Source organism: Ornithorhynchus anatinus, chromosome 12 (genome assembly GCF_004115215.2).
Source record: "Ornithorhynchus anatinus isolate Pmale09 chromosome 12, mOrnAna1.pri.v4, whole genome shotgun sequence".
Taxonomy (NCBI): domain Eukaryota; kingdom Metazoa; phylum Chordata; class Mammalia; order Monotremata; family Ornithorhynchidae; genus Ornithorhynchus; species Ornithorhynchus anatinus.
The window spans coordinates 53,370,240-53,510,893 of NC_041739.1; the positions used below are offsets into that span (position 1 = coordinate 53,370,240).

Below are 140,654 nucleotides of genomic sequence, written 5' to 3' on the forward strand. Positions count from 1 at the left end.
CTGACCCTCGCAGTCTAAAAGGAGGAGGATAATCCCAGAGGTCATTCAACAAGAACTTCAAATAGCGGACTCAATTTAACAAATTTCCCTTGTGCTTTTCACCCACTTGTGTCCTCTGTTCTTTCAATTATAAAACTCCAAACGACCCCATGAGTCTTCCCCACCCACTGAGGTGGTTCTTGGCCAAGGGCGCTCTGCCAAGGGGATAGCCAGGGTCAGGTGCAGCTTACAAGTCCTGGAGACCTGATAAAAGCTGCATAGATAAATGCATCCAACCTCCCCTCTTTTCACTTTTGCTGGTTGTTTCCAAGTGCCTCTTACATTGTTCTGCATCATATTGGTGTTCAAAAAATGCTGTTGAGGAAGAGGTGGAAGAGAAAGAACAAGACAAGGAGAAATTGAAAAAAGAAAGAAAGGAGGGGGGGAAAGGAGGAGGAAGTGAAGGAGGAAAAGGAGAAGGAAAAGGAAAAAAGAGGAGCAGGGGGAGAGGGAGAAGGGAAAGAAGAGGAGGAAGAGAAAGAAGGAAGATGGGAGAAGGGGAAAGAAGAGAAGGAGGCCTGGAGGGGGAGAGGGGGTAAAGAGAGATGGGGAGAAAGGGAAAAAGGAGGAGGGCATGGAGTGAGGAAGAGGAGGAGGAAGAATCCTGGAGAGGGAGATAAGGAGGAGGAGAAGGTGGCAGAGGAGTTCTTATCTGAGGGAAATCACTAGGAACCATAGACCTAAGAGAACCTCACTGTTGTTCCTGAAGTTGCCCAACCCCAGGGAATGAATGGCTCATTAAGTTAAACTAAAAAGCTATATCCCAGGAGGAGATGAGAACATTTCTAGATCCTAGCCAAGAGAAAGATCCCTTTCTCTTTGAAAAAAAAATCTACAAAAAGCATCAAAGGGCAGAAACACATAGTTATAAAAATGTAAAGGTCTACAAGCTAAAAATGTAGGGATTAGAGAGATGTTTCGAGCTAAATTTCTAACCAGTACAAATTCAGTAACTGAGTTAAGAATGTCTAAAAGCCACACTGTATCATGGTAACAACCTTTGAACTATGGTAATGGAGGTACAGCCTGTATCTTCTAAATTGTAGCTTTTGAGAATTGTATTGTCTGTTTGGGAAAATAGCTTGATCTGAAAAGCTCAAAGAGGTGCCGTGCGTGACATCTTCATGAGGATGTTTCCTAAGTAACACATCATACATTTCAATTACTGGGATCTCTTGAATAGCTTCTGTAACGTAACCCACCACCCTAAGTGTACAAATCCATCCGCTCACTCTAGCACTTATGAACCTATTTATACCCACTTCAGCACTCATGTATTCATTTTCATATAATTATTGATTTTGTTCATTCTGGTTCTAAGATCCTTATTGGCAGGGAACATGTCTACCAAATCTGTTGTATTGTACTCTCCCAAGCACCAAATACTGTGCTCAGCATAGTGTAAGTACTTGATAAAGACTACTGATAGAGGGTAAGCTTCTTATGAGTGGAATTGTGCCACTTCTTTATTCCTGTGTTTTCCAAGTGCTCAGAGGGTGCACTTAAAATAGGTACTCAATAAACAATGCTATTACTATTATTATTACTGCTACATGGAAGTTCTTCTAGCTCACGCTGCCTCCTCAGACACCCCTTCGCTGACCTTTAACTTATAAGGAAGGCATCTTAAATATGCAAACAGAGAAGTTCTTTGCAGAAGCTGCAGCACATCCCTGGATGGAACTTTGACAAGCCCCATTGCTCCAGAATCATGGCCTTCCCCCACTGGATTCCTGTAAACCCTGGCACTGTTTCTGAGTCGTGGGATTCGGCAGTAGAAGCTAAGGAAGACGGAGACTGAGATTCAAAATACCGGACACCCAGATATATGTAAGCTCCTAGGGGGCAGAAAACGTGTCTGCCAAGTCTGTTGTATTCTCCCGAGTGCTTACTACAGTGAAGCAGCTTGGCCTACGGGAAAGAGTATGGGGCTAGGAGTCTAATCCCGGCTCTGTCAATCGCTTGCTGTGTGACCTTGGGCAAGTCACTTAACTTCTCTGAGCCTCAGTTTCCTCAACTGTAAAATGGGGATTCAGTCCTCCTCCCTCCTACTTAGACTGTGAGCCCCAAATGGGGTAGGGACTGTGTCCAATCTGATAAATGTATATCTACACTAGCACTTAGAACAGTGCTTGAAACACAGTAAGTGCTTAACAAATTCTATTAGAAAAGCACTCAATAAATAGCATTGTTAATAATGATGATGATCGATAAAGGTGTCTGGGAATCATTATAGTACCAGACCATCTTAAAAATGGGAGACTGGCCGCCATATTCATAGTCCTGGAGCTTAAAGGAAAGAGAATGAGCAGCAGAAGAGTCAGGAACTGAGCAAGTAACAATCGTAACCAAATGTGAAATCCGGCCCTCAGCCCCCGTCCTGGTCTGCTCCTTCAGGCTCCAGCTGCCCTCTGCCATCAAACACTTATGGCCTGGAAACAGGTTTTGTTTCTAATGCACTGTCTATATTGACCTACAGAGCTAATACTTTCTCGCATTCATTGAAGTCACATTGCAATTTCAAAGGTAGACAGAACACTCTTTAGTGTGGTGAAAACGGACACTTTTTCCCTCAGGGAAAATAACATTCTATGCTAGGTGAGTGGAAAAGAATGACATTTTCATTCATTTTACAGGGGGAGGGGACCAGCCATGTACACATGCATTAAAGCCTTCTCCTATATTTAAAAGGATAGCCCTTTTAGAGGAACCTCTCTGTGACCTTTCCACTTCTTCTTTTCAGTGTGGCCTATGAATGCATTTCTCTATCCTGACCTTCTGTGTCAGAAGATCCCTCCTGAGAATTACTTTAACTGGAACTCTGAAAATGTCAACCCAAGATATTTTCCTAGGGATTATTATTAATAATAGTATTCATCAAGCGCTTACTATGTGTCAAGCACTATTCTAAGCTCTGGGATAGACTTGGAGAGAAGCAGCATGGCTCAATGAAAAGAACACGGGCTTGGAAGTCAGAGGTCATGGGTTCTAATGCTGGCTCTGCCACTTGTCAGCTGTGTGACTTTGGGCAAGTCACTTAATGATGTTGGTATTTGTTAAGCACTTACTATGTGCAGAGCACTGTTCTAAGCACTGTGGGAGATACAGGGTCATCAGGTTGTCCCACATGAGGCTCAAAGTTAATCCCCATTTTACAGATGAGGTAACTGAGGCACCGAGAAGTTAAGTGACTTGCCCACAGTCACACAGCTAACAAGTGGCAGAGCCGGAATTCGAACCCATAACCTCTGACTCCCAAGCCCGGGCTCTTTCCACTGAGCCACGCTGCTTCTCAACTTCTCTGTGCCTCAGTTACCTCACCTGTAAAATGGGGATGAAGACTGTGAGCCCCACGTGGGACAACTTGATCACCTTGTATCCCCCCACAGGGCTTAGAACAGTGCTTTGCACATAGTAAGTGCTTAACAAATGCCATCATTATTATTATTATTATGTTTATCCACATAATCTGTTACACACTCTGTTCTGATTACCCTATTTGTAAATATTCATATGTTGGTTTCCCCCATTAGAATGTAAGTGCCTTTTTATATATGGTATTTGTTAATCAATCAGTAGTAATTATTGAGTGTTTACAATGTACAGAGTACTGTACTAAGCACTTGGGAGATTACAGTTATTATTAGTAGTATTACTATTATTAATTCAGTACACCAGAATTAGCAGATATGTTCCCTGTCTATATCACTTACTATGTGCCAGGCACTGTAAAAGGTACTAGGGTAACTACAAGTTAATCGGGCTAGACAGAGTCCCTGTCCCACATGAGGCTCACAGTCTTAGTCCTCATTTTACAGATGAGGTAACGGAGGCACAGAGAACTTAAGTGACATGTCCAAGGTCATACAGTGGACAATTGGCCAAGCAGGGATTAGGACCCCGGTCCTTCTGATTCCCAGGCCCGTGCCTTGAGGATAGGGAACATTGGTCATTTTTATGTTGTACTTTCCTGTGTGATTAATAAATATCATTACTACTATTATTATTTCACCTGCTAGGGCCACCCAAAAAATCTTATTAGTTCATGGCAACATTTGATTTAATGAAACTGCTGTTGAAAATATTTTTTCACTTCAGTCCTTCTAAAGTTGTGATGTGATAATCTTGGGAAGCCAAAAGGACATTTAGGTTTCAGAGTATATGGAAATTTTGAGTTTGTGAGGTGCAGATTAGGCTGTTTATTTTGTAATGAAAACAATTTCCTTACAACACTAATACACCATAATCTGTTACAGCACCACTGGTTTATAGCATCCCCACAGAGACACCCCGTAGGAAACCAGTGATGGTTTCTGATCTAATATGTGTGCATGAGGTTTTCATAACAGAGGAATAACCACTTTAATAGCACCATCACTGAAAGCCTGTTGCACTGTGTAAAGAAAATTCATATCCTAAATAACTTTAAGATTGTAAACTCCTCAAAGGCAGGGACCACATCTTCTACTTCTCTGCTCAAAAAACACCTTTGATAACTCTGATAGAATAAAATACAATTTGTTGGGGAGAGATTCCAAGGTTCTCCCACCTATTAAGTGTGAAGCCTAGAGACAGTTTGCATGTTGGAGTCATTGAACGTGGTAAAGGGGCACCAGGAATACACCAACCATGGAGGCCAATCCCATAGATTCCAGAAATTATTTTGGAAGGAGGTGATGAGGAGAAATGTGAAAGAGATAGCTTCGAGTTGCTCTATCAGCTCTCTTTCCCTCCTTTGTACTCTCTTCTTCCATTGTACCCCAGATCACACTCCTGGTAATCCTCAAACTATCCACTATGCCTGTTCTCATCTCTCCCACCTCCAACACCTTGCTCACATCCTTCTCCTAGCCCCTGGAACACCCTCCTCCTTCAAATCCACCAGACCACAGCTCTCACCAACTTCAAAGCCCTTTGGAAATCACATCTCTTCTAAGAGGTTTTCCCTGGTTAATTTCTCCTTAATCCCCAGGTCATACTTTCCCAATTACCACTTCAGCACTTCTGTACCACCTATATTTATGAAATCACACTCACCCAGTGTAGTTCTGTACACATCAATTTACAACACCTATTTAAACTAAAATTCATCTACATCTCCATTTTTCTCTTCTATCATCCAGCCAACCAATCACATTTATTGAGTGCTTACTCTGTGCGGAGCTCTGTACTAAGTGCTTAGGAGAGTACAGTGTAACAGAGTTGGCTGACACGTTCCCTGCCCATAACAAGCTTACAGTCTAAGAGGGGGAGACAGACATTAATATAAATAAATTATGTCTATGTATGTAAGTGCTTTGGGGTTGAGGGAGATTTAAATAAAAGGAGTAAATCCTAGTACAAGGGTGACAAAGAAGGGAGCGGGAGAAGAGGAAATGAGAAGAGGAAATGAGGGCTTAGCCAGGGAAGGCCTCTTGGAGGAGATGGGCTTCAGTAAAGCTTTAAAGGTGAGGAGAGTGATCTCTGTCCAGTATGAAGAGGGAGAGTGGTCCAGATAAGCGGCAGGATGCAGATGATAGATCAATGGTGACATAGATGAGATGGAGGTTGGCATTAGAGTAGCAAAGCATTCAGTCTGGGTTGTAGTAGGAAAGCAATGAGGTAAGGTAGGAGGGGACACAGAGAAAATTTTGTATCTTTTTCTCCTACTGAACTGCAAGCTCCTAGAGAGCAGGTGTATTGTCTTTTAATTCTATTGTATTTTCCAAAGCATTCAGTAGAGTACTCTGCATACAATGGGTTCTTAATAAATACTATAGCTGGAATGAGTGAGGACAACTTTGTCTGGCGCCTTTATCTGCTCATTAAATATCAACCAGAAGCCCATGAAGGATTTTCTTCAGAGATCAAAAATAAAGAAAATGAATTCTATTCAAAAAAGCAATCAGGGGATCCTAGTCTCCTCCACTTATTTAAAGAGCTATTGAGTGACTCACCCACATGACTCCCAGAATAAGTTATTGATTAGATTGTCATAGTGGTGTACCCTGAGCATAATAGTTCATCTGCCACCTTGGTACCTTGGAAAAGACAAAGTAATTTTAGGCAAGACATTTTCATTCAAGTTTTTCTCCCCAACATGCATGGATCAGACTCTGTTTTACAAATGAAGACTTCAAAAGTAAATTGAACAAGGCACAGGGTATATATTACATTCTATTAAGTCAAGCAACCTCTGGGCTGATTTCCTTTATTACTGATTTTGCCTATATCATTGATCTTTAAAAAAATGAAATGAGCAGCAAATAATTTGCGCTCTGTTAGGTCAAGTGAAGATAGTAGACAGATTGAGTGAAGACGGTTGTTTTACTTACCAGATGGTGCTCGACTGAACTTGAAAATTCGAGAAGATTAAGGACAAAGTACTTCAGATGTTAGTTACATATATAAGCAGAGCAATTAAAATAGAAAAGGTAAAGCTCAGATACAAATTTTCCAGCCTCCCCAAATATCTGCTAGCACCCTGCAGCCTCAGCCTTCAAAGTCTCTGCCTCTGCAGCAGAAGTGGCCTAGTGGATAGAGCATGGGCCTGGGAATCAGAAGGAGCCAGGTTCTAATCCCAACTCCACCACTTGTCTGCTATTTGACCTTGGGCAAGTCACTTCACTTCTCTGTGTCTCAGTTCCCTCATCTGTACAATGGGATTAATATTATGGGTCCTCTGTGGGACATGGACTGTGTCCACCCTGTTTAGCTTGTGTCTATGCCGGCACTTAGCACAGTGCCTGGCACGTAGTAAGCACTTCACAGATACCATAAAAAAAAATTTCAAAGTGAACGTTCTTGGCTTCTGGCTTGTCAGAACTTGTCTCGGTTCAGCACAAGGGACAGGACTACCTTTTGTTCACCTTGATTATCACTCAATTGACCATCTCTTTCGAAAGGCTCAAAAACAAATGACTACTGGGCCTGTTTGCCTTTCAAGATGCCCCGTGCCAGCAACATACCCCATGTTACCATCCAGGTATTGACATACAGCCTTTGTCCCCTTTGCCACCAGACCCTGAAGTCAGTGAGTCTGGGCATTGGCAGACAAGAATGGCATCCCACCTTTTATCCCTTCCCCCCAGAAGGCCTCAGAAAATGGGAAAGATCTGTAAAAAAGTGATCTCTTGAGACAGCTCTAAACCTAGAGCTGGGAGACTGAGCAAGAACTCCAGAGCCCACCTCCAAAGTAGAGTTACATTAACTGAATCAAAATTCAAAGCCCCAGGAGCTGCCACATTTAGCTGGTGACTTGAAGTTACTCTGACCACTCTCTTTGGAGGATGAGACCTCTCCTCCCTGCCTCTGCCCTAGAGCAGAGGGACCCCTGCCTAGTCTCCTGACACGCAACTTTCTCTAAGCCTTTTGGAGGGGCCTCTTCGTTCCAAGTGAGAAACATCAATGGCGAGGTTGGGGAAAGCCCTAGGAAATGGAAAGCCAAAGGAGTGGTGAATGCCGGCCGGTCAACTCAGATTTCAGTGGGTCCAAGGAACTCTTTCCATGTGAGAAGTAAAAGACTCTCCCATCACACAAGGGCAACTTGTTCTATGCACAAACAGTTGGTGGCTCTTAGCTAATAGGGGAGTTTGGGGCCTGAAGACACTTGCTGAATTGGGAAAGGAAGGATAGAATCTTGTGAGACCAGGTGAACAAGCCCCAAGCCCAAATGGAGAGTCTGAGTGATTATAACTGAACAATCCCACTGTTTATACTCTTGGACATAATAATAATGATGATGGTATTTGTTACACTGTGCCAAGCACGGTTCTAAGCACTGGGGTAATCAGTAATCAGGTTAAAAGGTAATCAGGTTGTCCCACGTGGGGCTCACAGTCTTCATCCCCATTTTACAGATGAGGTAACTGAGGCACAGAGAAGTTAAGTGACTTGCCCAAAGTCGCATAGCTGATAAGTGGCAGAGCCAGGATTAGAACCCACGACTTCTGACTCCCAAGTCCATGATCTTTCCACTAAGCCACACTGCTTCTCTAGCCACATGTGCTGCTAGGTAGACCTTTGTTGTCAATCAGTCGATCAATGGCATTTATTGAGCACTTAATATGTGCAGAACACTGAACTAAGTGCTTGGAAGAGTACAATACAACAGGTTTAGCAGACGTGTTCCCTGCCCATAATGAGCTCACAGTCTAAAGCCTCCTTCATTAAGCAACTAGTCTTCCAAATTGTAGTGCCTGAAGGGAAGAGGTGAGTTCAAAATTTTACAATTTAATGTCCTCACCATTCTCTGAATTCACCCAGTGGCTAATTCATGGACACAGTGGGCGTTTAATAACTGGCTGTAACTGACAATTTAAGCAATGGAAGGATTAGCTAAAGAAGGAATTCAACAGCCACCTGCCTTTGATTGTTTAAAATCATAATAATGTCTTTTTATTTAATTATATGATAATAGAAGAGAAACTGAATCCTTAGAACTACAAATTAGCCATTGGTTAAGGTCTACAATTACCCTAGGGGTGAAGTCCCCTCCTTCGATCAGAACATAGCTATTCCAACCACTTGGTATTTAAATATAGAATTTGTTTTCAATCTTCACATTTTCCTTCACTGAATGGATCCAAAACAGGACTGAGACTTGCAAACTCTGATTAGCTTGCTTTTTCTGAATTACCTAATAGCTGATTTTCATAAAGAGGAACCAACTGTCAACAGAAAACCAAAGAGCTTGAAAGGGTAAATCAACTATTTAAGTATTTGGCATTTCTCGGGATTTATTGCACACAGCACACTAATTAATCACTAACAATCTCATTTTGATGGGACCCAAGCAAATCAGCTTGGACTTGAAAGACTAGTGGAGAGAGACACTAAAGCAGATGAAAGCAGAGATAATGATGAGATGATAGTTGGGGTCCCCCTTATAGCATAGGACAGTCTAAAAACCTGCCCCTCCCTTTATTCTTCAAAGGGTCCCAGGAGATGAGGAACCAGAGACATCTGAACTTTTTCCCCGAATCCCTGATTGGGTAGTTCATGGTAAATTTAATACTCAGAGCACATTCGTGCAACTTGGACTATGTCCAACCTGATTATCTTGTATCTATCCCAGCGCTTAGAACAGTGTCTGGCACATAGTAAGTGCTTAACAAATACCATTTAAAAAAAGAAAAAAAAACCTTAAGTCCTCTTTTCCCTGGCTCACTCTCCCTTCTGTATCACCTATACCCTTTGATCTCTGATCTGTGGACACTGGATATTCGCCCCACTCCCAACCCCACAGCACTATAAATTATATATTATAAATGACTTATTTATTCATGCTAATGTCTGTCTCTCCCTCTAGACTATAAGGTTGTTATGGGCAGGGGATGTATCTGCTAATTCTGTTGAACTCACCAAGTGCTTAGTACGGTCTCGTCACATAGTACTCAATAAATATGATTGACCGATTGAATCTGCTGGCAAGTAGAAGAAATTCATTCCACACTTCAATGTCTAGGCTTTTTGTGTCATGAGAGCTTTCTGTGAATAAAGCACAGACGTGATCCAGACTTGCAGAAGTATCTATTTCCCTCATGAATAAAGCGAGAATTGAATTAACTGATCTCTTAAGGATAGGAAACATGATTTCAGGAGCTGCTCTGATCCACGCTGGCTCTTCCTCCAAAGCGGTCGTGTTTGGAGTTTGATTTCGAATAGACTCATCGTGGAAAACCCATTTAACACCGAGACTGGGTGACCTTAAAAAGTGCCTGGAGGAGAATTGCCAAGGTTGTTTTCATGAATTTTTGTCTCAAATGTACAAAATGTTACATTTACATTATACATTTCAGTGCTTCTATTGGGATTGAAATGCAGTTGCCTTTTTCACATGAGGCCTTGGTATCAGCCAATAATTTTTGGAGACAAAAAAAACCATCCGTTTAAAAAATGTTTAGATAAATAATGTCCGAGAGGTACAGAGTGATTTGTTGGTGCCAGAGTTAAGAGCAGATAGGGAAGGGTTGGAGAAATTAAGTGGTAGGAGAGCTGATGTCTGATCTTCAAAACATCTTGTTGCCATTTTCAGAAAAGAAATTCTAGGCCAGATGAACATTTCATCAGACCCCCAAATGACCATTTTTATGTTCTACTGAGCCTAGAGACATTTGGTATAGAATGCTAAAATCCCAGCACAGTGGCAGCATCAGAGTTCAGCTTGTCACTCTAGGTAACCACCGGTACACATTTTGTACTAAGGTAGTAAGTATATGATTTTAAAATCACAGTTCAGACAATAGAATTGGGGTTGTGACAGTCCCTTCAACTGTATTATCAGTTATGCTATTCTCTCCCCCCGTCCCCGCCGTCTCACACACCCACACAAAATGAGTTAGAGTGTGTGTGTGTGGGGGGTGCTTAATAGCATTTTAAATACATTTTTCAAAGTTATTTGACACCCAGATTAGGAATGAAATAAAAAGAATAGAAAAATGCATTGATTTAAAGGAAGAGAGCTGGAAGAAGGAAAGAAGAGATTGCTCTGCACACCCAACGAACCTCAATAAATGCTGCTAAAAGACCAGCAGAGCCTGTTTGGGGTAAAAGCAACCCCTGCTCAGTTGAAAAAAAAATTAGGATACACATGTTTCTTAGCAGCACACTCCAAAATAACCTCATTTTCATCATCATCATGATGAATGGTATTTAATTGAGTGCTTACTATGTGCAGAGCAATACACTAAGCTCTTGGGGAATACAATACAAAAGAGTTGGCAGACATGTTCCCTGCCCATAATGAGCTATTAGCAACTAGGTTTTGCTACTAGAGACTGTAAATAATGGCATTTATTCAGCACTTACTGTGTGTTAAACACTGTCCTAAGTGCTGGGGTAGATACAGGTTGAGCAGATTGAACACAAACCCTATCCCACATGGGGCTCACAGTCTAAGTAGGAGGGAGAACAGGTATTTAATCCCCATTTTACAGTTGAAGACATGAGCCACAGAGAATTTGAGGGATTTGCCCATGGTCACACAGCAGACAATTAGTGGAGCCGGGATTAGAAGCCAGGTCCACTGACTCCCAGGTCCTTGCTCTTTTCACTAGGCCACACTGTTTCTCCAAATAAGCAAGACAGTCAGGTGAGGGTCTACAGAAAGGTGGAATTTTTTTTTAATTTGGCAGTGGCATCTTCAGTAGTAGCTCCTGATGGGTCCAAAAGTCTCCCCGAATGACAGGTGCTGAAGCAGTATGGCCTAATGGATGGACCACAGGCCTGGGAGTCAGAAGGATCTGAGTTTTAATCAAGGATCTGCCTCTTGGCTGCTGGGTGACCTCAGTCAAGTCACTTAACTTCTCTGTTCCTCAGTTATCTCATCTGTAAAATGGGGATTAAGACTGTGAGTCCCATGTGGGACATGGACCGTGTCCAACCTGATTATCTCATATCTACCCCGGTGCTTAGCGCCTGGCACAGAGTAAGTATTTAACAGATACCATTAAAAAAAAGGAAAAAGGTGCTGCCCAACCAATCAATCATATTCCTGTGTGCAGAGCTCTGAACGAAGTGCTTGGGAGAGCACAATGTAACAGTTGGTAGAAACTTCCCTGCCCACAATGAGTTTACAGTCTGGAGGGAGCTAATTCTGCTGTCTTGGGCTAAGGATTTGCAATGTAGATTTTTTGGCTTCTTGGCAGCCCCAACATTGGGAACAAGGGAAACACTAGGCCAGCTTTTAGTTCTTGTTGTTTTGCAAAAGGAAAAAGAGCAGAAGCCACAACAACAGCTGCTGTCACATAATCCTGCCAGATCTCTCCGAATCTCAGCCACCAAAAGCAAGACACTCACCCTGACTCCCAGCCTGTTTCCAGCCCATCCACCCTTTGGGGACTCCCTGCAGCCATCTGAGTATGGACAGGACTGAGGGTTCCACTTGTGGAAAGTTTCAAACACAGTTTATGAATCAGCCTTCATTCACTTCTTGAGGTAAAGATGGGTGACTGCCAAACGATTCCTTTTGTCTGTAAAGTGCAGACGTTGTTATCAACAGCTTGGCGCTGGAGGCAAATTTTTCTCAGTGCAGTTTCAGTTCCAGAAATTTTGGAAAATTCCTCATGAAAAATACATCTGCCCCAAGGAGAATTGGCCCCTGACAGTCTATCCTTGAGTTCCCTTGTGTATCTACAATTCTTTCATTATAGAAGAGCTTCCATTTTCAATTATTCTATTCATTTATATTGATGCCTGTTTACTTGTTTTGATGTCTGTCTCCTTCTACACTGTAAGCCCGGTATGGGCAGGGATTGTCTCTCTTTATTGCTAAATTGTACTTTCCAAGTGCTTAGTACAGTGCTCTGCACACAGTAAGTGCTCAATGAGAACGATTGAATGAATGAATGAATAGCAGGTGCCATTAATAGGCAATCTTAGTTGTGATAGTTTTCAGGCTGAGAAACAAACACATCAGAGGAAATGATGAATTTCACCCAGGAATTTGTGTTGATGACTGAACTGGTCCTTGGAGAAAACTCCCAAATCAAGAGTGTAAGCTACCCAGTAGATTGTAAAATTCCCCATTACGTTGTGAGCTTCTTGAGGGCAGGAATCATGTTTACCAATTCTATTGTATTGTATTCACTCATGGGGCTGTCTCAGTCACCCTGGCTACTGTCCCAAAGCCAGCCCAAAGAAACGGGACCTGGCCTGATGGCCTGGGGAAACGATGCTGTCAAGTCCCTTTGTGTTTCTCCCGCGTCCTTCCAGGTGCCACTTGAAGAAGTGGCAGAACCGTATGCTGCTGCAGGACCCGCAAGCCTGTGGCTGCATTTCACCCATGGTTCCAGGGGCATAGGAGGGCTAAAGGTTCAGTGGGGCATCAGAGAACTTGAGAACTGCGAACTCTCACCAGGGTGTGCCAAACTCTTCTCACAGTAAGCACTCAATCATTAAATCCAGTCTGTTCTACCTTCACATCACTAAAATCAACACTTTCATCGCCATCCAAACTGCTTCTTTGCTGATCCAAGCACTTAGGAATTTTAACTGGACCTCTGCATCAGCCTCTCACTGACCTCCCTGCCTCTCGTCTCTTCCCACTCTAGTCCATACTTCATTCTGTTGTCTGCATCATTTTTCTAATAAACTGTATAATCCTCATCTCCCCACTCCTCAAGAACCTCCAGTGGTTGCCTATCTACCTCCGCATCAAACAGAAATGGCTTACCACTGGCTTTAAAGCACTAAATCAGCTCACCCCCTCCTATCTTACTGTGCTGATTTTCTACTACAATCCAGCCTGCACACTAAGCTCCTCTAACACCCACCTACTCACTGTACCTCCATCTTTTCTAGGTCACCACTGGCCCCCTGCCCAAGTCTTACCTCTGGCCTGCAGCTCCCGCCCCCTTCACTTATGACAAACCACCACTCTCCTCACTTTCACAGTCTTATTAAAATCACAAGTCCTCTGAGAGACCTTCCCCTCCTAAGCCCTCATGTCTTTTACTCCCTCTCCCTTCTCCAAGGACTAGACACTTTGGTTAGGTCCCCTTAATCACTCTGTTGCCGATTTGCACATTCCAAGCACTTAGTACAGTGTTCTGCACATAGTAAGCACTCAATAAATACTATTGAATGAAATACTATTGAATGAATTGATATGTACCCCACACTCAGCCCCATTGCACTTACGTACGTAACCATACTTTATTTTAATGCCTGTCTTCCCCTCGGGTCTGTCAATTCCTTGTGAGCAGCAACCTGCCTACTAGCTCTTATGTCCTATACACCCCTGAGTGCTTAGTACAGTGCTGTGTACACAGTAAGTGCTCAAGAAATAAATGTCAGTGATTGATCTTAGCTGAACAGTTAGATATTGTTGTGTCCAGTGGCTGTGTCCTTCCATCCCTTCTGCTTTACCTTCGTATGCCCGCTTCGACCGCTTGTAATGTACCCTGTGCCATCTAAATGCTCACTCTGAGAAGGGACGAAATGAAGGCCACAGCCCTTTCACAATGGATGATAACCCAATTTAACAAATAGTGTAATCTCTGAAAAGGCCTTTTTGATGGACAATTCCCACCAGATGATCTTAGATTGGCTCAATTCCAAAGGCTGGCCGATAAAGGAGCCCAGCGCCCACCTCTTTTGATGGCTCCGAGAAAGTGTCCACTCTGGGGCTGCAGTGAGGGACTCCCCGGGGGAAGACTCAACACAGACTCCTCCGGGGAACAAGGACAGATGGTCGACAGTGACCTGATGGAACAACCAGGGCAAGCCAGGGGGCAGGAACTGAAAACCTAGGCTTCTTTGGAGAAATAGAGTAAATGAAGATCCTGAACCACAAATCTGGATTTTGTATTGAAGTGACTTGCAGCGCTCTCTGCTGCACTGAGAAAAGCTTAAGCCTACAGTACCACCTTCTGGACAGAGAGCTCCTCGACAAGTTCATTCAGTGAATCAGTGGGTAATAATAATGATGGGGTTTTTTTAAGCGCTTACTATGTGCCAAGCACTGTCACAGTACCTGGATTCCAGTCAGAAAACCTCCTTTCTCTCCCCTAAACTCGAGAACAGAAAACTCGGCCCCTTAGGCTTGATCATGATGGGCTCTTTGAAGCCAACAGTGAGGCAGTGTGACCTAGGGCAAAATTTTCAATCTTTTTTCTAACGTGCATCCAGGTGATCTCATGGCTTTTCAGTCCGTCAGTCAATCGATGAGTGGTATTTATTGAGTATGTACTATGTGCATAACACTGTACTAAGCGCTTGGGAGAGTACACTACAACATAATTGGCAGACATGGTCCTGGACCACAACGAGTCTAATAATAATAATAATATTGGCATTTGTTAAGCGCTTACTATGTGCAGAGCACTGTTCTAAGCGCTGGGGTAGATACAGGGCAATCAGGGTGTCCCACGTGAGGCTCACAGTTAATCCCCATTTTACAGATGAGGTAAGTGAGGCACAGAGAAGTTAAGTGACTTGCCCAAAGTCACACAGCTGACAAGTGGCAGAGCTGGGAGTCGAACCCATGACCTCTGACTCCGAAGCCTAGGCTCTTTCCAATGAGCCACGCTGCTTCCCTAGACGGAGAGACTGACAGAAGTCTTTCTGTGTTTTTCTGGGCACTTCTGAAAGCTTGTTTGGGGAGGGAACATGTCTACCCACTCTGTTATATTGTACTCTCCCAAGCACATAGTACAGTGCTCTGCACACAGTAAGCACTCAATAAATAAAATTGATTGATATTTCCACCCTATCCCTAAAGCCTTTATGTACCTATCCATCTGTATTTTATTTTAAATAATAAAATGATGGTATTTGTTAAGCACTTACTATATGCCAAGGACTCTTCTGAGCACCGGGGTGGATACAAGGTAATCAGATTGTCCCACTTGGGATTCACAGTCTTAATCCCCATTTTACAGATGAAGCAACTGAGGCACAGAAAAGTTAAGTGACTTGCCACAGGTCACATAGTAGACAAGTGGCAAAGCTGGGATTAGAACCCAGGTCCTCTAATTCACAAACCTGTGTTCTTTCCACTATGCCATGCTGCTTCTCAAGTTGTCTTTCCTTCTAGTCTGTAAGATCCCCTCGGGCAGGGACCGTGTCTACAGACTCTATCATATCGTAATAATAATAATGTTGGTGTTTGTTAAGCGCTTACTATTTGCCGAGCACTGTTCTAAGTGCTGGGATAGACACAGGGGAATCAGGTCATCCCACGTGGGGCTCACAGTCTTAATCCCCATTTTACAGATGAGGCAACTGAGGCACCGAGAAGTTAAGTGACTTGCCCAAAGTCACACAGCTGACAAGTGGCAGAGCGGGGATTCGAACCCATGACCTCTGACTCCAGAGCCCATGCTCTTTCCACTGAGCCACGCTGCTTCGTACCATCCCAAGTACTTCGTACAGTGTTCTGCATACAGAAAACACTCAATACATACCACTGATGGATGGATTACAATCAATCTATTACCATGAATTAAAATAACCACCCAAACTAGGAAATCATTTCTATAATTAAATCATTCCCCCAAGATGCTCATATCAGCCATGCTGCACTGAATGCTCAAATTTGATGGGGAAAAAAGCACCCAAGCATTTTAATGAAATTAAGTTGATTTTTTTCCAGCAGATTGGGAAGTAAAGTGAAGGCACAGTCTGGGCTAGTACTCCTGAATGATACTATTGGGTTTTTTTCCTAAGCTCCCATGCGACCATCTTTTTTGGCACAATGCTCTGTCAAACTTGCAAGACTAGTTGCTCTCTTGGGAGTCCGAGTTCCAGTTCTGAGCTCATTTGTTTACGTTGCTTATGACCAATCTTTCCGGCCTGGTCCGCCCTCATAGACGGAGCTTGCTGTAAATTGACCACTGAAAAATCCAGTTGCGGTTTCAACCACCACCAACCATGATTCTGTTAAACCTCTCCCATCCATACCAAACTTTTGAAAGAACAATGTTTAGAATTGGAAAGAAATGAGTCTCCTTTCTTCCTAACTCTTGGGATGTGTCACAGAAGAAAACAGTAAGTAACTGACTCATCTAGCCTTCATCTGATTAATCTCAGCCTTCAGATTGGGAGTCTTATAATGATAATAATAATAATGATGATGGTGATATTTAAGTGCTTACTATGTGCCAAGCATTGTACTAAGCACTGGCATAGATACAAGGTAATTGGGTTGGATGCAGTTCCCGTCCCACATTGGGCTCACAGCCTGAATCCCCATTTTATAGATGAGGTAACTGAGACACAGAGAAGTGATTTGCCCAAGGTCAAACAGCAGACAAGTGGTGAAGGCAGGATTAGAACCCAGGTCCTTCCAACTACCAGACCCTTGATCTACTCATTAGGCCATGCAGTTTCTTACTGACTGGGGCTAAAAGAGAGGGAGAAAGAGAAAGCCCGTGTTGAGTGTGGGGCTCAGAATAGCTTTGTACAGTTTGGGTGGGCGGGGGTCTTTTACACTTTGAGAAAATCAGGCTAGTGATGCTGCTCTCCTTTTTTTTATGAGGTGTGTTAAGCACTTACTTTGTGTCAAACATTGTTTTAAATGCTGGGATAGGTACAAGTTAATTAGACAGACACAGTCTGCATGGAGATCACAGTCTAAGTAGAAGGTAGAAGAGATATTTAATCCCCATTTTACAAATGAGGAAACTGAGGCACAGAGTTTAGTGATTTGCCCAATGTCACACAGCAAGCAATCGGCAGAGCCAGGATTAGAACCCAGGTCCTCTGACTTCCAGGCCCAGGCTCTTTCCACTAGCCCACATTGCTGGTTCTGGGTGATTTCTGTGATCATTTCTGGGTGATCACTTTTCTCATCATTTTCCAGCGCTCCAATCAATCGAGGCATGATATGAAAGTGACGTGTTGAATCAATCATATTTATTGAGCACTTTCTGTGTGCAGAGCACTGTACTAAACACTTGGGCGAGTACAATATAACAGAATTTGTAGACATCTCCCCTACCCACAGTGAGCTTACAGTCAAGAGACCCGCATTAATATAAATTATGGATAATGTGTGCAATTGCTATGCAGCTGAGGGAGAGGTGAATAAAGGCGCAAATTTAAATACAAAGGAGCAAATTTAAATACAAGGGTGATGCAGAAGGGCATGGGGGAAGAGGAAATGAGGGCTTAGAGGGGGAAGGCCTCTTGGAGAAGATGTGCTTTTAATAAGACTTTGAAGGTGGGGCAATTAATTGTCAAATATGAAAACAGAGGGCGTGGCAGGCTAGAGGTTGGCGCCGAGATAGACAAGATCAGAGTACTGTTAAGTAGGTTGGCATTACAGGAGTGAAGTGTGTGTGTACTTAAGGTGAAAGCATGGAATAGAGAAAGTTTAAAGCTCACACTCTACACATTACATCCTACAGGCAAGAGAGCTAGGCTTCCCCAGAAGCCCCCTTTCCTAAGCCAGGACAATCAAAGGGCACACAAAAAAGAGATGGCTTACATTCCTTGCTGCCCTTCTGCTTCCCAGATCTGTGAGAGGGAAACTTTGTGCCCAAATGGGAGAGGCAACCTGGACTAGAACAACATGAGCCTCAGTGTCAGGAGACCCAGGTTTTAATCCCTGCTCTGCCTACTGTGTGACCTTGGGCAAGTCACTTAGTTTCTTTGGGCCTCGGCATCCTCATTCAGTAATTGGAGATGAGATTGCGAGCCCTGTGTTAGACAGTGACGGTATCCAACCTCATAACCTTATAGCTTCCCTAGGGCTTAGCGGATAGTATTCACTTACTAAGTGTCATAATTATTATAAAATGGCTCTAACCTCCTTGTGGAAGGCAGCCCAAATGGCCCCTGCCATTCAAACTGGAAAGCTCTGCACAGAGCCAGAAAAACCTATCTGAAACCTCATTTTGAGGAATACTGAAAACTGAACCATAATAACAATAATAATAGCATTTGTTAAGTACTTACTATATGCCAAGAACCATACAAAGTACTGGGGTGGATACAACAAAATCAGGTTGGACACAGTCCCTGTCCCACATGGGGCTCACAATCCCAATCCCCAGTTCGAATCCCAGTTCTGCCCCTTGTCAGCTGTGTGACTGTGGGCAAGTCACTTAACTTCTCTGTGCCTCACTTACCTCATCTGTAAAATGGGGATTAACTGTGAGCCTCACGTAGGACAACCCGATTACCCTGTATCTACCCCAGTGCTTAGAACAGTGCTCTGTACATAGTAAGCGCTTAACAAATACCAACATTATTATTTTACAGATGAGGTAACAGGCTCAGGGAAGTGACTTGTCCAAGGTCCCACAGCAGACACATATCATAGTCAGGATTAGAACCCATGACCTTCTGATTCCCAGGCCCGTGCTCGATCCACTACGCCATGCTGCTTCTCTCAACCTAAGTGTTTTGCTTCAACCAAAGTGGACCGGAGACTGGAGGAAGCTTATTCCTTTAACTTTCTCCTTTCTAGGAACTACATTTCCAAGAATCCTCCAGAAGAGGGAACTTGATAAAAGAAGTTGGGTCTGGCCAAAAGGAGCCGAGACAGAGCTTAGACAATCAGCAAGGCAGAGTGTGCTTTTAAATCAGAGGTCCTTAACCTTCTTTTTCAACTTGGCTGTCTGCTTCCTCAACATCAATGAATTGAGTTTAAGCCAGAGTACATGTGTTCCAGCCCAAGCAAGTTTTTGTAATCACTGTCATTTGTATGAGCAAGAAAGCTTGTGTAATTTTTGAAGTGTAATTAACAAAGCCTTTGTAAATAGTGAAGAAATAGAGTTTGGATTTAATTTTCGTCTCCCGTTGCCTTCTCTGCATAAATCTAAATTCCCATGTGGCTTGAGAAAGTCTAAAGCCACCATGAATTCTTCTTTGATTCCCTCCCCAATTAACTCTATTTGACCCGCTTCACAAAACACCACCTGGATTTCAGCCCTAATCCTGTAGTTTGGAAACATAAGGCATCTATAAGAGAGTCCAAAATTTAACAAACTGGCATACAGTGTAATGAAAGAACCTGGTGAGGCAGAACTCAGGCCCAGGGGAATTGAAAAGGAAAATACGATTTGGACTTGACGTGCGAGAGCTAGACCAGGAATGTGTCTACCTGTTGATCCATACCCTCCCAAGCAATTAGTACAGTGCTCTGTATCCAGTAAGCGCTCAATAAACATGACTGATTGATGAATAGCTAATCTTTTTAACAGTGGGAAGTCCCAACCTCTCTTCAGAGAGAGCTAGAGCTGGCAGAGCTTCTGACCAGCCCACAAGCTACCACTCCAATGCAAGCAAAGTCGTGTGGAAATATGAAACAAAAGATTTTCAAGAGCCCAAAATAACTGTAGTTATTTTTGCAAGAGGAAAATGGAATGATGCAAGCTAAAAGAAAGAGGAAAAAACAAAATGGAATGGGAAAGTTCAAAGCCAGGATGTTGGGAAATATTGAAAAGGTAAATTGGAGATCAAAGGAGGCTAGTTCTTCCATGAAAAATATTTTCCCCGGGCACTGGTAAAATAAAAAAAAACAACAGAGGGAACACTAAAGGTGGGAAATACAGGAAAACCAGAAAACAGCATAGGGACAGGTATGTTTTTGTCAAAAGATTAGCCCCTGGATTTGCTGACTGTGGAGACTTAGTCTGCTCTGAAAGCACTGACCTAATTCTCTGCCATCTCACCTTTTAAAGAAACCCCCATCTCCACCCCCACTGCCCCAGCTCAAGACTAGTCATTTGCTTTGACTGTCAATGGTGCATTTTCAACTCCCCACCCCAAAGATCTCTGAAAAAAAGTCTGCACTTTAGAGTGAAAGTACTCTAACCCTCCTGCTCCTCAGGCAGAAAGAACTCAGCTCTGGGAATAGGGAAACCAAGTTCTAGGTGTGCAAGTTGGGGAATGCTTACTGGAGTCCATAAAGTTAGTGGTGAGGGTGTCTCACCACCTAGAATGTTCCCCAAGGTGAGTAAGCCCAGTAGGAATCCTGATACAGAACTGGCTAATGCGGGGGGCAAGTTCAGAAGGGGTCGATGGGGCAACTACATCCCAGGTAAGGATGCTACAGCACAGCATTGGCACTAACCTGTGGTTCGGATATACAAAGTTCTCCCACGATGTGGTGCCCCACTCCTCCCACTAATCTACTGACTCGCTGTCCTCTGTGCCCAAGTGGGAACTTAGCTGGCAGGGATGAGGGGTATAAGCTGGGCTCCGCAAACCACTAACACAGAACTGTTTTCCTCGCTGGATCTAAGGTCTCAGGCTTGAGGCTATCTGTTGTTCTCGACCTCAGTTTGAAAGACATCACCGTCGATCCCACTGCTTGGGGAATCAAAGCACAGACAACCGAGGGTGAGGAAAGTGTATAATTTTATTTACACTTCTGGCTGCATCTGTTGTCCTTCTGCACACAACTTTACTAAGGGCACAGCCAGGAGGTCACAATTTTAAAGCTAAATCTTCATGGTTAGTGATTTAACATAAATGAAGTAAAAAAAGGTTGAAGCCAATAAGGTTTATTTTTTACACAGAGTTTCTTCCGCTCGCTTTCGTGATTTCATGAGCCAAACCGTGAACGTGTCGCTCTCCCAGGGGCACCCACGAGGGCATGCCTGTGTCAAGGATTCTTTCAGATTCCACAGACAGTGGGGCAGACAGACCTCAACACGGAAGGGAGTTGGAGCCGGGAGACAATGTTATTTCGACCGCACGTTCTCACTTTTCCTTTGAATCATTGACATGCTAGTGTGAGTGTAAGTTAAGGCAGGTCAGGGCGCACTAACATACAAAAACGCAGCTAATCATGCTGGAAGGCAGCAACGCGGGGGTGGGAGGTTGGCGGGGGTGGGAGGTTGGTGGGGGTGGGAAGGGGAGGACCAGAGGGGACCCTTCCGTTTGTGGGCAGCTTTAGTCATCATCTCCGCCACACAGCAGCAGGAGGGTCTTCTTGAAGTCACCAGATGTATCATCCTATAAATCCAATTCAGAACATTAGCCACTATGACTCACAGTTCCACTGGCCACAAGAAACTCCCAGTGACCAATTACACATATCTGACTTCTTTAGTCTCCAAACAGGAAATCCAAATGGATGACTCAGGTCAGGAATTTATAGAAGGAATTTCACTCCAAGTGATTTATTTATAGCATTCCGCTCCTCCCTCCCACCCTCTTAAAGAGGCAGTGCCAACACAGGCCCCGCCTAACCTGCATAACTTGGTTTTCCCCCTAACGACAGGAAAAAATCAGGTAAACCACTTATGTTCCAACTTCATACTAAATTCAGTCTGGTTTTCTGGGCTAAAGTATGGGTGTCTCCTACCTCCCTGCCCTCTCTCTAATAGACAAGATAAAGCCATGATAATCCAGTGTGGGCTTCAACCAGAGAAAGCTAAGTAGACCTTATAGATGGAACCTCAAGAAAAAAAATTGGAAATACTGGGTATGGGCACGATAAAACCATACTAGGCTTTCATTCCACAACTTTTTTTTCCCTACAATATATAGGAATCCCATTTAAAGTGGACTGACATTTTTTCCTCCTATAGCAATTCATCCTGAATAATGAGTTTGTTCCTTTGTCCATGGATGAAAAAGAATTTATTAAAAAAAACAAGTATACTTTTCCCCATAAATTAAAGTTGGAGGTGATTTAATTCCACAGACAAAAAAGCACTCTAGAGATTATTTAATGCAGGGGTGGAAGGATGAAGAGGGAGAGTCCCCCATTCAACTTCAAGACTATTAAATATTTCATATCTTTGAAAAGTGTCCCTTCCACTTCAATTTTATAAGAAAAGGTAAAATATGTTTTTTCAAGAATGCAGCGTCACATGACACTCCTTCTTAGGGTTTACCTGCCTAACACTAGTGAGGAGGGAGGGAATTGTTGTTCTAGGGGAACCCATGGAGAAGCCCCCATCTAACCCCAACAGAGCCATAATGGAAAAGGGGTGACTCCAGGCAAGATGCTATTTTCAAGGTGGCTTTAACAAATATTTCTTTTTGAGCTACATTATCTTAACTGGAAATTTAAAGTTTTTCTAGGAATTAAATTTGGGAGGAAAAAGGAACAGATGACCACCCCCCTCTATTCGCACAGACTTGGAGGGTTTAGCAGATCAGATTAAGGGGAGATTCCGTTACCTGAATCATAGAATGAAGGGAGGTTGCAAAGTTCTTTCTGAATTCGTGTCTAATGTTAAAGAGATCAATTTCACTTCTGGAAACCATGATTCTCATGAGAGTATGATCATCCGTGCCAGCTCCCTTGAAAAGAAAAATGCAAATTAAACAGTCTGGATTTAATATGGGGAAAACCAGTGAACAAGAGTCTGTGCACTTAAATGGTTTTAGTTTCTAATGCAAGCAAAAGTTTTAAAAGGTTTTTAGTCAAAATGTTTCGAATCTACTTGCCAAAATAAGTGATGTTTTACCAGCAGGATTTTTCCACTAGGAGTCTTAAAATTGTCTTGATTAAAACAAAAACTCCATCTTTCAATAATTATTATTATGGTATTTGTTAAGCATTTACTATGTGCCAAGCACTGTACTAAGCACTGGGATGGATATAAGCAAATCAGGTTGACAAGTCCCTGTCCCACATGGGGCTCACAGTTTCAATCTCCATTTTACAGAGGAGGTAACTAAGGCCTAGAGAAGTGAAGTGACTTGCCCAAGCTCACAGAGCAGACAAGTCACAGATCTGGGATTAGAACTCATGACCTTCTGACTCCCAGGCCCATGCTCTATCCACTACGCCAGGCTGCTTCTCTGAAATTGTATGTTCTAGGCTCTTTGAGCAAGAATGGAGCACTGGTGAACCTCTGCTGGACCATGGTTTAAACCTGAGTACAAACTACATTATCTGCAATAAACTGAATAGCAATAAAACCAATTCAATAAATGATGCCTTTATGACTTTTGAGATATCATGTGGCAATATATCTATAAAGTTTTTATCTATTCTTAGAATTGCTCAGTACCACTATATTTTTTAATCAAAATATGGTTTAGAATTGATGTCACCATTCAAATGTGTAAGACCTTGCACAACAATGCAGTTCAGAGGTTGAAAAAAGTTTTCAAATCTAAGCATATAGTAAAGTGCATATAAATGGCAGCAATTGGATATGTCATCCTTTGAGCCCTAGGATTGGCTGGGAGGCAGCACACAGGTGCCCTGATTGGTTTCTGAGTAAAAGGCACAAAAATTTCCATCCAAATGAAATGTAACTTCTTTAAATATCTTTCACAACTGCATTACACAAGTTTATAATTTAATTATATTAACAATGTGAATTGCAATGTTGTTGTTTGTTATTAATAACAGCCACCAAAAAGAAGGCTGACCCTTTACACCGAACCTCGGAAAAGCATGATCATATATATTTAATCAGCAACTGAACAATTTAAGCACTAGAATTACTTGGCACTTCATAGCCATTTGTGTTGTCTAGTCAAACAGCTGCCTTCTCCATTTGAGTAATTTCACAAAGGCATACCAAGATGAAAGAAAATTTGAAATTACCATTTAAATTTCATGTTATCTGATTTCATTTTGGCTTCTCTTTTATAGCCAAACTCTTCACACTACTACAAAAATGTAATGACATCGCATAAATTAAATTTGGTTGCATATCTAAAGTAGAAAAAGTGATTATAGAAATGTAAAATATCATTATTTTCTTTAATAAAAGTCCTCTAAGAGTATAAGTGGTATATGGTCACTTTTGTTTCAATGAGGGGATTTTGTTTTTGAACGAACTGGACTACCGTAACTATTGATTCAGTAGGAATTAATGGGTTATGCGACAGGCAGCTTGAAGATACCACCACCGACCCTTTTCTAAACAAATTCCTATATTATTATGTCCATCACTGGTAGAATTCCCTACAGCGTTGTCACTCAGTGTTATTTTACTATATTAAATACTGTAAAGTTGCAAAATCACCCAGTGACACAAAATACTGTAAGGTTCAGTACACTAAGCCTGATGCAGAGACTGAAAAGTGTAGCAGCATCAAACGTCGACCAAAACCATGTGCCTCAAAACGACATTTCTTCCTACCCTGAGCCTAGTGGATTGTGTTCTACCAGAACCGACTCCTGTTGTGGCAAGAACAATCCCTAATACTTGTCTTAAGACCAAATTGTGTAATGAACCCACAGGTTATTCCAAAAGAGACTCACTCTAGCTAGGGAAAGGATTTTTCCTCTAATAAAGAAAATTTAGGTTGCACATAAAATTCAATAAAGGTTTGCTATCCAGCACGCTTGGGAAATTCTAGCTGGACACCGAACATTACTAACAGTATGAACCGCCCAGCCTGCCTCGCAAACATCGCCAAGAGCTTGGGCAAAATCCTCTGCTAGAGAGTGTGTGCTGCTAGGACCAGGCACTAACCTCTAAAACTGTAGACAGAGAGAGAGGACCTCTAATCTCCTAGCAGAAACAAATCCTACCAGGGCTACTGTATCTGAGGAATAAGCATCAGCAGGTAGGAAGAACTACTGGTAAGAGGATAAAGCTGTTTGATAAACAGATACTGTACTAAGTGTTGGGGTGGATGCAAGCAAATCGAGTTGGACACAGTCCCTGTCCCACATGGGGCTCACAGTCTCAATCCCCATTTTAAAGATGAGGTGACTGAGGCCCAAGAAGTGAAGTGACTTCCCCAAGGTCACACAACAGACAAGTGGCAGAGTTGGGATTAGAACCCATGACCTTCTGACTCCCAGGCCCTTGCTCTATCCACTACACCACGCTGCTTTATTCAAAATCCCAAAAGAGCTCCCCTCTTTGGGAGAGGACTCACAAACTGTAAACCCCTTCCCTAAGAGAACAATCAACCTCCTCTGCCCTCCTTGGGGGCGTAGCTGAACTGTCGGTCTGAAGAGCTTGCAAAGTCGGTAAAGGCCAGATAGATGGTAAATCTTTAACTACACACCGAAAAATACGTACCTTCATAGCATAATAGAGCGTTTCCGCAAGGTAGGCAGGGACACTTCGAACCGACTTCACTAGCAAAATAAATAATTCAGTGGTTACTTGCTACTGAAATAAACTTGAACAAAGCAACTCTATTAACTAGAACCTGGAAGTTTCACTTAAAAAATCGAAGCTGTGCCTTGGGATTTTCACTTGCATTCAACTGGAATTCCCCAAAGCTACAGCACTTGGGAGAGGACAATACAGTAGTTTTGTGTGTGCACACTTATCACCCACAAAACTGGAGTGTTTAGCGCTTACTATGTGCCAGGCACTGGACTAAGTGCTGGAGGGAATACAAGCAACTCAGATTGGACAAAGTCCTTGTCCCACACCGGGCTCACAATCTTACTCCCCATTTTACGGATGAGGTAACCGAGGCACAGAGAATAGAAAGTGACTTGCCCAAGGTCACACAGCAGACAAGTGGCAGAGCTGGGACTAGAACCCATGACCTTCTGAATCCCAGTCCCGTTTTCTACCCACTAGGCCATGCCGCTTTCCCATAAGGTGGAGTGAGAACCTAAGTGCTCAGGGAGTGAGGGCTCAAATGCTTAGGTGTCAGTTGGGGGGGAAGAGGGTGGGGTGATGAAAGAGGTCAAGAAAGGCTTCCTGGTGGAGGTGCAATTTTAGTTGATTTTTGAATCAATCGTTTATATTGAGCGCTTACTGTGGGCAGAGCATTGTACTAAGCACTGAAGATGGGGAGAGTGGTGATCTGCCAGCTGTGATGGAGGACGGAGGTCCAGACAAGAGGGAAGGCAAGAGCAAGGGATCGACAGAGTATGATGAGAGCGAGGCACAGGAATTCATCCCTCCTACGAACCTGTAAGAACTCCTGTGGGCTCTCAGGTGAGGAGAGGCTTCTTGTCAATGGAGCCTTATGTTCCTGCTGAAATGTCATCAAGCTACGGTATCAGCACTGGGCAGGAAACTGTCTTACTCAGGTGGAAGCCCAAGGATAGATATAGAGGGCTAAGCTTTGGCCACCTGGACTCCAATTGAAAAATCCCCTTAAAAAAGAGAAAACCCACAAATTCTACCTATTGATTTTATTTTTAAATTTCATCATTTTTGACTGGATTCTGATGAGCAATCTAATTGCTGTCCCTTTCTCATCCCACAGTATTTGTTAAGTGCTTACTATGTATCAAGCACTGTTCTAAAGCACTGGTGTAGATACAAGTTAATGAGGTGGGACACAGTCCTTGTCCTACATAGAATTCATAGTCTAAGTAGGAGGGAGAAGAGGTACTGAATCCTAATTCTGCAGTTGAAGAAACTGGGCCACGGGGAAATGACTTGCCCTAGGTCACTCAGCAGACAAGTGTGATTAGAACCCAGGTTCTCTGCCTCTCAGGCCCGTGCTTTATTAACTAAGCCTTAAATAAATATCATTACTACTACTGTGAAGAGTCCAAAATGAATGAACTCCTGAGTCCCAGATGGTCTGGATAGCACTGCTTGCTCATCGGAAGGCAGAAGCAAGAAAATCCTGCTGCAGGACAACTACTCAAAGCTCTCAAACTGAACTTCTGCTAGATTTTATATCATTTAATAAGAGGACTCATTTACCTGAATTCACTGCTCTTTATTTCCCTGGATTGCTCTGATCCCAGAATCCAATCTCTCCAGACCCATCCATCTTCGAAACAGCTACCTTCAGATTATCTTCCCACTTTCCAAAGACATTCCTTCTCCAGTGCCACAGGCAACCAGCCATTATCAGAGCTGGAGTAAAGGGCATTTAACAGAAGGAGAAGCAGAAGCCTGCATGGGCAAGGAGCTAGCGAGTTGACAAGGCAAGAGTTTTAAAAAACTTGGGATTAGATTTCAAAGCTCCTTGGCAAGAGGGCAACCACTTGAATACGCAACAAAACCTCAATCCAAAATCTGGTTTCAGTGGGAAACATTTCGGTTTGCCCTATTTGCAAAGCAGCATATTAACTAATACCCACAGTTAATGGCATAGTGTTAGATCGTGGAAAATGAGAACCCAGATGTTAGTTTTGTCCCTACTCTTTGGTCAGGTTGCTGAGCTACCTTGTTTCTGAAAAGGAAATAACTGGGCTATTTTCCCATGCGTTAGCCTTACTGTTCTTAAAAATACTGTACACCCTCTAAGATTATTTCAGATACCTACCAATAGCCAGCAGTAGCTGCTCCAAATTACCAGAGGTTTCCCGGTCAATGGTTTCTTCAATTTGGAATCCCGAAATGGTCATGTATTTGTCAAACACTGAAAAGCAATAACACTTGTGTTTCAAAGGGGTAAATATGGCTCTTTACCAAAAGAGTGACTCAATAGTTTAAGTCACAGGTACCGACTTGATGACTGAGCAGAAATATCCTGGACAGTACTGTTTTATGTTGGTTTTGAATTTCATCATTTTTAACCATATAATGATTAGAAAGGACAGTGCTCTGCATATAGTAAGCACTTAATAAATACCATTAACTATGACTTTGAAGTCATTCTTTTCTAATAGAGTATTTAACCACTTATTTTGTGTCAAACATTGTTTAAAGCACTGGAGAAGACACGCGTTTATCAGGTTGGATACAGTCCCTGTCCCACATGGGCTCACAGTCTCAGTAGGAAGGAGAATGGGCACCAAAGCTTGGGTCTCCTCACTCATGAATTCCTGAGGGATGGTTGTTCTTTAGGGATTCAAACTAAAGGTTTCTCCTGATCACGGGGCTTATTTTCCCTAAGAACTGATTCATGCTTATTCACACATATGAAATTTATTTCCAGTCTATTTTGGAGTGTCACTAAGAAACCGCCATGACACACACATTTTAACCATGTCTCATATTCCCACCCAGTTTTCAAAAATGTGAAATGTAATTTTCTTCTCTTTATCCCCGCCAAGAAGGTAAAAAGATTTAGTGAAAAGAGGCACACTTTGTTTTAAAAGAGGAGTAGTAAAAACTCCAGAGGAGAACACTGTTGGGCATTTTACGAAAAGACGAACTCTTCCGGAGGACTCGTGCAGTATGGATTTAAGCAATGGAACAAATTATAATTACTTGAAAAGTCAAGATTAATGCAAGCGAGAGAGAAGAGAATGTAATGGATAAGTTAATCAGTCGAGACTTTATCAAACAGAAGTTTCTGTCCATTTTACACATCTCTACTTACCCTTTCTTAAGTGAGCCACACTTCGAGTTCCCAAAATAGTGATGAACTTTTCCTCATCTGTTCCCCATTTCAGTTCACCAGCTTGAAACAAATCCTGTTAGAATTCCAGCCAATAATACACCATTATTTCTGTCAAATCGTTTGCAGGTTACTTTGTCTTAGCAAATGAAGGGTTTTTTTTTCCTCCTCCATATTAATTTTTAATTCATCGCTTACTAAGTCTCACATTTCCCACTCTCAAAGTTAGCAGCGAGGGAGACTCCTAGTCCAGGACATTCCACTAGATGGTAGCACAATGGACCGACATATCAGAGCAGTGATTCTAAGAAGACTGTCCTAAATTCAGTCACACATCATCAGTTTAGCTGTAACACTGTTAAATTCCCCTACCGCCTCCATGCTTCCACCTCCTCAGATATGGAAGTGGACAGCCAGGGGAGGAAAAGGGGGCACAAAGGAAGAGAGATCTCCCAGAATCCCCCTTATATGCTCCTGTAGGGGGTGAGGCGTGGGTGTTTCTCTACTCCCACCATCTCAAGCTGCTAGTACGAGAGAGAGGCGAGCCAGCAGGAATGTAGGGGATTTGATGCTTAGGTTTGTGTTGAACATATCTAAACAGAGCAGAAAATGTAAATCCCATTTACTTTTTCTGTCCATTTACATTTGGGTCTTTGAGCACAATTAATCAGAACAATAATGGCCACGTTGAAAATGCTAAAGAATGACTGAATTTGAGAGACAACTAACTACCAATGTTATTAAAACCCTGAAGACAAGGTAGTCCCAGCTGCTCCCTTTCTGTTTACCCACCAAAAAACTTCTATGTTGTTGAAAACAAATGATTTGTATTCTCATAAAAGCTGAGGAGAATGCTGCAAATCTGTGTCAAGCTAGGAGAGTTTAGGTGAAGAAAGAAAAGTCGAAGAACCTGGGTTCTAATCCCAGCTCCATCACTTGCCTGCTATGTGACCTCGGGCAAATCACTTAACTTCTCTGAGCCCCAGTTACCTCATCTGTAAAATGGGGATTAAGACCGTGAGCCTCATGTGGAACATGGACCATGTCCATCCTGATGGGCTTTTATCTACCCCAGTGCATAGTACAGTTCCCAGCACAAAGGGCCTAAATAGCATTTAAAAAAAAAAAATTGTATCAACCGCCCATGCCATATCCAGCTTCAAAGAAACCCTATATATTCAGTCCTGCCATAACACACATTATTATCACGTGATTTGGCTTTAAAGCTATTAGGAGTACTAAGGAGCATTTGTCCAACAAGGTGAACCTGTTTGGATAGTGTTGGAGGAAACAGTTGTGCATGTGTGATGCCATGAACCCCATAAATATTATATTGTGATTTTTTGTTATGGTGGGAGTTTTGTGAGACCACAATCCTTGCATTATAAAAGAAGTGGGTGCATCTCATTTCTGTGCTCAGTCCCATGTGGCATTACAGGGAGGGGTATGCAGGAGAAGAGAGGAAAAAGGTTAAATAAATTCCTCATAAAGAGTGTGAAATAAAAACAAAAATGAAAACTTAACTAAGTGTCTCATGCTAGCAGGGTTGGTTTTTTGGGGAAAAGGTTGGCATTGCCAGTCAGTCCACTTCTGAATAAAATCATAGGCTTCTGAAGGCGCCTTAAACTACTATTTTAGACTACTGCCCATAAAGGTCGAGATATAACACACAGATGGCAATTGAGAAGTGTAATTGCAAAAGGTTGACGCCTCCCTGTGCATTTCTAAAATAAATTTGCCAGATGTTGTCAAAAGATTGAGTGACTGTATTTTCAATCTAGCAAGGGAAAAGCACCACCTATGATTGCCAATATAATTACGGAAAAAAATCACCAATAAAGAATCTCTCCAACGTCAGGATTAATTTATTATAGCCTGGTGCTATAAACTACAGTTTCATCTTGTAAGTGTTTAAATAATTGCACTCATGTTTCACTCACGATAAGCAGACTCTGTAATAGTCACTAATAGCACATATTTACCATGTGTGCACAGCTCGCATATAAAATGGCAAAAGGAAACATCATATGGTCAAGACATTTGTTGTGGGTAACAAACAACATGGTTTAAAAATAAAAATAAATTTAGACTAAAAAAATCTACAACTGAATCCTTAGTCTAAATTCAAGTGATTTATCTTACATGGAATGACAAAAAATATCAATTTTTACCATGAATTCAAAAAAAGGGTTGAGAGCAGCTACCATGATCATGGACATTGTTTTTTGCATGTTAAACAGGCACATTGTATAATATTGTGGGAATCTGTAAATTAGTTATAAAATATATTGACTGATCTAACCCAGTACTTAGTACTGTTTTGGTAAATATTAAGCCCTTAACAAACATCATAATCATTAGAATTACTGCCCTTCGATCAATCCATGGTATTTACTGACCACTTATGTGCAGAGCCCTCCACTAAGCACTTGGGAGAGTACAATTCAATAGTGTTGGTAGACATGGACCTTGACCACAAGGAATTTACAGTCTAGAGGGGGAGATGGACATTAAAACACATTACGGATATGTGCGTAAATGCGGTGGGCCTGAGAGTGGGGTGAATATGGAGTGCTTAAAGGGAAGAGATCCAAGTGCATAGGCTATGCAGAAGGGACAGGGAGTAGGGGAAATGAGGGCTTAGTCAGAGAAGGCCTTTTAGAGGAAATATGTGACTTTATCAGGGCTTGAAGGTGGGGAGAATGGTAGTCTGTCATATATGAAGGGAGGGGAAGATCCAGGCCAGAGAGAGGCTGTGGGCAAGAGGTCGGCAATAAAATCAAGATACAGTAAGTAGGGTGGCGTTACAGAAGCCAAGTGTGTGGACTCTCGTTATATCCCGGCTAGACTACTGTGTCAGCCTTCTCTCTGACCTCCCTTCCTCCTCTCTCGCCCCGCTCCGGTCTATTCTTCACTCCGCTGCCCAGCTCATCTTCCTGCAGAAACGATCTGGGCATGTCACTCCCCTTCTTAAACAACTCCAGTGGTTGCCTATCGACCTCCACTCCAAACAAAAACTCCTCACTCTAGGCTTCAAGGCTCTCCATCACCTTGCCCCTTCCTACCTCTCCTCCCTTCTCTCTTTCTACCGCCCACCCCGCACGCTCCGCTCCTCTGCCGCCCACCTCCTCACCGTCCCTCGGTCTCGCCTATCCCGCCGTCGACCCCTGGGTCACGTCCTCCCGCGGTCCTGGAACGCCCTCCCTCCTCACCTCCGTCAAACTGATTCTCTTTCCCTCTTCAAAACCTTACTTAAAAATCACCTCCTCCAAGAGGCGTTCCCAGACTGAGCTCCTCTTCCCCCTCTACTCCCTCTGCCATCCCCCCTTTACGTCTCCGCAGCTAAAGCCTCATTTTCCCCTTTTCCCTCTGCTCCTCCACCTCTCCCTTCCCATCCCCACGGCACTGTACTTGTCCGCTCAACTGTATATATTTTCGTTACCCTATTTATTTTGTTAATGAATTGTACATCGCCTTGATTCTATTCAGTTGCCATTGTTTTTACGAGACACTGTTTAGTGCCATTGTTCTTGTCTGTCCGTCTCCCCCGATTAGACTGTAAGCCCGTCAAACGGCAGGGACTGTCTCTATCTGTTGCCGACTTGTTCATCCCAAGCGCTTAGTACAGTGCTCTGCATATAGTAAGCGCTCAATAAATACTATTGAATGAATGAATGAATGACTGAGTTGTAGAAAGAAATCAGCAAGGTAAGGTAGGAGAGGGAGACCTGATTGCCTTAAAGCAAAATCGCTACAATATCTAACACAATAACTACAAACTTCAGTAACTACAAAATGTGCTTTCTTACAGGTGCTTATCTGAACTGAATGACACACCTTAGCTTACCAAATTACAGAATTAAAATACCTGGTTAAAGCATTCTTCTGTTCAAGAGGATGAAAACTGTTCTTATAAAAGGGTCCTTTAGTTTTCTGAGTTCACTTTCACAGAAAGGATCTGAAACTCCAGATTGCGATAACAATCCCACTGACTTTTCGGCATCGCATTACTTTCCTTTGGGCCACTTCCCCAACCTATTCTGGCTTTAGTGCAAGACTTTTCATAAAATGACCCCTTTCCAATGCAGTTGAGTAATCCAAAATAAATTTGAGTGAATTAGGAGTCACAAGTGCTTTTCCAGGAAGAGTGTGGCCTGGCTCTGACCTGAGTCTCCGGCCTGAATCACAGCAGAGTAATTGAGGCAAAGCACACGACCCAGGGCAGCGATTCTAGATGTCCTCTAGACTGACAGCCCATGGTGGGCAGGGAACATGTCCACCAACTTTGTTGTTGTGCATTCACCCAAGCACTTAGTACAGTGCTCTGCACACAGAAAGCACTCAAAAAATACCACCGACTGATCGTATGCTTTGGGTAGCTGGGGGAAAGGAAGGATGTTGCAGTCAATGGAAGTTCCGCCTCCCACTGAGAACTCCTACCCAAACCAGAGCAACCTGTGGCCCAGAGATGCCACAGTATTCTGGGCCACTGTACCCAATACATCCACGATAGGGTCATATTTGGCACTGGGGCCAATGCGGTTTCACTGCTCATCCACCCCATTTCAGCTCAGGCTTTTTGCCAGCCTATAGTAAAGGAGGCTCATTTAGGTCATGTTCCAAACCAAGCAATTTCCCTTTCATAACTTTAATGTCTGGTTTCTCTGGTGGTCCCTTAAAATGAACTCACAGAACACTACAATCTTGAATGGATTCAAAATGCTGCTCTTTCCACCCAAGAGTCTCATGTTGCAACAGGGTCTACGTTGATCCCCTGCTAGCCTGGAAAGTGCCCTCCTTCTCTATTAGTTCTAGTTTGGCAGCTGCACCTACTTAGAATTATTCTAATGGGGACAACTGCTTTTGATTTGTTGGTACCTAGGCAAATCTGGTGATGCCCTGATCATCTGTAGCATGTTAACTTTGAAAATCAGAGCTGTTAAAACCATCTGCTGAAAAACTGGCCCAAACACTTTCATCTGACAAAGGTCGGGCCACGCTGACGAAATGCTAATAAAATCCAAAAACAGAAAAAGAGAAGCAAGGCGTATCAGATGATCCTGTTGATAGTGGAAATGTACTAGGTTACCAGCAAAATGGCCTAAATCTCATGCAGAGTAACAAGAGCCCAGGGAGACATATCTTACCCTGCCACCTTGGCACTAGTAAGTGCTAAACTCCCCGGTGCCAACATCAGGACACTAACAGCAGGACCCTGGCAGCCAGCCCTCCGAGATGTGGGACTGGAGTGAAAATAGGGGTTGGTTGGGCGACTGATGGGTCTCCTTACCCTTCAGCCTCATTTTTGTCACAGTCTGGATCCTCTAGTGGGAAAAGACCTTCAGCAGTTGGGAGCGGGTTATGTCGATCGCCACCTCCCAGCCATTCGGAACCCTTGGGAGATGGCAATTTGGAGGTACAATTTTATAGGAAGAGATGACTAGAACTATGCCCATCTTATTAAGTAATGTCAGAGTGTCTGTGCCTCCATTTATATAAAATCAGATATGAAGATAGATCAGGGAAAGCACCATCCCGAACAATTTGGACTATGCCAGTTCAAAATAGGAGTGGTGATATGAAAATAACCAAGGCGTCCTTCGTCATCCAAACCTGCCCAAGCTGGCTGCAGACTTTAGGAATACTTATTTGAGCTGCTCCCTGCCCGTAAATTACGGGCAGTGGCAGCCCAGCAATGGATCTCAGGGGCTGCAGGAGAGAAATGTTCATTGCAGTAGGGATACAAATCACAAAAATCCCTTGAGTGGTTTCCCATGTATCCCCTGATTTAACATTAGAACCAGCCTAAAGGACTGCGCTCTATCCTTCCTAGATTCCAAAATACCATTCCCTCACTGTCTGCAGATGAATATTTCAAATATTTTTCATATTGTGCTTGAATTTCCAGGGTTTCCTTCCCTCTAAACATGCAAGTGTATTGTTTAGTCCCATATCTTTGGCAAAAACCTTAAGTGCAAAGTTTCATTTGAAAGCAATCAAATGAGAATATAAGCCTCCACTCACAATTCAATAAAGGAAATGTAGAGACACTGCCTTCTTCCAGATATAGCTAGAGTGGTCCAATCTGTAATGGGATATCATTTACCCCTGCATTACCTTATTCCTACTCCTTTTTCCTGTTTAGGAAAGGAAGTGCAGAGACACTGCCTTCTTCCAGATATAGCTGGAGTGGTCCAATCTGTAATGGGATATCGTTTACCCCTGCATTGCCTTATTCCAACTCCTCCTTTTTCCTGTTTACAGAACTGATGCAAGAATTTCCATTGCTCACATCTCAATATTATTCAAAAGCTCCAACATCTGGCTTCTTGGAAACTTTCTGGGTGGTGTGGTAGATCTGCTACATTGTCATTAAGTGATACATTAGGGTGGTGTCCACCCTGTCAAAATGCCTCTCCCAGTTGGAGAGACGTGGCTCTATGGTGGTTTTGCCAAAGTCCACACAGCTCTATCCCACAACGAAGCCATATGTTGGTAAGACTGTAAAAGGGCTATTATGAATGAAGAATTTCCTTGTTGGTACCTCCTCAGCCACTTTAATTTGCTGGAAATCAAGAGACTAAGCTCCACCCACCTGAGCATCCTGTTCGACTTGAGCATCATCATCAAGTGCAGGATCGGGGTCTCTGTTAGCCTAAAACCAATTCACCCCGGCAAAGTGTTAGAGTTGTGGGGATATTTACATTTAAAATAAAGCACCTTCTGGCATTTTTCTTGGTGTATGTTTTTCTCCAATAAAATGGTCAACAATTGTAATATTTACTAGATCAGTCTCTTCCCTGAAACAACCCCCAAAGAGAGAGGACACACACACCCCACCCACTCTGTTCCAATGGGTATATCTTAAATACTGGAAAATCATATCACTACAAAACAGCCACAGCTTAAGCAGTACTATTCTCAATACTTATTAATAAAATTCTGAAAAATATTTATCCAAGGACCTGAAAACAGCCCTTAAAATGAACTCTAACAAAAAGAACTTTATTTTTTCTAGAGTATCCATTGTTCTAGTTCTCCCCAAAAAACACAGAGTTGTACCTGGAGCAGGACCACCAACATCCTCTGATAATATCCAGAGGTGTCCCCCGTGACATCTTCTTCCAAGTTTGAGCCATACTCTGCAACAGAATAATTCCACATTTATATTAACCCATCACAGTTCTTTTAATTAGAAAGCATCACCACCCTTCTCATTACTAAGGCAGAAGAACGGAGCCTTTTCACTGTGTGAAACCATGAAACCTGGTCAACCCAGCTTAGGGAAACAGACTCCCAAAGGGTGGCTATATGAGAAGACGAGATGAAAAACACATGAGACCCAGATTCAAGTTGAAAATTGAATTCCTTGCTCTCCACCTAGCACACTTAATGGCTACTGAATGCTGTCTGCAAAAGGTTTCAATCTCTCCCTGATCACACTGGAACCAGAATGCCCCTTCAGTACAGTGAATAACAAACCTCCATGAAAAATGTTCTCATCAAAGCCACTTTCAAAGAAAAGTCTTTATATTTTTTAATTCCAGTCCTCATCCCTGGGAACTTGCTTTCCTCTACCCAACAGTGTCAAGATGCACCTGTGGACTTGCTAAGCAGATCCCACTTCCCAAACAGAATAGTTCGCAGGACTCAGAAACACATGGGAGAGATGGGAATGACACTGTTCCCTCTCTACTTCCCCAACTTGGCTCATGGACAGTTGCAATGGAAGGGAGGAAGGATAACAGCCAGTGGATGTACTGTGCATCAGGAGCACCAGACATTTTCAACAAGAACCAGAAATGGTAGGGTCATCACAGTAGCAGCAACACAAACAACAGAGCGGCTTTTTGCTGAGCTTCCCGTCATAACCAAACCTTACGGGGCTCCCAGCAAGAAGCAGAGCACTGGCAGCAACCAAAGCAGATAAAACCACTGGCTCTCAGCCTCTGCAGTGGAGGCCCTGGAAGAATCAGCCCCACAGCATGGCAGCAGCACAAACAATTCCTCCTCCCACCTACTCTAGCTCTTACTTCTCCATGACTGGGGTGCAGTTCTTCCAGTATCCCCTCTCAGCAATACAGCATCAGCCAACTACTGCCTCCTAAAGGGGCAGACCTCAAAAGATGGATGGCTAGGAGCCTAGAGGCAACCACCTGTGCTGACTCTCAAACCAAGGGAGTTAGCCAGGTGTTGGAGTTCTGTTCAAATTATTCCTCTTCCATCCCCAAGGGGAGGGGGAGATTAGTTCGGACACTGGGGAAAGATGGGGTGGCTCAGGAGATGCAGCACAGTGGGGGAGGGCTTAGCACTTCCAAAAAGGATTCTTTTGAGGTGGACTAACTTGTAGTAAAGTGTCAGCAACACTTTGAATTTAGCCCTAAAGCACTTCGAACACTCACCCCAGCCCCCTAATACCTCTGTAAATATTCTTATACTCCAGAATTTCCCCTGTTGGTAGTCTATTTTAATACCTGTCTCCCTCTTTAGATTGCAAGTTTCTCAGGGAAGGGATCAAGTCTACCAGCTCTATCATAGTGTGCTTTCCCAAGTGCTGAGTGCAGTTTTCTGCACACAGTAAGCACTCGGTAAATACCATTAATTGTCTGACTGACTGATTTAGGAGTTAGTCCCTTCCGGGCTAGGAAGTCTAATCTTTCCCCAGGCACCTGCTCCTCTGGGACTCGAGAATCAGACTCAGATTCCTGCACTCTCTCGAACCAAAGCATACCTTCCAAGTTCTAAAATGTTTCCCTGATTTTGTTGCCTTGGCTCTGGTCAGTCTCATGACAGGATTCACACTGAAAGCATGGAAAACCAAAGATAATTCGTGAGCAGTTCCTTTACTCTTAGCTAAGGAGTAGCTAGAGTAATCAAATTTTAATAAAAAATAATTCCTCACTTTGACAATTCTCCACAGAGGTTCACATCCCCACTTTTCATGTGTTTTCTATATCTTTGGAATAGATTCTGTTTCCTTCTTACTGAAATTATTCAGTGCTTCCTCAACTCAGGTGTTCCTTAAGAATCACTTTGCTCAAATACCAAAATCAGATGCTAGAATGAGCAGAGAATGAAAGTTTAAACAAAGTTTATGATAGATTGAGAGGAAGAAGAGGCAGTTGTTGTATTACTGGAAAAAGGTCATTTACCTTCTTCATAAGCTTGTTTTATTTCCCTCAGCTCCTCGGGTGTTCTGGAAGCTAGAATTTCTGTTAGCACTTTTTCATCTGTCCCTGCTCCCTGCTTAAAGGAATGGAAAAACAGCAAAAGAAAACACACATCAGCAAAAGCAACTAAGAAAAATCCGTTCATTTCTTATAACAATGCTACTTGCAAAAAAAAATGTAATGCATTCTCTTTTCTCTACTAAAGTTTTCTGAAAATTTTATACAGCCTTCTCCTTTTCTTTTCCATTTACAAGTGTTGCCCTGTAACGCTTGCCATTTACACAACACCCTTCTTTTTCAGAATTCAAATACTTAAACCCATCCAGAGCCCACATTTCATACAGAAACTAAAACAGTAGGCTTGAGCTTCTGACAACTGCATAATTACTGCGTAAGTGCTAATTCTGAAGATACACTTAAACATTGTAGCTTTCTGCAAAGAACCCGTTTTGAAAATACCACACTTGAATCACTTCCCCTCGGAGTGTCTAATTCCTACCTATATAATATTTCCCAGAGCCTAGTACAGTGCTCTTCACACACAATAATAAGCACTTAATAATACTATTACTGCCATTACTTCTATAATTAGAACTAGGTAGGAAATCTTCCTGATTGGTAGTTCTTAGCCAGTGGCATTCTGGAAGGTACAGATCAACCTCAGTAGAACTACATTAAAAAATCTTCACCGCCATCTGCTCATTTCTCCATACCTTTTCTCACCAATATCAACATAAGGGGCTGTGTAAGAAATTCACGCCACCACAAGGTCCAGAATTTAAAACTTAGATATTTTGCCCCTCCAATATTTATACAAAGGAATTTACTTAAAACAGTCCCCATTTTAAGGATCACTTGATGAAAAGGGGACTTTTTTAAAAAAAAATAATATTTAAGTGCTTACTATGTCCCAGGCACTGTACCAAGCACTGGGGCAGATATAATCTAATCAAGTCGGACAAAATCCATTTCCCACATAGGGCTCTCACTTCTAATCCCCACTTTACAGGTGAAATAACTGAGGCACAGAGACATTAAGCGACTTGCCCAAGGTCACACGGCAGGCAAATGGTGTAGCCGGGATCAGAACCCAGGTCCTTCCGATTCCTAGACCCATGCTCTATACACTAAGCCAGGCTGCTTCTCTCTGCTATTACCAAAAATGACGTACCACAAATGTGTGTTGCTTATATATACCTCATTTCTTAGCCACCCTCTCTCTCTCCTACTGGGCCTTTTAATAACATGCCCCTTTCAAACGTTGTGAAGCAGAGTAAGTGCTGATGTATGAATAATTCATAAAATTCTCTCTCTGCTAATAGTTTACAAAGAAGCAAAAGCCAAGCCTTTTCTTGTTCTAAATGCTTTCCAATTGTTAATCTGATTAACAGATTAAACTATCTACAGTTCAAATAAAGTAGAAGGATTGTGAGTGAAGTAACATACTTACACTCAACCCAAGTGCTAAAAACACGATCAAATTTTCCAGAGACTAAAGATTAAAAACATATAAAGCATAATCCATATCTAGAAGTTAGATGTTCCTGAAATACTGGTTATAGCTTGATTCAATTTAAAACTGACAAGTCATTTGCGTTCAGGCTTGAAATTCGTTGATGACTTCTATTATATTGGGGAATGGAGTAGGAAGAGATCTGGAAAAACATATCCTTACTTGCAAATTTATTTCAGTTTTCACTTCTTAAACCAAAAAGGCTGAGGAATGTTTCTCTCCCATCTGCCAATTTTTATCTGTTTACACATCATCTTCCCTCTTCTTTAATACACACAAATCAGTATCTACATAACTATATTAAATCCCAATAAAATATCAAGGCAGGTAAATTATAAAAACTATTAAGAGGCTCCACAATAAATGGGGCAGAAAAAAGACTGTAATCTTTTCATTGATAAGCATCCATTAGTCATGTTTTCTCTCTCTTTCTCTTAACTGCCTTCCACTTCCCAACTGTCTTCACCAAAATAAAGAAGAAACAAATTTAGTATCACGGTAGGATTTGCTATGCATTTATATTAACCCAAAACAATATCTCATTAAGAAATGGTGTTCATTCTTTAGAGAAAAAGATGCTATATTGTCTCTTACTCTTTTACCTTAAGAGCATGCTTAAGTTCGTAGGCATCATAGAGCCGAGACGGTTTCATCAGGGCCACGATCAGTTTTTCAAATTTGCCTGTCAGTTCTGACTTCAGGTCATCCAGAAGATCCTACCTCACAGAACACACACAATACCAAAATTGAATAGCAGAATAGTGGTTTTATGCAAGAACCCTTTAATGTGAACATTTTAAATGAGTGTACCTTAATAGTTATTTGCAGTATATTGACCAATACTAAATCTAAACTCAGTTACAGAAAATCAGGCGTTGAGATGGTTCAATAAAATATCTTTTTTCAGATTAACAGTCTAGTTCAGCCTGCTGGTCCTGGGCATCATTTGTGAATGTTGGGGTGTTAGATGTTGTGTTCTCTCCACAGAGTGCTCGGGTCACTGGGACAGGGTTTGGTCAATGGTTCCCTGAGGCCCAGTTGACCAGATACCTTTGTCTGTTTTCTCAAACTCTTGGTCTCCTTTGCTTTCCCCCTCCCCCCTTCATGGTCAAGAGAAATCAGAGGTACTAGGGGAGGTGAAAGCTTGGTGACAGCTTCCTTCACATATGCCTGCTCACACATCTCCCCCAACTCTTGTCGGTCCTTCCAAAACCCAGTGGGGACAAAGACCTCTGTCCCTACTCCCTCACTTCCTACATTTGGGCCACAGCACAAAAGGGGACTTGAAGCCACTTAGAGTCAGCACTATCTTTTCAGATTACTCTTGCTAAATATGAACATTGTTCAAAAAGAGGAGAAGGGTATTTTGCTCTAAAGAAACAAATCAGAGAATTAAAGCTCTCAAGGTGAAGTTAAACCCACCTGACGATCTCAAGACTGGTTTTCAACCATCTCACAGAGGCATTTTCTCTAACTCCAAAATGTATTTAATCAGTGTTTCATGTGCCTTTCAGAGAAATTGTATTTTAATTAATGAATGATTACTACCTAAAGTGTCACCTCTGAAAACGAAGGGCAGTGCTATAAGTCTGTATACTTTATTTCTCTGAATCTGACATTTGTCTGATTTTCTCTACCTGGGTAAATGAGTGTGTCTTCTTTACATATGTCCCTTCCTAATGTTTCTGCTTCTTTGCACTATTTCTCTGAGGGGAACCACGAAATTCTGCCTCATCCCTCCCTTGCTGCAGTTACATGGCCTCTCTTCAAAACAGAAACAAAGCAGGCCAATGAAGCTTCCTTAATCGCTGGGTAGAATAAAAGCTTCCCATGAGATCAAAACCTACTTCCTCTGCAGAACTATGGGCAAATAAAAACCTTCACCTCTTTCCTTCCTCAAGAAGTAGGGGCGAGATGGAGTCAATATCAACAGGTTAGGTTAAATCAAGTTATATGAATTCACTTTTCTCTAAGATCGACTATATAATTCACTTATATGTACAAGAAGCTGGTTAAATAAGATTTGGAGGAGACGCTGTATTTTTCCACCTGCTTCAGAGCACTTTGGATGTGAATTTTCACAGCAGCTTCTCAGTGTTATAATAAGAATAAACTTGCATTGGCTCCATGCACATTTCCACTTTATTTAGAAAATAAGTCTGGTCTTAGTTTCTTCTCCCACATAGGTTAATCAAATTAAGAGACAAATCAGTGAGCTGAAAGTTCAATCGCTGGAGCCACTGGACTACATAGAAATCATTAGACACACATACTGGCGGGGGGAATCCTTCAGCCAAAGGATAGGCAAAAAGAATATTTGAGAAAAATTTCCAGAATCCACCTGATGAACAGTGCAAATGTACACCCTCGCATTCAAGACAAAGACTGCATAAGCTGAATTCCAACTGGCTGAGCTCATGTGGGCAGGAATTTGGGGGCCCTGAATTATGTCTTCCATGTGCCCATTAACTGGCCTGGGGCCAACCAACCAACAGCTACTTCTCACGGATAGATGGCTGACTGCCAGTCTCCTGTCCTGGTTGAAGGAGCGTCCAGCCTGAGCTGGTCTTGGTTGATCAGGGTGATTCCTTGGTTTCTGGCCTGGATGGAAGCTAGACTTATCTGTAGACTGCCAATCCCCAAAAGTGTAACACTGGAGACAAAGGTAAGAGCTAATCCATAGATAATTTAGCCTAAAAAAAATCCCCACTGCCCCCTACCCGGGAGAAATCAACTGATCTAGAGTACACTGAGTTCATGGGAGATGAACAATTAGACGAAGTGGACGAAAGACAAGCTTGGAAGAGGCAACACTCTATGGGAATCACTGACTCAACAATAAGGAAAGACTCCTATGTGAAAAAAACATGGTTGCCAAAACCACCAACAAAAAAGGAAAAACCAAAAATGGATGGCAAAGGAACAGAAGCCCAAAATCTTATGGATATCAAAAAGCCTGCAAAATCAGGGAGGAGATGAATGGTTATTTTTCAAACAGGCCTCATATTTTGCAGTCACTGTCGTATTCTAATTTGGGATTTAAGGAGGGAGGAGGGTGGACTGCACGTTTTCTTCCTTACCCTGCCAAACAGAGTTTTAAAGGCCCCTGCAATCTCTTGGCGCTGAGTATTGCTCCGAGCTGTAAGGAGAGTCAGGATACTCTCTTCATCAGTACCTGTAATTCATTGAATTCAAAGTTCTGTTATACTTCACAGATCTCTGAGAAGGAGAGTAGCATATGCATTTTGAAAACATTCTCTCAGTTCACATTCCCCTAGACTCTTCCATTTACTGAATTACCCCTGAGGCTCAATTCCTAATCACTGCCCTCGGGCCCAGCAATTAGCTAGAAACTTCACGGGGCATAAACAAGAGACAATCTTCTATATCTGCATATTCCCAAACCTTGGATTACCGAGTCAGTAGCAGATAGAATATAGTCAGTTTTCCCACCCTGGTTTGCAAAATCAGAGAAAGTTCTTTGCTAAACGCGTCTGCCTGGAAATGGTTACGTGCACACGTATGGTGTCAGTCAATGCATGAGCACTACAACATGATTTTTCCTTGATCCAGATTCTCCAAGAATGCAACCCTCATCTAACAGGAGAATTGTGTTTGACTGTATTTTAAGAACAACATCGCTAGGCCGCTTCAGCGGACAGAGTGAAGCTGCTGTACAGATGATGATGAAACTAAGCGCTGGGTTACTCGTTCATTCAATCATATTTATTGAGCACTTATTGTGTGCAGAGCACTGTACTAAGCACTTGGGAAAGTACTTTGGGTTGGAGTAGAGTGAGGCCCATGTAGGACAGGGACTGTCTAAACTGATTAACTTGTATCTACCCCAGTGCTTAGAACTTAGAATAATTATTATGATACTTGTTAAGCACTTACTATGTGGCAAGCACTGTTCTAAACACTGGGGTAGATACAAGGTAATCAGGTTGTCCCATGTGGGTCCTAGAGTCTTAATCCCCATTTTTACAGATGATGTAATTGAGGCACAAAGAAGTTAAGTGGTTTGCCCAAGGTCTCACAGCAGACAAGTGGTGGAGCCAGAATTGGAAACCCTGTCCTCTGACTCCAAAGCCCGTGTTCTTTTCACTAAGCCAGGTATTATACAAGAAAATCAGACTGGACACAGTTCCTGTTCTTCATGAAGTTCACAGTCTAAGGGGAGGGAGAACAGGTATTGAATCCTCATTTTATAGATGAGGAAACTAAGAGAGAGAAAGAAGTTAAGTTACTTGCCCTGGGTCACACTGCAGACCAAGCAGGATTAAAACCTGCTCTGACTCTCTGACTCCCAGGCCCATGCTCTTTCCACGACACCATGCTACTTCTCTAATCCCTTTAGCAATTGCAGCTGATCTTAAAGGTTAGGAGGGGAGATGGACCGGCAGAATATAGGGGAAGGAAAGAAACTAAAATAGCCACCACTTTATCATTGTCTAGAATTAATCTCATTATATGAAAATTAAACCTGCTGGATTTTCTGGAACAACCTTGGAACTAGCTTTCCCTAATCCTCCCATTCCTCTGCCTCCAACCTGGCTGTTGATTGCACTGAAGGCCCACTCCTGTGATGGACAGTGGACACTGGACAGAGAATGGGCCTGGGAGTCAGAAGGACCTGTGTTCTAATCCCATCTCAGCCACTTGTCCGCTGTCTGACCTTGGGCAAGTCACATCTTTTCTGGGCTTCAGTTACCTCATCTGTAAAATGATGATTCAAACTGTGAGCCCCAAGTGACATGGACTCTGCCCAACTTGATTAGCTTGTATCGAAGCAGCGTGGCTTAGTGGAAAGAGCACAGACTTGGGAGTCGGAGGTCATGAGTTCTAATCCCGCTTCTGCCACTTATCAGTTGTGTGACTTCGGGCAAATCACTTCACTTCTCTGTGCCTCAGTTACTTCATCAGTAAAATGGGGATTATGACTGTGAGCCCCAAGTGGGACACCCTGATTACCCTGTAATAATAATAATGTTGGTATTTGTTAAGCGCTTACTATGTGCAGGGCACTGTTCTAAGCGCTAGGGTAGACACAGGGGAATCAGGTTGTCCCACGTGGGGCTCACAGTCTTAATCCCCATTTTACAGATGAGGGAACTGAGGCACAGAGAAGTTAAGTGACTTGCCCACAGTCACACAGCCGACAAGTGGCAGAGCTGGGATTCGAACTCATGAGCCCTGACTCCAAAGCCCGTGCTCTTTCCACTGAGCCACGCTGCTTCTCAATGCTAGAGACTGTCCTGTAGATTTCATTTCAAAAAGAGACCTAACAAAATTCCAATTGTTATGGATCAAAGATGAACAAAAACATTTTTTCCAAATCAAATTTTCCAAATGTATGTAAAATACCTGATTTAAATAATATAGTACAATATATAGGGGGCTTTTATTTTTCCAATGTACTTTCACATCATTTATAATAATACTAATAATTGCGGTATTTGTTCAGTGCTTACTATGTGCCAGGCACTGTACTAAGAACTGGGGTAGATACAAGCAAATCAGGTTGGACATAATCCCTGTCCCAAATGGGGGGCTGACAGTCTCAATAGCTCACTTTATTCCTCCAACATTCCTTTGAGGGAGTGAGAGATGGACATTACTTTATATATGAGGAAACCAGGCCACAGAGAGGTTAAATGACTTATCTAAACTCATTCAGCAGACCAGGCTCAAGTCTAGAACCCAAGTCTCCTGACTCCCAATGCTGAGCTCTTCCCTCTGCACTACAATGACTCCTCCAAGAGGAAGGAATTGAACTATGGAAGGAGCTTACCAAGTCCTTTCATTGCTTTCCGAAGAGTCTCCGCATCAGCTCTGGCATCAAAATCAGGGAAGTCAGTCACAGTGCCTTTTGTTACCTAGGGAAAAGACATGGTAGAGTAGGAGGAAATAAGGTGACCAGGATAAAACATGTACAACTGATAGAATAGGAGAGCACACAGGAAATGAGAGGCCGCTCTCCTGAAGGGCTATAATGATCAGAGTCACACTTCTGAGCTGCCTAGAGCCAAATCATGTCTGAACTGGAGACCAGAAGTGAATCACAAGAGTAAGAGTGAGTCACAGGGGCTAAAAGCTCTGTCAGGTCATACCATCCTCTAAACCCCCAACCACCACCAAAACCCAACTGCTCTCTCTCTCAAACTGGATGACTCACAATAGGGCTTCCCCTATTTCTTTTGAAAATACTTTCACAATTTACTTCCCTCCAAGGCTGCTTCTTTGCCAGCCTGAGTTATTCTTTGCCCCAGTTCTTAACACTAGAATTCCAGCCTCCTCAACTCCCATTACGAATTTCATCTCCCTGCTGGCAATGATTCTTTTTAGAGGCAGCTCTCCTAATCTCTTAGACAATATTTAGCCTAAACCCATATAATTTATCCTTTTACTAGGTCCTTGGAAACAAGCCATATCTCCCCCTCAGTAAATTTTTGGTAAACTGGAAAAAGATTTTGGTAAACTGCATGAAAGATAAAAGATACCAAAAGAAACACCAAAGTATCTGTTCACACTCAGTGAAGTGTTCAGATTAGCTGCATTCCCAAAATATTCCCCTAAGTATTTCCAAGTGACTTTCAGGAGCCTGGTGCATAGGAGAGATGAGCACTGGGCATTAGCTGAAAGAGAGGGAGGAAAATAGGACTTGCTGGAAAGTGAGAAGTCACTAAAAGCACAATTAAATGGGGAATCACTCAATGGTATTTATTGAGGGCTTACTGTGTGCAGAGCACTATATTAAGCACTTTGCAATGTACAATATAACAGAGTTGGTAGATTTGTTCCCTGCTCACAACAAGCTCCCAGTCTAGGGAAGAGTTGGGTGGGGTGGGTAACTACTGCGCCCCAAGTTGGGCTGGATATGCCATTCAGATGGGTAAAACCAGCTGGGCACACAGTGTTCCCCTCCATCACTATTTATTTTGGGTCCAAAAAAACCCCACGTCAGCCTCAGTGGAATGAAAGAACTAAGAATTCTTTCTAAGAACTCATGGGAGGAGAAGCACACTATAGTACTTTGTTCCCAAATATACAAAGCCAATATTTCCATATTCAATAGCTTCTTCAAGCAGAGCTTTTCTAGGACAAGTGTCCATTTCACAAAGGATTTCCCCTAGGAATCAGGCTGAGATAATACTGCCACTCAGTCTGTTTCCTATCTCATCCCCATACAAGAGATTTCAATTCAATTCTGTGACTCCACAACATGAAAAACAGGTGGGAAAAGGAAATGTGGTATGAAACATAATAAATCTATGATCTGCCTAATGGCAGCTAGATCCTCTGTTCTACATACTAACCTTGGCATTATCTTCAACTCTTTCATTCAACCCACATATTCAATCTGTCATCAAATCCTGGCAATTGAACCTTCACAAAATCACTAAACTCCAGCCTTTCCTCTCCATAAAAACTGCTATGTTGATCCAAGCACTTTTTCTATCCTGCCTTGTCCATTGCATCAGCATCCTTGCTGACCCCCCGCCTTCTGTCTCGCCCTTGTCTAGTCCTAACTTGACCTCCCTTGCCCAGATCATTTCTCTAAAAAAAAGTTCATTCAGTCCACATCTCCCCATTCCTCAAGAATCTCCAATGGCTGCCCATCCACCTCTGCATCAAACAGCAACTCCTTTCCATTGACTTTAAAGCACACAATCAGTTCTCCCCTTCCTACCTCACTTGGCTGATTTCATTCTAGAACCCTGCCTGCACACATCATTCCTCTTAATGCCAGCCAATTCACTCTACCTCAATTTCCATCCTCCCTCTGGCTGGGAACTCCCTCCCACTTCATACAAGACAAACCACACCACCTTCCCCACCTTCCAAGCCCTATTAAAATCACATTCCCTCTAAGAGGCCTTCCCAGGCTAAGATCACATTTCCCTCTCCCTTCTACTTGCCTACATACTTAGATGTGTTCCTTTAAGCACTTGTTATTCACCCCACCCTCAAATCCTACAGCACTTATTTTAATGTCTGTCTTCACCTCTAGGCTGTAACCTTCTCGTGGGCAGGGAAGGTGTTAACCCGCTCTACTGAACTGTATTCTTCCAAGTGCTTAGAACAGTGCTTTGCACACAGTAACTGTTCAGTTAATACAACTGATTGACTCCCAAAGTGTCAGATTCAGGGCCAAATTGAATACCGTTCATTCAAGATCGAATCCCTTTTGCCAAGATAAAGTACAAAGCTTGCCCCTGGCTGGCTTCATTCAGTCCCCACAATGAAACATTCAGGGATTCAGATGTTACTGATATAAAACACAATAGTTTGTAAGGAGATACTGCTTCACAAAAAGAACTGGAGCAAACACATGGATTTAAGCAGGATCTGTAATGAGTCAGAAGATGGACTGAGCGTTCTTTTCAAGGTCTTTAACACCAGAACATCACCTACCCACCCCATGGCAGGAAGATGCTCTCTACAGGAGACACCCAGCAGCTGGCTTGGTTCAGGGCCTCCCTTAAATCCCAGACAAGTCTGCTTCCCTACCATCACTGCCTCCCAACATGGTGTCCACTCTAACTAGGAACAGTTGGGAGAGTCAGTTCCTTGGGGATTGGGTACACCCAGATAAAATGTTGGAAACTTAAAATTAAAAATGACCTGAGGAACTGGAACCTTTGGAAGAGGGTTGGGAGGAGAAGCAGTTTGGGCATGTGGGTCGGAAGAGCCACCATCTTTTCCCAATTTAGCCCCCTTGCCCTAGAGTAATGGCCCAAGAGGTTAGGGCAGGTAGAGTACTCCCTGCAAAACCCAGGAGGAAAAGCAGTGAGGTGTAGTGGAAACAGCACGTGACTGGGAGTCAGAAGACCAGATACTAGTCCCTTCTCTAACATCTTGCTATGTGATTTTGAGCTAGTTTCTTAACTTCTCTGAACTTCAATTTCCACTTATGAAAACCTGCTCTTCCTTTTAGACTGTGAGCCCCAAGTGGGACAAGAATTAGGTCCAATCTGATTATCTTGAACTATCCCAGTGGTCAGACAAATATCTTCGTTATTATTAAAGGACTAGGACTCTAGTAAGCAGAGAAGCAGGGGGGCTAGTGGATAGAGCCCGGGCCTGGGAGTCTGCCACTTGCCCACTGGGTGACCTTGGGCAAGTCACTTCTCTTCTCTGTGGCTCAGTTACCTCATCTATAAAATGGGGATTACTGTGAGCACGATGTGGGAAAGGAACTGTGTCCCACCCGATTTGCTTGTCTTCCCACCCAGTGCTTAGTATAGTGCCTGGCATACAATAAGCGTTTAAATTCCACAGTTATTATTTACATTGCAAATTGTTCCCTCTTTTCCTTTTGGACTGCTTCATTTGTTCTGTCTCTCTCTTCTCTGCTGCCCCATTTTTCTTAAAGTTAAGCAATGGAAAGCCAGTCACACAGTCAGGGGCCTCGGGCAGCAGATCACAAAGAAGCAGTGTCATCTAATGGACAGAACCTGGGTCTGCGAGTCAGAAGAAACTGGGTTCTAATTCTGGCTCTGCCAGTTGTCTGCTGTATGACCTTGGTCAGGTCACTTAACTCTGTGCTTCAGTTACCTCTCTGTAAAATGGGTATTAAGACTGTGAGCCTCTTGTGGGACCAGGACTGTGTCCAACCTGATTTGCTTGTACCCATCCCAGCACTTAGTACTGTGCTGGCACACAGTATGCACTTAATAAGTACAACAATTATTACGGAGGGTTGACATCTAAGACATGATTCCTTTCCCCCACCTTCCCATCCACCCCAAGGAGAAGCAGTTGTGCCCCCTTTTTGGGTGGGAAGGCAGATGAGGGCTCTGTGACCTTTTACTCATGAATCCTGAAGCTGAAGCCCGGGGGGAGCTGGCCCTGAGGAAAGTTAATAATTGAGGTTTTTGTTAAGCCCTACGATGTGCCAGGCAGGCAAATCGGGTTGGAAACTGTCCCTGTCCTGCATGAGGCTCAGTCTTAATCCCCATTCAAGCGCTTAGTACAGTGCTCTGCACATAGTAAGCGCTCAATAAATACTATTGAATGAATGAATGAAAGATAACTGAGGCACAGAGAAATGAAGTGACTTGCCCAAGGCCACAAAGCAGACAAGTGGTGGAGCCAGCATTAGATCCCATGACCTTCTAACTCCCAGGACTGTGACTGTGCTCTATCCACTACGCCATTTTATGCTTGTCTCCCCTGTTAGGTGTAAAGCTCCTTTGTGGGCAGGCAACATGTCACTTTTTTATTCTGTCCTGTCCAAGTGTCTAGTACAGTGCACCAAGTAGGCGTTTAATAAATGCTGTTAGTTACTACTAGTATAACAGCTACTGGCCCTGCGAGAAGTGTTGACTTGAACTGTTTTTAATTCTCTTCCTTAATTATTACTCTTTTGCTACCGGGAGTTTGGGAGAACAGGATTTTTTTTTTCCTGTCTCCCCTCTGGTGCATTCTTTGAGATCAGGGACCCATGCCTGATGACCTTCAGGTCATTTTCCATGGAGTACAGTGCTTGCTGAATCGTAGAGTGCTTAATATTATTTTGAGGATGTTGGCATAATGTTAAGTCAAGGCCTTCAAAACTGTTCAGAGTGAAAGGTTTCAAGTTCTTGGTAGGATTACAGAAATTCAATTAGCCATCACCATTAATATTTTATAATCCTTTTACTGAGCACTCTCATATCTCATACTTATTTCCAACCCACACAGAACACTAAAAGGTAACTCAGAGCTAACGTGAAATGAAATCTTAAATTACAAAAAACATTCTCAACTGCGGAAGCAGTGTGGCCTAGGGATACAACATAGACTCTGAAGTCAGAAGGATCTGGGTTCTAATCCTGGCTCCTCCACTTGTCTGCTATATGAACTTGGGCAAATCAGTATACTTCTCTGTGGATCAGTCACCTCATCTGCAAAATGGGGATTAAGATTGTGAACCCCATGTGGGACCTGGACTGTGTTCACCCTGATTAGCTCGTACCTACCCCAGCTCTTAGAATAGTAAGAGCACATAGTAAACACTTAAATACCATGAAAAACAAAACAAGGAAACTAACCATGCCAGTGGGAGGGAACACTGGGATGATAATAAATCCACTAGTTATGACCAGATAGTTATAGGGCCCAGCAAAGTCCCAGGCTACAAATCGCCACAGTCCCAGAAGCTATTACTAAATAAAGCCTCTAGGACAGGTAAAGCCGCTCCAGTGCTGGATTGTGGCCAGTCAAATCACCCTGGCCTGAGGCTCACTGTTATTTTCAGGTTCCAGACCTCAACTTCTGGGTCTTCTTGCTGACGTCCTCTGTCCACCTCCTGCCTCCTCTTGTGGCAGAAGCTTCACAGGGTCTTGATGGGGGCAGGGGGAGATATGGCTACTTCTTTGACCCTGCCAACAACTCCCCCATCTACACTGGGTTTGATCGGAAATCAAAGGTCATTGTTGATCCCCATTCTAGGCTCATTTGAAGGTGAAGCCATCAGGACCTTTGGGGGTAAGGAAAGCACCCCTAGGAGCAGCCGGGAGGCACCTAAGAGGGAGAGGCAAGGATGAGGATAAGCAGAAAAGTCCTGTCCTAGGTTAGTAATCTGATAGAGCCTTGGATGCCTTTGGAAAAACCAAATTCTAAATCTGACCTTACATGAAAACCCTCCTCATTTGCCAACTGTTGGACTCACCTGATGTGCAATCTGATTATCTTGTACCTATCCCATTGCTTAGGCACACAGTAAGTGCTTAGAAGACAGATCTTAGAACATGGGCGGGAAGGGAAAGAAAACTCTGGTTAGCTACCTCAGCTAAAGGGGAAGACAAAGAAATCAATTTACTCTCCAAGAGGGATGCTGTAGTTCTGCCATTGCCCTTTTTCACCCCAGTGTTGGTGAAACTAAAGAGAAATGTAAATGGACCAGTGGCATAAATAAGTAATTTATTTTAAATCCTCTCTAAAATACATAAAAAGGCACTTGGAAATAGTAATGGGATTTAATGAGCACCACTGAGTTCAAGGCACTGTACTAAGCATTTGGGAAAGAACCAATGAAGCAAGAAGCAGGTTACTTGCCCTCCTGGACCTTACAATCTAAAAGGAGAGCTGGACATAAAAAGATTTACACAACAGTGGAACTGGAAAAATAATTGTATGCACAACTGAATACACATATACACAAGTGCTGAGAATGGGTATATATAAATTCAAAGTAGTGTCAGGATGCTATGACTGAGGGTGATGTAAATGAATTGGGGAAGGATTGGTGGAGGAAGTGGTATTTTGGGTGGGGGTGCACAAAAATAAACCCACATCCACATACACCTGTATTTAAAATGTCTAAGGGATACAAGAGGTTCCCCCTTATGAAGCAGCAGGTTTACCTGAAAAGAGCATGGGCTGGGGAGTCTAGAGACTTGGGTTCTAATCCTGGCTCTGCCATTTTTCTGCTGTGTGACCTTGGGAAAGTCACTTAACTTCACTGTGCCTCAGTCTTCTCATCTGTCTAATGATGATTAGATACCTGTTCTTCCTCTGCCTTAGACTGAATCCCATGTTGAGCTCCTTTCATAATACTTGAATAATGACATACTAATATTATTACTTAAGCCTAAGCATTACCATTAATTATTTAAAACAGTATAAGTAGTTCACCCTAAAGTGATGCCTTAAAGGCTTTTGATTCTTTCCCGCAGTTGAGATGAAAAACAGGTAGAGGTCCCTGGTGTACATTTACTCAGTGGTGTCAACAAATGCTGGTGCCGTAGAAACAGGTGGAAAGGTAACACAGCCTGCACATCCATACCCCATTCCTCCAATTAAAAGAGCAGCACATGCTGAAGTAGGGAACTGGCACAGGCCCCAAGGAGCCATCTGATTACAGTGACTCTTCAGAATACAAAGAAAAGATGGTAAAGCTATAACCCTGAATGAAAATGCAACCCTTTTCCCAGTGAAACTAAATAACCTAATGAATAAGTTAAGTGGCACCTGTTTCCTCAGACATTTCTGGCCTTTCACTACTGTTCTGGATAAAAATAAAAGGTTCGGGGGCTGGGGGTGGGGCAAATGGAGAGAAGAGATCTCTCTTCCCATGACTGTGCTGCAAGTAGGGCAACAGTGGTAGGTATCCCAGGTGACCAATCAACCAATAATTATTTCTCAAGGGCTCATTTTATGCAGAGCACTATAATAATAATAATAATGTTGGCATTTGTTAAACGCTTACTATGTGACGAGCACTGTTCTAAGCACTGGGGTAGACACAAGGGAATCAGGTTGTCCCACGTGGGGCTCACAGTCTTAATCCCCATTTTACAGATGAGGTAACTGAGGCACCAAGAAGTTACGTGACTTGACCAAAGTCACACAACTGACAAGTGGCTGAGGCAGGATTCGAACCCATGACCTCTGACTCCAAAGCCCGTGCTCTTTCCACTGAGCCACGCTGCTTCTCTAGTAGTAAGCTTCTTCTGTAGTAAGCATTAGGAGAATACTTTATAATGGACATGACATCTGTCCTCAAGGAACTAACATTTAAGGGCACAGTCAGGGCACTTCTAACCTTTGATGGGGTTGGGGGGCAGGAGCACATAGGAGGTAAAAGGAAGAGAAACAGCAGAAAGGGAATTAAAAAGGCCCTAGTCCATGATAGACTGGGATGGCTTTCCCATCATACCAATCAATCAATTGTATTTATTGAGTGCTTACTGGGTGCAGAGCACTGTACTAAAGACCAGACTAAGCTCCCTTTTCCTCAGCTCCCCCTCCCTTCTGCATCACCTCCGCTCTCTTTGCTCCCCCCCAACCCACAGTACTTAGGTATATATTTATATATCTATAATTCTATTTATTTATATTGATGCCTGTTTCCTTATTTTGATTTCTGCCCCCGCACCAGACTGTAAGCCCCTTGTTGGCAGAGATTATCTCTATTGCTGTATTGTACTTTCCAAGCGCTTAGTACAGTGCTCTGCACACAGTAGCACTCAATCAATACAATTGAATGAATGAATACTAAGTACTTGGGAGTGTTCAATATAGAATTGGTAGACATGCTCTCTGCATACAATTAGCCAGCCTTAAACCCAATACAGTTTTGGTGGCTATGTCCTCAAATAATATTTCCTCTCAAAGTTCTTACAATTCCTCATTAACTTCTAACAATTGCTATATTACATTTTGATCCTTCTCCACATTCTAGCCAGTTGAATAGCAATGTCTCAATCTAACTTAACTTTGAAATCCTAAAACTCACTTTCATTAACATGTGAATGAAATTATATCGATTTTTTTATATGCCCATTTACAATAAGAATGCTTGCAGGATTATTCATTCATTCATTCGTATTTATTGAGCGATTATTGTGCACAGAGCACTGTACTAAGCGCTTAGAATGTACAATTCGGCAACAGAGACGATCCTTGCCCAACAACAGGCTCACAGTCTAAAAACTAAAAGGAACTGATGCAAAAATCTCAGACATCAATACACAAACACCCACAGCTGATAAGAACAGTCAAACTAGCAAGCAAAAACTGGGAATCTAGGCTACTCTCAGTGTGAACTTCTCATGTACATCACCAATCTTGCTATCAAGAACACTAAATCCACCTTTTGGGAAGAAAAAGTAATTTCATTAAAAATACCTTTCATTGTGAAGTAAAATAAAACCAAATTTCTATTTAAACAACAGGAAAACTGATTTTCCTTTTGTTGAGTTTTGTTTTTAGGTGGGGAAGGATATGGAAACAATCGAATCATTGTATAAACTCAATGAACTTACCAGACTGTTTTAATAACAATGTCTTTAAAGTCCTGTAGAACTTGATTTAGGTCACATTTAAAACAACCCAATTAATTTCAATTTTGATACCTAATCACATGATTCTATATAAGAGGGCATGTTTTTGAAACTGAGAAAAATCTTTGGGTTGCCAAGTATGCAAGGCTGATAAGACGCACAAAAATTATTATGCAGTGGATTTTAAAATTACTAATCGATTTAATCATCTTACAACATTGAATATCCAAAAACTTTATTATGAATGAAATAATCTGCTATTCTTTTTACATTTATCTTTGTCACCACTACAACTTGAAAGAAAGTTAGTACTATGTAACAAGCGACTGAATGAAAGGCAAATAAATTCATATCCTGCTCTAAAAGTTTGCTAATAAACATGATTTTAAAAAAAATGCAAGAAGTCTTGGGAAGAGTTCCTATTTAAAGAAAATGTAGCTTTTTCAAATAAATTACTATCTCCCATTCTATTTTTCCCTAACTGGAAAAAGTAAATATCCACTGAGTTTTAAAAATACAGGAAACTTGGCTAAAAATTAAAGCAAGTTAGAGGAAAATATTCACCTCACACGCCAATGATGAGCTGTTTTGGTTCTTATTTCTGCCTTTCTTTAGAATTTGGGAGGGTTCATTCTTACGGAAAAAAAACCAGCAACAAAAAAAAAACCCCACCCATGAAGAAACTAAGGGATAAAAGCTTTTAACAACGTCACAGCCTACAGCACTGAAACTGCTCTCTCTAGTGTAGCAGGGATTGGAGTCAAACCACCACAAGAAACAAATCCTAAAATGAAAAGTTTAAATCTCGAAAACACAAAAGGGGCAAAAAAGGTGAGTCTCCCTAACTGGTTTTCAGAAAATAGACTTGTTTTACTCCAAGGCCTCACTCTTACCGGGGCAGGAGTGGGTAGGGGAACAACTGGAAATGAAAACTTTTTAAAAGGTTGATTTTTTTCCCCTTCAAAATTCCAAAAGTTGCCGAGGTCGAACATTACCTTTGCCATGGTGAAGTGTCAGGTACGCGAGGAAAGGGACTGCAAGAGAGGAGACAGGTAGCCTGTTAATTGCTAGTGTCTGTCCCTCCCAGACGATTCCTGGACAATTCCCAACACTTCCCTTCCCGGCAGGAACAGTTTCCCGCAGACAGGGACGCTCGGGGCGGCGGAATCCAAAGCCGTCGTGGCAAACTGGGGGGGGAGGGAGGGAGAGAAGACAAAAGGAGAAGGGGGAGAGGGAGGGAAGAGGGAGGAGACGGAAAGAAAAGGAAGAAGTTGGGGAGAGAAGAGGAGGAGAGGGAGAGAAGAGAAAGAAGTAGGACAGAGGGAAGAAGACGGGACAGGGAGAGAGAAAAGAGGAAGAAGTGGGGGAGAGAGAAGAGGAAGAAGTGGGGGAGAGGGAGAGAGAAGAGGAAGAAGTGGGGGAGAGGGAGAGAGAAGAGGAAGAAAGAGGAAGAGGGAGAGAAGAGAAAGAAGGGGCAAGAGGGAGAGAAGAGGAAGAAGGGAGAAGAGGGACAGAAGAGGAAGAAGGGAGAAGAGGGACAGAAGAGGAAGAAGGGGGAAGAGGGAGAGGAAGAAGGGGGAAGAGGGAGAGGAGAGAAGAGGAAGAAGGGGGGAGAGGGAGAGAAGATGAAGAAGTGAGGAAGAGGGAAAGGAAGAAGTGGGGAAGAGGGAGAGAAGAGGGGGAAAAGGAGAGGAAGAGTAAGTGGAGGAGAGGGGAAGAAGAGGGGGGGAGGGAGAGCAAGAGGAAGAAGTTGGAGAGAAGGAGAACAAGAGGAAGAGATGGAGGAGAAAGAGAAGTAGGGGAGAGGAAGAGAAGTAGGGGAGAGGAAGAGAAGAGGGAAGAGAGGGGAAGAAGAGGGAATAGTGGGGGAGAGGGAGCGAAGAAGGCAAAGTAGGAGAGAAGAGGCTAAAAGGGAGCGGTAGGATTGAGGGGGGAGAGGGAAGGGGACGGAGCAGGAGAGGAAGAGGCTCAGCTAGACCCCAACCCGGGGGACCTCTCCACCCCCATTTCGGTGGGACCCCCGGGGCGGCCTCTCAGGCCCCTGCCCCCGCCACTCACCCGGGTGACAGGGCGAGTTTGAGCCCCCACTTGCTCCGGACGAGGCCTGGGGAGGCGGAGGACTGTGCTGGGTGGGTGTGATGAAGCACAGCTCGCTGCGCTCCGCTCCCTTCCCCAAAGGCCGCCCCCTCGGCCTGCCACGCCCGGGCCGCTGGGCCCAGGCCTCCTCCTGCGCCTGCGCCGCCGCCATGTCCAGGCCCGCAGCGCTTAGGGCAGGGCTGCAACCGCAGGGCGGGTCCAAAGGAGGAGGGAGAGGAGCCAGGCCTCCTCTCACCCCCTTAGCCGGGAAGCATTCAAGCTGCCCCGCATCGGTTCTGCAGACTCTGAGTCTGCCTCTCTATTTGTCCAGTGTCCTTGTCTGTCTAGACTGTCAGCCCCTTGTTGGGTAGGGCTTGTCACTCTTTTTTTGCCGGATTGTACTCTCCAAGCCCTTGGCACAGGTGCTCCGCAGCCAGCAGGGGCTCAATAAATACGATGGAATGAATAAGAATCGCAGGTCATTTTGGGGGGAGCCCAGGGCGGGGGGTGGATCTTAGATCCCCCTGAGGGAGGAAGGCTGGCAATGAGGGACTAAAGCTGATTGACCTCAACTACTGGGCCCATCGATCAATCAGTAAATGGCGATGTGGTGTGCACGCCCAAGCGCACAGAGTAAGCAGAGCAAATTGAAAACCTCTCTTCCCCTCTTCAGAGCCCTCACCCCCTCCAGGAGGCCTTCCCAGACTGAGCCCTCCCTTTCCCTCTGCTCCTCCTCCCTTCCCCATTGCCCCTCCTCCTCCCTCTCCTCTACCCTGGCTTTGGAGTCAGAGGTCATGGGTTTGAACCCCGGCTCTACCACTTGTCAGCTGTGTGACTTTGGGCAAGTCACTTAACTTCTCGGTGCCTCAGTTACCTCATCTGTAAAATGGGGATTAAGACTGTGAGCCCCACGTGGGACAACCTGATTCCCCTGTGTCTACCCCAGCGCTTAGAACAGTGCTCGGCACATAGTAAGCGCTTAACAAATACCAACATTATTATTATTATTATTATTACCCCCTTCCCCTCCCCACAGCACTTGGGTATATTTGCACATTTTATTACTCTATTAATGATGTGTACATATCTATGATTCTATTTATCTATTTTGTTGGTATTGATGCCTGTCTACTTGTTTGGTTTTGTCGTCCGTCTTCTCCTTTTAGACTGTGAGCCCATTGTTGGGTAGGGATTGTCTCTCTCTGTTGCCCAATTGTACTTTCCAAGTACAGTGCTCTGCACACGGTAAGCGCTCAATAAATGCGATTGAATGAATGAATGAAACGTATTTATCGAGCACTTACCACATGTGGCACTTTGTGGGCACCCCCAAGAGATTGGTGTGTTCATGGCAGCAGAGAAATGTGGCCCACTCACCATTTTCTGCATTTCTTGGGGCTTGAACACTTTACTCACCTTAGTTTCTCTGAAATAGTTCTCCTTTAGTCCTCCTCCTAATTCTCTAGCCAATCAATCAATATATATTGAGTGCTTATTCTGTGCAGAAACTGCACTGAGTCCTTGGGAAGGTACAACAGAGTTAGTAGACATGATCCCTGTCATCGAGGGATTTACAATCTAGTGATCCTTCTTATTTTCGGGGTCTAACTCACCTCTGGCTTCCTAACTGTGGGGGTCCCTCAAGGTTCTGTTCTGGTTCTCGCTTCTCGATCTACATTCACTTCCGTGGGGGGGCTCATCTGCTCTCAGTACTTCATCTGCCCAGCCCTATCCAGATGACTCCCCAATCTAACTTGTTAGCCCCAATTTCTAGCCTCTGCAATATAACACTTTCTCTTACTTCCAGGACACCACTATATTCATTCATTCATTCATTCATTTGTATTTATTAAGCACTTCCTGTGTGCAGAGCACTATACTAAGCACTTGGCAAAGTACAACAATAAACAGTGATATTCCCTGCCCACAACAAGCTCACAGTCTAGAGGGGGAGACAGACGTCAATACAAATAAATAAAATTACAGATATATAGTACATGCTGTGGGGCTGGAAGGGGATGAAGAGCAAAGCGAGCAAGTCTGGGCAATGCAGAAGGGAGTGGGAGATTAGGAAAAGTGGGGCTTATACCTTCCTTCCCACAGGAAGAATCACAGAAAGGAAGGTGGGGCCGACTTCCCAGTAAATTCAAAATGAGAAAAGTGGGAGGGGGTTTGGTGGAACAAGAAAGCTTTTTTCTTCTTGAAGAGTTTTTGTGCATTTTTCTCTTGTTGCAACTGCCTGGATACACATTTAAATGACCTGCCAAGTGCAGAAAGTTCCTGTCTCAGTTACCACTTTATTGCCTCATGCAACATCCAACCTATTAGAGAGTCACGAGTTCCTCTGGTTGCAAAAGAAGCTAATTCTGTCCGCTTTCTACAAGTTTCCTGACTGAGTAAAGCTGGATCAGAATAAAAAAGAAAACTGTCTTGTGAGGAATCATATCCTGTGTCAAGTAGTGAATTTAGACATTGTCCCTTTAAACCATCACAGTTCTACTAGCATAAATGGGTTTACAATAGTTCACTTGAGAGGTCAGCACAGTTTAAACTAGGGAGTGAAGAACAGGGTTCAGAGTAAAGCAGTCTTCTAATCCTGGTTCTCCTGTTGCCTTTGGCAGCTCTCATAATGCCCTAGTTTCCTATATAACCAATCAATGGTATTTTTTGAGTGCTTACTGTGCGAGCACTGTACTAGCCCTTGGGGGAATACCATAGGAAAGAGGAGCTTACAGTCTACAGGGGGGAATATAGCCGTCACTTCACATGAATTCTATGGGGACTAGCTAATATCATAAAGCACTATGATAATGCAAAAAGCTGTATTTCTTGAAGTATAGCCTTAATTACGCATGAGCTTTCTCTGGTTGAAAGAATATGAACAAGTTGAAGCAACATATAAAATGTTTCTCCTCTGATATAAGAATGCCCACCTTCCCCAGGAAGGATGAAACAAGGAAAAGGTGCATGACTCAAATTGTTTGATAATCTGCAATGAATACACTCCTCATTACGGAAGAAACCCACATAGTAATAAGGGGTAGGGGAAAGTTTTGCAATCTATCTTCAGAATGAATTTGTACCCGGTCTCCCTAGAATGTGGGACTTGCATTCTTATAAAACTTTGTGCTGTAGTACTCGCCCTTTTCTATTTCCACAAACCAGCATTTCTTCCAATAACACAGCATCTACCATGCCCAAACAGCCTCACATTTTTGTAAGACCATTCCTCAATTCCCTAAAAGCATTCTAGCCAAAGCACATACTGAATCAATCCATGGTATATATAGAGTGTTTACTGAGTTCAAAGAACTGTACTAATCACTTGGGAGAGTACAACAGACTTGATAGACACAGTCCCTGTCTATAGGGAGCAAAACATGCATTATGACAGAACTAGGTGCACTAATTGTAAAAGGTTATGTGTAATCTAAATATAAACTTCTAAAATCTCCTGATTTACAAAGGCAACAGTATGAATTGAGTACCTGCAGCATGCAAAGCACCACATGAGACACAGGGCTGAGGAATTGAGAAAGTTGAACATTCACACTCTGCTTTCATGGAGCGTACATTCCAGTAGGGAAAACATACTCACAAAAAGGTCACATCTAGACATAAATATTATAATGTTGCCTTCTGAAAGGCTGAGCAAAAGGTGGGGGATAAGGGAGAGTGCTGAGATGGGGGTGAAAGTAAATCCTGGGACCATTATTACTATTATTTTATTTGTTAAGCGCTTACCATGTGCCAAGCATTGTACTAAGAACTGTGGTAGGTACAAGGTGATCGGGTTGGGCACAGTCCCTGACCTACAAGGGGCTCACAGTCTAACAAGGAGAGAGTAGGATTTAATCCCCATTTTACAGATAAAAGTACAGATCAAAAGCCAATTTTAAAGAATCACTACTCAGGCAAATGTCTCAACTCCCACAACCCGGCCAGAGAAAACTGGGAGGTACCTCTGCTTCTGACAAGAAGTGTCATTTTTTCATTCATTCATTCAATCGTATTTATTGAGTGCTTACTGTATGCAAAGCACTGTGGGCAAAACACTGTACTAAGTTCTAGTACAATATAACAATAAACGAATGAGGAGGGGTATTAGTGGAGGGGGAAATGAATGGACTAGGAAGAGCTAGAGTAGTAAGGACAAAATGTAGAAGTTTGTTTGAGATTGTGTATGGGGGTGAATGGTTGGAAAATTTTTATTTTTGAAAAACAGATTACCCTTCAATAAGGTACTAATTTCACCACATTTTTTTTTTGAGGCAGGGCTAATGTCAACCAATACATAAAGATAGCTCTCAGTGTTGACTTCTAGTGCTACAGGGAATTGCTGGAGAAAATGGTGTATTCACAGCCTTGGGCTGTGAATGTGAGGAGGATTCACAGAGGAGGAAGCTGAGTTTGGAAGGGAAGAATATGGTTTGGCAGAAAAATCTGGGGTCCCTGGGAGGCGGAAACCTGGAATCAGCTTCCAAGCAGAGTTTGCCCCAGAACGCCTGAAAACCTAGGGTCTGACTGGGAAGCCCCCCTGAGGATAGCTGGCCATGAGCGAATACCAGCATGTCCAATGGTTAGAGTTGAACTGAAGGGCATGATGACTTGCTGCGTTCATTCCACAAACAGACAGCTGAACATTAAACAGAGTTTTCACATTAGAAAAGGGAGGCTAAATAAATATTTTCAAATATTTGCACAAATGATCTTGTGAGAAAACTCAACCCAAGGACAATATTAGTCACTCAGGCAATAGCCCACCAAGTATCTCTCGCCATCCTCCCCAACTTGCAATCAACTTGCAGCTCTGTTCTAATCTGAAACCCTGTTCCACTCTGCCAAAGAGCCAGAGACAGAAAGGGGTGTATAAATACTGGCCTGCAAGAAGGCAGAAAGGCTCGGCCAAAATCTCTGGCAGCGAGCACAGTGGGATGGAGTCAAAATTCACACTCCTCATGACTCATACCTCAGGGAATTCCAAGAGGAGGGGGGAAGAGGAGGAGTGTTTTTGGCTACATATGAAGGAGGTTAGAGGGTAAAACACACTGACAAGGACACCAGTGTGTCCTGAAATGAAATCCACAGCTCACTGTTGCTATTTTAACGGAGGGTTATGCTTAATGCAGCTTTATGAAAAAGAGGATATATTTTGGATCACCCAAATATCAAGAACAAAAGAAAAACTGTCATTTAAATTAATCAGAGCCTCACGACTAAGGGGGGAAGGGAAGAGAGAAGGGAAAAAATTTGAAAACAAAAGACGTCTCAGTGGATTAACAGGCATGATAAGCATAAAGAAAGCTCTTGAAAGAATTGTGTTCTTACCAAAAAATACATTTGTCGTGTATACACATCAGCATGGGGGCTTTTGGATAGCAAGGATCATTGTTCAACTTGCAGCTGTCATAAGTAAGCAAGCCATAAGAGCCATAAGGATACAGTGGCAGAATTCACCAGATGTTATTGCACTTATAAAATAATATTTGTTCTACAAATATCTTGGGTATATTTACATTCACATGTGCCAAATTAAACTAAGCAGTATTTAATACGATAAAGCTTCCTTTCAGTTATACAGCTGTTTATAGAACAGGAGGCAAGATAGGTATTCTGGTCACAAATTAAAATAACTCATTTACCATGATAACAGAGATTAAGGTATAGAGAAAACTCATATAAGAGAGAAAATTAGCAGACTACAGAGTTTTGGAGATGTTTCAAAAGGGTACATCAGTTGAAGCATTCACTACCTTTATTTTCTAGGCCAAGATTAGAGTCATTTATTCATCTATTGGTACTTATCAAGTACCTACTGAGCAGAGCAGTGTACTAATTGAGAGAGTAAAATGGTCAATCAATCAGATCCGCTTATGTGTTAGAGTAGACAAAATAGCAGAGATCGCCAAGATGCACAAAGATATCGAAACCCGGACCCAAGAAATCCATTCATTCATTCATTCATTCATTCAATCGTATTTATTGAGCACTTACCGGGTGCAAAGCACTGTACTAAGCGCTTGGGAGAGTTCAATACAACAACAGACACATACAAGGCAAGAAGGCTGTTGTGGATGAAGTCTCATCAACACAGATTACAATGATCGAGACATTTACGGAGGAAGTAACAGGAGGTGTGCTTGATACGTCACATCACATATGACAGATCACCACTGACCTTCAAAGCCTTATTAAAATTCCATCTCCCCCAAGAGGCCTTCCCCAACTAAGCGCTCATTTCCCCTACTCCCTCCCCATTCTGCGTCACCTACACACCTGGATCTGTACCATTTAAGCACTTGATAGTCACCCCACACTCAGCCCCACAGCACATATGTACATATCTTTAATTTATTTTAATGTCTGTCTCCCCTCAAGACTGTAAGCTTCTTGGGGGAAGGGAACATTTCTACCAACTCTGTTACAGTGGAGCAGCAGCATGACCTAGTGAATAGCGAACGGTCCTGGGAATCAGAAAGGCCTGGGTTCTAATCCCTACTCTGTCACTTGTCTACTGTGTGACTGTGGGGGGCAAGTCACTTCTCGGGGCCTCGGTTACCTCATCTGTAAAATGGGGTAAAAATGTGAGCCCTATTTGGGACAGGGACTGTGTCCAACCTGATTAACTTGCCCCAGCACTTGCAACATGCTTGGCACATAGTAAGTACCATCATTATTATTATTACAAGTACCTTCATTATTATTAAATTGTACTCTACTAAGCATTTAGTACAGTGCCCGGCACACGGTAAGCACTCAAATATCACTGATTGATTTGAATGTTACTCTGTGCAAATAAAAGATGAAACTGGAGCACATGCATTCATAGGTTTATTGACAACTATGTGTAAGCTTACTCTGTGTACTAAGTAATAATAATGTTAATAATGTTGGTATTTGTTAAGCTCTTACTATGTGCCGAGCATTGTTCTAAGCGCTGGGGTAGACACAGGGGAATCAGGTTGTCCCATGTGGGGCTCACAGTCTTCATCCCCATTTTACAGATGAGGTAACTGAGGCACCGAGAAGTTAAGTGACTTGCCCAAAGTCACACAGCTGACAAGTGGCCGAGCGGGATTCGAATCCATGACTTCTGACTCCAAAGCCCAGGTCTTTCCACTGAGCCACGCTGGGAGAGTACAACAGAGTAAGTAGACATGATCCCTGATTTTAAGGGGCTTACAATCTAGTTGGGGAGAAAAACACTACGATAAACTAGAAGTGGGGGAAGCAACTGCATATAAGGCTATGTACATAAGTGTTGTGGGAATGTGGGTGGAACCTAAATGCTTGGGTGGGGGAGTGGGACCAAGTGCACAGTTGATTCAGTAGGGAGGGAAAATAGGATGGAAGGATGAAAGCTTAGTCAAAGAGGGCTTCCTGGAGGACGTGTGGTTTTAGTAGGTCTTTGAATTAATCAATCGTATTCATTGAGCAATTACTCTGTGCAGAGCACTGTACTAAGCACTTGGGAAAGAACAATATAGTTGGTAGACACATTCCCTGTCCCCAGGACCTAATGGCCTTGGCAAGAGGTTGCCCTGGCATTAATAATAATGTTGGTATTTGTTAAATGCTTACTATGTGCAGAGCACTGTTCTAAGCGCTGGGGTAAACACAGGGGACCTCTGACTCCAAAGCCCGGGCTCTTTCCATTACTTTCCCTCAAACTTTCTCTGTTCATAACTTGCCATTCTGCCATTTTTATGGGGTTATACTCACATCTAACTCTTCTCATCCCTCCTGACTTGGTTTCATCCATGAACTTAATTCTTTCTATTTCATCATCCAAGTCATTGATAAACACTTTAAACAGAAACAGTTCATTCCGAGAGGAGAGTTTATTCACACTTGGGTTACTGTTAATAAATGCCACAAGTTTGGGCAAGCAGCTCAAACAGTTTGCAAAGTGGTCTGTATCATCATCCATGCTTCTCAGAGTCAAAGCCTCCAGCAGGGGAGTAATAGAACTAAATTTAAATTCAATCATTCAGTGATATTTCTCAAGTGCTTACTGTGTGAGGAAAACTATACTAAATTCTTGAGAGAGTACAACCGATTAAGTAAACATTATTCTTGCCCCCAAGGATTGTTCAGTAATACAGAAGGAAAGAGTGTAAAAATTTCAAAATGGAGTATGTGGATAAAAGCAGAGAACCCTGAAGAGAGCTTTTTAAAAATCTTTTTTGGGGGTCTATACCATTAACCTGTTGGATAAATGAAGTTATCCTGCATCTACACAGAAATACTTGGCATGTTTTTCCTTAACCTGTCATTTCTTGGGGGAACTCAGTGCCCCAGGGTTAACTTTCAACTTGAAAGGCTAACTGTCATCTTCCCTAGTAGTAACGTTATTCATTAAGCACACACCGGATGCAGTGCACTATACTAAGCCCTGAACTGTCATCTCAATCATCGAAGGAATTAAGTACAGACAGACAAGACATGTTGTTCACCCTTCTAGAAATAATGCCCCAGAGAGGTGGTTTCAATAAGCTTATGAATAATTGTCAATAAGCCTATGAATGCATGTGCCCCAATTTCATCTATCTCGCCACTGACCCCTTTCCTACATCTTCCCTCTGGCCTGGAATTCCCTCCCTCTCCACATACAGCAGATCACCATTCGCCCCCCCCGCCCCTCCCACCCTTCAAAGCCTAATTAAGATCATATCCCCTCCAAGAGGGCTCACTCTCCCTTCTGAGTCATCTATGCATTTGGATCTGTGAACTTCGGGCATTATCAAATTCACCCCACCCTCAACCCCACAGCACTTATGTACATATCTGTAAATCATATATTATAAATTATGTATAATAACAATAAAAATGGTATTTGTTAAGCACTTACTATGCCAAGCACTGTTCTAAGCACTGGGGAAGATACAAGATTATCAGGTTGTCCCACCTGGGGCTCACAGTCTTCATCCTCATTTTACAGATGAGGGAACTGAGGCACAGAGAAGTGAAATGACTTGCCCAAAGTCAAACAGCTGACAAGTGGCAGATCCGGGATTGGAACCCATGACCTCTGACTCCCAAGCCTGTGCTCCTTCCACTAAGCCATGCTGCTTCTGCTATATTCATACATATTTATGTATATTAATGTAAGTCTTCCCCTCCACTGTGTTTGTTGTGGGCAGGGAACTTGTCTGCCAACTCTGTTGTATTGTACAGCTCTTCCCCTGTCTCAGGGGGATATACTGAAGGAGTTTTTTTATTGTTCAGTTCCTTAAAGGAATCTTCAAGTTCCTCATTCAAATGACACATATAAGAAGATATGTTTTAGTTAAGCCAGACCGTACTTTCTAGATTTCACTGAGCATTCCATGAACATTAGAGCAATGAAAAATCTTATCAGCAAGGCCAAAACTCTCTTTAGACCCACTAATGTTGAAAGATTCTGTGATGCAACAGCATGTATGTGAGTGAAGAGTGCAGCCAGGTCAAATTACAACCGAAACAAGAGGGTTTATTTCTCCCACTCTGGAAGTCATAGCACTGGAGAGAGTTCCAGCAGTGATTGCTTCCTATAAGTGATTTTTTGGTTTAAAGCCAAAATCGATTGAAAGTTAGACATTATTGGCAGAGTCTTCCCCTCCTCTGCCAATGCTGTTTTATTGGAGAACTTTAATGGAAACTTAGAGAGCATGAAGAGCATATCCCTGAAATAAAGTTTCCCAAGTAAGAATCAAACCATATCAGATTTTCCATAATAACGTGAAGAGAATAAGTTCTCAACATAGAAAGTGACCTCAGGGAGGAAACATATTTTCTAAGACAGTATGTGTTTTCAATCATCCCAAGGCCGCTGTAAAGGCCGAGATCACAATCTAATAAGTATGGGACAAGAAATGGGCTGAGTCAAAGTGCATTCTTCATATCGAGAGAGAGTAAAAACTTGAAACATAGTCTAGATATTTTTCTTCTCTATGGCTATAAAGGACGTATCACTTTATCATATCAATCACAATGTCAGTGGGGGACTTGCGCAAGTGATAGCCTGTCATAAAAGTCACCCGATAGCTCATTTTTATCTCAAGCCAAGATTTACAGGGTGGTCTAATGGAAGGAGCACAGGATTGAGAGTCAAGAGACCTGGGTCCTAAACCCTGCTCCAATATTTGCCTGCTTTGTGATGTTGACCAAATCTTTAACTTCTCTGTGCCTCAGTTTCCTCAAGTATAAAATGGGGATTCAATACCTGTTCTCTCTCTATCTTAACTGGTAGCCCAATATGGGGACAGGGACTGTGCCATGGATCTATCCCAATGCTCGGCACAGAGCAAATGTTTAGCAAATACCATAACTATTAGCTCAAATACAGTGTTCTCCTATGGTTTAAGTGACATTCTCAAAAAACCTCATTTTCGGGGAAAATCATGCTATAGTACTACTGATTTGTTGCCTAATGTAAAGAGCATGGGCTTGGGAATTAGAGGAAGTGGGATCTAATTCTGGCTTTGCCAGTTGCTTGCTGTGTGACCTTGGGCAAGTCTCTTAACCTCCCTGTGCCTCAACTTCCTCATTTGTAATATGGGGATTCAAGACCCATTCTCTCTCCTACTTAGATTGTGAGGCCCATGTAGGACAGGGATTGTGTTGGACTTGATTAACTTGTATCTCCCTCAGTGCTTAGAATGATGAATGATACATACTAAGCACTTAATAATAATTATTATTTATTCAATGGAAATTAATGGGTTGGGAATAGATGGTTCAAAGATACCAGCACAACGGACATTTTTTGATGCAAATTCCTATATTATTTTTAGGTCCATCATTAGCAGAAAGCTTTGCACCCTTGACACTCATTAGTATTTTACTGTATTTAATACTGTAAAGTTGCAAAATCACAAAGAAACACAAAATAATCTAGAACAGGCTGAGACAGAAGCTGGGAAGCAAGGCAACATTGCCCTCTGAACAAGGCCATGTGGAATATACACAACAGTTTCTTACTAACCATAATCTTCTTAATGATAATTATCACATTTATTACATCTTTCCTCTGTCGCCAGCACTGCTGAGGGAGATACAAGACACAAGATAATCAGATCTCACACATTCTCTGTCCCACAAAAGGCTATTAGTCAGAGATGAAGGGAGAACAGGTATTTTGTCCCCATTTTACAGATGAGGAAACCTGCACAGAGAAGTTAAGTGACTAGTCCAATTTCAAACAGCAGCTGAGTGACAGGGTCAGGACTAGAACTCATGTCTCTTGACTCACAGTCCCAATGTTTTATACACTGCCTCCCTGGCATCTTCCCTCTTCTGCCCACTTGTGGATTGTTATAACATATTCAGGTTGTGGGAAGAAGGTTCTGTAGTACTTCCATGATGCTACATCCAAATTGTGCGTGAAAATACGTGACTACTCAGGAAACAACTGAAAAAATGTGCAATTTTATTAAACTGCAAGGAGGCTAACAAAGCCCTCCTTCTGTTCTTGAAAAGGTTCATCAAACCAGTTTTGGTGACTGGGCCTTCCCCAACTCTGTTGGGTGACACTGACTTCTGTATGATTTGCTCACAAACCCTTGGAGCCTCAAGCCAATATCCACCCACCAGGAGCCTCAAACCAATGAAGGAAAGAATCTGTTCTGAACAGTTGGTTGCTAATTAAGAGACTAAAGAAAGCAAACTGACACTTTGGAATCAGTGATACATCTTGACTTACTGCTCTTGATTCACCTTTTCAACACAGAAAGATTTTAAAAAGAAATCTTTCTCCTCCACCTCTACAGACCAGACCTCTTTGTATTCAGGGACTCCTCTCTCCTCTGAACTGCCACAGCCCAGCTCTTAAGAGTTGAGCAGTACCAACACTTAGCCCAAGGTGGTAGTGCCCTGCCCAGGTCGTGATTAATAATAATAACAATAATAATAATAGTAAGCACTAACAAATACCACTGTTATGTGCCAAACACTGTACTAAATGCTGGGGTAAATACATGATAATCAGGTTCTTCATGGGCTCACAGTCTAAGTAGGAGGAGGCACAGGTATTGAATCCCTATTTTGCAGATGAGGGAAGTGAGGCACAGAGAAGTTAAGTGACTTGCCCACGGTCACACAGTGGGAAAGAGATGAAGCCTGTTTAGAACCCAGGTCCTCTGACTCCCAGACCCATTCTCTGAATGTCCCACTACAATTCATTGCCAACCATCTGGTTTAATACCACAGAGCCCGATTTTCAGATGTTCTGTCTCCTGTCAGGCTTAGGTATAGCCCCAGAAGCCTTTGTGGCCAGTGTTTTGGTTCAAAATTCCTTAGCTTGCATCTGGCGCCCATATTCCCCCTCTAGACTGTAAACTCATGTATGGTCAGGGTACGTGTCTGCTAAATCTGTTGCACTGTACTCTCCCTAGTGCTTAGAACAGTGCTAGTCACACAGTGAGCACTCAATAAATACCACTGATCAATGGATTGATTGATTCACAGGGATCAAGGAAGTGCAAAAGCTCTGAAGCCATCAAGAGTAAGAATAATTATCCAAATGCTAGAGGTTACTATTGAGTTGGTCTGACCCAGGAGTTGGACATCAATCAGGGAAGGATTTCTTGGGAAGAGAGTTGCAGGCCAAGGGATCACCATTGAGATCAAGGTACGATTAGGTTGGCTTGGAAAGTAGGAAGCAGCATTGCCTGGTGGATAGAGCATGGGCCTGAGAGTTGGAAAGACCTGGGCTCTGATCCCAGCTCTCCCACTTATCTGCTGTGTGACGTCGGTCAAGTCACTTCACTTCTCTGGGCTTCAGTTTCCTCATCTTTGAAATGGGGATTAGGACAGTGAGTCCCATGTGTCTGGGACTGTGTCCAACCTGATTAGCTTTTATCTACCCAGCATTTAATACAGTGCCTGCTACACACTAAGCGCTTAACGAATATCATAAAAACAAAAGTTAAACGAGAGGGAGCTGGGAAGGAGTGGGTGAAGAGAGCAATAGCCAGTGTCGCGCCTGACATCACATGCCTAGCATCCATGGGGCCCTCATTTGATGCTATATAATATCCTTGGCTGAGGAATTCAAGAAAACATCCTAGATCCTCTGTGCATAGCTAACAAGGAAATGCTTGGGCGTGTCAAGAGTCTAACATAAATGACAAATTCTATGCTTCTACCAGCCCAAGTCACTTAGGCAAGCAAATATAGAGCACTTTGGGATGCTGTTGTTCTCTTCCTTCTGTAGTCTAATGAAGCTCCACGAAGAAAACAACTTGTCTTCTAATTGTTATCCCAGTGAACCCATCAATAGCCACAGCACAAAAGTCTCAGTCAGTGCTCAGCGTTGCATTCACTCCTACTCTTTAGCCTGGCAGGCCGCCCCTACTGCTGAGTCAGCATAATGAAACGCCCCCGGGGGCACAACTCAAACCAGAAAGCAGCATCAGGGAGGCTCGAGAGTGTGTGTTTACTACTTATTATTGAACTTATTCATGTTATCTTTATCACATATTTTCCTTTTTAGGCCTCCGGTCCCTTTCCGAACTACTGCACAAGCAGCATATTCTATTCACTGCTTATTATTATTAGTATGGTATTTGTTAAGCACTTACTATGTTTCAAAAAAAAATTCAGTCAATGTTTCCCCACTCCTCAAGAACCTTCAGTGGTTGCCCATCTACCTCCACAGCAAACAGGAACTCTTTACCATTGGCTTTAAAGCACTCTATCACCTGCCCACTGCTATCTTACCTCGCTGATTTTCCTTTTTAGGCCTCCGGTCCCTTTCCGAACTACTGCACAAGCAGCATATTCTATTCACTGCTTATTATTATTAGTATGGTATTTGTTAAGCACTTACTATGTTTCAAAAAAAAATTCAGTCAATGTTTCCCCACTCCTCAAGAACCTTCAGTGGTTGCCCATCTACCTCCACAGCAAACAGGAACTCTTTACCATTGGCTTTAAAGCACTCTATCACCTGCCCACTGCTATCTTACCTCGCTGATTTATTACAACTGAACCCAGCCCACTCACTTTACTCATTTAACCCCAACCTACTCACTGCACTTTGATCTTGTCTATCTCGATGCCATCCCCTCACTCACTCCCTCCCTCTTCACATCCAACAGACCACCACTCTTCCCCTCTTCAAAGGCTTATTAAAATCACATCTCCTCCAAGGGGCCTTTCTTGACTAATCCCTCACCTTGCCTACTCCCTCTCCCTTCAGCATCACCCTAGCACTTAGCTTTGTACCCTTTAGCACTTGATATTCATCCCACCCTCAGACCCACAGCACTTATGTACATATCTGTAATTTAACATCTCTCACCCGCTCTAGACTATAAGCTCCTGGTGAGCAGGGAACGTGTCTACCAACTCTTTATATTGTATTCTCCCAAGTGATTAGTACGGTGCTCTGCGTGCAGTAATCTGTCAGTAAATATGATTGACTGACTGATGTACCAAGCACTGTTGTAAGCACTAGGGTAGATGAAGGATAATCACGTCCGACACAGTCTAAATAGAAGGAGGAACCGGCAAATCGCACCGTCATTAAAACCCCACAGAATATGGGTTGGGTGGAACATGAAGGGAGACATGAAATGAGATGGCCTATTTGCACTCCCCAGTGCCAGCCATGTGTAGGTCTTTGGCTCTGGTGCTATTTATATCATGTCATTGCCTGAATGGGCAGAGGATGGGGAGAAGAGGTGAATCAGAGAGATCAGCTGAACATCTCTCATCAGCAACGCCCCTTAGAGCTCAAGAGCTGGGGTGAGGGATGGGGAGGAGCCAAGAAGAAAAGATTCTTCAGTTGACTCAAGACCTTTAAGTTACTTGGCTGAACTCTCAATTCTATCTCTGACCATGACAACAAAAGATGCTTGGAGGCCTGGACTTTGGGGAGGTTTAAATGTAGATTTCAATGCACCTAATACCCTAAGGAACATATGACATTCCTTTCCTCAGTGTGTCCTTTACCGTGTGTGTATTTGTGATCCATAATACCTGAAGGTTCATTCCTTCAGTTGTATTTACTGAGCACTTACTATGTGCAGGGCACTGTACTAAGCATTTAGGAGAGTACAGTACAACAATAAATAGACCCATTCCCTGCTCACAATGAGCTTACAGTCTAGATGGTATTTGGGAGTCTCTCCCTCTCCCCACCTCTCAAAGCCTTGGCTTATTTCTGAATGTTAGCGGGGATGAAGGGGGGTGTCTGTCTCTTCTGCTAAACCCTACAGTTTGAGGTTTGCCTCACTGTGTCTTATCCTAAGCATTTCTTCTGTCTTTCCTCCCTGTGGTTACCCCACTTCTACTCACCAGAAAGTAGCTGCTTGAATATCTTGCTGACAATTCATTCTCCTCAATTAATCCACCCAGCAAAGTTGTGTTATTTTGTTGCTGATGAACTGACTGCATTCTAGAACCTCGTTGGCCATGTTGTCTTGCCACTTGAGGTTGAGTATAAATCTGGCAAACTGCTGGAGAAGTCAGATGTGGTGTCTATAGTCAATTCAGGTCTCAAGACAATATGTCATATTTTCTGAAGCTTGATGCCACTGTGGGTGACACACTCTGCTCATCAGACATATCAGTGGCTTCTTGATTTGGTTGGGCATTTTATTTTTTTGTGTTCATTGGATAGCGCACTGTTCAGTTAGCCAAATTCAGGGTCAGTGTCCAGTTTGATATCCCCAAGGACAATTTCTCATGCGTCATTTCCCTGGGGTTGACTGGTACATAGCTTGATTCTTCTTCAGACTTATCATTAGTCAAAGGTCGTCCCCTGGCTCTGTACAATGGTCCACACTCACCTGTGTCTCTCCTGGCAGTGGGCTTCCAGGGCAGCTCTCATGGGACTGGATCAAGGATGCTGGGGGATTTCCATCATCTACTGAGTTGGAAATTTCCCAGAAACTCCCAGATACTGAGCAAAGCATATAACTGGGACCTGGTGGAAATGTGCCAAAATTACTTTCATTAGAAAATCTCTCCAAAATACGATTTCATTGTGTAGATAAGACTAATCTTTGTCAGTCTTGACCTGAGCATTCTCTTTTAGGAAATGGAAAACTCATCCTTCAACGAGATTATTACTTTTCTTCATTTTCCTTCAACTAGAAATCGTCTTTTGTGAGATACATTATTTTTTTCATGTTTACCTTAACTGCTAGCATCTGAGACTGGCCAGATTGTGAACTTCTGGAAAACAGGGATCCTGTCTTTTACCTTTATTCCATGCTTCCCAGTTGTTAGTGCACAGCTCTGCACACAGTAGGTGCTCTATAAATACTACTAATTGATTGAGGTATTCTTAGAAAAGTATCAGTTTTGCTCTGAAGCAAAAAAACGGAAGTTGTCAGGCAAATAAAGGAGGGTTTTCCACGACCTCTTCCATGCTCTGTATTTGAAAGAGAAGTTTGAATGAGAAGGTCATTAGTGAAATGACTTTTCTAGAATGGAAAACTTCTTTCTTCAGAGAGCCTAGTTACTGCAAATTGTTTTGGGCAATCATTTGTTTGAACCCTATGACATTATTCAATGTAAAAAGGACTCCTTAAAAATGGTTAGTGTGTAATGAGTGAAATATGGTGGGGAGTGAAGAAAGAGAGGTATTTCTTAATCAATCCCATCAGAAGAACCATTAAATCTTACTAACCTAGAATCTATTGAAATATTTCATTTATGGTCAAAAGGGAAAACTCCCCTGGGTTTTATTTTTGTACTGTTACAATGACTAGGAACAAAAAACAATGGCCCTTTTGCACTTTTCTCTGAAGTTTTTAAACTTTTTTAAAAGTTCATTTCTCCCTCTCCTCTGGCATCTTAACAGAGCACCCCTGTGGAGGACTCCTTCTCAACAGCACCCAGAGCTGGTGAAATGCCACAGGAGCTAGCCACTGTTGCTACTGGACTAGGAGGCACTCTCATGTCACCCTCACCACCCTCCCCTCCAGGCTGCATTGCTAGGATATTCTGGAACGGGAGTCTCCGAGCCCACGGTTCGCATGGGATCCAGCCTGACATATTTTCTAGTTCACAATCCCTGGAGGAAGCTGTGGCATTTTGCCAGAATCATCCCAACTCCCTAAAGGCAGCCTGAACCAGCAGTATCCTGAATTGGGCCAGATTCCTTCCAGGAAGCTCTGGGGAATCAAAGCAGAGTCCCAAACCTGCCCTAAACCCAGAGTAGTTCAAATGTTATCGGGATTCGTGTTATCACCTGATTCCTAGTCTTGTGATCTTGAGTCAGCCAGTGCTGAGGAGCACAGGGCATCCTTGGCAATTCTAGGATTCCCTGCTGAAATGAAAGGGCGAGGAGCAGACCCATCCTTACGGAGAGAATGGGGCACAGGGCATCAAACCCAGAAGATGACCTGTATATCAAGAAAGAAGGAGCTTGCAGAGTGGAATTTTCAGCTTTAAATCACTCCCCCTTCGCTGAGCGAATTCCAATCAATCCATCAATCATATTTATTGAGGACTTACTGTCTGCAGGGCACTGTACAGGGCGCTTGGGAGAATATAAATAACAATAGACACCTTCTCTGTCCACAACAAGCTTACAGTCTAGAGGGGGAGACAGACATTAATATAAATAAATAAATTACAGATATGAATATAAGCGCTGTGGGGCTGAGGGTGGAGGTGGTGAATAAAGGGAGTGTCAGGGTGACGCAGAAGAGAGTGGGAAAAGAGGAAATGAGGGCTTAGTCAGAGAAGGCCTCTTGGAGGAGATGTGCCTTCAATAAGGCTTTGAAGGTGGGGAGAGAAACTGTCTGTCAGCTATGAAATGGGAGGGAATTCCAGGCCAGAAGCAGGATGTGGGCGAGAGGTAGGCGGTGAGATAGACTGTTAACTCTGAACAGCGAGATGTCTCCTATCCAGTAGGATGTCATAGGTTCTGCCTAGACAGGATTTCAATGGGGCGAGTGGCAGTTGCCCAAGAAGCAGGTGACGTGGGTGAGCGGTTGCTCCTGCCCTTTCCCGTCATCCAACATGGTGGCAGCTCTGAGGAGGCCTATTCACCTGGAAAGGCAGGAGTTCCCTCTGGGTATGGGGCCCAGGATAGTCGCTCCAACTGTTCTCAACCTTCCACACAAGCTGGCGGGGGCAGGTGGGTGGCTGGGCTCCTGCATTCCCAGAAGCCCCCTGGGGGAGAACTGGGTTAACTGTTATTTCTATTTCCTGTCGACATTTCACCAGTGGAAAGCCAACCCTGCATGGCTTACACAGTCACCATAATCACTATATCTTGGGTGTGACTTTCAACTTTCAGCTGCTGGCAGTTCATCATACCTTCTGCTCCCTCAGTAAGAGCCTTTCAGTAACTTTCTAACAGCTCTTGAGGATAAGAAAAAGGAAATGAAACCAAAACAGTTCAGATTGAAATATATGAAATTTTCTCTGCCACAGTGCCCTCCATGGAACACCAAGTCTTGCCTTGTAAAGGTTCTATTTTTAAAATACCAAGGACCTCAGCTCAGAAGGCCAGAGAAACAGCATCTTGCAAACAATATCCAGCAGAGTTTGAACGTTGATATAGCCCAGAAACTCGGATAATAATACCCAGCTCCTAAAGCAAACAGCCTCATCTTCTTCCCCACATAAAGTGTTCTTGGGCAGGAACATTATATTTTGATTGTCCTATCAGTCACCCTTAGAAAAAGTCTGGTTTGACAATATGATGACGCTCAGCCCCTTAATGAGAGAAAGTAACTAGGCAACAGACATTGTCTTGTTTGGCCTAAAAACAGCTGGAAAAAATGTATAAAACTGGGCTCTCCTCATAGCAACTGAATACCATAGTTTATAAGCTTATTTCCCCTTATGTCAAGGCAAAGCACCTCAGTATGACTGCTGAGTTGATCTGGATTTCGAGGATCTTAGATCTGGTGTCATTTTTAGTGCTGTTTGGAAAGACATTTAAATAGTTGGGAAAGACGTGCTTGCCTGGATGAGTGCAACGTTTTTCCATTGTTTTCTCTTCCTTACAATTAAATTCCCCTTTGAACTGGCAGCCTATTAAAGTGATACTAAAGTGATTCTACCAAGCAGCTCCAAGGATAATAAAATTCTATGGAGACATTTAGTAAAGATAGACATTCTTGAGTTAAAATATCACATTAAATCTCAACACCCTGAAACTGAAACCTGATGAGAAGGGGAGACAGGGAAAGAAAAGAGAGGGAGGGAAGGAGAAAGAGATGGGGAAGAAGGAAGATGAAGGGAGAATAGAGGGAGAAAGGGAAAAATGGAGAGAGGGAGGATGAATGGAAAAGGAAAGAGGGGGAGTTAGTAAGGAAGGGAGAAAGAGAGGTGGGAAAGAGGGAATGAAAGATAGAAATAAAAAAGAGAAAGTAAGTGTTTTGTGTTTATGTGTGTGTATGAGTGTTTACACACACTGTTTCCTGGACATCAGTGATCCAGAGGGACATATTAAGGCTGATATCCCATGAATAGCAAAAAAATGGAATCATTTATACTGTAACTTTAGTTTAAAAAATTCTGAAATGTGTACACATGACTCATTTTGAAACTAAACTCTTACTGCTTTTTGAGGATTAAAAATAAACTCAAACATTCTCTCAAATAGAAGCAGCCTCACAGAAAGTTTCAGTTGTCCAAGATCCCTATTTGAGGACTCTGTTTACAAGCAAGAAGCTTAAAATTCTTATAAACCAGAGAAGAAAAAATTCTAGGTTTGCAATAAAGCATGGAGAGATGCTTTGGTTCAATTTTTCAGAGAAAAATTACCTTTGGTCTAAAACTAACATATAGAGCATGAATTTTTCAGAAAACTGTGTGCCAGGTGAAACAGGGAGTTGCAAATATGTATATTAGCCCATGCAAACAACACAAATTATAGACAAAAACGTAACTACTAAATTTAAAAAAAACATATTTTTGCACATAAAGACCTATTTAGAAGCAGCATGGCTTAGTGGAAGGAGAATGGGCTTTGGAGTCAAAGGTCGTGGGTTCTAATCCCAGCTCTGCCACTTATCAGCTTTGTGACTTTGGGCCAGTCACTTAACTTTTCTGTACCTCAGATACCTCATCAGTAAAATGGGGATTAAGACTGTGAGCCCCACATGGTTCAACTTGATTATCTTGTATCTACCCCAGAGCTTAGAACAGTGCTTGGCATATAGTAAGGGCTTAACAAATACCATCATCATTATTATTATTATTATTGAGAGTAACTGCAATAAACCACGTAGGAGAGATAGTAAGAGCTACAGGACAGAAAATATGGCATCCTTTTTTCCAAATTATGATAACAAAGGAGTCTGATTCTTCTTCCCTTTCCTTCTTTCCCTCCTTCTTACTCTTCCTCCCACTATATATGCGGAGAGCAAGCTTACATACCCACAAGCTGGGAAGAAAAATGTCTCTCTACAACTATAGCAAAACTTGGTTTTATAGCATAACAATTCAGCCAAACCTACTCTACCCTTCCCCCCCACCCCCTGGCTTCCTGGGTCACTCCACCAGAGAAAGTTCTTTTTCTTGGGGTAGGGACTCTGGTCCATCCATCCTTCACAGAAGAGGTGAGTATGGTTAGACCCCCTCCCTTGGTTGAGCCCACCGAAATTTCACTGTGGTGAAAGCCCATTGTGATCAGCATTAAGGTGATCACACCCCCAACCTTTGCGCACTCAGGAACATTCTTCAGTCACCTCTTGGGGTGATCCCTCACAAGGCCCTCCCACAGCAGTGCCTTCCCCAATATTTCCTAGACCCCGTTTGATATGAATTAGTAGTAATAATGATAATTTAAATAATTATGGTATTTGTTAAGTACTCACTATGTGACATGCCCCTTACTAAGTGCTGGGGTAGATAAAAGATAGTCAGTTTGGACATAGTCCCTGTCCCATATGGAGCTCACATTTTAAGTTGGGGGGTGGGGGTTAATCTCTGTTTTACAGGTGAGGAAACTGAGGCATAGGGAAGTTAAGGGACTTGTCCAAGATCACACAGCAGACCAACGGTGGAGCCGGGATTAGAACCCAAGTCCTCTGACTCCCAGGATTGTGCTCTTCTCATTAGGCCATGCTGCCTCTACTCAATAAATACTACTACAGAAGTACTTATTGAGTGCCCACTGTGAGGAGTGTCCGTCGTTTTCTGGCTTCGGTATAGAGTTCAACAAATGAGTAGGTAAGCAGCAGTGTCATGCTTTGTGATGTACCCTCAAAGTTCTGGACACATTTACGGCTGAAGTGACCGCAGCAGAGTGCCAATGATGTCCCCGAATGCCATAACTCGGCAGAAGGTTGTCTTGGTAACTGTTGCCAGCCATTTTTCAGGCTTCCTGTTGGATCCGTCCACTTCACAGAACGGCTTGGGTGGCTCATCAGTCAGAAACCTTCACTCTGATGGCCTAACCCAAGCAGGCATTTCCCTACTTGCAGAACCAGAACCCTGGTCTCCTAACTCCCAGAGCTGGATCCTTTCACAGGACCAATAGTCCTGGACCAAATTATATACATAGATAGAATATAATGAGAATAAACAGCAAGAACATCAATCAATCGATGGTACTGATTGAGCGCTTACTGTGTGCAGAGCACTGTACTAAGCGCTTGGGAGAGTACAATATAACAGAGTTGGTAGAGACAATCCCTGCCCATAAAGAGCTCACAGTCTAAAGGGACACCATCATTTGGATGGATTCAGGCCACCGACTGCTTTGCACAAATGTCCATATTGATGTTTCTCAATAAAACCTCATCAAAAAGCCTCAGGACTGCTGCCAAGATTCTGCTGCAATGTGAATATATTTGCAGACACGCTGGAAAGAACAGATCTGAAACACAAGGCAGAAATGAGCATAGATGCACATTTCCACTCGTTCATCAACATTATAACACATTAACAGGAAAAGAGTAAGAGAAGAAATGTCAAATCAGTCCGGAAACATTTCAGCTTATGGCAAGAAAAGCAAGAAAGAAAGAGGATGGAAAAAGTGGAAGGATGCAAGATTCTCTGTAGAGAAATAAGGAAAAAAACTGCAAAATGACTGTGAGGAATAGAGAAGCATGCTAAGAAGGGCAGTTGTTGACCATAAAGGTCTGAAGGTGGAATGTGACAATTATCTGAAACAGTGCATTCTGACAGCGCTAAACGGCAAATTCAGAAAGAAGGATTAATCCAAGCATTGTATCTGTATCATCAGTGTTTATTGAGAGCCTGCTTTAGGCAGAGCACTGTACTAGGGGCTCGGGGAATAGACAGAAGAGGTAAAAGTCACAATAGCTGCTCTCAAGGAACTTACTATTTAATTGGAAAATAAAGAGCCCTCATGTATTTGTATAGCACACACAACATCCAGGGTAGCACATGAAGAATCTACACATAAATAATAGTATAATGATATTTTTTGAGCAATTACTAAGTGCAGTGTACTGCCTTGAGTACTTGGGAAGTTCAGGCTGTGAAGCGTTGTTTTATTCATTTTAGATCGTGTCTGCTAATTCTGTTGTGTTGTACTCTCCCAAGCACTTAGTACAACTCTCTCCACAAAGTAAGCGCTCAATAAGTATGGTTGATCGAGGCAATCCAGATATCTCTCTGACCTTGTTCATTGTTATCTGCTTCATTTTGGCCCTCACCACTGCCTGACAACAGTACTTTATCCAAATTCACTCCCATCCCCACTGCCCCTGCCAGCTATTCCAGATATCTAACTCTTTTCTCAAACCTCCTGTTCCCCTACCCCCACCACCTCTTTCCCCTAATAACCTGGTTACTTCATCAACAAAACTGAAACCATCAGGCATGATCTCCCTCAAAATACCACTGCTCCTCTCCAATTCCCCACCTCCTCTTCTACCCTCTTCAACTCTGTTCCTCGCAGTAACTCAAGATGAAATCTCTCACCTCCTCTCTAAATCTACCCCCTCCACCTGTGCTTCTGACTTCGCTCCTCTAGTGCTAACCCTCTCACTGTAGCGCCATCTCACCTGTCTCGCTGCGGACCCCTAGCCCACATCCTGCCTCTGGCCTGGAATACCCTCCCTCCTCTAATCCGACAGACAACCACTTCTCCCCCACTTCAAAGTCTGACTGAGGGCACACCTCCACCAAGAAGCCTCCCCAGACTCAGCCCTTTTCCTCATCTCCCACTCCCTTCTGCATCACCATGACTTGCTCCCTTTGCTCTTCCCCCCTACAGCCCCAAAGCACTTATGTGTGTAATTTTATTTATTTACATTGATATCTATTTTCCCCCCCATACTGTAAGCTCGTAGTGGTCAGGGAATGTCAATGTTTATTGTACTTTTCCAAATGCTTAGTACAGTGCTCTGCACAAAGTGAGTGCTCAATAAATGCAACAGAATGAATTAATCCCTTTTTATCTTTTTAAAACATTCGCCCCCTTCCTTCTTCCCTCTTTGACTGCCATCTTGAAGTGCTCACTTTCTAATGGCTTCTTCCCCACTGCTTTCAAATATGCCCAAGTCTCCCGTATCCTAAAAAAACCCACCCTTGACCCCACTGTTCCCTCCAGTTATTGCCCCATCTCACTCCTACCATTGCTCTCCAAACTTCTTTAAAGAGTTGTTTACACCCACTGTCTCCATTTCCTCTCCTCCAATTCTCTCCTAGATCCCCTCTAATTATGTCCTAGATCCCCTCCAATTTGGCTTCTGACCCTTTCACTTTACTTGACATATCTACTTGGATATCTCGCTGACACCTCAAATTAGACACGTCTAAAACTGAATTCCTTATCTTCCCACCCAAACCCTGTCCTCCCCATCTTTCCCATCACTGTAATTATAATAATTATGGAATTCATTAAGTGCTTACTATGTGACCAGAACTATTCTAAACACTGGGGTAGATACAAGTTAATCAGGTTGGACACAGTCCCTGTCCCATGTGAGGCACCCATTCTTTACCCCCATTTTACAGATGAGGTAACTGAGGCCCAAAGAATTTAAGTGACTTGCCCAATGTCACATAACAGACATATGTCAGGGCAGGATTAGAACCCAGGATCTTCTAACTCCCAGGCCCATGGTCTGTTCACTAAGTCACGCTGCTTCTCATACAACACCACTATCCTCCCTGTCTCACAAGCCCATAACCTTGGCGTTGTCCTCGACTCATCTCTCTCCTTCCACCCACGTATTCAATGTCACCAAATCCTGTCACTTCTACCTTCACAGCATTGCTAAAATCCGCCCTTTCCTCTCCATCCAAACTGCTACCATGCTGATCCAAGCACTTATCCTATTCCGCCTTGTCTACTGCAGCTGCCTCCTTGCTGACCTCCCGGCCACCTGTCTCTCCCCATTCCAATCCATACTTCACTCAGCTGCACGAACCATTTATCAACAAAAACATTCCATTCATATCTCCCCATTCCTCAAGAAGCCCCAATGACTGCCCGTCCACCTCCTCATCAAACAGAAACTCCTTACCATTGGCTCTAAAGCACTCAATCAGCTCACCCCACCGTACCTCACTAATCTACTACAGCTCAGCCCCCACACTCTGCTCCTCTAGTGCCAGCTTACTCACTGTGCCCCGATCTTGTCTATATCACCACCGACCCCTATCCCGGGTCATTCCCCTAGCCTGGAACTTCCCTCCCCCTCCATATACGCCAGACCAACACTCTCTCCACCTTCAAATTCATTCATTCAATAGTATTTATTGAGAGCTTACTATGTGCAGAGCACTGTACTAAGCACTTGGAATGTACAATTCGGCAAAGGATAGAGACAATCCCTGCCCCATGACGGGCTCACAGTCTAAACAGGGCAGACAGACAGCAAAGCAATAGAGAACAAAACAAAAACAAGACAACATCAACAAGATTTTTTGAAAGTAAGGCCCGGGAATTGAGTGTTACTAAAGTCACATCGCCCCAATTAAGCCCTCTTTTCCCTGGCTCTCTCTCCCTTCTGTGTCATCTAGGCACCTCAACCTGTGACCTTTGGACACTTGATATTCTCCCCACCCCACAGCATTTATGTACCTATCTTTAAATTATATTCTATAAATTACTCATTTATTCATTTTAATGTCTGTCTCCCTCTCCAGGCTGTAAGCTCGTTTTGGGGAGGGAACGTGTCTTCTAATTCTGTTGTACTGTACTATCCCAAGCACTTAGTACAGAGCTCTGTTCATAGTAACCCTGGTCAGAAGACCTGGGTTGTAATCCTGGCTCCGCCACTTGTCCACTGTGTAACCTTGGGCAAGTCGCTTCACTTCTCTGTGCCTCCCGTTACCTCATCTGTAAAATGGGGATGAAGACTGTGAGCCCCACGTTTGATGGGGACTGTGTCCAACCCCGCTCGCTTGTACTTACCCCAGGTCTTAGTACAGTGCCTGGAACATAGTACCCATACCACAATTATAGTAAACGCTTAATAAATACAATTGATCGACTGAACAATACTGGATGGACTGGTTATTTTTTTAAAGGTATTTATTAAGCATGTACTATGTACCAAGCGCTGGGGTAAATAGATACAAGCTAATCATGTTGGACTTAGTTCATGTCCCACATGGGGCTCACAATATTAATCCCCATATTACAGATGAGGTAACTGAGGCACAAAGAAGTTAAGTGACTTATCCAAGGCCAACCAGAAGACAAGTGGCAGAGTCACAATTAGTACCTGTTAGTTGAGTGGTCCTTCTGATTCCCAGGCCCATGCTCTATCCACTACGCAATGCTGCTTCTATGTAACCAGCACCAGAACAACAGATGAAAAAATCTTTTGACAGGTTGCAGTTTAGTAACTGAAAGAGTCCAGTAAGTATCCCAAGGCTCACTGAGCTGTCTAATGCCAAAAACTCTTCAACTACAAGTAGGCATGACTTGTACCCAGCAGAACAGAATGATAAAATGTTGATTTGCTATTATGGAGAGAGGAGTGATGCTCAATCAAATACCTGATAACTTTATTTTGTTCTTCTTCAAGATAGCGGTCTAGTAACTTTTCTCTTGGAAATAGAATCTTACCATCTATATGTGTGACTTTTCATTAGAAGCAGAGTAACCTAGTGGAAAGACCACAAGCCCGGGTCTAATACTGGCTCTGCTACTTATCTATGTGACCTTGGGCAAATCACTTTACTTCTCTGTACCTCAGTTTCCTCAACTGTAAAATAGGAATTAAATCCTACTCCCTTCTACCTAGACTGTGAGCCCACTGGGCACAGGGGCTGCGTCCAACTTGTTTATCTTGTATCTACCCCAATTATTAGGACAGTGCTTAATACGATTATTGTAATTATTATTATAATTATTGGAATGCAGAGATTGGGTCCTATCAAAGAACCCTATCTGTGGCATTCAAATAACATCAAACACTGATGACCTGGTTGCAAGCACTACCTGATCAAAACAAAATCTGGTGGAGTCAGGAGGGTTCGGTTTTGGTGTAAAATATTTCTTTCATTGTGCTTTCTTAAAGTGAATCCATCTATGCTCGTTTGTGGACCAGTATTTACTCCCCAGAGTTACTTCCAAACCTAATACCCCACCTGCTGGCTGCAAGACCTCATGATTTACATGAGGACTGAAGCATTTGCACCTTGTAACTGATGAATCCACTCTCAGTCAATCAATAGTATTTATTGAGCATCTTCTGTGGACTTTGTACTGTAGTAAGTTCTTGGGAGAGTACAACAGAATTAGTAGACATGATCCCTGCCCTCAAATGGCTTATAATCTACTGGGGGAGACACACTGAAAATATAAATTACAGATAGTAGGAAGAAATAGAGTATACAGGACACGTATGTAAGGGCTGTAAGGGTGGGAAAGAAAATTTCAGTAATACACCCAAGAGTGTGTTCACTCATCACTTCATCGCCAGTAGTATTTATCGAGCGCTTACTGTATGCAAAGTACTGCATTAAGTGGTTGGGAGAGCAAAACCATTCTGCACTGAGTGTTTTTAATTCCCCACAGAAAGTTTCTGGAACATGGAAATGTCCCACATTGGAGAGAAAATGAGGTTTACCATCCCAATCTCTAAGCTTAAAGGGTGCTTGAAAACACTGAGATAGATTTTCCCAGCAGCAAAACTTGAGTTCTGAGTAATGGCTCTGATTCAGTTGTGTGAAAAATACATTTCATTTTTTCTTCCCGCCTCGACCCCAGGCCCTGATGCTATTCTCCATCTGTGTGCATTTCCTGCCTTTCCCCCAGAAAGCACTGCCAGTCTCAGGCCTGGGAATTATTTGTTTCTTGCCCCTGCAGCAAAAGGAAAAGGTTAAAGTAGATGAAGAATTTGAGAGACTGATGACAGGGAGAAACGGTTGTAAGGCAATAAGACAGGGAGGAACTAAGTTAAAACTTTTCCTCCTTCTCCCTCATTCCTTCCCCATGTTGGACTGATCAACTGATCAACCAACCAATCAGTGGTGTTCACGGAATGCCTGAGGGCAAATTACTGTACTAAGTAAGCACAACAGGAGAAATACATATAGTCCCTGCTCTCAAAGAGCAGTCGATCTAATGGGGGAGATAGAAATGATTTACAAATAGTGAGAGTGAGAGGGAGAAAAATGTTATCACAGGTAGTGATACAACTGGGTCAGTATGAAAGAGCTGAATAATTGATGGAAGATTAAGTCCATTCTTCCTGCTATCTAGACTTCCCAATCCCTGGAATTCTCCCAGTTCCAGTTTGAACTGGAACAGATTTGATCACTTTTCTATGAGCTAAGGGAACATTACTGAAGAAACACTTCTTCCATCTTGGGATAGGAAGGCAGAGGATGAGAAGTGAGGAGACAAGATCAGGAAGCAGCAGAAGAAGTGAAGAGGAGAGAGGCCGGTCAGAAGCAAAGAGTGACCAATGTTTAGAACTGGTCAGCACTTTATGAGCCTTCTTGAGGAGCTAGAGTTTCAGTCTCCTTTTTTCCAGCAATCTCTTTGTTGCATTTGGAGACTCGTCAAACCATGGATCAGTCCTGCGAAGTTACTGACTAAAGCCTTGAGACATATTTTGTTTCTCTCGCATGTGAACCTGGGGAAAGCAGTGAATTAATTCTTTGTCTGTTAGCCCTGGGGTACATGTTTCAAGAGGCGCCTCTTTCTTCCTAGATTTATGTTTGCTGATTCCACGTCATCCTCAAGTGGCCAATGCCGCCTCACTGTCCCAGCTTCTCAGCCCACACAGGAGTTCTGCTTTGGCCCCCAAGCCAGGCTGTCACTGGCCAAGTACAGCTTGAGAATTCACTTCAGGCAAACCAAAGGAAATGTACAATGTAGGTCCTTGTTAGAAGGTTAAAATGCAAGGTGAGTTGTAGCTTGACTGCACAAATGGTAAACTAAATTATCCTCTTATAAGAAAAAATATAGTTCATATAAGTGTGAAGTCTGGAGAATCCAAGCATAGGAAACAAAATGTCAAAAGGAAGTCTCAGAACTGTTTACTGCAGAAGATTGAGGGGGAGAGAGTGCATGAAGCAAAGGGTTTCAATTAACAATGGGGAGCTGAACTATTGACCCACCGTGCACCAGTTCTGTATAGAGACTGTGGCCACCAAAGGCTAATCAGAAGCAAAGCGGATGGGGTGGAGGGTGCGGTGGCAGTCAATCATATTTATTGAGCCCTTACTCAGTGCGGAGCACGTAATAAGTGCTTGGGAGAGTACAGTATAATAGACACATTCCCTGTCCACAACGAGCTTACAGGCTAGAGGGGGAGACAGACATTAATATAAATAAATACAATTATTTATATGTACATAGGTGCTGCGGGTCTGGGAGAAGGAATGAATAAAGGGAGCAAATCAGGGTGACACAAAAGGGAGCAGAAGAAAAGAAAACAAGGCCTTAAGTCAGGGAAGCCCTCTTGGAGGAGATGTGCCCTCAAGAAGGTTTAAAAGTGGAAAGAATGATTATCGGATATGAAGAGGGAGGGCATTCCAGGCCAAAGGCAGGATACGGGCAAGAAGTCGGTGGTGAGATAGACAAGATTGAGGTTGTGAGAAGGTTAGCAGTAGAGGAGTGAGGATTAGAGGATTAGAACCCAAGTCCTCTGACTGCTAGGCCTGTGCTCTTTCCACTAGGCCACACTCCTTCTCTAAATTCACATTAGAGTATGCTCCTCTTGACCTAAGCCCTGTGCATGCATATTCTCTACTGACAAGGCTTGACCCACTCAAGTTGTCCAGAGTATTTCCCCCACAGCATTTCCGGATCCATCCCCTCCACCCAAAAGGCCATCACCCAGGTCTAGGCACTCAACCTCCTAATGGGTTTACCTGTCTCCAGCCTCTTCCTTCTCCAGTCCCTACTTCATTCTGCTGCTTGGGTCATTTTACTAGAACGTCATTCTGCATATCGCTCCACTCCTCAAAACCCCCCCGGTGGTTGCTATTCCTCCCCACTTCAAGCAGAAACTCCTGACCACTGGCCGTGAGGCATTTCAGCAGCTCTTCCTGCTTACTTATCCACTATCACCTCCACACCTCCCAAGCTATCACTGTGGAAGTGGCATGGCCTAGTGGATAGAGCATGGGCCTGGGAGTCAGAGGACCTGGGTTCGAAACCTCATTCTGCCACTTGTCTGCTCTGTGACCTCAGGCAAGCCACTTAACTTCTCTGGACCTCGTTTATCTCATCTGTAAAATGGGGACTAAGACTGTGAGCCCCATGTGGGACAGGGACTGTGTCCAACCCAATTATCTTTTATCTACCCCATCCCTTAGTATGGTTCCTGGCAAATAGTAAGCACTTAATAAATACCTTTTAAAAAAAGCTAACCTACTCATAGTGCTTCATTCTCACCTCTCCCATCTCCAATACTTTGCTCATACTCTCTCACCTGCCTGGAACTCCCATGCCCTTCAAATCTACCAGACCACAGCTGTCTCCAAATTCAAAACCCTCTAGAAATTCCTCTTCTTCTGTAAGACAATCCCCTGATTTATTTTCTTCTCACCAGGTCATTTCTTCCCACATACCATCTCAGGATTTGAGCACTCACAGCCATCAGTGACACTTTTTGTTCATATCAACTTTCAATCGATGGTATTTACTGAGCCATTCTATGGGCAGAACACTGTACTACACACTTGAGAGAGTACAATACAAGAGAATTAGCAGACATGTTCCCTACCCATTCATAATTAGTTTATAGTCTGAAGATGAGCTTATGTATTCTTATTATTCAAAGCACTTATTTATTTACAGGGCCATTCCATTCTCTTTCCATTTTATTCCTCTCGGGACTTTATTCTGAGGCTGTCTCCATCATTAGGTAACCTCCTTGACAGCAGGGATCCTCCCATCCTTTACTTCTACTGTACTTTCTCAAGAACAGTGTTCTGCATATAGTAAGCCCTCGGTAAATACTATTGATGGGTTGAGCGCCTATGTGTACAGCCCTGAACTTAGACTACTCCTGAATGAGTGGGTTAGACACAAGGCTGTTTCCAGCCACTTAACCAGACGAATAGTGATGTCTGCCAAGAAGCTCCCCTATGTACCACAATAATAAAACCAAGGATTGAAACATCTCTAGAAAACGTTTTCAAGGTACTGGTTTGTTCTCCAGTTTCAGCCCAGAATGGTACCCATTTATAACTTTCACCAGTCAGTTGCCCGAATTTCCTAATGAAATTTCATAATTTGATTGATCTAAATTAAGTGTTATGGTCTTAATCCACTGTGGATTTCCACAGCACATATGACCTCGAGAGCTAATTTCAGATATCGGTTCAGTGCTGCTACAATTCCTTTGTACTCGAGAAATGAACACAAATTGCTCATTTCTGCTGCTCTGTATGCCTACTTCCCTTCTGTTATGCTTTTGTCTCAAAAGTCGCCACTAACAAACAGCTGTTAAGAGCCACTCGGGACTGGTCTCCGTGAACTGCTTGAACAACACTAGCCTACTCTCCACCACAGTGGGGTGGGAGGTGGGAGGAAGAAGAGGGAGGAAGGGGGTTGGGGGTAAGGAGAAGGATGATCTGTCTCCTAATTCCCATCCTATAAAGCCAAACCAGACCACATGTAGCCAACTCAATCCCTGGCAGCACCGTCCCTGGGCTCCACAGCTTGTCTGTGCCACCAGTGTCCAGTATGACAATAGACTACAGGGGATCATTGTGGGCACACCCCATTCAGGCGTGCCCTTCACTTCCCATCTCACCTCCCCAAACTGTACTTGGGGATTGTCTGTGACTGTGAGCCCCATACAGGACAGGGATTGTCTCCAACCCGATTTGCTTGTATCCACCCCAGCTTTTAGTACAGTGCCTGGTACATAGTGCTTAACAAGTACCACAATTATTATTATTATTATTTGCTGCCTTTCCTCAGCTGGGCATCAGTGGCCACTCAGGTGGAAGCAGACAGACTGGGAAGCAGCGTGACTTAGTGGAAAGAGCACGAGCCTGGGAGTCAGAAGGACCTAAATTCTAATCCTGGCTCCACCACTTGTCTGCTGTGTGACCTTGGGCAAGTCACTTCACTCCTCTGTGCCTCAATTCCCTCATCTGTAAAATGTGGATTAAGACTGTGAGCTCCATGACTGTGTCCCACCTGATTTGCTTGTATCTACCCCATCACTTAGTATAGTTCTAGACACATAATAAGCACTTACTATGATTCCCCTCACCTGTTCCCCTTCCCTCTGGCAGCAGCCCCCAACTACAAGACCTTGGCCCAGTCTCTGGGGAGACACAGATGATGGCCCTTGGGAGTGGCGTGGCTTCCATGGTGTTCAGCGGAGCTGCATATTTATACCTGCCTCCTCACTGAGGGAAAAGAAAAAAAACTACAGATTGGTAAACCACTAATCTGATGATGCACACCTAGCAAATTTAGCATCCAGAGCAGTGGTATGAAGGTAAAACTCAAACAAAAATAAACAAATAAGACAAAGACTACACAAATGCACCCAGGCAGCAGCAAAGATCAACCGACAGTGGGAATTATTTTAGATTCTTGAGCTAAGACAAGTGCTCTGCCTGCCTTTGGAAGGAAACAACATCGCCTGTTTCTTCTCCTCCCCACTTTGCCACAAATACTCCCTGCTGCTTGCTGATGCTTTGAGTTGCTCCTACAAAAAGGGAGAAGAGCAGCCAGTGGGGAAATAAAGGAAGCCTAGAAATGGCCTACTTCAAATATGTAAATTGGAGGAAAAAAAAATCCTAAAAGCTCAGATTAGCTTTTTTCTTGGATCAGCACAGAGAGAAGATAGAGGAACACGCCTGGTTGGTACAGAGAAGGAGACAGCTCATTTTTTCTTCCTCTCAATAAATAATAATAATAGTTGTGGTATTTGTTAAGTGCTTACTATGTACCAGACAATGTTCTAATCACTGGGGAAGATAAAAAATAATCACGTAGGACATAGTCTCTGTCCCAAGTAGGGCTCACAGTCAATCTCCATTTTATAGATGAGGAAACTGAGGCACAAAGAAGTTAAGTGCTTTTCCAAGGTCACAGAGCAGACAAGTGGTGGGGCCGGGATTAGAATCCTGGACCTTCTGACTCCCAGGCTCATGCTCTATCCGCTAAGCCACAATGTTTTTCTTTTTCAAGAAATGAGGTAAACAGCCATCTTAATAGCAATCAAAGGTAGGACACAATACAATCAGGTGTTTCGTGGAAGACAAATCTAAAAGACAATAGCCTATATTCCCCACACTCCCGAGTCCTGTATCCAGCCGCTAGTGAAGCACCGGGAGTATATCATACTCTCCAAATAGCAGAAAATTCTGATATATAGTTTCCGGTGTGGAAAAGGAATTGTTAATGAAAGACTGACTTGTTTTCCATCCCTTAATTATCCATTTATTAACTCTCAACTAATTTCACTGAAAACATCCCAATTAAATGTCCAATTATAGAAACACACTCTATCAATCATATTTATTGAATGCTTACTGTGTACAAAGCACTCTACTAAGTACTTGGGAGAGTACAATATAACAGATTAGGTAGACATGTCCCTGCTCACAAGGAGCTTGCTATTAGAGAGAAAATCATGTTTACTTCATGAATTTCTTTTTAAAAAGATAATCCAAACAAACATTTGAGAATACTATTTATTTAGCAACCAGAACATAGGAAAGGAGCAACATGAAGGAAACAGCATGAATCATTGACCCTAGAGATGAAATAACATGTCGAGGTGGGTGATCTGGTCCTAGTTGTGACGTTTTTGTTTTGCTTAGTCCCTAAAATGCATTGCACAAAACTTAACTCCCCTGGGGCAGGCACCCTTTTGGGTGCATATCCAACACCCTCCCAATCTCAAAACTCTGCCACAGGCACCTCTGAATTTCAGCAGTCAGGTACAGCGCACTCACACAACCCCAGACTTCACAAAAAGTGCTAGTAAAGCTATAATCGGTGAAAGAAACTGAAGGTACAGGAATTGGCAGCAAAATAAGATCTGGCGACCATCATCGGCCAACAGAAAGAATGTCCCCCTCTCCCCACCCAGAAAGGGGGCAGGGTCCTTGAAGTGTTCTCTTCCAGAGGAAGTAGTAAACAGGTTTACTAGCAGAAAGAGGGTGTACAGTATATCCACTGTTTCGGGAAACCTAGGATCACTGCATCTCGTCATATGTTGATCAAAACAACAGAGCAACCCAAGGAAACTTAGGTCTTATTTGATGGAAGAGCTGAAGTTACTAGCAGTAATAGTAGTAACGGTGTTTATTGAGCACTCTACACACAAGACATGTTCCTTGTCCACAGGGTTACTCTCGACCAGGAGAGACAGGAAGAGAACTATTTAAAAACCGAGTCAAGGGAATGGTGGACTGTGCTACTAATTATGATTAGGTAAACATGGATTGCCAAAGAAGGGTATAAGCAAATAAGTTTTGCTCTGTCTCAAATGGAATGTTCTTTGGAAAAGGTATTTTTGAATCAACTCCGTCAAACCGTAAAGACTTGCCTATTCTGACTGGAAACAGGAAAGTGAGACTTCCATCTGAAAGAAACAAAGAACTCATCGGAGGATCTGTAAATACCTGGTGAAGAGAGGTAGCAGATGGTTCCCTGTACCATGTCTCCCAACCAGCGAACTGCCCAGTTCTCTGAAATGAATAAAACCTGCTGCTTGGTGGCTGCGATCTCATTTTCAACCCGATAAAGACAGGATCAGTAACACACTTCAACCTGATTCTATCGGCTGGGTTGGGCTAGGAGAGACACGACAGCATATCTGTGGGATGAAAACCTCCCAATTGGCACCAGTTGCCAACTGATATCTCTGTTCAAGATTCTGAGTTAATCAATCAGTCGATCCTCCTTATTGAGCGCTTACTGTGTGCAGAGCACTGCCCATAGGCAAAAACAATATTTAACCCACATGAAACCAGTTTTTTAATATGTTTTGCCTATCCAGCCTGACCAACATAGTAAAGAAGCAGCATGGCCTAATGGATAGAGTACGGGCCTGGGAGTCAGAAGGCCCTGGGTTCTAATACCTTCTCTGCTACCTGTCTACTGTGTGACCTTGGGCGAGTCATTTAATGACTCTATGCCTTAGTTACCTCATATGTAAAATGGGGATTAAGACCGTGAGATCCAGGACACAGATTGTGTCCAACCTGATTAGGTTGTATCGACCTCTGTGCTTGGTACAGCGTCTGGCCCACAGTAAGCATTTAATAAATACCATAAAGAAAAAAAAGAAGAGAAAGCATAGCCCCTTCACATGATCTAGAAGCTCAGGCAGGGTGAAGCATGCTTGTGGCCAGCAGCTGTGGCGGGATGGGCCACAGCAACAGCCAACAGCAGAGGAAAGTGCAGATGTAAATGTTTTCCTTTGTTTTGGCTTTTATCTCTGGCTGATGGAAATTGAGCCCAAAAAAGAAAAAAAATCTAAATGAACATTTATCTCTCTTCCTCCCCCTCCCCCTCTGAATCTGGTCCACAGTGAGATGCAGGCAGCAGGAGGAGAGGCCTCCCGCTTGCAAACCAAGGGATCAGTGGGGCAGGAAGGGCCCAAGCAGGATTTTCTACCCACTGAACTCCCAGGCCAAAGTTCATCGTCTCCTGCTGCCCTGGAGCAAGCTCATGCCTCTACCAGACACTGGTGTGTGTGTGTGTGTGTGTGTGCGTGTGTGTGTATTGTTTTTGTCCTCTTGACATAATAAGGATGTAGTTGAAATAGCTGCAGAAAAACTCCCCGAGGGGAAGGGGTTTCTTCTGATGGCCTCAGAGCACTCCGTATCCTCCCCCAAGGGTGGTGGGTCTAACTAAAGGTGCAGTGTGGGTTAGGCAGGGTGTGGGAGAGAAGGGGGAATGAGTCATGAGCTCTGGAGAAACTCAGAGTCTGGATGAATGTTGTGCACCTCTCCAACAAAGGCATCACCTACCCAGCCTAAGCCTCTAAATGGGAGTTGGGGCTTGGACATCAGATTTTCTCTGTGGCTAAAGCAAAAGTTTCTATTGGAAAATTTTATTTGGACAGAAGAGCGGACACTACCCTTAAGTCACAGTGATTTACCAATGTTTTAACTTGTATGACAAATTAGCGGCTAGATCTTCAAGAGCAAAGCAGAGCAAAGAATTGAGAAAATTACCTGGATTATTCACCAAAAAAAAAAGTCAGTTGCTGAACAAAAATAGTTTTTCAGCTTTTTTGTTTATCCAGCCCTAATTCTCGTCTGGATGTAGGATATGGAAAACCTACATGAATGTTGCCAAAAAGTATTCTTGCCCTCAATTTTTAGGATAATTTGCTTGAGACCTGATATTGTTTTTCTAATGACACTAGGGTTTTAACTGCAAATTTGGTTTAATGGCAAAATTAATCCAGGGTATTTATTAAAGTTCAAAGCACAGAATACTGAACATATAATCAAATGTTGACCCAAACTTCCTAAGATCACTAGTGAATTTTACATCAAAATGGAGTTGGGTGTAAATACTTCCCAGTACACCCAGTTCTCTTATAATGTGCGAGTTGCATTCTTGCAAAACCCAATATTAAGGAAGACTCGCGCTTTGGTACTCACCCGTGTCTGATGCTGCACACGTGCAGACTTGCGCAGAACCGTTTCTTCCCGACACCATGTCGCACTGCATCCAAAACAAGCTCGTGTTGACAGGAGGACATTCCCCAGCTCCCTAACAGCATTCTAGATGGAACGTGAACAGAAAACACACATATGGTAGAACCAAGTGAACAATAAATGGACACATTATATACAACATATCACCTTTCTGAAGCCGCAGAACTGACACACTGAACCCAGAAGACTTCACATCTACGCTAATCTATCTCCAAGCATCCTTCCTTTAGCAAGGGAACGAAGAACCATATCTGGTACATTTCTGTTCCCAGAAAAGACGTATCACAGCATGCTTTGGGTAAATTTGATCTCTGTCGTATTCTTATCCTGTGGAAAAGCAACAGATGGCAGTAGTCCTGCCTCTACAGCTGTGCCTAAAACTCCAGTTCAGACAAGGGAATCTACTTTATTAAACAGCTTGGATGTTGCAGGTGTGTGTGTGTCTGATGTCATTCAACGTAAATGACTTGCCTTTCCAAAAAAATTGCAGGTACACTGATGTATTTGGAAATGATAGCAAAACAGTGCTCAGGTTTTTCCTAATGGAATTTGGCATGCTCCATACTCATGAAATTCACACATTTAAATAAAGTCATCACAGTTAAAATGAAATATACTGCGGTTGATCTTAGGCAATTTCTTTATTTTGTATGTAATTCCATTCATCTTCTAACACTGCTGAGGAGTGGGTGGAAAGTTAGTAATTTGTTATTTCAGAAAACATAAAGAACTATAATAATACTACATCTCTGTGGCACACACCTATTTGAAATATTTCAAGAGGTTTTTGCAAAGTCTCATAAATATCCACAAGGTCTTTAAAATGATGTTGTGCACTTACGGCTAATGTATTAATTTACCAATTACCCATCTCATGTAAAAGTATTGCTTCCCATCTTCGTAAATAAATACTGAGAGTTAAATAATCCCTCCCACTCCAGAAAAAAAATATGCAAAGTCTGAATCAACTATATCACCATGCACCCCTCCAAAACTTTTATCAGCCCAGGGATTTGGGTGCTATACATAATAAGGGGCATGTGTTTCAATTGAATTCAGAAAACAGATATTTAAAATCTTTGCTAACGCACTCTGAGATTAGAAACCACTTGTTTCACTAAATCTACATTGATGAATTGTAATAGAGAATTGTTTGGCTGCTGTACTTTTTGCCTTCTGTCTCCCCCAAAATGTTCCCATGGGAAATTCCTAAATATTCAAATATTTGAGCCAGAGTGATTTTCTTTCATGAAACATGCAGATAATTTGCCTTGGCTCTCTATTTCCCTTTGATGCCTAGGTTTAACATTTGATAATTTACATGATTTCTGAATGGACTTTGAGAAACCTCCCCCCACCCCCGAGCCCCGATCCCCCTGCTTCCTCTCCCCTCCCACTGCCCTAATAAAGAGTAGTCCAAATTCTTGCCATGACAAGTGGACGGTCTCTCCCGTTATGAGAGTAATGAACGGCAACATATGATAATCTTTCATTCCACGAATCTCTCACTGTTCTTCTAACAAAGCAAAAATCTGAACACCTACATCTTCTAATTTCCATGTCTCGAATCAACTAAATTGACCTCGGGGGCCTGCATCACCGAAGATAGCCACTAATCTTCTCCCTGAGGGACCCTGAAACCCAATCACAATGAATCCTGAGGGACCCTGAATCACAATGAAAGAGATCCATCTCTCTTCTCTTAAAGCAAACCTGAACCGACTCACTGAGTCTTCTCTCGCTTTCTTCTTGCTCTAGTTGTTTAGAAGAAAAGGGGAAGACTTACTGGGTCCATGTCAAAAGGCTGGAAGATCAATCCTTGTCGATAATTTTCAAAACTAAAATTAGCCAGGGGCCACAAAGGACAACCAGATGAAATCATTTAATCAAGCGTGTAGTGCTTTCTCCAATAATTGTTCAACCTGCATCCCACAGACATTTCCTCTCTCCTATTCTTGAACATTTAAGGACAGAACTGCAGGTCAGGGGCCCTGGGTTCTAATCCTGGCTCTGCCACTTATCTGCTGCATGACTTTGGGCAAGTCGTTTAACTCCTCTGTGCCTCAGTTTCCTCATCTGTAAAACGGGGATTAAATCCCCATTCTCCCTCCCACTTGGGCTGTGATCCCCGTGTGGGCCAGGGAGGGTCTGACCTGATTATCCTGAATCTACCCGAGCCCTTAGCATCACGCTTGGCACATAGTAAGCATTTAATAAATACGGCTACTATCATTATTACACCGCCACCCTCAGGGTCAGTCCAGCATATGGCACTTCCAAAAATGTCAACTCCATGGGGGAGATAGAGGCTGGTGCCCACGTGGTGCTTCCAACTATAGGATGAAGCCACTGTTTCTGAGCAAGGCTGAAAGGAATCCAAGAGTTTCTGAGAAGACCTGAAAAAACCTCAAATCGTGTCTTTCTGACCCATTAGCTCTTTGAATCCTGCTTCTTCCCTGCCTCTTACCCCACCACTCTATTCTGGCCCTGAAAATCAAAACTAAAAGTTGGCACCTATGGGCTCTTCACCGTCCTCAATCCTACCTTAGGCACATCTCCACATGACCCCCTCCCCCTCAAATTCAACTCTCCTTCCTCCCCCTTGCCCTGGCATATATAACTCCATCCCACCCCCCAATTCCCCCTCCCCCAGACACTCCAAACACACCACCAGGATCCATGCCCAGTGCACCTTCACAGGATGCCACGCTCTCCCCCGACCCCCCACCAAGCAAACCCCCTGTGGGGGCTGGAAACCTTCCCATCCTTCCCCATCACGAGCTCCAGCCACGGATACCAACCTGCAAGGTACCATCCTGCAGGGTACCAACCTGCAGGGAATCGACCTGCAGAGTATCAACCTGTACGGTACCAATCTGCAGGGCACCAACCTCCAGGGCACTAGCTTGCAGGATACGAACGTGCAGGGCACAAGCTTTCAGGGTACCAATCTGCTGGGCACTAGCTTGCAGGGTTCCAACCTGCAGGGCACTAGCTTGCAGGGGACCAACCTGCAGGGTACCAACCTGCAGGGCACTAGCTTGCACGATATCAATCTGCAGGGTACCATCCAGCAGGGCACCAACCTGCAGGGCACTAGCTTGTAGGGTTCCAACCTGCAGGGCACTAGCTTGCCGGGGAACAACCTCCAGGGCACTAGCTTTCAGGATACCAACCTGCAGGGCACTACCTTTCAGGATACCAACCTGGAAGGCACTACCTTTCAGGATACCAACCTGCTGGGCACTAGCTTGCCGGGGACCAACCTGCTGGGCAATAGCTTTCAGGGGACCAACCTGAAGGGCACTACCTTTCAGGATACCAACCTGCTGGGCACTAGCTTGCCGGGGACCAACCTGAGAACACTACTTTTCAGGATACCAACCTGCTGGGCACTACCTTGCCAGGGACCAACCTGCAGGGCACTAGCTTGCTGGGCAGCAGCTTGCAGGGGACCAACCTGAAGGGCACTAGTTTGCCAGGGACCAACATGCTGGGCAATAGCTTGCCGGGGACCAACATGCTGGGCAATAGCTTGCCAGAGACCAACATGCTGGGCACTAGCTTGCCGGGCACCAACCTGCTGGGCAGCAGCTTTCAGCGGACCAACCTGCTGGGCAGTAGCTTGCAGGGGACCAACCTACAGGGCACAAGCTTTCAGGGGACCAATCTGCTGGGCAGTAGCTTGCAGGGGACCAACCTGAAGGGCACTAGCTTGCCAGGGACCAACCTGTGGGGCACTAGCTTGCCGGAGACCAACATGCTGGGCACTAGCTTGCAGGAGACCAACCTGCTGGGCAGTAGCTTGCAGGAGACCAACCTGCTGGGCAGCAGCTTTCAGGGGACCAACCTGCTGGGCAGTAGCTTTCAGGGGACCAACCTGCGGGGCACTAGCTTTCCGGGGACCAACCTGCTGGGCAGTAGCTTGCCGGGTGACCAAGCTGCAAGGTACCAACCTGCAAAGAGCCGCCTCTCTCGGCGGATGCTTCGTCCCCGGCCGGGGGGATGGGTCCCGGGGCGTCCCGTCTGGGGAGCCCGGGGGCTTGGCGGGGAAGAAGGAGGAGGAGGAGGAGGAGGGCTGGCAGGAGGAGGAAGAGGAGGAGGAGGGAGGGTCACACGGCTTGCTCGCGGCAGAAGCCCCAGGGCTCCCGGTGCAGGGAGAGGCGTCCGGGCTGCAGCGCCCCGGCCGTGCTGGCCACTGAGTTCTTCAGCTGTTTGATGACCACGTAGAGGAGGAGGAAAAGTAGGAAGAGCAGGAAGAAGAAGAGAGCCAGGTAGAGCAGCAAGTTCAGCTCCCACTCCATGCCGGGGCCCCGGAGCTCCCCGGAGCCCCCCGGAGCCCCCCGCGCCCCCTCCGCGTCCCCCCGGCCTTCCGCGGCCACGTGCCCCCGGTTGAGGGCGGCGGGGGAGGGGGTGTCCCCCCCCGGTGCCCCCGCTGCCCCCCGCTGCCCCCCGGCCTTTGGCGCCGATGGTCGGGGCCGCGGGGCTCCAAGGCACAGCCGGGACCCGATCCGACACCGCCGCTCCCAGAGAGCCTGCAGGAGGACGAGGAGCAACGATGGGACCCTTTCCTTCTCCTCCTTCTCCTCTTTCTCCTCCTCCTCCTCCTCCTCCTCCTCCTCTTTCTTCTCTTACTCCTTTTCCTTATTCTTATTCTTCTTCCCTCCTCCTCCTTCTTCTCCTGCTCCTTTTCCTTATTCTTCTTCCCTCCTCCTCCTTCTTCTCCTGCTCCTTTTCCTTATTCTTCTTCCCTCCTCCTCCTTCTTCTCCTGCTCCTTTTCCTTATTCTTATTCTTCTTCTCTCCTCCTCCTTCTTCTCCTGCTCCTTTTCCTTCTTCTTCTTCTTCTTCTCTCTTCCTCCTTCTTCTCCTCCTTCTTCTCCTCCTCCTACTCCTTCTCCTCCTACTCCTTCACCTCCTTCTCCTCCTCCTCCTTCTCCTCCTTTCTCTTCATCTCCTCGTCCTTCTCCTGCTCCTCCTCCTTCTTCTCCTCCTCCTCCTCCTTTCTCTTCATCTCCTCCTCCTCCTCATTTATTCATTCATTCACTCATATTTATTGAGCGCTTACTATGTGCAGAGCACTGTACTAAGCACTTGGAATGTACAATTCGGCAAAAGAGACAATCGCGGCCCAACAACGGGCTCACAGTCTAAATGGGGGAGACAGACAACAAAACTCCTGCTCCTCCTCCTCCTTCTTCCCCTCCTCCTCCTCCTCCTTCTCCTTCTCATCCTCCTTCTCCTTCTCTTCCTCCTCTTCTCCTTTTGCTCCTCCTCCTCTTCCTCCTCATCCAGGAGTCCCAATGGGCCTGGACTGTGGTCCATACATTTGGGCCGCTTCTCCTCACGTTTGCAGAGAAGTGGGTGGCCCGCAGCCAGGAACCCTCCGCCGGCAGTTCAAGGTAAAGTCAATCAATCAATCAACAGTAGTCTTTGAGTGCTTTACTATGTGCAGAGCACTGTACTGAGCTCTTGGGAAAGTACAACAGAATTAGCAGACACGTTCTCTGCCCGTAATGAGTTCGCCCAAAGTCCAGAAAATACTCAGCTGGTTAATGGGGTAATAAGCTAATAAATGCTTAGCATGGTACTCTGTACACAGTAAGGGCTCACTAAATGGTATTGATGATGATGAGTCGATGGTATGTAGTGAGCATTTACTGTGTGCAGAGCACTGTACTAGACATTTGGGAGCAAACAATACAATAGAGATGGTGGACATGTTCCCTGTCCCAAGGAGCTCACAGCCTAGAGGGGAAAACAGACATTAAAATAAATCAGTTCTGGGTCCGTACATTCCACGGCAGGAAGAGATGTGGCCGGGATTAGATGTGGGAGAAGAAAACAGAAAGCAAAAAAGAAAGAGACAAATGGAAGGCTACAGAGACAAAAACAGTGAGACATATAAAGAGATGTATGAAGAGGTGACAGAGAGATCCAGGCAGAGAGACACAAAACTTTATTATGGTATTTGTTAAATGCTTACTGTGTCCCAGGCACCATACAAAATCCTGGGACTCTTTGGGGGAGTCCTTGTGAGGGAAGCTTCAGACCCAACAAGCAATCCACACAACACTTGTCTCCACCTGAAACCACTGTCCTGAACAATCCTCAAAGAGATCAATCCAATGGCATTTATTGAGCACTTACTGTGTATAGAGCACAGTACTAAGCACTTGGGAGAGTATGATACCACAGTAAGTAGACACATTCTCTGCCCATAACGAGCTTACAGTCTGGAGGAGAAGACAGACATGAATAAATAACATGTAATTTAAAGATATGTACATGAGTGTTGGGGAAGTGGCAAATATCACATGTCCAGAGGTCACAGTTCCCAGTGCATAGAGCACAGAGAAGGGAGGGTGAGCTGGGGAAAAGAGGGTAATGGGAGAAGGCCTCTTGGAGGAGATATGAACCTAATAACGCTTGGAAGGTGCAGAGAGTGGTAGTTTGGCATACATGGAAGGGGAGGGAGTTCCAGGATGGGGGAGGATGTAGGAAAAAGGTTGGTGGTGAGATAGATAAGATGGGGGCACAGTGACTAAGGTGGCACTAGAGAAGTAGAGTATGTGGGCAGGGCTGTAGTAGGAGACCAGTGAGGTGAGGTAGGATGGGGTGAGCCGATTGAGTGCTTTAAAACCAATGATAAGGAGTTTCTGTGTGATGCGGATCTGGACAGGCAGCCATTGGAGGTTCTTGAGGATCGAGGAGACATGGACTGAATGTTTTTGTTGAAAAATTATCTGAGCAGCAGGGTGAAGTATAGACTCAAATGGGGAGAGGCAGGAGATTGGAAGGTCAGCCAGGAGGCAGATGCAGTAGTCAAAGGAAGATAAGATAAGTGCTTGGATCAGCATGGTAGCAGTTTGGATAGATAGGAAAGGGTGGATTTTAGCAATGTTTTGAAGTTAGAACTGACAGGATTTGGTGACAGATTGAATTTGTGGGTGGAATGAAAGAGATGAGTCGAGGACAACGCCAAGGTTATGGGTTTGTGAGATAGGGAGGATGGTGGTGTTGTCTATAGTCAGGGAAAGCACAGGGGGAGGAAAGGGTTTGGTTGTGAAGATAAGGAGTTCTGTTTTGGACATGTTCAGTTTGAGGTGTAGACAGAACATCCAGGTAGAGATATCCTGAATAATAATAATTGTGTTTGTTAAGGGCTTACTATGTGCCAGGCACTGTACTAAGCCCTAGGGTGGATACAAGGAAATTGGTTTGGATACAGTCCCTGTCCCATGTGGGGCTCACAGTTTCAATCCCCATTTTACAAATGAGGTAACTGAGGCACAGAGAAGTAAAATGACTTCCCCAAGGAAACACAGCAGACAAGTGGCAGATTTGGAATTATAACCCATAACCCTCTGACTCCCTGGCCCAGGCTCTATCCACTAGACCATGCTGCTTCCCTAGGCAGGAGGAAATGCAAGATTGCAGGGAAGGAGAGAGGTCAGGGCTGGAGATGTAGATTTGGGAATCATCAACACAGAGATGGTAATTGAAGCCATGGAAGCAAATGAGTTCTCCAAGGGAGTGGGTGTAGATAGAGAATAGAAGGGGATGTAGAACTGAGCCTTGAGGGACCCTTACTGTCACAGGGTGGGAGGCAGAGGAGGAGCCAGCAAAAGAAACTGAGAATGAGCAGTCAGAAAGATAGAAAAGAGAACAACAAGAGGACAGTGTCTGTGAATCCAAGATGGATAAAGTTTCAAAGAGAAGGAGGTGGTCTGCAGTGTTGAAGGCGGCTGAGAGGTCTAGAAGGATTAGAATAGAGTAGAGGCTAATCAGATTTGGTGAGTAGAAGGTCCTTGGTTACCTTAGAGAGGCTGTTTCTGTGGAGCGAAGGGGTCAGAAGCCAAATTGAAGAGAATCTAGGAGAGAACTGGAGGAGAGGAAGTGGAGACCAAGGGTGTAAACAACTCTCTCAAGAAGTTTGGGGAGAAATGGTAGGAGGGAGATGGGGTGAGAACTAGAGGGAGCTGTGAGGTCAAGGGAGGGGTTTTTTAAGGATAGGAGATGCATAAGCGTATTTAAAAGCAGTGGGGAAGAAGCCATTAGAAAGTGAACAGTTGCAGATGATAGTCAAGGAGGGAAGAAGGGAGGGGCAAATGTTTTGAAAAGATATAAAGGGATGGAGTCAAAAGCACAGGTGGAGGGGATAGATTTAGAGAAGAAGTAGAGATTTCATCTTGAGTTACTGCAGGGAATATAGGGAGAGTCGAGGAGCCGGAGGATTGGAGAGGAGTAGGGAGATTATAGGGAGATCACCCCTGATGCCAAGATAGCTGCTTCAGATGTCCCAATTGTACATTCCAAGCATTTAGTACAGTGCTCTGCACATAGTAAGTGCTCAATAAATACTATTGAATGAATGTCCTTCCCTGCCTCTGGGAAAGCCCTCAGGTTTTTATTCTGGATGGAGCCATATCTGGGCCAATCTCCAGTTTCCCAGTTTTCACATGATCTACCATTCCTCAAATTTGTCATCTTAGACCTGGTCTTCTATGACCTGAGAATAAATCCGCTCAGCCAAGCCTGCTTGCTGTCAGTCTTACAACCTGGCCCCCTCCTGGTTAGCTGATCTAAGGATTTGTCTCTCTGCTTTTCACTTGGATGTTTTCCTCTCTCCTTTCCCCAAGCCAGCTTTCATTCTCCTCCATAGGTTATCTCCTGCTAAAATATGAAGACAGAAGTATCCTAACTCTACTATCTTCTTTCAGGATGGAGGACAGGGAGAAAGATAATCTTTTATATACGCAAGAACAAAGCCATTTAGGTCTTTTACGATAAACAATATCGTTTTACCCGAGCAGCATAAAAGGATTTGTAAATATTAACCAATCTCCAGACCATTTATCTTTGAAATTTGTATTTAAAATTGAAATTGGTAGCCTATATCATTATTGTTTTGTTTAAAAAATCACATTCTTCAGATACTTCCATTGCTTTATTAGCCTCTGGCCATAATAATAATAATAATAATGTTGGTATTTGTTAAGGGCTTACTATGTGCCGAGCACTGTTCTAAGCGCTGGGGTAGACATAGGGGAATCAGGTTGTCCCACGTGGGGCTCACAGTCTTCATTCCCATTTTACAGATGAGGGAACTGAGGCACAGAGAAGTGAAGTGACTTGCCCACAGTCACACAGCCGACAAGTGGCAGAGCTGGGATTCGAACTCATGAGCCCTGACTCCAAAGCCCGTGCTCTTTCCACTGAGCCACGCTGCTTCTCTAACATGACGTAGTGGATAGAGCATAGGCCTGGGAGTCAGAAGGTCATGGGTTCTAATCCCAACTCTGACACATGTCTGCTGTGTGACCTGGGGTGAGTCACTTCTCTGGGCCTCAGTGACCTCATCTGTAAAATGGGGATTGAGACTGTGACAGGGATTGGGACAGGGATTGTGTCCAACCTGATTTGTTTGTATCCACCCCAGCATTTAGTAAAGTGCATATGAGGAAACTGAGAAACAGAGAAATGAAGTGCTTTGCCCAGGGCCACACAGCAGACAAGTAGGCAGGGAACATGTCTGCTAACTCTGCTATATTGTACTCTCCCAAGATCTTAGAACAGTGCTCTCCACCTAGTAAGCACTCAGTAAATACCATTAATGATTATGAAGTGGCAGAGTTGGGATTAGAATCCAGGTCCTCTGACTTCCAGGCCCTTTCTCTTCCCACTAGGCCACACTGCTTCTTAATTGAAGCAAAAGGATTGCTACAACTGAACAAAGAGGACTCAAACGTGTCCTTAGAGCTCCAAGCGGAAGGATCAGGGAGAGAGAGACAAGGTTTGTTTTATCTTTCTCCTCATCAGCTTCACATTTAGTTTAATGGGCTTGAGTACCTAGATACCATGATGTTTGGCATCCGGGAAACATACGGTGGAAATTTCAAAGCATTCTTTCCTCAGCAGTTAAGGGTTAAGGGAACAAATTTAGTTTAGTGAAAACGAACAAGGTACTGATTTTAAGGGAAATGCTCAGGGTATTAGTGTAGCTGGTGGCATTTGAATGTTAATATTCCTTATTTTGCTTTTCGTTTGCTCTTTCTTGAATATTGTTGGTTAAGTGATTGCTACTATAGTGACTTCAGTAAAAAGAACCTTCAGGATATTTGGGAGAACAGATTTTTCTTGCTGGCTGATGCACACCTGGGTTCTTGGCAAATGGCGATTCATAATCATCTTCTTTTCATTTGTTGCATAAGCAAGGGCAGTAGCTACGCTTTCTCAAGGTACCCTGCAAAGAATTACCATTTCCCTACCCCAATTAACTGGAGAAGGAACTGTGACTTAGCCTTCCCGAGAGAGGGTGTCAAAAAAACTTGGGCTTTCAACCATCTTACACTCTGCACCTGTTATTAAGACATTTCCAATGCTTTGAGTTTTGCAGCATCTCATGGATCTCATTGGATGAGATGATGCCATTTGAATAATATCAACTTTATCAGATGAGTTTCATTCTTTACTCAACCTCAATCCCTAAATTGCTCTGGAACAACATAATGTCATTGCACAATTAAATAACTTAAGAACTTTAGGGAGTCTTTTAAAATTTGAAAGAGTTGGGCTTTTGAATTTCTTGCCCTTGAAAGAAAAGCTTTTCAACAGATTGTTCATCAGGTTTATTTATCTGGCCATACTGATTTATTTCAAACTAGAGGAGCCCTTTAGTAAAGCATTTCAAATACTGGGCAATTGACACCTGATTATTTTACATTTTAGTCGGTACCAAAAATCATCTTACAGGATCAGTGAGCTTTTTGATAAATAAAGTCTGCTCTTTATTCTTTGATAATCAGTGGTGATATCATGTTTGTAAAATAGCTTCATACATAAAGGAAGTTTGTTTCTAGAACAATTTTGGAGGCCGTGATTTTTTAAAAATAGGCGTAAGAAATTAAATTGTGTAATAAACCTTGCAAAATATCAAGACTCTATTTTCAATTATCAAATTAAGCAAGGAATCAAATACAGTAAGTGATTTTTCAGATAAAATGCCATAGATACAAGATCATTTCTTGAGTTTTCTAGTATATTTAAAGTCAATTCAAACTAATCACTGAAGATGGACTATTAAAGTCTAAAAACCTCATCGTAAGTTCTAAGCCATAGTTTTATTAATCTGTTCTCTTTAATGTCATTTAGGTTTATAGGATGGAACAATATTATTATTATTATTGTATTTGTTAAGCATTTACTGTGTACCAAGCACTGTATTAAGCACTGGGGTAAATCCAAGTTAATCAAGTTGGACACATGGGATTTATAGTCTAAGCAGGAGGGAGAACAGGCATTGAATCTCAGTTTTACAGATGAGGAAACTGAGGCACCCCATATTAAGTGATGCCCAAAATTCCACAGGAGACACTGGCAGACCAGGGATTAGAATCCAGGTCCTCTGACTCCCAGTCCCATGCTTTTTTCCCTGGGTCAAGCTGCACCTTTAAAGTTGCATAAGATGGTAAGCTCCTTCCTAAATGCCCTTATTTCAGTCCTCTGCCTGCAGTAGATGCTCAGTAAATGCAGTGCTTGCTCCAAGATACAATAGACTCATTGCACCCCTTACTCTCAAACAATCAGTTAGTCAATCAGTGGTATTTTTTGAGTGCTTACTGAGTGCAGAATACTATACTAAGTGCTTGGAAGAGTACAGAATAACAAAAGCCCCCCAACAAGGAGCTTATAGTCTAGAGCCTCTAAATCAGGCTATTTCTGTTTCCTCTCCAGTCTCCAACATAGCTAGCATCAATTCCCAAAATGTGCCCGAAGTTTTGCAGCTATGACTTCCTTTATATTCTCCTTCTCTTCTGCCTCCTCCTCCTCCTCCTCCTCCTTCTGAAATAGAGTCCTCTCCTAAAATGAATTCTCTAGAATATACGCTTGCTGTGGCCAGGGAATGTGTCTGTTATACTGTTATACTGTACTTTCCCAATCGCTTAGTACAGTGCTCTGCACACAGTAAGCGCTCAATAAATACAATTGATTGAATGACTAATTAATTGATGTAAGGCTGGCAGGAAACAGCGAAGTGCCCTTTTCAGACTTAATACCACCAACTTTAACACTCTCTCCTTTCTGGGGAGAATCTATCTCCAAAAGATTTGTTCAAAGATGGTTCAAATCAAATTCCTCTGTCTGAAGAGTCGATTGCTTCAGGGTATTCAGTCTGCCTTAACCTCTTGGGCCCAGTTGGAGATAAAGAACTGAAGAGAGAAAATGGGCATTTGGCGGTAGAGTGTACTTTATAAAAACTGAGGTGTTATATACCCATATTTCCAAAAGTGCAGAGTTGCATGAGGATGGGGCGGAGGCAGAGCTAAACTCTTTGTTTACTGAGGATGGGAGGGACAGTGTGATTCTTACCTTCAGGGTAACATGACATGGGGGTATTAGGACGTCAGGATATTGAGTATTTCCTGGAGCTGGAAGAGTCCAGCAGTCGATCTAAGGCCTTGGTGTCTCCAGCCTCACCTGGAGTTGGAATACCTGGAAAAGATACAACACCACAATGGATCCCCAGGGAGATCCAAGGATCAAAGGAGGTCAGGGGCTGTGTCAGGTAAAGAGGCAAGCAGAACCTCTGCAGTCTGCTCTAGCCAGGCCTGGGCTCCTCACTGTCACTTCCCACCCCCTATCACCCCAGCAAAGCACTGCCCACTAGCCAGAAACTCCCCAAATCAGACCGGGCAGCTAGCAGGAGCTCAGCTCTGAGGCTGGAGGGACTGGAAAACACAGTTCTCTCATGAGCCAGACAGAGAAGGGGAGGATTGAGCTGCCTTGTCTGGCAAGAGAACTGTCCGGAAGAATCGGGGGAGAGATTTATGAGTTTTACTCTTTTATGAGTTTGTTTTATACTGGGAGAAATGGAGTTTACATAGGCTGATGGAGAAACTGGAAGGCAGCTCAAATAAATCATGTGTGCAGGGCAATGCATCTGTCTGGAGAATCTGTGGATCTGTTTGCTGGGGACCCTGGCTAATAATTCTAACCCAGGCCTGTCTTATTGTACAGATGGAAAAGTGTCCATGTATTCAGCTATTGGGTGGGGTTGGGGAAGCAGAACCATGACCCAGAAATCAGAATTCCTCCTTCTCTTATCTTTTCTACCCTTGTTTCCTACTTTCTCTTCCCTCTACACCATGGCTTCCTGTCCTTCATGGGGAGAGGGACCATCCATCTGCCTGTAACACGAAACAATCGATCAATCATATTTATTAAGCGCTTACTATGTGCAGAGCACTGTACTAAGCGCTTGGGAGAATACAATACAGCAGAATCAGCAGACACATTCCCTGCCGATAATGAGCTTACAGTCTGGGGGGGTGGGGAACAGATAGTGATATGAATAAATAAATCATTTATAATAAATTGTTTAAAGATATTTACATAGGTGCTGCGGCGTTGGGAGTGGGGTGAATATCAAGTGGCCAAAGGTCACAGATCCGAGTGCATATAAGATACAGAAGGGAGAGCGAGCCGGGGAAAAGAGGGCTTAATTTGGCCAGGCCTCTTGGAGATGTGACTTTAATAAGGCTATGAAGGTGGGGAGAGGGGTGAAATGCTTTACTAAATGGGCTCCTCTAGTTTGAAATAAATCAGTATGGCCAGATAAATAAACCTGATGAACAATCTGTTGAAAATCTGTTGAACATCTGGTGTATGTGGAATGGGAGGGAGTTCCAGGCAAGGAGAAGACATGGGAAAGGGGTCGGAGGTGTGATAGATAAGATCGGGGCACAGTGAGAAAGCTGGTGCCAGAGGAACGGGGTGCGTGGGCTGGGCTGGAGTAGGAGATTAGTGAACGAGTTGTTCTTCTAGGATGTGCCACAGACATGATCCCGGGGGCTGCTGCTCCTGGGGATGGGGCGGCCCCAACTAACTACTTCCAAGAATTCGGGCAGTCAGCCTGGCAAGGGTCAGCAGGTCCTGGCAGAGGCAGTGCAGTCAGGAGAGAGACCAAATGGGACCAAAACTCCCCCTGTCCCCCTTTTTTTTTAAGTGTATTTGTTAAGCACTTCCTCTGTGTCTGGCACTGTACTAAGCGCTGAGGTAGATGTAAACTTAGCAGGTTAGATATAAAATCAGCAGCTTAGGCACAAGATAATCTTCTAGGCCAATAAAAGTCTAAAATCCCTCAGTCCACTCGGGGGATATGCTTAAACTCCTGCATTGAAGGTTCCAAATTTATCTATCAATCAATGGTGTATACTGAGTGCTTACTTCATGCAGAGTACCGAACTAAGAATTTGAGAGAGGACAATACCATAGAGCTGGTAGACATGAACCCTGCCCACAAGGAGCTTAATCAATCAATCAATCATATTCATTAAATATTTATTGTATGCAGAGCACTACTAAGTGCTTGGGAGGGTACAATACTACAGAATTGATAGACACGTTTTATCAGTGGTATTTACTACTGTGTGCAGAGCACTGTACTAAGCACTTGGGAGAGCCGAATACAACAGAGTTGGCAGACATGTTCCTGGCTCACAAGTAGCTTACAAACTGTGGAGAAGGAGACAGACATTAAAATAAATTACAGATATTTACTTAAGTGCTATGGGGTTGAGGAAGGGGTGAATAAAGAGTAAATATTCAAGTTGCAAGGGTGATGCAGAAGGGAGGGAGTTGGGAAAATGAGGGTTTAGGCGGGGAAGGGCTTTTGAAGGAGATGTGATTTTATAAAGGCTTTGAAGGTGAGGAGAATGATGGTCTGTTGGCTGTGGAGGGGGAGGAAGTTTCAGGCCAGTGGCAGTAGGTGGATGAGGGATCACCAGCGATAGATGAGCTTGAGGTATGGTGAGTAGGTTGGCATAGCTTGCAGTGTAGAGGACTCCTACTCCTCAACCTTTCCTCTTTAAGGTCCAATTCAAATTGCTAGAATGCGCTAGAGAAAATGATCCTGAACAACAGATTCTTGCCCTTCATTAAACACTAAATGTTGGGAATAAGAAGATGGAAATGTCAATGCCTGTAATACTTCTTCCCTCTATTACAGAGCTGGTTGTCTGGAAAGATAGCAGATGAGGCAGCTGGACCAAAGATAAATTACCTGTATGTACAGAAAGGGGAATTCAACCACCGAAGCACCATGGCCTAGTAGGTAGAGTACAGGCCCAGGAGTCAGAAGGACCTGGGTTCTAGTTCTGGCTCCACCACTTGTCTGCTATGTGACCTTGGGTAAGTCGCTTCACTTCTCTGTGCCTCATTTACCTCATCAGTAAAATGGGGGTGAAGACTGTGAGCCTCATGTAGGACATGGACCGTGTACAACCTGATTAGCTAGTATCTACATCAGCTCTTAGTACACTGCCTGGCATATAGTTAGTGCTTAACGAATACCACAATTATTATTATTACCAAAGGGGATGGGAAAGTGAGGAAAATCTTCATTTCTAGAAAGCTTTTAAAAATGGCAAGGGACCATCTGTCTTGAAAAATCAGGTGTTCCCTGGGGACTATGATGGGACCATGGAGAAGGAGGAGAAGGAGGGAAAGAGAAGGAAGTGGAGGAGGGAGGGGAAAAAACCAAAAACTTCAGAGCCTGCTTGGGAACTCTGATGCTTATCTGTCTCCTCACATGCCTGAATAGGAGTCCTAATGCCCTGGAAGTAAGGAACCCAAGTGAACTGGTGATTGTGCAGGGTCAGGTATTAGACTGTATTTGTGTTGGGTTTATTTGTTGAGGTTTTACGTAAGATGGGATCATTAAAGTTGAATCTTGCAGAGAAGGTAGGTTAGACCATCCCTATTTGGCACTGTACCTAACTGAGCATCTTTTCTTCACATCTTCAGACCTAAATAAAAATAATAATCAACCAGGACTGTTTGTTTTCTTGCAGCTGGAGAGTGTCCTGAAGTCAGCAAGAGGGAGCTGGATTATAATGTGCATTAGTCTACTTAAAGAAAAACAAGTACATATAAAAGAGAAACGGAAGCATAGTTCCTTCAGTAGCACAAAAGCATTTTTAGATTCAAATGTCAGATGTCGTTTTTAATTCTTTTACTAAATATTTAGTTCAATTTTATTCTCCCAGTGGTGTTTTTTTTAACTCTTCTCAAAATTCTGAAAAATGTGTGGAAGATTTTGATTTTATAATTATTTGGTCACATTATGTATTTGTAAGCAGAACTCACAATTCCATGTTACCTTTATAAATGGAAAACCTAGAAAATCAGGGTTCCTCCAAGCACTATAGATATTTTGGAACATTATCTCTATGCCCCAGCAGAAACATGACTGACAGAAAAAAAAGTACAAGTGACACTACACACATCACTATCACTGAAGTGAGTTCCTATAGGCAGACTCTCATCATTAGATTATCTAAGTGAGCACTACTGTAAATCTTAAAAGCACCGCACAGATACTTTTGTACTATAAAGTGTTCATTCACAGAAGTGTACATTCGCAACCCCAAAGTAGTGTGGAGAGAAGCTGAGGTGCTGTTCAAGTTTTGCATTTGAAAAGCGAGTACATTTTCCTGTTATGGGTGTTAAAATAGCATTTTGAAATAGAGCATCCTTTTTTTCAAATTGAGAAAACGAACTGTATTTGTTGAGGGCTGTTTTAATTTCAAGGACATAGTCAATTTCTGAGTTGCTTAAAATAACCAATCGAGCCTTTTTAATGTTAAAAGAATACATTTTTTTCTGTTTAAAAATAGCTTCATGAATTTTCTTCTTTCTCCAAGACAAAATGTTATATTTGAAGAGACCTGCTATGCATTTTAGCTGAAAAGGGATAGTTTAAACCAAAAAAGTAAAAGCAGCTGAAAAAGGAATTTATAGCAGGAATGAATGTCATTAAAGCGCTGTCACGAATTACAAAGCTTGTGCTTACTCTTGCAATCACTAACTTTTTAACGTCATTTCCCAAACATATGCTTTTCTGGTGATCGTTAACAGTTCTTTAACATTACTGATCAAATTCTTCGCCCTATAAACGAAACTCTTCTCAATGACTTAATGGTTACGTGTAGAAGCGACCTATATATTAACGCGGCGCAACCCAAATTCGGCTAGTTTACATAATCAAAAAAAACAGTGTGGATAACTAAATCAGGCCCGCACCTGCCTCTAATAGCCAAATCCAAGTTTGCTCTGTTTTCAGAATGTGTTATCAAGACTTGATTATCTCTGGCTGGAGGCCATTGATTTTGGTTCAGATTGTTCTGCATGGCTCCCACAATTAAAAACCGTGTTTGTGCTTTCATTACACAACATGCGGTATGCAAAATAGTGAATTGCTGGCTCTGAGGACATCCTCCCCCTAACACTGGGCACTGAGCCACGTTTTCTTGCTCCGGAACTGGGCCGTGCTTTCCGATTTTACCTTTAATTTCCATCCTCTTATAATCATTTATCTCTTGGCAGCACACATAGGATGGGCACTTTCACTGGAACCGGCCAGCAATGACTCCACGTTGCCAAGTGAGATGCCAACACCATGATCTATCTCCGTCTGCCAACCATCCCTGCATAGTGCCAGCTGCTCTCCTATTTTTCCTTAAGGCAATAGAGATGGTGGCTAGGGAGGGGGATAGCCACTCCAAACTCACACCTTTCACTTTGCTCATAGGTCCCTCTGCCACGATATTCATACTCTTAATCTTCAAACCGCCCACTCACTCTCTCTGGAGCTAAGGGCATATGTGTGTGCTACTGAATTTATTACAGATGGAAGAAATTCTTCTTCGGGAGAGTTTGCTGCAACCTAGTGGCTGAACAGAACCAACATCTGGTTTGCTTGCCACCCCACTTCGAGGACTTTGCCTATTCTTCCAAGGTGCACATTCCAGTTTCTGAGAGTATTCAAGCTTCAGGTTGGTGTGTGTGACAGAGAGAGACTGGATAGGAATACATTTGCATATATAGTTTTGGTGAATATTTGGGGAAATGGTGGTGGGAGGTCAGGTTACACGTACATGTATGTATATCAAGTATTGATCAGGGAGACTGCCATGTCTGTGAAGTCAGGAAATGTGTCTGCTAATTCTGTTGCATTCTACTCTCTTAAGCACCTAGTACGGTCTGTCAGTGTTCTGCATTTAGTGAATACTCAGTAAATATGGTTGATTGATTAGGGCATGGCAGGAATGCACTAGGCATACAATTCACCATCCAGCCAATCAATAATCCAATGAAGCACGGGCTGGGGAATGGCCTAAGAGTCATGCCAGCCAATGAGAAAGGCTAGGGTAGGACCTGGTCACCTAGAGAGAAGCAGCGTGGCTCAGTGGAAAGAGCACGGGCTTTGGAGTCAGGGCTCATGAGTTCGAATCCCAGCTCTGCCACTTATCAGCTGTGTGACTGTGGGCAAGTCACTTAACTTCTCTGTGCCTCAGTTCCCTCATCTGTAAAATGGGGATTAAGACTGTGAGCCCCACGTGGGACAATCTGATTCCCCTATGTCTACCCCAGCGCTTAGAACAGTGCTCGGCACATAGTAAGCGCTTAACAAATACCAACATTATTATTATTATTACCTTCAATATACAACTTACCCTCACAAACTCCGAAGGTTAGTTTCCTGAAATTCCCCATAGTTTATGAAAGGTGTATGAGACGAGTGGTGTTAGGGACTCTATCATTTCAGTCATCTGCAAAGTAGGGACTCATTATAGACTCACATAGAGGCTGTGATTAAAGAAAAAATGTTATGATTAAAAAAAATGGGACTGGATGGTAGCTGCTTGAAGCATTACAAGCCCCTTAGTGTAAAGAATATAATACATGGAGTCTCAAAACCATAGTTGGGGAAATAAATAATAATAATGTTGGTATTTGTTAAGCGCTTACTATGTGCAGAGCACTGTTCTAAGCATTGGGGTAGCTACAGGCTAATCAGGTTGTCTCACATGAGCCTCACAGTCTTAATCCCCATTTAGATGAGGGAACTGAGGCCCACAGAAGTGAAGTGACTTGCCCACAGTCCGACAGCTGACAAATGGCAGAGCCGGTTTTCGAACCCATGACCTCTGACTCCCAAGCCCGTACTCTTTCCACTGAGCCACACTGCTTCTCTAAATGAGAAGCAGAAGCAGTGTGACTTCTAGACCTCTACTCTGTCCACGAGACCACGATGCTTTCTGTGAAATTTGAAAATGTGTGATTGGAGAAAATTGCTTTTTGTGGGCAGGGAATGTGTCTGTTCATTGTTATATTGTATTCTCCCAAGCGCATAGTACAGTGCTTTGCACACAGAAAGCGCTCAATATATACAACTGAATGAATGAATAGGTAGAGGTGGAAACAAAACAAGGTCATGGGTCCGGGGTGGCCAGGAGAGGCGTGAGATACCACAACTTTCCCAGCTTCTGGCCAAGAAGAGGTGGGGAATCAGGAGGAAGTTGGCCTGGGCTCCCAACAGTGGGCTGGAAAAACACTAAGAGCTCGTCTCCTTCAATCACTCTTCCCCCCTTCAAAACCCTACTGAAGGCACACCTCCTCCAAGAGGCCTTCCAGACTAAGCCCCCTTTCCTGAGAAGCAGCATGGTTTAGTGGAAAGAGCCCATGCTTGGGAGACAAAGGATGTGGGTTCTAAACATGCCTCCACCACCTGTCAGCTGTGTGACTTTGGGCAAGTCGATTAACTTCTCTGTGCCTCAGTTACCTCATCTGTAAAATGGGGATTAAGACTGTGAGCCCCATGTGGGACAACCTGATCAACTTGTATCCCTCCCATTGCTTAGAACCGTGCTTGACACACAGTAAGCACTTAAATACCATTATTATTATATTTCCTCAGCTCTCCCTCCCTCCCACATCACCTCGACTTGCTCCCTTTGCTCTTCCCTCCTCCCCGCCCCACAGCACTTATCCATAAGTATATGTATAGATCTATAATTCTATTTATATACATTGATGTCTGTTCACTTGTTTTGATGTCTGTCTCCCCCACCCTAGACTGTAAGGCCGTTGTGGGCAGGGGTTGTCTCTATTGCTGAATTGTACTTTCCAAGTGCTTAGTACAGTGCTCTGAACACAGTAAGTGCTCAGTAAATATGACTGAATGAATGAGTGAATGAATGAAGAGAGGGCCATGTGCTTTATCTGAAGTTGCTGCTTCCCAGAGGGAGGCGGCCCTCTGCTCCTCCTCCCTTCCCCATTCCCCCTTCTCCCTCCCTCTGCTCTTCCCCCTCACCCTCCCCACAGCACTTGTACATATTTGTATATATTTAGTACTCTAATTATTTCGTTAATGATGGGTGTATATCTATGATTCTATTTACCTTAATAATAGAGAAGCAGCATGGCTTAGTGGAAAGAGCCCGGATTCGGGAGTCAGAGGTCGTGGGTTCTAATCCCGGCCCCGCCACTTGTCAGCTGTGTGACTTCGGGCAAGTCACTTCACTTCTCCGGGCCTCAGTGACCTCAGCTGTCAAATGGGGATGAAGACTGTGAGCCCCACGTGGGACAACCTGATGACCTTGTATCTACCCCAGCGTTTAGAACAGTGCTTGGCACATAGTAAGCACTTAAGTACCAACATTAATATTATTATTATTGATGCCAGACTTCTTGTTTTGTTTTGCTGTCTCCTCCCGATTAGACGGTGAGCCTGTTGTTGGGCAGGGATGGTCTCTGCTGCTGAATTGTCCACTCCAAGTGCTTAGGACAGTGTCCTGCACATAGTGAGCGCTTAAGAAATACCACCATTATTATTATTAATAAATATGAATGAATGAATGAATGAACGAACAAGGCCGGTGGAGGCGCCACTTGCCGCCTTTCTCCTCGCGCCTGCGCAGTAGGGTCTGCCTGGATGAATGAATGAACAAAGCCGGTCGAGGCGCCCCCGGCCGCCCTTCTCGCGCCTGCGCAGTAACGTCTGAATGAATGAATGAATGAACAAAGGGGGTCGAGGCGCCCCTCGCCGCCTTTCTCCTCGCGCCTGCGCAGTAGCGTCTGAATGAATGAATGAACCAAGCCGGTCGCGGCGCCCCTTCAGGCCTTTCTCCTCGCGCCTGCGCAGTAAGGTCTGAATGAATGAATGAACAAAGCCGGTGGCGGCGCCCCCTTGCCGCTTTTCTCCTCGCGCCTGCGCAGTAGGGCCTGCCCGCATGAATGAATGAACGAGGGCGGAGGCGCCCCTTGCCGCCTTCGTCCTCGCGCCTGCGCAGCGGGGTCTGCCGGCGGCCGCCCCTCCCCGTCCTCCTTGTGAGCCGGCCGCCCTTTGATGACGTAAGCGCCGAGCGCCCGGCGGGGCCCACGTGAAGCGGAGCGCGCTGCTTTCCCCCCCTTTTCCTCCCCCACCCCCCCCAATCCGGCGCCGCGGGGCGCCCCCCCGCCGCCGCCAACATGAGGGAGACGCCGCTGTCCAACTGCGAGCGGCGCTTTCTGCTCCGCGCCATCGAGGAGAAGAAGGTGAGGCGGCCTGGGAGGACGGACCCGGGGGGGGGGGGGAGGAGGGATCGCTCCCGTCGGGCCACGGGGCCTCTAAGACACTTGTGTCCTCGCGCCGCCCCCCCCCCAAGACTTCCGGGAACGGAGCGCCCCCTTGAGGCCGCGGCGGGGCTGCACTTCCGGTGTGCGCGCGCCTCCCGGGCCCGGCTGGCAACTGCGCCTGCGGCCATTCATTCATTCGCCGCTTCCGTCGGCCATTCATTCACTCGCTCGTATTTCCTGAGCGCTTACGAGGTGCAAAACACTGGGCTAAGCGCTTGGAGTGTACAGTCAGGAGGTCCCGCGTTCATTCATTCATTCACTGGTATTTCTTGAGCGCTTACTGTGTGCAAAACACTGGGCTAAGCGCTTAGAGTGTCAATCAGGGGGTCCTGCGTGCATTCATTCATTAAATGGTATTTCTTGAGCGCTTACTATGTGCAGAACACTGGGCTAAGCGCTTAGAGTGTCAATCAGGGGGTCCTGCGTGCATTCATTCATTAAATGGTATTTCTTGAGCGCTTATTATGTGCAGAACACTGGGCTAAGCGCTTAGAGTGTCAATCAGGGGGTCCTGCGTGCATTCACTCATTAAATGGTATTTCTTGAGCGCTTACTATGTGCAGAACACTGGGCTAAGCGCTTAGAGTGTCAATCAGGAGGTCCTGCGTTCATTCATTCATTAAATGGTATTTCTTGAGCTCTTACTATGTGCAGAACACTGGGCTAAGCGCTTAGAGTGTCAATCAGGAGGTCCTGCGTTCATTCATTCATTAAATGGTATTTCTTGAGCGCTTACTATGTGCAGAACACTGGGCTAAGCGCTTAGAGTGTCAATCAGGAGGTCCTGCGTGCATTCATTCATTCAGTGGTATTTCTTGAGTGCCTACTATGTGCAGAACACTGGGCTAAGCGCTTGGAGTGTACAATCAGGAGGTCCTGCGTTCATTCATTCATTCAATGGTATTTCTTGAGTGCCTACTATGTGCAGAACACTGGGCTAAGCGCTTGGACTGTACAATCAGGAGGTCCTGCGTTCATTCATTAAATGGTATTTCTTGAGCACTTACTATGTGCATAACACTGGGCTAAGCGCTTGGAGTGTACAATCAGCAGGTCCTGCATTCATTCATTCATTCAGTGGTATTTCTTGAGCACTTACTAGGTGCAGAACACTGGGCTAAGCGCTTGGACTGTACAATCAGGAGGTCCTATGTTCATTGAATGGTATTTCTTGAGCACTTACTAGGTGCAGAACACTGGGCTAAGCGCTTGGAGTGTACAATTAGGAGGTCCTGCCATCATTCAGTGGTATTTCTTGAGCGCTTACAATGTGCAAAACACTGGGCTAAGCACTTGGAGTGTACAATCAGGAGGTCCTGCGTTCATTCATTAAATGGTATTTCTTGAGCACTTACTATGTGCAAAACACTGGGCTAAGCGCTTGGAGTGTACAATCAGCAGGTCCTGCATTCATTCATTCATTCATTCGATCGTATTTCTTGAGCACTTACTATATACAGAGCACTGGACTAAGCGCTTGGAATGGACAAGCATCAGTAAGCATCAGAAGCAACATGGCAGAGTGGATAGAACAGGGGGCTGGGGGTCAGAAGGTCATAGTTCTAATCCCGGCTCTCCCACTTGTCTGCTGTGCGACCTGGGGCAAGTCACTTCGCTTCTCTGGGCCTCAGTGACCTCAGCTGTCAAATGGGGATAAGACTGGGAACCCCACGTGGGACAACCTGATGACCCTGCATCTATCCCAGCGCTTAGAACAGTGCTTGGCACATAGTAAGCGCTTACCAAATACCAACATTATTATTACTATGTGCCAGGCATTGTGCTGGGACAAATGAAAATAATCATGTTGGACTTGGCCTGTATCCGACACGAGATGAGATGATGGTATGTGGTAAGTGCTTACTATAATTATGACATTTGTTAAGCACATACCAACTGCCAGACACTGTACTAAGCACTGGGGTGAATACATGCAAATTAGGTTAGACACGGTCCCTATCCCACATGGGGTTCACAGTCCAAATCCCTGTTTTATAGATGAGGTAACTGAGGCACAGAGACGTTAAGTGACCTGCCCAAGGTCACACAGCAGACAAGTGGTGGATCTGGGATCAGAACCCATGACCCTCTGACTCCCAGCATTGTGTTCTATCCACTCTGCCATGCTGCTTCTGGTGCTTACTATGTGTTAGGCACTGCTCTAAGCCTGTCTCCCCCGATTAGACTGTAACCCCATCAAACGGCAGGGACTGTCTCTATCTGTTGCCGACTTGTTCATTCCAAGCGCTTAGTACAGTGCTCTGCACAGAGTAAGCGCTCAATAAATACTATTGAATGAATGAATGAATGGAGTAGATATAAGATGGTCAGGTTGGGCACCGTCCCCTGGCCCCCATAGGGCTCACAGTCTTAATCCCCATTTTACAGATGAGGGAACTGAGGCCCAGAGAAGTTAAGTAGGTCTGCTCGAGGACACACAGCAGACAAATGACAGAGCCAGGATTACAGCCTTCATTTTGGAGCCCCTTTGAGCGTTGGGCATCCTGTCTGGTATTTTCCCCGCTCTCAGTACAGTGCTTTGCACATAGTAAGCACTTTAAATACCTGTCCACAAGAGGTGCCCCAGCCCAGTGGCTGTAACTTCCTTGACGGTCAGCGGTATTTGAGTGCTTACTGTAGTAACCACTTGGGCAATACATTCAGTAGGTCCGATCCAGGCTCTTAAGGAAATTACAGTCTAGTGGAGAAGCTTAAGCCAATCTTGCTCCTTGGGTGTACTGGACCGATTTTAATCATAATGGCACCTGTGGACCCCTCCTGCCAAGCCCCCAGCAAAGTGCAACTCATCCCTCCTTCTCCACGTCAGCTGCCTTCTGCTGACAGTCCGGGAGCTGGACTTTGTGGTGTAGCTGCAGCTAAATGAGGGGAGAATCGTTAGCACATATATTCAACCTGGAGGCAAAGTGCAAATCAGAAGACTACACGGAGCTGTCATTCTACTGGACTGGGACCTAAAGTTTTTCAGAGGGGCGGCAGATGCAGTAGTACGTCAATAAGCAAGCAATTGTAGTTTATTTCTGGTTTCAAAAACAAATCTGGAAAGATGATCTGTTTGAGAGACCAGATGATCTCACTGAAGGGAGGTGGGTTTGTTTGTTTTTTTGTGCTTCTGAAATTTTCTGTTTAACTCTCTGGAAAGGCTATAAATATAATCTACATTATTTGGGTTTACAGCGTCTAGATGGCAGACAGATCTATGACTATAGAAACATCAAGATTTCATTTGGAACTGACTATGGGTGTTGTATTGTGGAACTTGGAAAAACAAGGTAATGTTTTTATTTACCAAAACCCGCCTGTCATGTAATAGAACTAAAGTTGACGTAACACCTGCTCCTCTCAGTCATGTCGCCAATAGTTTCTTTTGAAAAGATGTTACGGGGAGTTTCAAAGGAAGAAAACATAGGCCTTACCCTGGAATTTATAACAATGAAAAAAATGAAGGAATAAAATGCATTTTAGCTTTCTCAAATGCAGATTGGATCATATCACTCTTCATCAAAAGCCAATGGTGACTCCTAGTTACTGACTTAAGCGTTTGACCGTAGAGTTCAAGACCTTTCACCACCTGAGTTGTTCTTATATGGCTGATCAATTTGAGACTTTCTATCTACCTAAGAAAATCTCTTCGTGTCCCACACTGAACTCTTTGTCTCTGACCACCTCAAACACCATCATGGAAAGCAGGGGCTCATAATAAATAAACACACCACTGGTAGGCAAAGAGGTATGGAATATAAACATAAAACAACCAACAAGATGATAAGCCATAGGTGGAATGTAATTTTGTTTGACAGGTAAAATCAATATTTGTTGAGCCCTGATTTAGTGACTCCTAACAGTGAACTCTGCAAAAATAACCACAGAAAATATGAAAGCATAAATTCCTACCTAAAATGGGCATTTCCCCCTTCCACTTCACCAGGCCACATCCTCTCCCTTCAAAACCACATGCATGCTCTTCTTATCGGTCTTCTACTGTCCTGGTCACATGATACACCATTTTATAAACATAGGTTGAAATGTTAAAATGGTTCTTTCTTGCATTTCTTGTTTGCTTGGCTTTCTTCATTAGACATAATAAATCAACGGTATTTATTGAATCCTTACTGTTTGCAGAGAATAAAGTCATCAATGGTGTATTTATTGAATGTTTACTATGAGCAGAGCACTGTACCAAGTGCTTGGGAGAATACAGTACAACAGGTTGGTAGACACGTTCCCTAGTGTTTATTGAGTGCTTGCTCTTTGCAAAACACTGTACTAAGCACTTGGGAAAGTACAGTAGACTTAATCTCAAGTACAGAATCCTTCTTTTATACTTCTCTTTTTTTAATGGTATTTGTTAAGCACTTACTATGTGCCAGGCACTCTTCTAAGCACTGGGGTAGAAACAAGCTTATCAGGTTGGACACGGTCATTGTCCCTCATGGGGCTCACGGTCTTAATTCTCATTTTACAGATGAGGGAACAGAGAAGTGGCAGAGCTGGGATTACGGCCCAAGTCCTTCTGACTCTCAGGCCTGTGCTCTATCCATTAGACCACGCTGCTCCGCTTAAAAATTATTTTTATAAAATGTTTGTCTCCCCCTCCAGACTGTAAGGTTTTTGTGGGCAGGGAATGTGTCTGTTTACTGTTATATCGTACCCTCCAAAGCATTTAGTACAGTGCTGTGCACACAGTAAGCCCTCAATAAATATGAATGAATGAATAATTCCCCTCAGCAAATAGTCTGTTGCTTGAAATCTGTTGTTAAGGCTTTCATGAGTTTGGGTCAGGGTAGAATGGCTTGAGCCATCTCCTTCTCCCAGTCCCTTCCCTGCATTCTATGCTTCCTTAGACCCGAGGGGACCTTTCAAGTGCAGCATCTGTGGTGTCACTGCAGGAATTTGGGAACAGTGTTCTGCACTCTCTGGGACTACAAATCTGTGTGCTCTGAATAAATCTGCCACATAATATGTAATTTACATGGGCGAGGCATGTTGAAATTTAAAGCTGTGGTGATTGCCGTTCTCACCATTGTGAGAAACACCATCACCTTGTGCATAGGGCATGGCCTGGGAGACAAAAGGACCTGGGTTCTAATCCCAGCTCTGCCATTTGTCTGCTGTGTGACCTAGGGCAAGTTACTTCACTTTTCTGGCACTGAATTCCCTCATCTGTAAAATCTGTTCTCCCTCCTGCATAGACAGTGAGCCCCATACGGGCCTGTCCTAATTAATTTGTACCTACTGCTGCACTTAGAGTGGTGTTTGAAACATATTCATTCATTCACTCGTATTTATTGAGCGCTTACTGTGTGCAGAGCACTGTTCTTAGAAATTGGAAAGTACAATTTAGCAACAAATAAAGACCATCCCTACCCACAATGGGCTCAGTAAGTGCTTAACAAATACCACTTAAAAAAAGGGGTGGCAGTGGCAGGGACAGGACTGTGTGCAATCCAATTTACCTGTATCCACCCCAGTGCTTACAACAGTACCTGGCACATAGAAAGTGATTAACAAATACTACGATTATTATTATTATTATTATTAGACCTGGGTAAGTCACATATTTTCTTTATGCCTAAAGTTCTCCAACTGTAAAAATGGGGATTAAAATCCTGTTCTCCCTCCTCATTAGACTGTGACCCACATGTGGGACAGGGATTGTATCCCGCCTGATTATCTTGTATCTACCCCAGTACATAATAGTATAGTGCTTGGTCTATGGTAAGTGCTTAACAAATACTGCAGTTATTAATATTGCATTTCAGAGCTTCTTTTATAAAAGAAAAATTCAAAATGTCCTATGAAATATCCCTGAAGTGTTTTCTCTCTTTTTATTCGTAACAGAGTTCTTGGACAAGTTTCTTGTGAACTTGTTGCCCCAAAGCTCAATCGGGCAACAGAAGGCATTCTTTTCTTTAATCTTGAACTCTCTCAGATGGCCTCTCCAGCTTTTGAACCTGGCAGGTATTCACATTTTTCCTTCTCAAAAACTTAAGGATAGTAATGACTAACATCATACTTGTTAGAATGTTTTATAACATTAGCTCATTCTTATTTTTATAGGCAGTCAGACCTCTTGGTAAAATTGAACAGACTCTTGGAAAGGTGTTTAAGAAATTCAAAGTGTGTGGACACTGAATCGCTGTGTGTTATTGCTGGTGAAAAGGTGCGTAAAATGACAGATGTTAATCCTAGGATCATTTACTTAGAGTCGTCAAATTGAGTATATCATTACTGTCACCTAAATGTTGTGGAGTTGCACTTATGAGTTTCCCCTGAGGACCCCATTCTTCTGGCTGTGGGAGATGGTGGGTAATGATAGTAGTAGGTGATACAGCCTGATATAGAGGAAAGGGTGCAATTGGAATTTTTTTAAATCATATTTTTTAAGCACTTACTTTGTGCCAGGCACTATACTAAAAGCTGGGGTAGATACAACATAATCACGTTGAACATAGTTATGTCCCACATGAGGCTTACAGTCTTAATCCCCACTTTGTAGATGAGGTAACTGAGACACAGAGTAGTGTAATGACTTTCCCAAAGTCACACAACAGACGAGTGCTGGATCCAGGTTTAGAACCCAGGTCCTTCTGACTCCCAGGCCCTGTCTTTCCCCTAGGCCAAGCTGCTTTTCAGTTGGTTCCTCTGGAAGATTGCTTCCTTTAAGATGAGGTATCATGGTTCAGAACTAATAATAAGGGTAATACCTTGGATTTAAACATCATCTCAGTATCAATCATATTTATTGAGCGCTTACTATGTGCAGAGCACTGTACTAAGCATTGGAAGAGTACAATACAACAGAATTAGCAGACACGTTCCCTACCCATAATGAGCTTACCATCCAGAGGGGAAGACAGACATAAATATGAATAAGTAATTTAGAAAATATAATTTAGTAGCATTTGAAAAACTTTGATGTTAATCTCACCTTTCCAAACAAATCACTTTGAGGTGGAGAAGCCAAGGTACAGAAGGGAAAGTGACTTGCCCAAAGTCTTGCCATTACTGCTTGAGGCATCATTTGGGTATCCTAGCCTCATTCTTCAGTAGACCACACTCCTACCTTAAGCACTTCCATTCTGTACTTGGTTATTTCAAAGTAACCTCATAATCCCATCAAATAGTTGAGCCTTTTATTCCTCTGTTTCAGCATTCCAAAATCTCAATGCATAATTCTTAAAATATCTCTGTAAAGAAGCCAGCATTGATTTGTTCACAGAAACATTATTAAGAATTATTCAGTTGAAGTTGAAAAAACTTGAGTCTTGCTCAAGAAATGCCTTAAGATTTGAGAACATATACTACTATTCACTTGTGCTAGATAATGGGCATGGCACTCCCAAATTAATCAGTGTTACTAAACTGTTTAAAAGAAATGCTAGAAATTCAACAATATCTTTCTACCTTTAAAAATTATTTTTCAAAGACAGTTTGAAACTGTGATTACTTTTTCCCGACAGCATAAAATGAAGAAATGTACTGTTTAAGATTTCAGAGAGAAACTTCTCTGAAGAATTACTACCTGAGAATGTTAAGTCATGATCTGGATTCTTATTTCTTTCCAGGTATGGCAAATTCGTGTCGATCTGCATGTATTAAATCACGATGGAAACATTCTTGATGCTGCCAGTATTGCAGCAATTGTGGCTCTGTGTCATTTTAGGAGACCTGATGTGTCCGTTCAAGGTGATGAAATAACTTTGGTAAGTTCCTGTGGTAATGGGTCAAAGGTTTCCTAGATCATGGGCCTGGGAGTCAGAAGGTCATGGGTTCTAATCCCGTCTCAGCCACTTGTCTCCGGTGTGACCTTGGGCAAGCCACTCAACTCCTCTGTGCCTAAATGACCTCATCTGTAAAATGGGGATTGAGACTGTGTCCAACCCGATTTGCTTGTATGCACCCCAGGGTTTAGTACAGTGCCTGGCATATAGTAAGTGCTTAAAAATACCATAATCTTTATTTTTTATTATTATAGGGGAAAAAAACTGAATAATGATACATCTAGTACTTCAGCCCTATTTCCACCAGTCTGGTGGGCAAAGCCCATGGGTGCCATGGTGTCTGGACTAGAAACGAAGCAGTAGAAATGCTCAGTTATTTGGCTAAGGTTCAAAGTAGAAAAAGCTTAGGTCATCTCAAAGGAATACGTTTTGAGTACTGGCACTGTACTAGGCACCCTGAGGGTTTTCAATTTGAAGATGTGGTCTCTGCCTTCAAGGAGTTTAGAGCCTATGTGAGGGAGGAGGCAGATAAACATGTTAACATAGAGAATGAGTAGAAATGTACGCGTGATTGATGTCAAGCACATTAGGGCATTAGGGAAGGTGTCCGAGTTTTATGTGTGGTGAGGTTAATTTGGCTAGAACCTCATTCTACCCAGGGAATACGCCATAGAGCAGTTGATATTTTTGTTGTGTTTTGTTAAAAAAAAAAAAAAAAAAGAGGGAGAGAAAGAGAAAGGAAGGGTGGGTGGGGAGGAAGGTAGGAGGTGTGGTTTGGTGGAGAGAGGCAAGATGCTATTTCAGGCACTTGGAATAGAATGACCTGTGCAAAGACTTATATGTGGGAGAGAAAGGAAGGGTGGCATGGAGATCTTTGTCTAAGAAGAAGGGCTTGGATAGAAGTGTTTAAGGTATATTATATAAAACAGTGTTCAGAAAACGAATTGTATTCCATTGAGGTCTGAGGAGCTTTCCTGACTTTTCTTTTGTCACAGCATTACTTAAATTTCTGGAGCTGTTGGGAGAGAGAGTCAGTGTCCAAGCACTGCTTTAGGGGCACGTTAGAACAGAGTCATGTGCTTGATCTCAAGGAACATAAGCCTAATGCAGAGCTTACGATTCAATTTTGTCTGCAGCTGAGCATTTGGTATTTTGTGTTTTGCATAGTATACCCCTGAGGAGCGGGATCCTGTACCCCTGAGCATTCATCACATGCCCATCTATGTCAGCTTTGCCTTCTTCCTGCAAGGGTAAGTCAGAAAATTAATGAATAAATTAAGCCCTAAAACTCACACCCAAAGAAAATACACCTGCCACCCCCAGCCTCCAAGCAGCTGGGAGGAATTTACTGCAGAGATAGTCCTTCTACTGTAAAGCCCTCAGCCACTTAGGTAGAAATAATCCCTGCTCTCTGGGAACATTCTATCCAAGGCAGTATTGCTGTTGACAGAGACACTGACACATATCAAAATGACCAAATAAAACTTTTAACAGATGGATAAGTAAAATGTATGCAGGCAGAGAACATCATGAGTTATATGGGATGAGTGAAGGAAGGCTTCAAGGTGTATCTGGGGGATTGGATGAATCATTACTTCTCTTCCATTTAACCAGAAATTACACACCATTGAACTTGGTGTTATGCTAAGCAGTAAAATCTGTTTAAATTTTAAATGGCAGGAGCTACAAAAAAAGGAACTTTGGTTAATCTCAGACCAAGTTACTGCACTACAGCAAAAAAATACTAAAACGATAGACCTTTTATTTAACAACAAAGGCAATTACTCCTGTTTATCACTCAATGGTATTTGAATACTTACTGCAATATTTTTTATTAGAGAACACTCAATCAGTCCGTGGCATGGAGTACCTACTGTGTTCACGGCCCTACTTTGGAGAGTACAGTACAACACAGTTGGTAGACTTCAACCCTGCCCTGGGTATTTCGGGGGTAGCAGTTTCTTTGAATTACACCAACATTGGTGAAAAGAGATTTTCCTTATCTTTTTGCACTTCTAAAGGAAGTCTGCACATTTGAGTATTCTGTATTGAGGAACAGTGTGGCCTTATGAAAAGAGCACGGGCCTGGGAATCAGAGGATCTAGGTTCACATCCCAGTTCTGCCAATTGCCTGTTGTGTGATCTTGGGCAAGTCACTTAACTTCTCTGTTTCTCAGTTTCCTCATCTATAAAATGGGGATTCAATGCCTGTTTCTCTCCTACTTAAACTCTGAGTCCCAAGTGAGACAAGTACTATGTCCAACTCGATTAACTATGATATGCCCCAGTGCTTACAACAGTGCTTGACACATAGGAAACACTTAGACCCCACAACAACAATAATCACTTACTTCATAATCAAACAAGTCTAAATCCTGTTCCTGGTTGTGTTCTCAAAATGCCAAATGAGTAAATTTTCAGACTCAGACATTATTGCATATACTTTATCTAATACTTAGCATTCATAGTTCTTGACCTGAAGTGGGTAGGCCCTCAGTTGCCCAGAAATTCAGCCTTATTTAACATTTCTTTTAGGGCCTATTTATTGGTGGATCCCAGTGAACGAGAAGAGCGGGTAATGGATGGCTTGATGGTGATTGCCATGAACAAACACCGTGAAATTTGTACAATCCAATCCAGCGGTGGAGTCATGCTGTTGAAGGATCAAGTTAGTGGTTTATTCCCTTTTGTTGTCTCATAGGAATACTTCCCCTGCAATCTTACCTTCTGTGACACAACCTCAGTTTAAATGATGTTGCTGACCTTCACCTCCACTGAACAGAAGTTCTGTTGCCAGATATTCTTTAATCCACCCAAGAGGTTAGCATGTTAAAATAGCATGAAGTACAACACTAGAAAACCTATTGGGTAGTTCAACATAATGGCCTTATTATAGGATTATACTGCAATATAAGGTCAAGCCCCCAAATAATTGATAATGTCTCAGAACTTCTGTTAACATGCACTACAAATCTTGTATGAATGTAGTTGTAATGCTGCATCCTAACCAATGATTGTGCTAAATTAAACTCTAAAATAAATTGCCCCCAAAAAAGTTTCTCTACTCTAGAGAAAGTATAGCCATTGCCAATTAGAGCAGAATTAAATCTTAACTGAGAATACTACTTTTATACCTTTAGAATCAGCCATTTACTATGTCACCTGATAAAATAACAGCATTAACAATTACAAACAGGTTCTAAGATGCAGCAAAATAGCTGGTGTGAAGGTAGCAGAGATCACAGAACTAATTCAGAAGGCCTTGGAGAATGACAGGAAAGTTAGGTAAGTATAATAAACACAGTGAATTGGAAATGATATTCCTAAATTTCATCTGATTTTATAAAGCAAAGTCAATTGAAAATACATCACCATATTTTTTGAGGGAAAAAAATGATGCACTAAAACGATACCCCTTTTATTTACAACAAATGCAATTACCCCTATTTGTCACTCAATGGTATTTGAACACTGACTGTATGCAGAGAACTGGGAGGGTACAAATGCCAATTCTGAACTTCCACTAACCCATCTATAATGAATTCTTGGAACAGTTGGGGAATAGGGTCAACCTAAATTTGAATAATTATATTGCTTAACTATAACCCAATACGATGCTGAGATGTTTTATTTTCCCCCTCCCCAAAATAATAAAACAGGAAAGAAGGTGGAAAATTTGGCTTTGCAGAGTCTATTCCAAACCATCGCATCACAGTTTTCAAAATGGAAAGTGCTGCTGTGGACATGTCTGATGTGGAAGAGAAAGCTGAAGAAATCATTACTGAGGCTGAACCTCCTACAAAAGTGTATCTTTATTATTGGTTTGTTTTGAAAGTGGGCACGTTTGTCCAGGATTCAGGGCTGAGCCCACTGAATTTAATTCCCAACAAAATCTGTGTGATGTTCACTTTTGGGGGTGATTTACAATCCTGGAAAAATAGTGCAATTATGCTTAATGGTCAAGATCTATAGACTTGTGGGGTGATACCTTTGATCAAGGAGAAAAGAGTCTATCCAGAGACCCATGGCATCTACTTTCTTTCTAGTTCCCAAGGAGTTTAGTGCCTTCTTTTATTCTCGCCATTTTCCCAAGGCAAATATTGGGATCTTTCTACTAGCAGGGAAAAAATAATCTTAGCCTATTCTGTCATCCGAAGAAGAAGTGGTTTCACAAACGAACTGTAAAAAGAAGGTTAAAGTATGAAGTACTTAATGAGCCTGTCTTTTGTCTTTGTTCAGATTTGCTGGTTTTATTTAGTTTTTTCTTGACCCTTCTGAGGTTTAGCCCAGTTGGCTTGGCTCACCTGGGGGTCCATTAAGCCAACCTTTTTGTATTCAGCTTATTCTACCTGCCTGGGGTTAGGGAAGTTAATTCTCTTTCATGGGTAACACAGTCATTTGTATATTCCTGGTCTCCCAAAGGTCTGGCATGAATCTTAATTCTGGAAGCTGGTTTCATTGTTACCCACTCTTTGTACATAAGTTTCAGATCGGATTTTTACCCTGTCACTTCCCCACGTCCCCCTGAATTTCCTTAACTAACCCAGGGTCCCTAAACCAGTACTGTGGACCCCTGGGACTGCCCAGATTGGAGAAGGGGTGGAGAGCTCCTGGGGTGATCTAGAAGAATCTGAGAAAGAAGATGAAGAAGAGGGTGGGACCGATGAAACAACCACCCAGAAAAACCCGAAAATGGAAAGAGAAGACGAACCTGTTCAAAGCAAAGTCAAGAAGGGTAAGTGTCATTGTCGGAAATCAGTAACTGAGGACTGTTACCTATTTACCTATGCAATAGTTAAGTGAATTGGCAATTATGTCTTTGGAAGGAAGGTTCCGTATTTCTTGTATTATGATTACGAGGGTATCTAGAAATAATTATAATTAAACTCTAATGTCACGGTACAATTCATATTGATTCAACTGCTAATGATTTGAGTTGTGCCCCCCAATGCCATCTTCGTGCTGGGGCAATGGTTCTCCCAAGAGAAGGAAAAGTGCAATAGGAAGGAGGAACCAAAAGACATGATCCCACCAGTTTTGTTTGCTCCTTAGCAGGTGCTTGGGGCAGTCATGAAGCACATTCTCCCCAACCTGTTTGGATGGGCCCCAGTTTTTACACAATAAGTGCAAATTTTAACATCAACAATTACTTGTACGTCGGGAAGCAGCATGGCCTAGTTGATAAAGTATGGGCCTGGTAATCAGAAGACCTGGGTTCTAATCTTGCTCTGCCACTTGCCTGCTGTGTGAACTTGGTTAATTAAGTCACTTAACTTCTCTATGCTCAGTTTCCTCAATTGCAAAATGAGGGATACCTGTTCTCTTTCCTACTTGAACTGTGAGCCCTGTGAGAATTTGTATCTACCCCAGCACTTAGAACAGTGCTTGGCAAATATCATAAAGCACTTAACAAATATCATAAAAGAATATTGCTTTCATTTTGGTGGAAAATGAGGCTGCAAATATTTATACTTTTAAGAAAAAGTGGATTTTGTGTTTTTCTGTCATAGTCATAGCGGGATGTATATATGGTGGGAGCCTAAGAAAGCTGCTCTTTTCAGTGATCTTCAACTCGGATACATTTTCCCATAGAGCAACTAGTGTAGAAACCAAAATGTAGAGATGCTATATTCTGTTGAAATGAAAAGATTAAGAAATTTAAGCTCTGAACTAGGTGTCATTCAAAGTAACGCTAAAAAAAATCTCTCCAAAGATGCCCCCGTAATTCTGTCGGACAGTGAAGAGGAAGAAGTAATCATCTTGGAACCAGAGGAAAATGCAAAGAAGATAAGGTAAAGAAAAGTTCCTGGTTTATTTCAAACGTACAATTTGAGAAACAAATTGAGAAAGGACTGCTACTACTTAGGAAATATGTATCAACACCTTCATTTTTACCATATAATTAAGCAAAGTGTAGGAGATAGTTGTCTCCTCACCATACAAACTCAGTGGTACTTTGTCAGAAATTGAGCATTTAGTTTTTACAAACTTGAATAACAAATTTTCCTTTTTTATTGGTCACCACAGCCCACTGACTTCAGATCTACACAGACCAAGTGTAGTCAAAGTGGGTGATTCAGGCTAAACAAGCTACTTTGGGCTATTTGCATAAATTACTTTGTACTCCCTAACCTTCCTGTTATATACTTTGAGCCCTCCCTTCAAAGAACTTCCCTATTACCAGTCCTCCAGATTGAGCCATTCAATTTGGTTATAAATGTTTTACTTCATACGTGTACATTCCGATAACTCTTCTGGCTCAGAGGAGGAAGTAATCTGTCCCTTTGACCCCACTGATCAGCTGGGCCTCCCAGAGACAATATCAGTTTGTGGCCAAACTCCAAGTTCCCAGGCAGTGATGCCCCTTTCCTGCTGTACCTAAATAATTCAGAGTTTCTGGCTGGAAGTTGCCTTTCTCCCCATTCATCTCAGAGAGCAAGGAGTGGTGTCTAGAGCCCAGCTCAACCAAAAATGTGGGTGCTCCACCCATCCTGCCTTGATTCCACACATGCAGCTTTGTCTTTGGGGATGTTTCCCACAGGCCAGGATTTCTGCACCCACCCAGGATTAGAACACAGCCCACCTTTGCCCCATGCAGATCTCTACTGGGCTGAGTAGCTTTGAGGGTAGGGGGACCTGAGTGTTCAGGCAGAATAATCAGCCACTCCTGCTCTTGTTCTTAATCTCTATGGCTTAAGAGTCTACCAAAACAGCATCTCCACTTAAATTCATGGACTGATTTTGATCTGTTTGTTCATAGAGCACACACCAACTCCAAAAAAGAAGCCATAAACAAAAAAGCAACCAACAAAAAAAGAAAAAAGAAGCCTACTTATTAACACCCAAGTTTTCTTGACAAGGAACTGTATAAAGTGATAAATATTGAAAGGTGTATTTATTCTGTGCAATAAATTGTTGGCAGTAGTTTAGGAAGCTTATTGTTCTCCTTCCGCTCCCATAGTAAAACCCAAGTTGTCTCTCGAGTGTGTATTTTTTTTACACTTTTTGTGGTTTAAAATAAAATAACTGCAAAATGTATGTTGATAGTTGAAATTTTTTTGCTATGGTATTTGTTAAACCCCTACCATGTGTCAAGCATTTATCTAAGGGCCTAGGGAAGATAAAACTTAATCAGGGTCAGTTACAGTCCTTGTCCCAAATAGAGCTCACAGTCTAAGTAGGAGGGAGAAGAGATAATGAATCCCCATTTTGTATTTGAAGCACCTGAGGCACAGAGAAGTTAAGTAACTTGCCCAAGGGCACACAGACAAATGGCAGAGCTAGGACTTAATGGATATAGAATGTTAACTTATCCTACCTGGGCCTGTGTGCTCCAACTAAAGAAGTAGCAGGACAGTGGAAAGTGTGGGCTGGGGAAGTCAGATGATCTGAATTCTAATCCCAGCTTTAGGATTTACCTGCTGTGTAACCCTGGACAAATCAGTTACATTTCTCTGGGATTAAATACCTGTTCTACCTCCCCTATGCAACCTCCTGTGGGACAGAGATGGCAACATTTGCTTATCGTGTATCTGCACCAGCCCTTAGCACAGTGCTTGGTAACCACTTAAAATACATAAAATACCATTATCATCATGATGGCAGTGTTGCTTTTCTCTTTGAAACTGGTGGGTCAGCTGTGAATTCAGTCTTCTGAATTTTGTTTAAGGGCACCACAGAATAGTTCCAAAGGAACCTGGCTAATTCTTATATTCAAAGAGGTGAAGAAAGGAGACTAAAGCCAACTATGGGTAGAATCAAAAATGCTTTAATACTTTAGAGCAGCTTCACTGGGATAGATAACTATCCTGAGTGAAATAAGTGGATTATGCTTGTTGGCAATGTAGCATTTCCTATAAAGTTAGGATATGGCCCTATTTATATCTGTGAAAGAGTGGTGTCCTTTCAAAAGTATATTTTCTATTTTGGGTAAACAGCTTGGGTGGTAATGCTGAACTTTCAGTGGCATAGTGCAAGCCAGACACATTTGAGAAGGTGTTTATGACTCTGGCAGCGAGTAAGGCTCCTTTCATTGCCTAACCTTTCAATTCTCCCTAGGTGAAAGGAACATTCTGTTCATTTTAAGTCAAAGATATTCCCCCTTCACTCACTGCTGCCATCCCTCAAGGATAGTTTGAGAATCTAGGAGAACCTGGGTTAAGTGCATCTCAGAAACATTAGTGGAAGGCATCAGCTCCATCTTTTAAGTAGCTCTACAACCAATTAGACTGTAAGCCCGTCAAACAGCAGGGACTGTCTCTATCTGTTGCCGACTTGTTCATTCCAAGCGCTTAGTACAGTGCTCTGCACAGAGTAAGCGCTCAAATACTATTGAATGAATGAACCTTGGTAAAAAGCAGTTCACAGCATGGGGGAAGATAGGTGTCAAATTTGACTTATATAAAGCCCCCTGTAAAAGTTACAGCTCCTTATTTCATAGTATGGCATTGAGATGATCAAATGTCATAAGGTCACTGATATTTTATCATGCACAAAAAACCAAAAAAAAACCCAAAACAGCACAGTGGCTGACAAAGTGAGGAAATATGTATTTTAATCCTGGCACCACCACTTATATGTTGTGACCTAGAATAGACCCCTTACTTGTCTGACATTTTAAGTTTCGTCATCTCTAAAGGCCAAGAGACCCACAGGGGACAGGAACTGATGATTATCTTTACCTATCCCACTGTTTGTCATATTGAGTGTTTAAAAGTACCACGATTTGAATAGTTTTAGATGTTTGGTGAAGAGGTTTACCTCCGGCAAAGAAGCTTCCTGAACTACCTTGATATTATCACAATTGGGGATCACAGAGGTGGCTCTTCAGCGGAAGAGAGTTCATCCTTTGGTTAATTTTGACTTAAAAATGAGATCAAGCACTTTGTCTTTTGTTAATTTTTATTCTAAAATAATTAGCCTGTCAGGTGAACACTTTGCTTGGTTAGTATTATGCTGACAAAACCACTTAGATCAGCTAAATGTCTAGAACATATTGCATGTACAAAAGATTTACAGTTAAAACCATATAAAAAAAAGTACAAGCTACCTCAATTCGTTACCTGATCTTAAGCCTATGCCACTCCAATGATTGCAAAAATCAAACCCCAAATAAAAACTGTACAATGTGCTTAGATAATATACATCTTTTTAAAAAGATCAGTCTCTTGATTATTGTAATAAATTTAGTGTCTCTGGTGGGTCGATGAGAGATACGCCATGGTACCTGGAAAGGGAGAAGTCCAAAAATTAGATTTATTACCATAACCAAGTGCTAGAACAGTAAGAGGACGTCAATTTTTCACTACATAGGTAAGAGGCCACTTGCTTCTCCCCTTTCAGGAAAGAGGAGAAACTCAATTTTTTCTTCATTTTTTCCATATTGTCTTAGGATGGTTTCTGTTTAACTTGGTAGGACTTCAGCTTTTCCATCCATTCCCGAGCCAGCTCTTCGTAGCAGTGACATCAAGTTAAGCTCTGTACTTTCCCATTGTTTTTTTCCCCTGACTGGACTATCCTATTGGTCTTTGGGCCAGCAGGGAGGGGAAAGGAGAGGAAGGGAACTAGCCTTTTGGTGGTGGTAGTATACACAATTTGAAAAAGACCTCTCAGCTCTTGGGACATTATGGCACAAACTACCTGTTTTTTTACAGCTTTTTTATACTGCAGTTTGTTGCTTGTTGACTTGGCAGTGTCACATCACTAGGTTAAATTTTTTTGGATGGCATAGGATCCCAGAACTTAGAGCCCTTGACAAAATGGGCACTTCAGAGTTGTACTTCAACTCTATAGCACTATCTCAAAACTAGAAAAGACAAGGGGAGCACAATAGTGTCAGCTCAGCCCTCTGCTCTTTCCATCTCTCCAGCCATGTACTTGGCTCTGAGGTAGGACTGTACTCCTTCTCCCCCCAACCTCCCTCAAATGGCTGGAATCCTGTAAAGTTGAGTGACCTAGGGAATAGTTTGGGGATTTAACGGTGGCACTGTCATTGCACTAGAGGAGAGCTAATGAAACTATTGCCGAGTTCACAAGTTTGTCAAGCATTGCTTACTTTGCAGTCTTGTATTTTTCTCGTATGGATTGTTGTGCGTGCTGGGATGCTCTGAGGTAGGTCTTATGGAGGTCTAGGAGACAAGGCTTAAGATTTTCCAAGGTGTATCCTGTCTTTTGAACAAGAGATTCAGGCTACAAAACAAACAAACAAAAACTTATTTACTGTAGTGATTTGGTTTTCTGCATTGAGCTCACTGGCTAATCATTTAAGTGAGAACATCCTAATTTTAAGATTCATATTTCTTGATTTCTCACTATAACAGCTTAATAAAAGTTTTGGTATTTAATTGAGTTGTGTTTTTTGTTTTTAAATCAAATGGAAATTTTTACTGATTTTAGCTATAGACTAACCTTGTACCTGGGTTGATTGCTAAAGACAAGTTCAGGTTTGGGTCAGGGCAGGAGGGAAGAACTACATACCCAGCTTTGTCCAGTGACTGTGTAGAGTGCTAAATGAAAGGCTGCTCCAGCAGTAACCGATGGGAGATATTTTAGATATGGATCAGCATCAATTAGACTCAGCTCTCCTAGAAACTGTGGATGAGAACAATGTAGATTCAATGCACAAATAGTATAAGTTATATATGCAGTCATTTACCCAAAGTCAGTAGGTTTTGGCCCCACAAAGCTTCCTGTGGTAATGAGTATGTGCTTTGTGATGGGGCTATTTTAAAACCACATCAGTATGAAAATCTCAGAAACATCTACAGGAAAAGCAGGGTTTGTTAGAAGCAGATAGGTTCCCTGCCTTCCTGGAGTTTGTCTTTTCTGCATGCTTAGCACCTAGTTCAGTCTTGCATTTGCAAAGCTTTTTTTCCTTTCAGTGGTACTTGTTAAACATTTACTATGTGCCAAGCACTATACTAAGCACTGGAGTGGATATAAGCTAATCAGTGTGGACATAGTTCATATCCCACATGGGGGTCAGTCTTAATCCATACTTTACAGATGAGGTAACAGGCCCAGGAGCTAAATTGACTTGCCCAAGGTCAAACAGCAGACAAGTGGAGAAGCTGGGATCAGAACCTAGGTCCTTGTGAGTCCCAGGCCAGTGCTCTATCCCTTAAGTCACACTACTGCTCTATATTCTTATCTGCTCAGAAGGTTCATTACTAGATAGATGGCTCCTTAAATTGATTAGAAAGCTAACAAGAAGCCATTTTTCTTTTTGGGGTGGGGGGAAAGCCTCCCTTAACAATGAAATCCTTCTACTGCTGTCTGAATTCTATTCTCTCTTCCCTGTGGTTTTTGCATTGTGAATTGTAATCTAACTTTTCTGGCTCCAAAACACATTATGACCCTGCATCCCTTCATAGACTCCCTGTCATCTATAGTTTCTTCACTTGCTTTAACTCAAGTCAAAACACCCCACCTCTTTCCCATCTCTATAGTAGGTGTTAACATAAAAGTACCTAGATTTGACCTATAATGTCTCCTTTAGGAAGGTCCATATTTGATTTGTTTCATGTATTTGCCCCAGGGGAGCAACCAAGCAGCCACCCCAAAACAGATACTTACCATTGCTAAGCTTTCCACTTTAGAGTTTGTCTGGTGCTGGTGCAGAAAGTACTGAGTGAGAAATTGATTTATTGTTGGTGCAGCTAAGTCAAAAGCAAGAACTTTCAAAACTAGATGCTCCATTCGTAAGACTTGCTTCTTAGTGTAGGTATCATCTGTGATATATACAAATTCTGCTACTTCGGGTGGGTAGATTTCTTCAAACTTTCTACAGTAAAGAAGAACATGTGTTTTAGAAACAGAACTTGCTCAACATATTCTTCAGCTTCCATACAGATGTTTTCTGTGTCAAATTCCTGGGTGCCTGAGCCTCAGCATAAAGCAAAGGGTTTCCTGGAGCACCTCCTCCTGGGTGTGTTCAGCAAGTTGGAATTTTACAGGCCCTGCCTAAAGATACATGGTCTTATGCTAATGGTTCCTAATGGTGTATTGCTACAGACTATTTTCACCTTTCTTTTTGGGGGATTAGTTGAAAACAAAGACTCCCCCAATACCACATCACCCCCTTCATCTGCCAAGCCATGCTGTCAAATAGACGATTAATAGAGCTGAATAGTCTCTCCAACTATTCCTCCCATCCATCTCCTCATCTACTGGAGAGGAGGATGAATAAATTGGTTTTTTTTTCTTCAAAGTTTATCTAAAACAGTGACATAGCTTAGATGTGGTGAACTCTATGGCTGATTCCCTTATAATGGCAAAGTTACAACTTAAGGTGGCAAGGATTTCCCCGAGGCCCAGATTCATTTTGAAGAGAAAGGAGTAAACTATAGAGAGAAAATAAAAATCTTGTGCACAGGGGGAAGGATTTGCCAACTGTTTTCAGCAACAACTGAGGGCAATAATGACCCGATTCTTTTCATGAACTGTGTGGGCTCAGGGTGTGCCAGGGTGGCTCAGAAAGCCCAGGGCTGTCCCTTTGTTGGCACTTCCAAGGGCCTTACTGCTGCTTGAGGTGGAACAGTTAACCAGGGTGGGTGGGCAGGAGAGCCAGAGAAATGGGCACTTAATGTTCCTCCATTTTGGACACTGCTCCAGCCCCTCAGTGACTCTGGTAAGCTTTAACTCCAGGGGAATCACTGCTAGAGCTCTACATAGATGCAGTGCAGACCAAAGTAGAATTACTAAAGAGCAGCCCACTGGTATCTACCTTCCAAGAAAGACTGCCAGTTGCAGGAAAAATTAGCATGGAGTAACTCCACCCAGTAAGTTGTCGGGCCCCTTTCTCCCTCCCCAACTTCTCACCATATTCTGGCACTCTTACAAATCCATCTGCATAAATTCTAATTTAGAAAGGGTCTCCCAACACAAGACGATACTTAATGTTGGACAGCTGAGCCCAATCAATGGCCTTTGAGTGCTTACTATGTGTAAAGCACTATACCAAGTCCTAGGGAGAATTCAAGTTCTTCAGGCTGAAATACTGACCAACAAGCATCACATAGCAGAAATATATATATATATATATACACACACTTCTGTATATACACACACAAGTAAAATAAATAAAACCCGCCACAGTAACTTACGAGGCCAACAGCATAGCAGCAGTTCCCACAAGCTGAAGCTTGCCTCGCAATACAGACATGGAAGAAAGGAATCGGTCGATGTAGTTCACGGCCAAGTGCAAGGTCTCATTCTGAAGCTTATATTCTTCTCCCACTTCAACTAGCCAGTCCACTAGGATAGCCCTCATGCTGTTTGTGATGTCGGGTTGTTTCTTCATGTAGCCCATTTTAGGTTTACATTTCACCTAAAGAGACAGAAAAGCGGGGTAGGGTGACTGTGGGAGTCAAAAATTCGTTTTTCCACTTTGTGAGGAAACTATAAGAGCAGATGGAGACATGGGAACTGGTTCCAAACCAAATGTTTGAGCCAAGGTTTTGCATTTGGGAATAGGTTTACCTCCATTTCCCTAAGGTAAGTGTGGATGTCCTCATGGTAGTCTGGAACTTCGTTAACACTTGTTTGTTTTTCTTCAGTTTCCTGTACCACTGACATGTCCATAGTAAGTGGGGAGTCTGAGAAAATGCAAGATGATGCTTGGTCAAGTTCATAGTTTCTGCCATCCTTCTCTGAGGTTCTAGTTTACAAGGGTCATTCTAGCAATACCTTTAAAGAAAGTCAGATTAGACCTCTGTCGACCAAAGGGCCCCAAATACACTAAGGTTACTAGACCTCAAGGTCAGCTATCTGAAATTCTCATTTGTATGGCATTTGAGTGTTTACTGTATGTGGAGCACTGACCGAAGTACCTGGGAGTATCCCCTTAAAAGTAATTGTCAACTAAGGCCTTTCTAAGTGATCATGTGGTTTAATTGGTCTAAAAAGTTTTTACCCCATATAGTTCTTTAAGAATCCTAAATTAAGAATGATGATCAAGATCTGAGCTAAAACAGAGTAGACACAGACATGAAATAACAGCCGTGTGACATTAACTAGATGTTAAGCAGCTGGATGGGTTCCCCACACCTTCCATGTGGAAAGAGTAAATGCCAATACATGGAAAAAAATTGGTCAGTAGAAACACTATGAGAAATGATGTAATATTTAGGAATTTCCAGCTACAATGAAACAAAACTAAATGTGGACCTCTTAAATGCTCAAGTGAGGAGTGCCCCAGATCTGGTAAACTTGAGTCTCACCCACTATTTAGCTGTCATTACCAATACATATTTTCCAAAGCCATCTTCCACCATGAACAACATTTTAAACTACTGTACGACATAATGGATAGAGCACAGGCCTGGGAATCAGAAGGTCATGGATTCTAGTTCCAGCTCTGCGATTTGTCTGTGTGGCCTTGGGCAAGTCACTTCTCTGTGCCTCAGTTACCTCATCTGTAAAATGGGGATTAAGACTGAGCCCCATGTGGGTCAGGGACTGTATCCAACCTGATTTGCTTGTATATACCCCAGTGTTTAGAACAGTGCTTGGCACATAGTAAGCACTTAATACCGTAATTATTTAATAAAGGCATCCACTAAGTCACCCTGAAGCAATTGGAGGCAGCAAACAGAATTAGGCATTAACTCTTATTTCAGATATGATATTGTTTGAGCATTTACTATGAACTAAATGCGGGGGTGAATACAAAACAGTTGAGTTAAAGTCCCTGCCCTACAAGGGACTTCCTCCAGAGCACCTTATTATTAGGGCACATTACTCTTTAGAAGGGAAATGGAGGTGCAGAAACCAAGAGCCCATCTATAACTGTTAGAGGCAGGACCAAGCCCCAAATTGTCAATTCCTTTCACCCTCTACCATAGGTATCTTGATAGTAGTGTAGCATGGCCTAGAGACCACCATCCTCTGGACATCTCAGGACTTAAGGTAGTTGGAGATGAGAAGCAGCATGGCCTAGTGTGCAGAGCACAGGCCTGGGAGTCAGGAGGACCTGGCTTCTAATCCCAGCTCCGCCACTTGTCTGCTGTGTGACCTTGGGCAAGTCACATAACTTCATCTGTAAAATGGGGATTAAGACTGTGAGCCCCATGAGGGTCAGGGACTGTGTCTAACCTGATTATCTTGGATCTACCTCAGTGCTTAGTACAGAGCCTGGCAAATAGTAAGCATTAAATACCATAAAAGAGTTCTAAGGGGTAAGCACTGTGCTAGATCCCAGGGGAAGAAACATCAAATAATCAGTCCCTGGCCCAACTTTAGAGGCTTCCTTTGCCAAATCCCGTTTGGTTCAGGGCTTCCAGCAAACAACATCTGGCCAATTCTCTCCCCCGCTTAATGAGGTAGCATAGTAACCCAGCAAGACCAGATCAAGTTGGTAAGGAAACAGATGGCAGTATTTATACCCTCTTTAAAAAAACAAAAAAAACACAAAACTGTGTGAATGGAAGTTCAGCCATAGTCATATTCTCTACTTGACTTGTCCTCAACGAGTAGTTATTTCCTAAATGGATTAGACTACTTTATGAGCTTGAGGCTTCAATTTAAACCGTATGAATATCTTCACTGGATCTCAATTGCCTCGATTCAAGATCCAGTTGGAACTCCAAGTTAAGTGCCACATCCTAAGGGTATTAACTGATCTTACCCTTCAAATCCTTAGACTTACCCGAACTAGCCTCCATTGAAAAATCGACAGGTTCCAAGGGTTTTCTTGCTCCGGGCAGAGAGATAGCTGAAGTGAAACCCAGGATATGGTCTTCAGACCTAATCTTTTCCAAGACGGCTGGTTTCTTAAGATTCTCTCCATCGGGCTCATCCACATGAATCGTGAATGCCGGTTGTTTACTGCTGTCTTTCCACGGTGGAGCGGTGCCATGGTTTTCATTGTTCACGGGGAGTTCTTGAAGAGGTGCAACCTTAAAAGCAGAACAGTTATATCCTCAGTCACGGATCCACATGGACTCCCTATTCCACCAGGAAATGGAGCATGGGACGGTTTGGAGGGAAAGCAAACTCTAAACCTCACTGTGGGCAGGGAGTATGTTCTGTTTCTTGTTGTAATGTACTCTCCGGAGTGCTCAGTACAGGGCTCTGCACACAGTAAGCGCTCAACAAATACTTTGGAAAGCACCGAGCTCTGAGTCAGCTGGCTTTGAGTTCCAGCTTTACCAAAGCCTGACCCTCCTTCCCCACTATCTTCCAATTTAACTGAAGTTGCTACCATCTCAACAGCAAGCGTAGCTTAGTGGAAAGAGCACGGGCTTGCAAGTCAGAGATCGTGAGTTCTAATCCCGGCTCTGCCACTTGTCTGCTGTGTGACCTTGGGCAAGCCACTTAACTTCTCTGTGCCTTAGTTACCTCATCTGTAAAATGGGGATTAAGACTGTGAACTCCACGTGGGACAACCTGATTACCTTGTATCTACCCCAGTGCTTAGAATAGTGCTTGGCACATAATAAGTGCTTAAATACCATCATCATCTGCTACTTTAGTCCTCCAAGCATGGCTGAGTGGGAAGATGAGGGGCCAAGGAGTCAGAGGACCTGGGCCCTAGCCCTGGCTCTACCATGTGTCTGTTCTATGATTTTGGGCAAGTCACTTGTTTCCTGAGCTGCAGATTCTTCATCCCTAAGATGGGGATCAGATACCTGTCCCCCCTTCCTCTTAGACAGAGTGTCATGTGGGACAAGGACTGAGTCCATGCTGACTATCTTGTATCTACTCTAATGCTTAGCACTTAACAAGTACTAGCGAAGCAGTATGGCGTAGTGGATAGAGCAAGGGCCTGGGTTTAGTCCCGGCGCCGCCACTTGTCTGCTGTGACCTTGGGCAAGTCACTTTACTTCTCTCTGCCTCAGTTATCTCATCTGTAAAATGGAGATTGGGCATGAGCGCGCCACATGGGACAGGGACTGTGTCCAACCTGATTTCCTTGTATCTACCCCAGTGCTTAATACAGTGCCTGGCACATTGTAAGCGCTTAACAAATATCATTGTTATTACTATTTACTACAATTATCAATGCAGTGCTGTTAAGTATTGGTGGGCAGGCCCCTTTGCTGGCCCTGGAAAAAGCTTGGTTTAAAACAGAAGATTGCATTTAAACCCTAGTTCAATATTACTGGTTGCCCCTTCCCCGGGTTAGTGTCAAAAATAGATTGTACAGGTGGTGGGGGTAAGGGGGGGGGGTGTTTTTAGGGGAGGAAAAGCATGGTTTACTTGGCATTAACCCCGAAATCACTAGGCTATCGACACAGATGCAAACCGGAGAGGCAGCTGTGCAATCGGGAGGGAATTTAGGGGGATGTCGAGGGTGCTGACAGCTCCATTTTGCGGGGGAAGGCGATGGTGCGGGCTCACCCCTGCCAACCTAGGGTGGGGCACCAATCAAAACCCCGCAAAGGCAATTTTTTTTTAAAAAAAAAGGCGCGATGACCCAAAGGAAGGCTTTCCGCCTAATTAGCAGTCCCCTCCCTCCCTCTCCTTTAGCGGAGCCTTTCGCACCCCAAGGCTGGGGGTCGGAGGAGAGAGGGGTTCAGGCAGGGCCGGGGCCCAGCCACCCTCCCGGGGGGCGCGTCGGGGAGAGGATGGAGGGAAAAAATGGCGGGACCGGAGGGCGGAGGGGGAGGAGGAGAGGAGGTAGACTGCCGGCTCTCTCGGGGCCCAAAGAGGAGAGCAGGCCTCGGGGAGAAGGGAGAGGCAGAGGGCGCGACCACCATCATCCCCTTACCCCCAGTCCCAGCACGCTGCCACCTCCATCCCCCCAAGCATGCATACATACATGCCCACCCGCATGCATGCATACAAACCTGCATCCATTCATAAATGCCCACCGGTATGCATGCATCCATACATACCTGCATGCCCTCATACATACCTGCATGCACCCATACACACCTGCATGCACCCATACACACCTGCATGCATCCATACACACCTACCTGCATCCATACACACCTACATGCATCCATACACGCCTACATATCTGCATGCATCCATCCCCACCTACATATCTGCATGCATCCATCCCCACCTACATATCTGCATGCATCCATCCATCCATCCCGGCATGCACGCCCACGCGCAGGCATGCATACCTGCGTGTATACTTGCATGCCTGCAGGCCCACCCTCTCGGCTCCCTGCAGACCCCCTCCCTCCCCTCCTTTTCTCACCCGCTGCTGCGCCCTGAGCTTGTGTTGCGGCTGTGGCGGGCCCCGCTGATTGCCCCTCAGGACGCCCAACACGGGCCGGGCCCCCGAGGGCGGTAGCTTGGCCGGGTGCACGTTCTCCTGGTTCTCCTGGTCCTCCGGGCCGGGGGCGGCCCGAGGGACCTTCTGTTCCAGCCCCGAGGTTGCAGGCGCCGAAGCCGCCGGAGGACAATACATGGTGGCCAGCGGGGGCGGGGGCTCCGAGGCGGGATCAGCTGGACGAGGAGGAGGCGGCGGCCACCATGCACCCGGCCACCCCTGCTGGGGCCGTCCCGGTGTCCCGGTGTCCCGGTGTCCCGGTGTCCCGGTGTCCCGGCGGCCGCTCCGCTGACTGCAACCCCGCGCCGGCCCTGGGAGCTGCTCGACCAGTTCAAGTAGCCCGCGACTATTGAAATCGACCAATGGCAGGCGCCGCTGCGCCCTACGTCATCGGGGCGCCCGCCACCGATTCGGCGGGAGAACCCGAAGGCCCGAAGCCCCGGACCCGAAGGCCCGAAGGCCGAGACCCGAAGACCCGAAGCCCGAAACCCGACTCCCGAAGGCCCGAAGGCCGAGACCCGAAGGCCCGAAGGCCGACACCTGAAGGCCCGAAGGCCGAGACCCGAAGGCACGAAGGCCGAGACCCGAAAGCCCGAAGGCCCGAAGCCCAACTCCTGAAGGCCCGAAGGCCGAAACCCGAAGGCCCGAAGCCCGACTCCCGAAGGCCCGAGACCCGAAGGCTAAGACCCGAAGGCCGAAGCCCGAGACCCGAAGGCCCGAAGCCCGAAACCCGACTCCCGAAGGCCCGAGACCCGAAGGCCCGAAGACCCGAAGCCCGAACCCCTGCTCTCTTACTGCAGCACTGTAAGCACATAATTAATAAATACCATTATTATTATTATTCTACTGAAGACATCATTATACTTATATAGCTATCATTATACTTATTTTAGTACCCACTTTTCCAGAGAAGCAGCGTGGTCAGAGAAGCAGCGTGGCTCAGTGGAGAGAGCGTGGGCTTGGGAGTCAGAGGTCATGGGTTCGAATCCAGACTCTGCCACTTGTCACCTGTGTGACTGTGGGCAAGTCACTTCACTTCTCTGGGCCTCAGTTACCTCATCTGTACAATGGGGATTAA

General features: G+C 43.6%; 4 protein-coding genes across 7 annotated transcripts; 1 reads left to right on the plus strand and 3 right to left on the minus strand.

The window, feature by feature from the left end:
* Nucleotides 1-20,812: 20,812 nt before the first annotated feature.
* Nucleotides 20,813-92,164, minus strand: ANXA5 (annexin A5). 4 transcript variants are annotated; one of them, XM_029076779.1, is made up of 13 exons: nucleotides 92,088-92,164; nucleotides 71,924-72,060; nucleotides 45,092-45,176; nucleotides 42,378-42,472; nucleotides 39,900-40,013; nucleotides 37,767-37,857; nucleotides 35,677-35,756; nucleotides 35,210-35,269; nucleotides 28,597-28,690; nucleotides 27,595-27,690; nucleotides 25,425-25,483; nucleotides 22,606-22,728; nucleotides 20,813-21,429 (listed from the first exon to the last, which is right to left on the minus strand). In XM_029076779.1, exons 1-13 carry the CDS (start codon nucleotides 92,155-92,157, stop codon nucleotides 21,367-21,369), a joined length of 1,167 nt encoding a protein of 388 aa, XP_028932612.1. In that variant the 5' UTR covers nucleotides 92,158-92,164; the 3' UTR covers nucleotides 20,813-21,366. The 4 variants fall into 4 exon arrangements, with proteins under 4 accessions (XP_028932612.1, XP_028932611.1, XP_028932615.1 ...); XM_029076778.1 differs by having other exon boundaries at nucleotides 37,767-37,860; XM_029076782.2 differs by lacking the exon at nucleotides 92,088-92,164 and adding an exon at nucleotides 55,067-55,105 and having other exon boundaries at nucleotides 37,767-37,860; nucleotides 71,924-71,944.
* Nucleotides 92,165-96,161: 3,997 nt separating this feature from the next.
* Nucleotides 96,162-96,475, minus strand: SMIM43 (small integral membrane protein 43). The gene has a single exon (XM_039913704.1). The coding sequence runs from the start codon at nucleotides 96,446-96,448 to the stop codon at nucleotides 96,257-96,259; it is 192 nt and encodes a 63-aa protein (XP_039769638.1). The 5' UTR covers nucleotides 96,449-96,475; the 3' UTR covers nucleotides 96,162-96,256.
* Nucleotides 96,476-113,380: 16,905 nt separating this feature from the next.
* Nucleotides 113,381-128,385, plus strand: EXOSC9 (exosome component 9). The gene is made up of 12 exons (XM_001512966.5): nucleotides 113,381-113,524; nucleotides 116,801-116,895; nucleotides 119,465-119,584; nucleotides 119,684-119,786; nucleotides 121,192-121,329; nucleotides 122,515-122,597; nucleotides 123,883-124,015; nucleotides 124,544-124,632; nucleotides 125,007-125,153; nucleotides 125,895-126,082; nucleotides 127,061-127,139; nucleotides 128,108-128,385. The coding sequence occupies exons 1-12, from the start codon at nucleotides 113,459-113,461 to the stop codon at nucleotides 128,184-128,186; spliced, it is 1,320 nt and encodes a 439-aa protein (XP_001513016.1). The 5' UTR covers nucleotides 113,381-113,458; the 3' UTR covers nucleotides 128,187-128,385.
* A 1,845-nt stretch (nucleotides 128,386-130,230) lies between these two features.
* On the minus strand, nucleotides 130,231-139,925 carry CCNA2 (cyclin A2). The gene is made up of 8 exons (XM_029076756.2): nucleotides 139,502-139,925; nucleotides 136,994-137,243; nucleotides 134,827-134,942; nucleotides 134,451-134,674; nucleotides 132,922-133,129; nucleotides 131,824-131,937; nucleotides 131,402-131,535; nucleotides 130,231-130,573 (listed from the first exon to the last, which is right to left on the minus strand). Exons 1-8 carry the CDS (start codon nucleotides 139,712-139,714, stop codon nucleotides 130,519-130,521), a joined length of 1,314 nt encoding a protein of 437 aa, XP_028932589.1. The 5' UTR covers nucleotides 139,715-139,925; the 3' UTR covers nucleotides 130,231-130,518.
* Between the last annotated feature and the right edge of the window lie 729 nt (nucleotides 139,926-140,654).

What these genes read in the sequence shown, in the direction of transcription:
- CCNA2 (XM_029076756.2), bottom strand. Translation starts at nt 139,714, where the DNA reads ATGTATTGTCCTCCGGCGGCTTCGGCGCCTGCAACCTCGGGGCTGGAA. An exon ending in AGCTCAGGGCGCAGCAGCGG is followed by an intron (nt 137,244 to 139,501) that starts GTGAGAAAAGGA and finishes TCTGCTTTTAAG; the next exon opens with GTTGCACCTCTTCAAGAACT. An exon ending in GAAAAATACAAGACTGCAAA is followed by an intron (nt 130,574 to 131,401) that starts GTAAGCAATGCT and finishes CTCCCTTTCCAG; the next exon opens with GTACCATGGCGTATCTCTCA.
- SMIM43 (XM_039913704.1), bottom strand. Translation starts at nt 96,448, where the DNA reads ATGGAGTGGGAGCTGAACTTGCTGCTCTACCTGGCTCTCTTCTTCTTC.
- ANXA5 (XM_029076778.1), bottom strand. Translation starts at nt 92,157, where the DNA reads ATGCAGTGCGACATGGTGTCGGGAAGAAACGGTTCTGCGCAAGTCTGC. An exon ending in GCAGCTACTGCTGGCTATTG is followed by an intron (nt 25,484 to 27,594) that starts GTAGGTATCTGA and finishes TTATTTTGCTAG; the next exon opens with TGAAGTCGGTTCGAAGTGTC. An exon ending in CCCTTCATTCTATGATTCAG is followed by an intron (nt 21,430 to 22,605) that starts GTAACGGAATCT and finishes TTGGATTTATAG; the next exon opens with GATGATACATCTGGTGACTT.
- EXOSC9 (XM_001512966.5), top strand. Translation starts at nt 113,459, where the DNA reads ATGAGGGAGACGCCGCTGTCCAACTGCGAGCGGCGCTTTCTGCTCCGC. An exon ending in GTGTTATTGCTGGTGAAAAG is followed by an intron (nt 119,787 to 121,191) that starts GTGCGTAAAATG and finishes ATTTCTTTCCAG; the next exon opens with GTATGGCAAATTCGTGTCGA. An exon ending in AAGGTGATGAAATAACTTTG is followed by an intron (nt 121,330 to 122,514) that starts GTAAGTTCCTGT and finishes TGTTTTGCATAG; the next exon opens with TATACCCCTGAGGAGCGGGA.